The following is a 121896-nucleotide window of genomic DNA, read 5'->3' on the forward strand; positions in this document are numbered from 1 at the left end:
ATCAGCTGCATCTTTCAAGTCCTCAGGCAGACCTCTGAGAAAGGCTTTAATGGTGACAGAGATGACTTCCCTAATGTTAAGACAGCCATGGCACACCATCAAAGAGGCCAGCAATTCAGCAGATTGCCACAAATATTTTTCTGCAACTTTTCTGGTCCTTATGACACCAGCCTGGGTCCCACCTTGCCACTCACTTCACAAGGGCCCAGTGGCGCACACCTTGTTTAGCTGAGGTGCCCCACTAGAGTCAGGACACCTCAGGACACCTCCTTGCCTGATGAGCCAGGACTCCCGCATGGAAGAATTCATTCACAGGATCTACCATCCATCAGTCCAAATTAAGCCTTCTGCATTTGAAGAGAGTATTGTGAGCTTTTCATGGATGCTGTGAGAGTGGCTGCTCAGATGCTGAAAGGAATAATGTCACAGTTTACCAATTTCAAGCACTTTCAGGCATGAAGGTGGAAACCAACTCCTTCCTGAGGAACGGACACACCGTCTGCACCCTCCATGTGGCTTGAAAAACTGGGACTTGAACGTGCAAGAGAGTTGGGCAGGGCAGCAGCAGAGGACAGCACTGCAGCAGTGGGCAGAGCCCAGAAATCTCACTTTCCTGACCCTTGAGTACTTCTGATACAGACAGATATATGTATATATATATATACACACAGTAACTTAGTGCCAGAGATGGGGACAGCCTGGAGAGTTGGCAATGTTCCCCAAACACCTGGATGGGCACACTGAGGAACCTACCTTTCAGTTGAGTCCCCACCCTGTGCCCCTCCAGGAGCGCAGGAGCCAGCTGGGAAGCAGCTGAGGTTCCCACTGGGAGGGACATTGTGCCAAGGACCCCGGGGGAACGGCTGGCCCAGGAGAGATCCAGCTGTGCCTCATCCCCCTGTAATGTATGGCATCAAATCCATCTCCATGGGAACTATACTAAGGGCAGAACTTGTCTCTACCGTCTCGAACCGAAAGGGGAAAAAAAAGTAAAATAATGAGCCTCACAGCAGCGCGACTCAGGGCACACTGAGCCCAAGCAGAGTGGCGGCTCTGGTGCTCACGGCTGTGAGCGGTGCTGCTGCAGCATGAAGGGCAGCAGCAGCCACTGGCCATGACTTCAGCCTCCCGGTGCTTGGCTGAGCGTGGCTCTCGCCCAGCCAGGGACCAACAGCCGGGCCCTGAGCTCGGGGGGAGGCAGCGGGAGCATGGGGATGCAGCTGGTGAGTGGGAGTGGGACCATACGGGTCTGATTTTCAAAGCCTATGCAGAGGTCTTGGACTTTTTTGACTCTCTTGGGTCTTTTAAGCCATTGCTGTGGCTGCAAGTACCTTCACCAATGGGGCCAGAAGGAGGGGATGAGGGCACAGTGGAGGAGGCCCCAAGCTCCCACCTCGGCTCTGCAAAACACCAGATCAGGGGGCTTGGGAACGACTCCTGCCCTGGGGAGCAGCAGCCCCACCACCGCCCCCTCCAGCAGCGCACGAGCCACTGGGCGAGTGCACCTGCCGCTATTTTCTCTAATTGCTCCCCTAATCACATAAAATTTTCGAAGTCCTATTTGTCTTCTTACAGAGTAATTTGCTTTCCACTGTGCATTGCTGGCTGCGTCCCTCGCTGTAACCCACGTGTCTGCAGCCGCTCGAACGCACTGGGCTTGAGGAGGGGCCTAAATTGGATTATTTGTTCTAATAACAATAAGTCTAACGGAATTACACAACATGACCAAATTAAAGTCAGCTGCTCTGAAAGTCCAGGTTTCAGTCTCATGTTAGCTAAGAGAACAAGCAGACGGCGCATCCTTTTCCCAGCTCCTGACCCCCATGCGAAGGCTCCCATGGGAGATAAGCCACGCTCTGCACTCGCCGAGGTGAGGGTTAGACCGTGCTGATAACCACCAGCTTCTACAGAAAACAGGCAGCCCCACACCTAAATGCACCAGGGAGAACAGGGATCCCCTGGAAATGGCCATGAAGGAGATTCAACATGAAAGCCATGAAGCACTTTCCTTCTCCACCCCATAAGGTGCAGGGCAACGAGGTTCTTCCCAGCTAAAAGCAGCCTGCCCAGCTGAATGCCAGCAGCCACATGTGCCCGCACAGCAGCAGCCTCGAGCTGCAGCTGGAGCTAGGCTGGAAGTGTGTTTTACCTTTCCTGTGGCTTTACTCCCCCCCCCACCCAGAGGAGGCAGTAGCAGAAACTACGCTGATGTTCAACTCTCTGGGGTCCTGAAGGGATTGCCCTGCTCTCCCACCCCAGAAGTAATTCCTAATGGTGAGGAATGATGCCATGCTTTCTCTTCTCCTGTATCAGCACAGATATAGATGATATCTATATAAGCAGATGATAGGATAGCCGAGGCCAAGCACACACCTGAAGGTAGAAGTTGCCATCACCATCTGGGATAAAATTTTGGGGGTCAGTGCAGGTCAAGTAGAAAGGGTCCCCCCTGCTCCTCAGCATCTTTTCACACAGCTTTCAGAGGGAAACACTCCACTTCCCGGAGCAATCAGCCAGGCTTCCAAAGAACTGTTATTATCATTTAATTTGGTGTGTTGGTCTTCTTAGACCTGGAAATTTTTTGAGAAACTACCTGAGGAATCAAGCACGGGGACTGGCACGTCAGAGCAGAGAATGGTTTCTCACTTGGCATTCATCACCATCTTTTTCAGCAAATGGGCTAGGGAAGCCAGAAGTGGATAATTAATTAATAGTCTTCCCATAAGGGAAGATTTTCTTTAACCCTCAGGAGCTTAGTGATTGTTATGCCCTGACACACAAGGCTCTATCGACTTGGCACGCTGTTCGGCGAGATGTTTAGCTGCAGAACTCTGTGTTTCTACAAGGTGCACTACAGGCTTTGTGCTAGGTCCCAAGGCAGTGTGAATCAGCAGGGCTGCATGACGAATTACGGAGAGTGCTGCCATTCACACAGGCTGGGCACGTGTATCTGGGAACAGGCCCAGGCCTGGGGCCATCGCCCTACCCCAATTCTCCACTCCCATACACCAGCAAGTGCTGAAAGGATGGCACGGCAGTCCCCCACTTTTCACACCAATGCCAGCTTTGGTTTCAAACACGAACCCACAACAAAGATTTCCATATTGTGTAGCATGACAGTTTGATGTGCAAGGCAATATGTGTCCTCCTTGCACCTCCTTGGCACACACTCCAGACCTTCCCTTGCTGCCCCTACAGAGAGGCAGATGGCAGGAAGCACACTCAGCCCCTGCAGAGGACCCTGCTGTCCTCACCACAAGGCTCTCAGCTCCTTCCATCCCCCCAGAGCACCGCGGGACCAGGATCTGGGCCCCCTCCCTGTCCTTGCATCCCCCCAGGCACTGCCTCCTGCTGTCTCCAGCTGAGGATGGAGGAGCGCGGAAAGCATCAGAGCCCCGAGGGGTCCTGAGAGGAGCAGTGGGGTATTCCTGCCTCCTTTCCAGCATCCTTCTCACCACGACCTGCCTGCACTTCTCTGTGCCATGTCAAGCCACCTCTCTCCGTTCCTGGGAAGGCATCGCTCCTTGCCTTCCGCTGGCAACCCCTGCCACTCGGTGTAGGCGGGCAGCTCTCACCCAGAGGACTTAGACCCTTGCTCTTTGTCCTGCCTCAGATTACCTGGAGATAGGCACTACTTGCAAGAGGGGAGCAAAGGTGGAAAGCTGGAGACGTGCCAGCTAGTTCCAGAGCACGGGGAGGCCATGGCAGCAGCGAAGCACCAATGGCACCCGTGGGAGCGCAGCTGGCACGGAGGAGCTGCACGTACAACTTTGGAGGCTTCCTAGAGAGCTTGGACGGGCGCACTCAGCGTGCTGCTCCTGCTACTTTCAAATCTGTGTTTACAAAGTCCTGGGGAAATTAAACTATTTAAGTCTATCCCCAGCAGGGGACTGTTTAAAGAAATAGGATAAATGTACCTTGGTGTGTAAATACTTATTATTTAGGCAAACAAACAGGTTCACTCATATGTTTGTTTTTCAATTCAGTTACTAGACAGTATTGACGGTGCTGAGGTCGGGCTGGGAGAGGAAAAAGGAAACCGCGAAGACCTTTCCAGAGGCTGGAAGGCGGGTGCTGCTACTCGCACACTGCAGGGGGTCGCCCTCCTGCGGGGAGCACCATGGGGAGCCGGGTTCCCTCCTGCCCGGAGCGTGCCCACAGATCCTTTGCCACTCGCCTGCCCCCAGAGCTGTTCTGCACAGCGCTCTGCAAAACCCCGTGCTGCCTTCCCTGGAGACTGCCCACGTCCCGGGCTATCCATCACCCCTGAGATGACAGCAAACTCCAAGCAACCTTGTAGAAAAGTCCACCTTGCCTTTGCTATCCCAAGCAAAAGTGGCCAACTGCTGTAACACGGGGCAGAGGAAACCATTCTCCTCCAAGAAACACAGCACAATATTCCCATTAAAAGAAAAGCATTTGATTTTGAAAAAGAAATGATGTCATAATGACATCACACACTTCAAAGCACGGTCCAGGCCAACTGCCACTGCTGTCTGGGAGCTTAAAGCCCATCAGCCGGGACCGATCTCCTTCCTAGCTGCCCCGAAGCAGCAGAGACTTGCAGCTGTGTAATGTTTTAATTACTCACCCTTCTATGAAGTTTCCATAGGGGAAGTTTGTTTTGGAGCTAGGCGAGATGCTTTGGGGTTTCGAGGAAATGACACCAGTTTTTCATTCACAGACACGGCTCCGTCCCTCCTAGCATCAGATCCACAAATTGGCTCCTCTCCCAGTACCTGAACGCACTTAAAAATGAATAGGATTCCTGCTAAGTTCCCTCGTCTTTGGAGTAAGTCTGAGCAAGGTCGACGTTCAGCAGCAACGAAACCTGTAGCCTCAGCGCCATGGGCTTGGAACGGATACAGAGCCTGGACAGCCTGGATGTGACAGGGAAAGCTTTGCACTGTGGACCCCGGGACGTGGCTGTCAGAGCACAGAGCTGTCTGAATTCCCACAGCTCTGCTCCTGGAAAACACCTTCCTTCAGCATCACTTAAGCAATGTTTCCTATTCCTGCAAAGCCCGACAAGCCTCTCTCCCTGGTAACTTTCTCAGTGGCATCAGGCTCCTGTTCTGTCCCAGCTGGAATAATGGTTTTCGCCTTCCTGTGGGTCACTGATGCCAATTCCAGCAGTTTGCAGAATATCACTAGTTGAACAGACGCAGTGGCGTCAGAGCTAGCAGGCACGCATTCTGGTAACAAATCCCAGGAGGAACCCCGAGGAGGGGTGCTCCTACCTCGCTGGCTATCTGCACTCACACCTCAGCCTTCCCCTCCAGCTACGCCAACAAAAGTAACAGCACAAATCTGCACCGACGCTCCGGGCGCTCGCAGATGCCCCCATAACGCCACAGACAAAGGCACGGCCACGACACGCAAGTCTGGGTGCCCGCCGAGTGTGGGTGCCCACCGCCCTCGCCCCGCGCAGCGGGCAGGTGCGGCCACACAGGTGCGGTGCACGGCGCCAGCCCCGAGCAGGACGAGGGACGGCAGCTCCGCACCGCCCCCGCGAGTCCCGCCGGCGTCCCCCCGCCGTCCAGCCCCGTCCCCCCGGATACCCCCGACCCCCGATCCCCTCTCCCCCCGCTCCCAGCTCCCCGGGGCTGCCCCGGGGCCGTGCCGCCGCCTTACCAGCGCCGAGCCGGAGCCGGGCGCACGGCGCGGCTCCCCGGGCGGTGCGCCTCCTCATCGCGGCGGCGGGGCAGGACGGGGACGCCCGGGCCGGGGCCGGTGGGGGGCCGTAGGTGCGCTGATGGGGTGTAAGACCGGGGGAAGGGGGGGGGGTCCACCCGCCGGCCGCCCGCGGGGCTGCGGCGCTGCCCGCCGAGGAGCGGCAGCAGCGCAGGGCGCGCTTCCCCCGCCCCGCCGCTCCGCGCCCGCGGGGAGCGCCCGCCCCCGGCCCCCGGCCCGCCCCGGCCCGGCCCCCGGCCCCCCCGGCTCCCCCCTGGCCCTCAGCCCTCCCCGGTCCCCCCCGGACCGCCCCGGTCCCCGCCGGTTCCCCCCTGAGCGCCCCAACCCCGGCGCGCAAAGTTGCGCCCGTCCCGCTACCGCCTCGCCCCCCCGGGACCCCCAGGCTGCAGGACCCCCTCGGGTCGGGTGGGACCCCAAAGCCCCCCCCCCACACCCCGATCCCGGCAAGGGCCGTCAGGAGCTTCGCTTCCAGGCCAGCTTCAGGGGTTTGTTCCCCCCCGGGTGAGAAAAGCGCGGGGCAGAGCCCCGGGAGATGTTGGGAGCCTGTTTTGCACTTGCGGTGTCAGCCCTGCTCCGCTGGCATTAGGAGAGCATTGGCAGCTGAAAATCCGGCCCTGTGACCCTAAAACCCTCCGTCTTGGCAGAGGTGGCCACCACAGGCAGCTCATCATCACGGTTTTTAAAGTGCCTATTGCAATAGTGGACTGAGCATTAAAGCAGGACCTGAGCAGCTCCATCTTCAGGTGTGCTCGCCCCCACAACCGGATCTGAACTTGGGGGTTTGGGGGACATTAAGGGTTTCAAGCCGCAGTGCACAGTCTCTCCCTTGGCCAGTGCCTGTAAACATCCCATGTAAACACGCGGCTGGGAGCCGACAGCTGCAGGGAGGATTTCTGACCAGACCTGCTTTTGGAAGTGAAGTGGTAGTTTTCCGCCTGCCAGCGCTCAGTTTCAGCTGCATCCCCAGGGCCTGGCAGGATTCCCTCCACCTCCGGTGCCTCTGGGTCTCCGTGAGACCAGGGTCCTCCCTTCCCTCTGCGTAACCGCATGGGCTCCGTGCTGTGCCCTAAGAAACATGCACAACAGCCACTGCTGAGACGGGTAATTCACAAACTGAAACCCAAGTCGTGGGGCAGGCCCTGCAGCTTGGCCTCTCCAGCCTGGTGCTGCTTCTTTTGGCTACAAACGTTGGCGGATCTGACTCCAGGAGGCTGAGGCTGCTGAGCAAGATCCATGGCACGGGCTCAGGCAGAGCACCGTGCTCACACGATGCCTTGTGGGCTTTGTGGGATGCCCCAAGGGGCGGCATGGGGAACCCTAAAGGCTGCTGCTTCTCAGAGGAGAACTGCACTGGGACAGGGTGATCCAGAGCGCACAAAGGCTCAGAGAAGTAATTTTGTTTGTAGCTATTTGGTTCATGCCTTGTATTTGTGATTTAGGTCCTTCCACCTGGAAACGGGACATTTTCGAAGTTGTGCAGAGGCAGAGAAACCAGAGCACCCAACAACGTAAAAGATACATCGCTTGCTGACAAGACATGTCAAGTTTCCAAAAACAAATGCATATTAAACAGTTTCTTATCAACTTGTTTGATAAGAAATGTTTTTTAAGGATCTGAGGATTTTTGACAGATCTTTCAACTGCCTTCTCTGAAAATTTGGCGGTATTTTCAGCCACAGCCAGAAAACATGCTTCCCAGGCTGCCAGGCGTCGTGTTTGTTGCATGCATTTGTTCATCACTATAGTAACTGAAAGGCAGATTAAGAAAAACATTAAGGAAAGTAGAACTGGGATTAAATCCCTGAAGCAACACCTTGTCACCCTTTGGGTTCTCAGACTTGCGCCACCGAGGCCAGACTGGACAGGGCTGGGCTGGATGGAGCTGAGAGGGGTCGTTTTGAAACTGAAAGTTTGTCCTGAAACAACTTGGTTTCGTCTTCTCTGCAGTGCTATTTTTCTGGACAACCCCTTGTTATAGCTCCTCTACTTTCCTGCTCACTCAGTGCTGGTTTGGTTTACTCTCCATTCACAGTAGCACGCAGCTGTAGCTCCTCCGGACAGGACTGCAGCCCTCGGAGCTCACTTGCCTTCACAGTTGTTCTGAGCTGGGATCTCCCTGAGGATCAGGATCAAGAGCCAAGGATGGTGGGGAAGGGATGCTGGTCCATGAAGGAGGTGGACTGCAAGACCCTCCTGTTTTGAGGTGCTTCTGAACCCCGAGAACAGGGCATGCTGAGCCCCAGTGCTGTCATCGCTTTGGGACAGATTAGAGCACAACTCCTTTTCATGCAAATTGCTCTCCAGGATTATCAAAGAGTTTATTCAGCATAAATGGGATGCCTACAAAAATTTAATTAAAATTTTAAAAAGAAAAATTGGAAAGGATTATAGAGGGAGATAAGGCAGTGGCTTTTTCCTCTTTTTTTTTTTTTCTCTCCTCCTTTTTTCCTTCTGTAACAATAATAAAGCCAAAGATCTAGTTGAGAAAAGAAGTCGCCAAGTGATTCATCGGGACTGAATCACAGTCGCTGTGCAGTGGAACGCGCTGCCTTTGCTGCTGCGGCAGGAACTCCGGAGCTGCCTCAGATCACTGGCTGCACTTTCAGGCGCAGATGTAAGCCAGAAAGAGGGAGATAAAACCAAGCTGACAGGGATGCTTTTTGGTGTGCGCAGCGTGTTCCCTTTGAACGCAGCGTGGTCTCCTTTGCCCAGTTGCGTGGGATGGATTTTATTAAAAAGAGAGCCTGAATAAATGTAAGTTCTTTTAGGGTTGTACCTGCCATTAGATCACGCAGCCCTCCCACTCTGCTGAGGAAGGACTTCTTTCTCTTTTCCGTTCCAAACAGGAGCTTCCCTGCTCTCGCCGGGAGGTTACCACCACAATCAGCACTGCTCCCGGCCACGGCAGCTGCTGGTACCCAGACCTAAGGGAAAAAGTCCAGCTACGGCAGCTGAACGTCTCAGACTTCTCGGTGGTTTGGATCCCAAAAGCATTTTGAGAAGGAAACCTCTGAGAAGAGGTAAGGCACTAGGAAAATTCTGGTCGTCATCTGACTGAAAGCACCAGCTGATGCAGTGCTCATCCTTCCTTAGAAGTATGTCTCACTGTTGTCACCTCCTCCTTTCCTTACATTATTCATTATCTGGGCCAGGGAGCTCTCTGGATCCCGCACCACTTCCCTGCAGCCAAGTTCCTGGACCCATGATAAAAGCGCGCAGCCTGCAATGAGATGGGAAGTATCCAGCCCGAAGTGATCAACAAGAAGGGGGTCACACCAGTGGGACCTAAACAGCCAGGTCTTTAGATATGCAAACTGCAATAGCTGTGGTATGAAATCCTGCTATTTGTCGAGCACTGTGATTTATTCACCACACCTGATTTATAAGACTACATGGATATATAAATCTAAAATGTAGTTTAAGGCAGGTCTGACTTTTAGCGTTAGAGACATGTAAGATCAACTACCCCTTTCCTGGTTCCAGTCATGCGAGGCGGAATATTAAACAAGCCTGATATCAGGGGACGAGTTTGTCTTTTTTTTTTTATGAGAGACCATTTTTTGGAGACAAATTCCCCATTTACAATCCATGAGGTGGAAGCTACAAAACAATCCATCAGGAATTTAAGGACGAGGTAGGGTGCAATGACAGCCGACAAATGAAGCACCCTGAGCAGACGTGGGCACCTGGGGGAAGGCTGGTGCTGCAGGGAGGACAGGAGGCAGTGCCTGCGCTGGGGCTGCCTCCTCCTGGGCTGCCTCCTCTCACCCCTCCCTGTGGGATCGACCTCGCAGGCTGGCGCTGCTCCTGGCTCTGCTTCATCTCCGGTGCTCCCCAAGCCGGAGCAGTGTCTGTTGGAGAAGGATTCTTCCCTGCTCTTGCAGTGCAGGGTGAATTGGGTTGTGTCCGCTGCTCTCCAGCATCATCCTCTGGTTTTGGAAGCAAGAGACCTGGTTTGGAGGCAGTGATCAACCTCCTGCCTTGCCCCCGGAACTGAAGGGAGCCGGCTTATCTGCTCTCACAGCACCACAGGGGTTTGGCTGCTCGTCCCACTGCACTGCAGGGACACTGGATGCTGCTGCCGGGAGGCTGGGACCATGTAGACGGAACCAGTGAAATGATTCTGGTATAAAAGTGGCAAAACTGAGAGAAGCCGGAGCGCAGGGGAGCTTGGTGGCATCCGGAGCTGCCGTGCATGGTGGCTCTTCTCCAGCCACGTGCCACAGCGTGGTGACTTGGAGGCGAGCCTTTTTAGCACTTCTTCCCCAAACTCCCCCTCTGTGTCCTCTCTGACGGAGGCTGCACAGACCTCTCCCCTTCCCCATCCCTGCCAGAGCAGCGGCGCTGGGCTGGCTGCGATAGCTCAAGCGGCGAGGAGCCGGGGCTCAGCACCCATCTGCTCGGAGACCTCCCGAAGCCCCCAGATAGCCGTGGGCTCATGGAGAGGATCTACGTGAGAGCTTCACTGAGCAGCAACCCTGGCTGCGCGGGAGCCCTCGCCGGGCTTCCTAATTTATATGCATATGAGCTGTACATATTGCCATGCATACCGTGCTGCGAGTGAATAAGGATAACTATATGCAACTGTGAATAAAAGAGCCGAGTGAATCATTCATCATGGATTATTGATAGGATTAATTTCACCTCTTCTTCTGCTCTCAGGATGCCCACCAGCTCCCCCTGAATTTATTTTCCCTCCTTTATTAAATATTTTTGAAGATGAAGGAAAGTAAAACCAAGTCATTTTTCTCCTCTTTGCTCAGATGAGCAAGATGTTTGCCATCAGGTTAACCCTACACACTCTCCCGGAAAGTGAATGTCTTTTTCTGGCATTTCAGCTTCAACATCTTTCCCCCGATAGTTCACATATGTAAGGATGGGGATCTTAGAAGAGAAGAGAGAGGGACAGGCAGGAAGGAAGGGGTTTCACTAGCTGATGGGAACGAACAGACACGAGCAGTGCTCAGCAGGGCCCGGTCAGCTCTGGGCAGGAAGGGACGCAGCTGCGAGCACTTGGCTCTGCGGGTTTACACATACCCACGTGCACCAATGGGCAGAGATTCAGACAGGAGCTGAAGGAGACAATGGGATCTTTGAGGTCTAACCAGCCAAATCGGGGTGCTCAACGCCACGCTTCGTTATTCAGGCTACTAAATGAGTCACTGAATTTTCCTTTGACACGGCACATCTGAGTTAACCACAGATGCAGGTGCTCCATGGTCTGGAAAACAGGCTGGTTTATTTAAGTGCCTAAACATGGCTATAGAAACCTCACTGTGGGAACAGTTAGGAGGGGAAGAGAGGTGATATGCGTGCTATTTAAGCTAGGTCCCAAAATGAAGCCAGGAGGCTGCTTGAGCTCCTCTTTCTGTCAGCAAGGAGAAATCAGCTCCCCTGGACCTGAGCTGCTGCGCTGCCTGAGCACTGCCCCAAGCCGGGCTCCTGCTGAAGCTCCTGCTTTGGTTGTCCTTCTCTTTCCCTGCCCTGTGTATTGCATCCAGACTTCGTATGCCCAGTTTAAGATAAAACAGAGTTTTCTAGACCAAATCTCAAAACAGGAAAGACAAGATGTCTCTGGAAATCTCTGCTGATGGCTGCAGCTTCCCTGTGATCACTCTTCAGGTCACCCCTTGGGATGGCCCAGGGACAGTTCTCTGCCAAGCCAGATACCACTGCAATTTAGGCAAGCTTCCTAAGTGAGTTTTTTCAAGTTCTTAAGACAGTGAGAATTAGACAGGCAAGTGATTTAAAACCCAGTGTGCAGCCTCTTCAAGGGGCACAGCTGCCCTTCCCGGGCCTTCCAGGCAGTTCACGAGCATGATGAGGTCCAAGCCTGTCCGGGGCCGGGTGCTGATGGTACCGACGAGCCTCAGGAGGATGGAGGCAGGCTGCACCCTTGCCACCTCCCGACAGCTTCGTGAGCCTGGAGGATTCGGTCAAAGCGTTCGTGTGCAGACGTTCCCGTGGCTCCGTTTCCCACTCCTGGAGCACTCCAAATCCAGCTGCGGGGGAGCAGCAGCCCCCAAGGCGCTCACACACTGCTGCCTTTCAGAACACGTCTCCTTGCACATCAAGACCTCTGCTGGTGTCCACACCAGCTGGCAGCATCCATGTCCCGGAGCAGCCAAAGCAAAGTGCTGCACTGGGAATCCAACATTCCTTCACGCCAATTCCATCTGCACCACTTTTGCGTGGCTGCTCCTCTCCAGGCAGGATGTTGCCAACCCCATTTGCAGGTATTTTGCGTATGGCCCATTATTCGGGGGGATGAACGCCCTGCTCCCCGGGCTGGCCGCACGGCACCCCAACCCCGCAGCAGCCCCATTGCTGCGCACAGACGGGCCAGCAGCGACTGCTGCAGATGGCTGCGTTGTGCTGGGGACTGAAGGCTGCTGTTTCCATGGCAGCAATTCGACGACTCCACTTGTTAGCAACCCTACCATTAAAATGCAAACAAAAATAAACCAGGAGAGTGACTTTTCCTTTCCCACTCTTTGGCCTTTGGGGGGAGTGTACACCCTCTGGGCCCTGCTGGAAACCTCAGGCTGCCACTGCGGCTTTTCCCACCCGCTTTTCCCAGTTTCCAGCTCATGCTGGCACTGCGCAAACAGCAGGGCAATGTTAGGGTGCTGCACAGCTTTCGGGGCCCTGCAGGTCGGCTCGGGCCAGCCCCGCTGCTGTCAGCCCCATTTAGCAGGCTGGTCCCAGGGCCGGGAGCCAGTGGCCCCGCTGGTATCGGGGTGCCCAGGAAGGAAAACCAAGGCCCTTCATGGAGATAGAAAGCCCACTCCCTATGTCCTCTCCTTGCTTAGTGAAACAATGGTATTTCTGGCCATTAATTCCCCATTAAAAAAAAAAGTTAGAAGAAAAAGGAAAAAAGGCTGGTTCTTTATCCAGAGCTGTTCAAAGACAGGAGAACAGGCTGGAGCCCAGAGGTGGTTCCCAAGCCCTTTCTGGCGATCGCACGCGTGATTAGCTCACAGTTACCGCAAATATTCACCCAAGCGCTGTACGTGCTGGAGCCCGTGGCCAATGTCCTGTGCCACGATGGCTGGCTGTTCTCTGGGTGGCTTTTTCAAGAACTGTGCTCTTCTGTTTCCAGGATGGCACTCAGTGATTTGCACCAGGTGAGGACATCACAAGTTAAACTGGGAGCTCTCAGAGCTGTGATACCCACTTGTTTCCACAGGGTTTGACAAGACAGACCCGCGGCTACTCCTCCTGCTTTGCCTCAGACTGAAAGCTGCGGCTGGGATTTGCAGAAGTAGCCTGGGGTCTGATAAGTGCAGAAGACAACCAACTGCATTCACTTCCAAGAAACAAACACCAGAAATTCCCCACCCGAATTTAACTCGCCTGGTGTACCACATTGAACCTTCAGTCATTGCCGTGCCATTTGCACTTCTTCTTTCTGCAGCTTCCACGCTCTTTGTGGCAAAATACACTGTAATATTTGTGTGGCCTTGAAGGGAAATTCATTGTGCAGCTTCCCAAACATGGCAGAAATTTTAAGCTGATAATGGGCACACAGGAGGCCAGGCTGGGCACCGGGGTGAAAGTGCTAGGCAGGAGGAAATCAAGGTTTACCATCAGCGACGGCTGTGCTTCCTCTTTGAGGCCACACAGAGCAAGTTATTTGCATGAATAAAGGTTTATAGGGGAGAAAAAAGGAAATAAAAAAAAAAGGAGAGAAAACACGGGAAGAACAAAATGACTGCCTGTGGCCCAGCCACAGCTGCCTGAAGAATCACAGCAGGATGCAGCCCAGTTATTGCAGTGCTTGGGCAGTAACAGTGCCCCATCTCATCCCGTGCTTTATTTCTTGCAGTTGCCACTGGAGGATGCCTAAGGAGGACCCTAGGAAGAGGGATTTGGGCATGCAGGATCAGGCAAGCACACTTCCCTGGGACACTCCCCAAACCTCCAGGGCTCTGCACTTAAACAAGTCCCTCAGCCAGAGAGGACAGCGCTGTCTCCATTAATTGTTCTCCCATTAATTTCTTCTGCTGTGTAATGAGCGCATTTTTGGCAAGGGCTTCCTGCATTAATTACCTCTTCTGCGAAGAGCCCTTTGGCGTGCTTGGAGCATAGCACGCAGCCGTTACAGCTGGTGCTTCTACTCCGCGGACCGAAGGAAGCAGCAAACGATCCTTCCCCAACACACAAAGCCCGGCACTCCCGGGGGCTTCTCCTGGAGCTAATGCTTTAAGATGCACTAACGTGCCTGCTGCTGTCAGCGCGCTCACGCCAGATGTGGACAGCTGCACGTGAAGGCGAGAGCTGCATGCCTCTGCTCCCTGGCTCCTTGTCCTCGGGAGTTACCTGCTCGGCATCTGCTGTGACTGCTGCTGCAGGGACCTCGCAGTGCCGTGCTCTTCCCAAGCACCCCGCCATCCTTCAGGGTGCCATCCTTGCACCTTTTCTCCCCGATCCTATGCTCAGCGCCGAGCTCCGTGGGGCCGTGTGGGCCAACATCGCCATCCAGTGGCCACCGACCCCCAGGCGAGCCCAATCTACCCTCCAGCACATCGCCGCAGGTGGGACAGCCCTCAGTGACTGTCCCGTCACCGAGTTACTTGCCTTCGGCATGCTGTCGCATCTCGAAATAAGGAAATGCTCTCCAGGCTCAAACACCCCCGGACAGAAACACTCACAGTAAGTCCTGGTGGGTGCCCGGGTGCTCTCCCACCACACCCGGAGAACCAGAGCCACCCCGTCCCTGCTGGCACTGTCCCCACCGAGCCCAATGCGTTGTTCTGTGCCGCACGCTGCCCGCTTGGCACGGGCCGTCCCGTGCAGCAAACATTGCTTTTAGAGCAACTATTGGTTTGGGACAGAGAGCTGACACTTGTTGGAGGATGAAAGATTCAATTAAATGCTCTTAAAAAAAATTAACATCCAAAAAACCCACCCACAAAGCAACAAGAGATGGAAAAGCAATGAACAGTTTCCCCTGCAAAGACAGTTTGAGATGGGAACAACACTGAGATGTCAGTGTTCGGTATTGTTATTTTTCCTATTATCTATTAGCCACTTCGTGAGTCTCAGCTGCTGTCTGGCCTGGCATGTATTTTACAATACATTTAATCTTGTCTCTGCCTTACAAAGAAACCACAGTTGTACCTGCTGAAACATGCTTCTCAGTCGATAAAGAAAGAAAGAAAATACAAGAACAATTTTCTTGTCATCGGACTCCCTTTTCTCAGCCCCTAGGGATAACCATTTACATGCTTTTTCCATGACTGTGGGCTATGTACTTTTTTCTACAGATGCAACAACTGTCTGCATGGGCTTCCAGGAGCTGGGGCTGTTCAGACCCCCTCCGAGGAGCCTCAGAGCTGACAAAACTGCAGGATTTGGCTGCCGAGCCTGAGGGCAGCAGATGCCCACGTAGCTGGATCAGAGTCCAGCCAAACGCTCAGCCTCCAACTTCCCCTCCTCTAAGCCTCAGGATTTTTTAGACCAAACAAATAAAGCTCATTTCAGTGCTTCTCCCTGCCGTGCCATCTCTCTCTCTTTACCACCTTCCCTGCCCTGCTTTGAGCCGTTTCTTACTTTCCAAAATCTCCCCAAATTCCAACCCCAGACCATGGCCATCACCCTGTAACCTCGCTGGCCTCGTCACCTGGGAAGGAAACCCAGGGATTCCCCTGGATTATCCTCGCAATCGAGCATCCGATCTCCAGCGCGGTTTTCTTCCTTAATTATTTTTAATCCCGCCTGCTGTTGCTGTTGTTGTTATTAGCACTGAGTACTCAGACTCTCCAAGGACATTACACCGTGCGCTCATTAGCCAGCCAGCCAGATGGCTGCTGCCAAGAAGGCGGCGGGGGGCCACCGTGTGCCTGCCCTCCCCATGCCTCCCCACCACCCCCAGCCCTTTCTTACTGTCCTGGGGAAAAGTCGGGACAGGGAAGAGCTACAGAGCTGTTTTCCCCAGTGAGGTCGCCTAAGTGCCATCGAGATGTGAGCCTCTAAGCAACAGCGTGCCAAGGAGCGCAGCACTGACTTAGAAATAGAAAGAAGCGTCACCGAGCCAGTGAGGAGGATTTCCATTTTCTGGGCAATGAGCAAGGGCAGCGTTATTTGTCACTACAGGGCCTGCACCAGGAGCATGGGGCCCTGGACAAGTAAAAGAGAGGCCCTTTGATTTCTCTCCCCTCCCTGATGGACTTTCTGATTAACAGACAGAAAATGATCAGACACCGAGCGAAGCAAATTGACTCCGTCCGATTTCTCTCCAGGCAAGGGTGATAAAAGGGCAAAGAGCAGTTCACCAGCAGAACGGCAAGTAGAGAAAAGTTCCCAAAGCCGTGGGCTGGCTTCGGTATTTTGTGGGTGATGGCAGAGACCAGCAGCTGCCTGTGGCTATCCTGGACACTGCAAGAATTTAGCCCTGAGCGATTTTCCTCTTTGGCTTGCTTTATCCCTGTCCTTTTTCCTTCTTCTCCCCTCCCTGACACCGGCAGCTTGTCCCTTGGGGTGGCATCAGTCACTGAGCTCCTTTCCAGAGAAACACCTCCCCTTCTGTAGAAACACCTCCGTTAATCAGCAGGCCTGAGAAGACCAGACTCCGTTGCATGTCTAAAACTGGAGGACGTGGCTGTGCCCCGGACATCGCAGCCTCAGCACTGCTGCCCATCCCGACGCTGTCGGGCCACGGGATGCAGGAGCCCGCTGCCAGCACCCTGGAAGGCTTGAGGAGCATCTCGCTCCCACTCCCCTCCCTGCTTCGTTAGACATTAATGCTAATCAGTCATGCAACTGCCCTTCTCGTCCAAGGTGCTGCTGAGATAAGAGGTGCCACTCCTGCTGTTAATGCAAATCCGCACTCCTTTAGTGCAGAGGCTGCTGGTGAGTGGCAGAGAAAAGGATTGCTGAGACCCCAGCGGTGCTGACGGACGGCTGCCAGTCCTGCTTCTCCAGGGCTCCCCCGGGTGCCGGGTGGCAGATTTTGCAGAGGTACTAGCCACAGCATTAAGAAAGTCCAGAGGTCCTGTTTTCACAAGAACATCGCTCAGAATAGCCCCATCTCTTAGATGCACTGTGCAAAGAACAAATTGAGCACGTTCCTAGTTATGCAATTCAGGGGATTCTGCATCCCAAAAGCTGGTGTGTGTCTCTTCCCCTTGCTGTTCCCAGCCACTGGTCTTCCGTTTGAACATCTGGAAACAATGCCATAAACTTCACTTGCAAACTGTCTGGTGTGAGCCCCGGCAGCTCCCTTCGGGGCTGTGAGACTCATCGCCTCCATTTCACAGCAGGTGGAGGGAGGGAGCGAACTCCTGGCCATGAGGTTTGGGTGCTCAGTGACTTGCCAATGATGGAGCAGGAACCAACTCGTTGTGGTCCTGTCCCCCCTCCCTGGGGACCCACCTCCAGGCTGTGCAGCACGGTCCTGCTGAGCACCACGAAGACACAGGTGGACGAAAGCTATTCTCCACGTGACTGCAGCAGCAGACCCCAGCCTTTGCGGATGAAGTATCTCAACCCAGCCACTCCGCCAGCTCTGCAAGGGGGAATGGCCACGGGAGGGCTGTGGCTTGGGAAGGGTGAAGCCGCGTTGTGCCAGCACACGTGTAGGAGTGTGCATCTGCACCTGCACACACGGCCAGCTCGGTGAGGGCAGCATCCTCTGCCACCAACACAACGCCTTTGGTTGCTATTTCCTTAATCCCAGCCAGCCTTTGGCCTGCAGTCTTCATGGTTGGAAATATCCTTGCAAGCAGACTATTGCTTGTGGCAAGGCTATTACAGTTCCCCAAAGCAATCTTCTAAGAGGGGAATAAGTGACGAAGACGCTTTTTAAGCACAGCGGGGTACTCAGGTTAGCAGCAAACCTGGTGCACGCAGTGCGAACTTGGCACGGGTACTGCAGAAGCCACCAGCAGAAAAGAGCTGTCCTCTTCCCTCTCCCCAGCTCTCCCTCGAGCACGCAGCCCAAGCAGAGCGCCCGGGCACAGCCCCTCAGCTCAGGGCCCGGCTCTGCCCAAGCTCTGCACACTTGCCCACAGTCTCCGTCTGCTGGTTGCAGCTTCCGTGCTTCTTTCAGGTTGCCAGGGCACCATCCACCACCCGTGATGTTCCTCCACACAGGGCACCCACACAGCACCCAGGGCGCTCTGGAGTAAAGGGTACGGGCAAACGGCAGAAAAAGGAAGGGATTTCTCTCCCGTGGCTAAGGAAGGGTTAATGATGTGGCTGTTCCCTGACTTTGAATGTTTTAGACCAGGATTTAAATGGAGGGTTGCATGCACCCCACTCGGTGGAAGAATTTAGAAGCTGACATGAATGTGTCAGAGCAAAGCCTCTCTTCTGAGAAAAGCAGGTAGAAATACGGTATGGCAAAGCCATAAAAAAGCGAGAGCAGCAAGCTCCCAGCTGAGGACGCGGCCACCCACCGCCCTGCCCAGCACGCTCCTCGGGGAGAGGGGGCCCAGCAGCATCCCTGGGTTGTGCTGAGCCCCGCCAGAGCGTTTCGCCTGCAGCCAGACTGTTAGCCCAGACCCTGCCCAGTGGCTCCTTCATCACCAGGCTACCTCCAGGGAAGCACTAAAGCTGCCCCTAATCTTCTTTTTAGGAAATGTAACGCCACCACCTGCAGCTCCCTGCCTTCTCCTTCCAGCTGAGTTTTATCTGTCAGGGAGAGCTTACATGGGTAAGCGCCGTGCCTGTGCTGGGAGCACACAGACTGCTTTATTGCAGCTATCGAGCTGCAGAAGCAACTCCTTGCCGTTATACAAAGCGTGTGTTTTCAGGAGCAGGCAATGGGAGCAAGCAACCCGTGCAGCAATCAGCATCTCATAGGCTTTCTAGAAGGTGAAGCAAACACCTATCAGCCACGACAACCTTTATTCCTTAAACTTCCCCAAAGGGAGCACTTCAAAGCATTAAAAGATTTAAAGCTGTCCGGCTGCTGCTGAGGCGTAATTAACAGCTGCACAGTCAGCTCCGACTGCAGCTGCCAAAGCCTTAGCAGCCGTCCTCTATTTATCACACTCGTGGAGTATTTATAGCTCCTCGGCAAGGCAGAGGGGAGAGAGAGAAGGAGAATAGCAGGTGAGCTGCTTACTGGGAGCGATAACATTTGCTTTCATCTGCATGGCATTTCCTCGCTTGCTGGCGGAGCGGCAGGGGAAGGCACGCGCGGTGCCCCGCAGCGCGGGCTGGGCGGCTGGGGGAGGCAGCGGCCGGTGGGAGCTGGGGGTAGCAAGGGGTTGCGGATCCCTGGTAGGGGTCCAAGACCTCCCAGCATTTCCTGCACCTCCTGCACGCAGCCCGGTGGCCCCTGTGGCTGACAGCCCAGCACGGGGTCCCTGCAGCCGGGTCTGACAGCCCGGCACATCCGCGCTAGGGATGGAGATGTGTTTCCCCCCAGTCCCAGGTGAATGTGGAGGAACTGGGGCAAACGAGGGGACCGGGCTGTTGTGGTCGGGTGCTGGGGGCAGATGGGTGCCCTGTGCCCTCTCCAGGAGCCCTTTTGTCCCCAGGAATTGTCCCACAGCTGTTGCAGCCCCTTCACACTGCTGTCTGCCTGGGCCAGCAGAGGCAGGCAGTGAGGTGCCAGATGCATCTCCCATGCTGATTATTGGCTACCCTTGGACTGTGTCACTTGTGTCCTATCTCGTCTGTGTCATTTACAACCCAGGATCTCTTCATAGGAATTGACATGAAAATAGCAAATGTCCTTGAGCTACCTTGGAGAGCTGCAGGAACAGAAAGGCTTTGTCACCAGCGCTGGTGGCAGTGGCTGGAAAGCTACAGGGGGCTCCGGGCAAGCGGCGTGTGCGGGAGCTGCCAGAGAGATCCCTGTGCTCTGGGACTGGGCAGCGGGTTGTCACCTCACTCCTGTCCAGGGACGGTGTCCTGCAACAACTGCCGGGTATTGCTTTGGCGTGTTCACTGCTCCCCGGGGCTCCCTAGCCTCTTCCCGTGGCAGGGGGCTGCAGGAGCCCCTGCTCCGACGGTAACCTTGCCTCTGCTACCTCGCACCAGGCGGTGCCCAGGAGTTATCACCGCCGGTGATACCTGAGACTTGGTTTCACTTCCTGCTGCGGCTTTACTCACCCCACTGAGATCGTAAACGCATCTAAAGTCTAACTAAAACAATTTAATTTTCCTCATAAACAGTCTTGTAAAGAAAACGATGGCAGTGCTATTCCACAAAGGAAGAGAGCCGCAATCTTCACAAGGCTTCCCTTCTCTGCCAGCCTGCTGAGTCCCTCCTGCTCAGACACACCACAACCCACCGCCGGGTGCCTGATGCAGCTCCCTGGGGGCTGCCTCACACTCTCACAGCCCGCGAGGCCCCAGGAGGTGCTCCAAGAGCTGCACCCCGCTCCTGCCTGCACCCTCTGCCACCCAGCCCCGGCCATTTGGGCCTGCAAGGCTGGTACTGACCTCCTCGGTCCAGTTAGTTTCACCCAACGCTTCCAACCCTGCTCCAGCAGCCAGCCGGGCACGCTGTGCTCCTCAGTCTGCTTGAAGGAGTCTCGGACCACAAGGAGATAGCTTCCTGAGCAGAGGCAGCAGCTCTCCTTTTCCATGCGCTTTATTCACAACAGTCTCCATCACTGGGCTTCCAAAGAGCTGTCCAAGCTAGAGTTCACTTCAGCAAACATCTTTGGTGCCACGTTTTCTTAGAGGTGGCATGGAAATAGTCCCAGATTAAACCAAAACATACACAGTGTTTTTACAGATGGCACTCACCAAAAAGCTGGTTTTGCACTTGACAATGCTGCTGAGCCTCGCTGCTCGGAGCAAGGACTCCCCCGTGGGGACACAGAGCCAGCAGCATGCTGCCTGTCCCAGCACGCCAGCAAGGAAAGGGCCCGTGCCTGAGCGAGCCGATTCTTGCTGAGCACCTCCCGCGGTGCTGCACGCACAGCGCGGCCCTGCCTGCCTGCCACGGATGGCACCGCATCCCCCAGCAGCCCCAGTCTTTGCTGGGATCGGGGGTCCTGGCTCACAGCACCACGGCCCTGCCCCTCGTCATCGTCCCACTGTGCATTCAGAGGGCAGCACGGATTTTGGCAAGCACTTGCAAAACCATGGCTATTTCTAGCCACTGCACAAGCACTCCTGGTTTACAGTTTATAAAGAGTAGCTGGTGATCTCAGACACTTTAACTCTTTTTTTTTTTTTTTTTCCAGGAGGGAAGCTGCACTTTCAGCAATGGGAGTTCTTTGCAATCTATCATGGAACCGCAGCAGGGCAAGGCGCCCGTCCTGCCCTGCAGCAGAGTGTCCTGAGCCCCGCACCCCACACAGCGGCCGAGCAAGAGCTGCTGGCTGGGGCAAGTCCCAGCCGTCTTCTGAAACTCGTTTGCTTTTAAGGGAAGTGCTGTGCTGTTGCTGGTTTTGCTGCTTTTGTTTTGTGGCCACCGAGGGACTGTTAAACTCTCTGCCGTAGGGTGTTCGGAAGACAAATGAGCCTCTGTGATCTATTTCCCACACTGACTCGGGGTGGATGTAGGGAAGAGAAGGCCAGTCCAAAATAAAAGTGGCAACAAACGGATGTGTGTCAGTGAGGAAAGGAGCAAGGGGGAATGTTCGGTCTCACCCCTGGTTCAGCCGGGCCCAAACCCCCCACGTTTCAAGAGGCTGGTGAGCGGCCTCGCGGTCTGGCACCCAACGATGCCTTGGGATGTGCATTTCTCCACCATGCGATTTTTGAGAGATTGCACCACAAGAGGGGATTCTTGCAGCCCCTTCCCTAATAATTCTGGGTATGGGCACTGGAGTTGCACCTAGAAGGAAACTCCCTAAGCTGTAATTGCATTTATGAATGCTCCTAAGTGTGCTCCGTACAGCAGCTTTTCCTTGGTGCTGGGTTGGAGAACATTGCAATTGGTGTTTGTTTTTTTTTTCCGTTTGTTTGTTTGTTTGTTTTTATCACTGAGGACAAAAGGAGGATCAAGACAGTTCCCGATTTAGCAGGCTCCATCCTTGTGTTTTAAGAATACGACCTTCTGCACTTCCCTTTTCTCCTGCATCAAGCCTGCCCCCCCCCCCCCCCAGGCCTCTCTCGACAAGCCCCTGCAAAGCCTCTGCTGTGATTTCCACCGCACACACGGCACAGTTAGAGCTGCTGCTGCCTGAGGACTGCAGCTGTAAGGGACAGGGATGTCCCGTACTGCTGGCCCCAGTGATCAGTGTGGGGTCCAGGCCACCTCCAAACGTCACCCAGGCTCCAAGGGACACAGCCCCAGCCGGGAGGTGGCCAAGCGCTCCCTTCTGAGAGCACCCAGGGGCTCCCCAAGCCTTGGAAATGCATGCCCCGGTTGGCTGGGGTCCCCTTGCACTCAGCGGGGCTGGGGTCCGCTCTCACGGATGACTGAAAGCAGAAGGGTCGGAGGGAATACACGCAGCCCCTTCCTTCCAGAGGGGCAGGCAGGGCCTGCCTGCAGATTCAGCCGGCAAAGGGAGCGCGGCAGCGCCTGGGGGCCTGTGCAAAGGTTGCGGGCTGTGCAGCGCGGCTCACGTTTGCCACCCAGCGCCCACGTGAGCCCGGTGCCAGTGCGGGAGCCAGGTGGCTGCGGGTGCGCTGCGGTGGGTTGGGAAGGAGCGGACAGCAAGTGGGAGAGGCACCGCGGGGCGGCATCTCGCGTGGACGATCCCTGAGGAAGCCGGGAGGCCCAGGTCACTGCGCACCGTCTCTTGCCGTCACAGCCCTTTCCAAAGGGAGCAGGGTAAAAGCCAGCCAGGCTCCCGGCCCACACGACCAACCCTGAAATGCCTCTCAGGCTAGGGGCGATCTCTGCTGAACCCCCTCCCTCCTCAGTCCTTTTGCCCCTTGCTTGCTGCTCACAGTCTTTTTTCATGCTCTGATCGCATCAAAACTGAAATTGCTCTGAAGCATGTACCAAGCCCGCCCTCATTAGAAATCATTCCTCATGCACAGGTCTACAAAGATATCTGGACGTGCAGGCCTTCGGGGTCCAGGAGCACATCCTTTTTCTCCCTGCTCTCTTGCTACACGGTACCACTGCTCAGCAAACTGCACTGCATCGTGGACGCTGTGGAAAGCCAGCTGCCTGGCCAGCCCAGCCTCCCGCCCGGAGCCAGTGGCGGATAGAAGGGTTACAGTTGGCCAGGAGCACCTGGACACCAATCTCCTTGTAGTCGTGATGTGTGTCCTTCAGCACGGAGAGACCCACGGTATCTATGAACTGCATCGCCCCACAGTCAATGATTAAGGCGTGCGTATCTACAGAGGGAGGGCAGACATCTGGGGGTGACTTCTCGGCCCTTGTCTTGGCAGGTTTCAGGCAGTCAAACCTGGTGCCAAAAACCTCTTGCCGTTGTCTGTGTCTGCATTTGCCTGGCGCTCCACCCTTTGATGCCTAGCAGCCAGCAGGGTGGGATTTAACCCAGTTTTCTGGTAGAGAACTGTCTTGCAATAATCTTTGTTGGCATAGTAAAGGGACAACTCGAAGCGGAAGATTTTGATGTTGGCAATACTGCTGAGTTGCTTGTAAGCAGCCTGGTCCTTGTAGATCTCCGTGTTGCCAACCTTGCCCAGGAGCGTGGCCCTGGGTCTCTGCGTGCGGAAGATGATGCAGAGCAGAGCAAAGCAGACACCCACGAGGAGCCCGATCTCCGTGGTGACCAGTGTGGAGGCCAGCATGGTTGTCCACCACACCACCGTGTCCAGCTTGCTGAGCTGCCATATGCGAGGGATGTCGCGGAACCTCCTCAGGCCCCCCCGCAGGTTGGCAATGGTGACCACCCCCAGGATGGAGGTCTGCAGCAAGTAGAAGAGCGGCACGATCCACAGCAACACTAGCAGCAGCACCAGGGAGGTGACCAGGCCAGAGACCTGGGTTTGGGTCCCCGTGGACTCCTTCAGCAGAGTCTTGGTCAAGGCCATAGAGCTGGCAAAGCAGTAGAAGAAAGCCGGGATCAGGTTGCACATGCCAATGGCGATCATCTCTTGGTTGGCGCAGACGGCGTAGCGGTGCTTTTTGCCAAAGATTTCCGCCAGGGAGACAGTCATAGCAAAGCCAGTAATAGCAATGGGCTGGGCATCGACTGTCAGGCTGGAGAACAGCTTCATATCTGGTAGGGTGGGCTTCCTGAAACCAGTGGGGATAGCCCCACAAACGGCTGACTTGTATCGCTCTTGAAAGTTGAAGTAGTAAGATACCAGTAGTAAGATACTGCAATGACCAAAAGCAGCTCTATGGGGAACGGGGCCTTCACCCTGTCCTTATACTGGTCATTGATCTCTTTGACAGGCACTATGATGGCCAAAGCAACGAGGCTGGTGAGCAGGTCGCAGATGTTGGTGTTCTGGATGTACCTGAAAAGGTCAAGCCACGTCAGGATGAAGGAGCCCACCCCTTCTTGCCGAGGGATTTTCAGTCCCAGGAGGTACTTCATCTGGGAGGTGATAATGGTGAGGCTGGAGCTGGTCACAAAGCCACTGAGGAGAGGTTCTGACAGGTAGACAGCCACAAAGCCCAGCTGTAAATCCCCCAGCAGGATCTGAAAAGCAAGCCAGCCGTATCACTAGCATCCATGAGAAGGGATAGAAGAGGTGGCCGGCAACTTCTGCCAGTCTGCTTCCACTTCAGCCTCTCCAGCTATCCTGCCTGCTGAGCATTCTGCATGAGACTGAGGCCTCTTTCTTAAGGAGTTAATCTGCGGTATGAAGAACTAAAGAGCTACCTAGAAGACTTGTCTGTGGCTGGAGATGCCATACAAAGAAGCCTACATGATCCTGGTTGCTGTCTCCTTCAAGCAATAAGGGCTCACGGTTAACTCTGAAGGTGCAGGGAGCAGCCACATCCAAACAGCCATTAGCATCTCTCAGTGGCATCAAGCCAGTTCGGCGCAGTGACTTTAGTTGTCCCAGTGGGAGGGCCTGAAGCTGTCCACTGACAGCAAGACCCGGGCAGTGGGGACACTGCACAGCCTTTAATGGAGGCCCTGCTGATGGCGGGGTCCTTGAGGGCTGTTCTTGCCCACCCTAACTTGCTCTGACCTGCCCAGTCATCAGCTCAGGTAGGACTGGGGTGGTGGGAAGGTGGTTCACGGTTCCCTTTCTTCCCTCGCATCTGATCCTAAGCACGTTTCAAACACATCCAGACACCTGGCCTATCACACGGGGGTAGCAAACCCCCAAATTCAGCTGTGTTTGGGCTTTCCAAATCACTACAGTTGGGTCAAGGGTGCAAGGGTCTAGTTACGTTAGGAAACATTTCTCATGGCTTTTAAGTCTGAAGTGAGACTGGAGCTTAGAGCTGTTAAGTTCAGAAGTTCCTAGCAGGGAAAGGACAGAGAAGAAACAGCACAGCAGTGAACATCTGTACCTGGTAAAGGCCAAACAGAAAGCTCAGAGAAAGGGCCACAGTGATGGCGTAGCAGCTCTTGTCACAGGTGTCCGTCCCGTTCCCGGGGGAGGTGGAATTGCCCACCAGCACAGAGCCAGTGCTGCCGTCGCTGTACCCTGCTAGCTGGAGGTGCCGGTTCACAGACTGCCCGATCATCAGGCAAAGGACTCCGAAGGATCCAATGAAGTTGTGGGGTGAAGTGGCCATGGCCACGTAGATGATATTGCAGAAGAAGTTGGTGTAGATTCCGTAGATGGGATCCTAGCTGGCTAGCAGGGAGTACGAGATGGACTGAGGGATGGCAGCTATCCCCACCAGGAGCCCAGATACGACACCCACAAGTAACTGTGTCCTGACATCGTACCGGGGCAGCCAGTCCAGCACTGAGAACAGCCGACAGGAGAAGGTGAGGATGGTTTGATGATTGCATTTGCAGACCTCTCTGGCTTTCTTCAGGATGAAATCCTTGGTGCTGAAGTCTGTGGGCTCGTTCTACTCTAACCTGATGCATATAAAATTGTCACGAGGCTCTTCTGGGGTTAGGGAGCTCAGTACATCTTTGCTCTGTCCTGTCGTCTGGCTCGGTGTGCCTTCCATTGCACCAGGAGAGCTACGGCAGGAGAGCAGGCGTGCCGTGAGGAGTTGCATTCATGTGCATAAAGTGCTTTACTTAGCTCCAGGGCTTGTGCAGATTGCATGGATAAACAAATAAAGGAAAATAACCTCAGACAAATCAAACAGAAAAGAACCTTCCTGCGGTGCCAGTTGATTTGTTTGCTATCAGTTACGGACCTAATTAAGCACAGCCCCGAGACCACAGTTCACATGGCATTGCCACTGGCACAGACGGCCACATCAGACAAATCTACGGCAAGTGCTGTGCTCTTGGCTAACAGGACAGCAGAGTGGCTTAAGATCAGACAATGTTATTTCACTGAACTAAAACTTCTTCAGCAACCCTGCCTTTCCTGATGACGCTTCCACTTAAACAAAACCTATTTTGAAAATGTTAAGGCATTCCAAGTGATGTTTCAGGAATGCAACATGTGGGTAAGGGAAGTTATTTGCAAAATATTTTTTCCTTTAACATTTTGACATTTTAAATTACATTGCTGGCTTGCATCAAATAAGCCCATTACAGAGGCTGATATCTGCGGAATGAAAGCATTCAACTTCTTCCATATTACTAAATAAGATATTTACCAGAGCTACTCCAAGTTTTTCAGTCAAAATACAGTTGCAACAAAACACACCTTTTTGTCAAAACTGATCAACACACAAAGAGAAAAATTCTCCTGAGTGTGGACCTAGGCTCTGGAAATTGAACTGGGATAATGAATTGAGGCCATGCCCGTTCTCCTACCCTGCAGGTTCCTTTCACATCCCTGGGCCTGACTGCAGTCTCTTACCTCTGGCTGCAGGAGCCAAGGGACTGGGGGTGTTTTCCTCAGGTCCCCCTCCTGCTGGCAGACCTGTCTCCTCACCTCACCGCACGCACTGAGCAAAGAAAGCACAAGCCAAACAACAGCAAACCTGCTTCCTTTGCCTTCCTTCTGGATCATGTGTTGCTTCTCTTGAGAAAACGGAATTATTCAGCCAAGCAACTGGCCCTTTTATCTTGCTGCAGCTGATGAAGGCAGTGCAGCCGGCCAAACAGAGCTGTGTTTTGAAAACAAATATCGTTCGGGGAGAGTATTTTTGGTGAAAACTTGTCCTGCACGTTAAGAACGATTGACGGGGTTTTGGAGAAGTGCTCCTGCCAGATAACAGCATTGCTGGTATCTGGGGACGTGTTGGCTAAACAAGGGCAACACTGCACAGAAATCTTCCTGTGTGTGCTGTGACACTGCCCCTCCCTGGGGCCCACGTCCTGCTGGGCTTCTCTACACAGATCTTCATCTATTCTGGGCATCCTTTTGCTCCATAAAAACAATCACACAACAACACTGTTCTTTGCTGGTAGCTTTTCTACCAACGTGCTCCACCACCGCATTCTCACCCCAGGCTCTGCCCCACGCACGCTGCAGCCACGTGCCAGGCTGCTCCCCGAGCGCTCCCACCCCTGCTCTGCCACGCTGCACGCACAGTTTGTGCGTGCCTTCACAAAGGCTTCGTGCACTGCAAGCAGGGGTGTGATGGCATCGTTATTTCTGGGCAGAGAGAGATTTGCCACGTGGCACGTGGCAAATCTGTGTAACCTGCATTCTGCATGTGCCTTTTAAAGAGCGTGGCAAAGGGACAAGGGATTTTGTGGCAAAGGGACAAGGGATTTTGTGGTGAAGGAACAAGGGATTTTGCTTTGCAGAAGTGCAGGGCTGCACTGCCTTCAGAGGTAAAGGTGAGCAATTGCACTAGTGGCCAGGAAAAAGGCAACGTCTCATGACCCTGAACTAAACCAGCAGCCTTATAAACACAGTTCTTCCCTTGCGATCCGTGCCAACAACCTACATGAGACCTCTCAGCACATGTTTCTGCTTGCCAGTCTCATCTCAGTCTCCGCTGACTCTTTTCCATCTTGTTTCCATCTACCTAGCCTCAGACCTTGCTGGATGTGCCGCTGCCCCTGGAGCAGGACAGCAGCGCTGCCTGGCAGGGAGCAGCCTGGTCCCCTCCTCTGCTCCCAGCACTGGCTTTGTTCTGGGCTTGGGGGGGGGGGACTGGGGCCCACGGGCTTTGGAGAGATGGTGGGGGGCATGGAGAGATGGCACTTTCACAGGTCTGTGATTTAGATGTTAGGGAGACGCCCTGAGGGAAGAGGAGGGGAAGATCAGCATCCTGAGTTATGTTTATCTCATTAGTGCAAGGCTGTATCTCAGTAATTAGGAGTAAATAAATGAGAAACATCAGTGCTCTCTGGCAGCAGGAAAAAAATGAGAGCATATGCCAGGGGAGACAGCTGCTCAATGTATTTAGCTACTTATACTAATTCTTTTTCTCTGCTATTGCTCCACAGCTCATTTCCCTCTCCCTTCTTTCAGGAGTGGACTATTTCTTTCCTTGGCCTCTTCATTCCTCTTGTCCTTAGAAGATGATCCCTTCATATGCTTTATAATCCTTCCTAGTTACAGCTCATTTTGTATCTTGGCCTGTCTGATATCATCTCCATTTCTTTTTTTTTTTTTTTTTTCGATCTCCTTCCTTAGCAAAGGACCCAGATCTCCACCTTTTGTATGGTTCCTTCATCTTCAAATCCAGTCACTGAGGAACTGGCCAGTCTTTTAAGTTGGCTTCTTTGCTGGGATGAAACACATCTGAGCACAATCCATCCTTTGAATTTCGATCTTATTTCGGAAGCGTTCCTTTCTAATTCTGGATCTCTGATCTTGTCTGTGTCTTCAGCATTACTGTCCTCCAAAGAAATGGGACAAAGCACGTTTTCCAACCGTGACAATATCTAGGCTACCTTTAACATCAACCCTGCCCTCACTGCATGGCAACTCTTCTCCAAGTTCCATCTTGTTCCATGTATTGGATCTCTTTGGTGTGTTATCATTTCCTTTACCACTTGGCATAAGTTGGTAAGTCTCGATTTACCCATTCTCTTTTGCTTCTCACAGGTATAACTCTCGGTGTGCAGTTCTTTTTCCATCCCTCTGTCTCTGTGCTTCCTCTGCCATCCTTTGTGAACGTGATTTTTTAATTGTCTGAAGCCTACCCTACATTTTTTCCCTTTCTTGTGTGCAAATTCTCAGTTGATTTTTCATACTCGATTTTAAAAGATTCCATACTTTCCCTGCTATTACATTCTTGAGCTCCTCGTCCCAGCTGGCTTCCCTGTGGGCTTCGGTTCTCTGCACTGATCTCTTTGAAGTGGAAGCTCTTTGTGTGAGGGCAGCTTCTGCTTGGCCCCTCCAGCTGGGGGCACTGAGGAGAGGCCGTTCTGTGTCCTCCCTCCTGGCAGAGAGGATGCAGGAGCATCCTTGCTCACACTGAACACTGCGTACACCTCTGAAATCACTTTTTCTGCAGGAGGTGTGGTATGGGTAGGACCTGGAAATATTTCACATCTACTCTAGAAAATATGTAACAGACAAGCTTAAAAAAGAAACCCACAGCACTTCATGTGACCTTGAGCTGGCTGAGGCTGCAAAGTCTTCCAAATGCAAGGTCACTATAGCTAAACTTCTGAAATAGTTTGTTTTCAAATGCATATTCCAGGGTTGATCTTTATTGCCACCATAAACTCACCTACCTGTTTAACTCCATTATGGGAAAGGTTGGGTTGAACGGACGGTGAGTATTAACTTGAACCGTGCAAGTGTAGGCAGGACTTTGCCTGCCAGCAACACGGTACCCTGTTTTTAAGACAAGCAGGAAGGACGAAATTCAGAATTGTCATTCATAGCATGGTATGTGAGCAATGTGACATCCATCTACGCAACTCCACTGCAAGCAGCTAGAACCAGAGCAGTGGAAACCCACGCTCCAAGTACAGTAGAGACTGACTTCATTCTTACAGGGGGTGGTGATGTGTTTCTGTCCTGCAGTAAAGAAAAATTACATAAAATTGTCCGGGTCCGTGATTGTTACCCACATATCTTGCAATGGGCAAATGTAGCGAGTTCACTTATCTGCTGCTGCATCAGTGCAACCTTTATGGTTAGCAGGGCGAGCTGACATCTTGGTCAATGCGGCAGTTTTCTTTGGAGCAGAGCTAACAGCACTGCACAAGGATTTATTTGCTTTAAGGCTCGTGAATGCACTTAGGACTGTTTGGCTCCTGGAAGCCTTTCAAGCAGCATCCCCAGAGTCTTGGCCCCAGAACTGGACCAGCCTGCCCTAGCATGGGGGGGCACTCCCCTGCTCTGTAGGGCCTGGGACCACAGCCCACTTCAACAAAGCACAGCAAGGGCCAAGAAATGGGGCCAGGTAGCTAAGAGAGGTGCTTTTCTTTCCCTTCAGATTTGGGACCTAACTGTCTTTTCAAATGGCTGCTGGTTCAGTTCCGCATGGAAATGAATTTTCCAGATGTAGTCATTTGCAAAAACATCTTTTTTTTTTTAAAAGGAAAAAGGAGACAAACCCTGAACTGGTCGCACTGCTGAGACATGGCGAGTTGCAACAAAAGCAGGGGACAAAAAAGATGAACAGAACGTCTCCTATGGTTTCCTACTCACTTTTTTTTTTTTTTTTTTTGCAAGAGATAAAGCCAGAGAATGTGGAAGCAGTACACTAGGTCATCCCAGAAAATAAAACACTTTTTGCAGCCTCCTGTTATTTTGCAGGGCAGTTTATGATAATGTGCAGGGGTCACAGCAGAGCATGCAAGACAAAGAGAAAAGTTCTCTTCAGAAAATGTGAGGCCAGGAGTGTCACCCGCTGACTGCACTTGTTAATGCAGTCACTCCGCTCTAAAGCTTGAGAAGGTCCAAGGAGCCTACAAATAAACAATGATAAAGAGGACTGCTAATGATAATTTGGACTACTGCTCTCTCCCAGCAATTAGCTGTGAAGACAGACAAGGAATGCTTTTTTTAGTGTATTTTGGAAGATGCAAGATGGAGCATACGTCCTTGGAAAGGGATTCGGTGTAGGGATAGCAGAGCTAAACGGATGCAGAAGAGCATCTTTGGCCACAGAGGTCAAACACCGCCTGGCAGCCTATCGAGGACCCCACAGATTGGGTCCCCCCGACATGCCCTGCCCCAGGTCCTTTCCCCAACACGGATGCCCACTCGTAGGACACAGAAAGAGACCAGCACTTCACAGCACATCAGCTAGAGGATTTGGGGAGCGATCCCAGCCTATGTAAGGAGGATGAAAACAACGCCTTGCTAACTTCACAGCAGGTTGTTGCTGTTTTCCTGCTTTTTCCTGCGTGATAAATGCCCAGTGCTTATGACCCTTTTCCAAATTATCCAGCTAATAACTGAAAATTCTATAATGGCTCTGTAAGCTGATTAAATTGATTAGAGATGTATGCAATGAAATAAAAGCAGGGAGACACATTAGTATTTCATACCGCATTGGCACTTGGCCCAGGTTGCTCAGCATCATTTCAGGCTGGGCCCGTTTGTTTTACCTGCGAGCCCTCCGTGCTCCCGAGGCCGTGCTGGCTGCCACCGGCCCCTTTAGCTGCCGGCCGGCCCACGGGGTCACCCTATTTGAGATGAATCCAACTTTCCCAGCACCGCAGCCGTGCCCCACGGCTCCACAGCAGCCCCGGCGCGGTTCCTGAGCTCCCTGCACCACAGCCGCGGGGAGGGACCCTGCAGAGGTCACATCTCAGTGCCCCAGGAATCAAAGATGCCCCAGCAGGGGGTAAGAAGCACGGAAACTGGAGCACATCTCTAACCACCCACCATACGATGAGACTGGATCTGCTAGCAGATTTTTAACAGAAGGAGATGTGGCTGGGGAGTCTCCTCTGGCACGGGAGCACGTATGGAGACAATTACGGTTGTCTGCAGGGAAGGCAGAGCCGCACGTGGCACCAGCAAAGGGTGCTCCTGACAGAAGCCCATCGTCTGGGCTCTGCATCAGCAGGCATCAGCAGTGCTCCGCTAAAGGCAACGGCTGTCCTGTGCTTTTCAGGAGAGCACAGAGCTCCTGCCGGCATTACCTGAAACTGAACGCTCCTACCACTCTTGGCACCGACGCAGGAACTACAGCAGTGCTCTGAGGTTTCCTAAGGTAAAAGGTGCCCTCAGGTAAAAGCTGGATCAAGAAAATCCTTTGTGTAACACAAGGGCACGCATGCTTACAGTAACTGCCCAGAACTGCTCCCAAAGCTGGTCTATTTTTGCTCCAACTCTTACTGGCCATGACCTGACCAGGGCATATAACTGCTATGTCAAATAACCCCGAAACACATTGCAGCGATTTATTACAGCCACAAGGGTGGATACCATGTGCTACAAGCACACGTACCTTACAGCACAGCACCGAACCTGAGCAAAGCTGTTGTTTCCTGCAGCTTAGGAATTTGCACCTGGCCCACAGGTGGGTGCTGCTCACCCTGACACAGCACAGGGTTGGCATCGCTTTTCTTCCTGCTGGCCATGTCCCTTCAGGACACAAACAGCAGCCCAGCTGCTCAGAGCACCAAAAACAGGTGAAGCCTGCTGCTGTCCGTGTATCGTCAGCCAGTGCCCTGTTTTACGTTGGCAGGAAACTTCCACGTGTGCCACCGCGTACCAAATACACACAAGTCCAGGAGAACGCTATGCTCTAGTTTATGAAATACGTCATGCTCTAGCTTAGGGAATAAGGATGTGCACGCAGCCGTGTGTACACCAGGCTTTACCACAGGGTCTGCTGCATCTAGCGAGAGAAACAGGGATTAGGAGTTCACTGTTCAGATATGTGTGGTTTTTCCTCTTAAAATTAATAGCTGTGACATCTTCTAAGGCATCAAGCATGTGTCTGACAGCAGGAAAAAAAAAACCATAAATATCTTTTAATGATGGTAAAGAAATCACAAAGATTTTACCACGTTTGATAGAAAATTGCTGTGCTAACATCTTCTACAATGACAATAAGGCACATTAGCATTTTAAAATGACAATTGATAAAGAACTAGCAGACGGAGACAGTGTAAAGGAAAGGCAACAATAAGCAGACCCATTGTTAACCCATTGTTACGTTTTGTTGGTATGACATAACAACTGACAAAATACAGCTCTCGTGGCAAATTTTGGTCAGCAAGTACAGCCCTCAACGAGGAGTTGATGGCATCGCATCTCTTCTCAGGCTGTGCCCAAGGCGAAGTGAAGTCTGTGTTGGCAAACACACACCCAGCACGAAGCAAAGTCCCGCAGCAGGCAGCTTCCCCAGCACCACGGATCCCAGCACCAGACCGGGGGAAATGTTACACCTCATTTGTACCGCACAGATAAATCAGTAAAAAGGCGATCTCTTATACGTGCTATGCAACTTCTGCAAACTATTTTGAAATAAACTACTTCTGTAAACTGCTCAGGTCAGCCAACCAACGTGGCCTGTTCCATTCACGAAGTCACGTTTGTTTAAATGGATTCCCAAATGTGAAAAAGCTGCTCCAGGCAGTTTTTGCCATATTATTTATTGTGCACAACATTATGTCACGAATAATATCTAAAATCACTCTGAATTTAAAATAATTCAGGAATCATATCCCAGAGCATACCATGGTACCAGAAACGATTGTCAGCAACCAGAGGTGATGAAATCAAATCACCATGTGCTTACCAGAAAAAGGGGAGCTTCACCCCTCTAAGCATGTTTCAGCTGCACTTCAAATATACACAAAATTTTATTCCTAAAGACAAAGATTAGACATTAAAAACTTGGACCCAAGTCCAGCAAAATGTTTGGTTCCCTATTGTCCTGTGGAGTCTTGAGATCACTTGGGAGCTGGACTAAGAACAAAGTGCTTTCAGAGCTGCAGAGATCGGCAATCCAAATATTTTAGGCAGTACATTTCCACAATAGGGATTTGATTCTCCATCAAATCTCCATCAAATGTTGTAATATTCTGTGTATTTGCACATTAGAGAAATAGCAACGTGCCAATTTATAAAATACAATAGAAAGGTACTAATTATATTATGCACTAAATACATATGTGTATGTATTAAATATTCACCATTTTACTTAGCCAGAGGCCTCACTTTTAGCATTGCGGTCATCTCAAAAGAAAAAGCAAGACCCAAAATGATTTCCACCTCAGGTGGAATTTGATTGAAATAATAAAGACAGGTAGCTTCTCACATGTGCAGCTGCTCCGCCAAAGGCTTACAAACATGACAACTGAGTGCAAGTAATTCTTGGGATGTAACAAAGTTATTCAAAGTGCAAAGGCACAGTGCCTCATCTGCACTGAAGAGATCGACCCTTCCAGCTATGCCAGCATAGCAGACATGTAAAACCCTCTAGTGCGGACACGTACATCAATATTGGCATCCTAGACTGAGACTCCGCAAAGCACAACAAGCTCTACAGATACAAAGCACCTTGTATGGCATTAGCAGTAGATGACTGCTATCTCCATGGCAGCTTCATTAGCTCAGCTAATGCTATTAAAATAAAGTTTAAATCACCTCAATCACTTAATCACCTTTCCAAAGCATGTGAAAGAAAACCCAGAAGATAATGCCCTGAAACAAACTATCTGCCTGAAGAGTTTCACCCTCAACTAACAGGGTTTCCTCTTGTTCCAGTTTCTGTTCTGTGATCTTCTTGTAGACCAGCAGTCTCCAACAGTCCAGTCACGTGGGTGATGACTTTGACCTCCTTAAAAACTCCTACCATCAACACCAGGGCGCTGGCAGCAGGCGGCTAGGCACAGTGAGGTTGCACAGCCCTTGGGTGGAAGACTCAAAGAACCGGATCCAGGGAGATGTGCAGCGTTGCTGGTCTTCTCAAGTAAGGTTTGAGATGTAGATTTAGGATCCAGCACAGAGTGGCAGCCAGGATGCTCTTCTGCCTGCAGAACCTCCCCTCCGCACGCCAGGCCTCTCGGTGCAAGCCAGCAGAAGTGAGCAGAGATGAAGGAACTGCTGTGTTTTTTTCTCAAGAGAGAGGATCCCTCCGTTTGTCACTGCAGCCCGATGGGGAGGGAGTGCAGAAGTCATGGCAGCTCAGCTGCCCTGGCTGGGGGAGCCCAGTACAGAATTAGATTAAAATTACACAAAAATAAATAAGCACAAAACCAGAAATCCCTAATAACATCCAGTACAGGACACTGACTCATGCAGCAGCGCTGAGCAGGAACTCGGTCCCTGCGTTATTATTACACTCATTATGGAAAAAGGCACACCGGCTGCCCGCAGCTCCCTTCCTCCCAGGCTCAGAGCCCAGAGGACTGGGAGATTTTGGGACTGTTTTACAGCTTTTTGCTTTAGCCTTGGTGCAAAAACTAGGTAGCAGTTCACAGACAATAGCAAAATATACAACGATTCTTCTGCTTACAGTCAAACACATACAATGCCTTAAAGCAAATCACAGAAAGAGGCATGGAAGAGGGTGATGAGGTGGATCTGGCAGCGAATTAGGGAGCAGCAGCTGGAGCTGCAATGACTTACTAGGAAATCAGGATCACTTAATTGTGCAAGACTGAGGTTGACCATGTCATCATAAATCCAAAAATAAGCACCATGTGCATCGTGGCAGCACCTTTCCACTTTACGAAGTAGACTGAAAACTGTTTCTGCATCAAAACATTTACACAAGTTAAACATTTATTACTGCAATTGGCATGTTAGGAGGAGTTGAATCTGCCACATATGGCAGCAATAAGTGCAGAAAGTCTGACATTTTGCAGGAGACTACTAAAGACATTTCCAGGAGCATTTAGCGTGGCTGAGACTGTGAGTATTCATTTCCATAATACTGTGTTGTTATCATTAATGAATATGCTAATGATCTCTTAATTCCTCATTTAGACTGGTAATTGCCGGATTAATGTCTTTGGGAGCAGAGTCGCTGGAGATCAGTGGTTTACACAACCTTCCAGGCTGGCCCAGGGCTCTGAAGGCTGCGGCTGGGACAAACGTCACTGCTCTGGACACAGGAGCGTTCCCAAAACCAATCGTTCTGGGATTCCTTCTTCCCATAGACCACACGTTAAGCTGTGAGGCAGGGATGAGAGAAGGGCTAGATGGCAGTGGGTATGGCAGACTTTCCCTTTTAAAATCCAGTACATGCATTCCACCGTTTATTTTAGACAGCAGACGGCAGAAGAGCCCCTTCCAGGACAGAAAAAAGACACATCACAAAAACACAACTGGTGAAATACAGCTGCTGCATTCATCAAACAGCTGCAAAAGGCATGTATACATGCCTGAAATTCCTTTATAAATCACATTCTTTAGGGAAACAGTTTTCAGTTATGGTCCCTGATTCCTAAATATGAAGTTGGATTACTTTTAAAGGGTCCATAAACACACTGAAGCATACTCCTCTTATGAAGGAGGCTTGATTTTGCTTAGACTCACGCCTCTGTTAAAAAGAAAATATTGGCCTAAAAGGAAAATGTCTGAAATAGCAGTTTAAAGAAATCCCTGCCATGATAAGCTCTAATCTTCAGGTAACGTCCAATGACTCTCTATTACACTAAACTCTCTGACAACTGGTATTTATTTCTGTTCCCTTTTAACCAGGGCTGTGTGAGTTTATACAGAGGATAAACTGTGGCCTCCGGATATTATCTTAAATAAGAACATCAAAAATTGTTCTTTTGTTTGGCTGGCTGCTTTTACCATTGCATTTTAATATGCTTTTTTAATGTTTTGTTTGAAATGGAATTTGGAGGCTACACTGCCAGTTGTGGCTGCACAAACAGCACTGCGGCCAAGCATGATGTGCTCTAGCTGAACATAAATCACTTTAGTGTATCTTTTAGCTGTAATCTAAATTAATTCTTTGAAAATCAATTTATGGCTGTTTTATTGTGCTTTAATGCAAACAAATACCCAGGTGCTACAAATATGCATCCTGAGAGCTGTGGAACTACTGCTTCTTGGAAGTAACACTCTTACTCCTCCCTTCCTAGCACAAGTGGAAATGAATTTGAAAGAAATGTTGTTTAATATTCGTTGTTTTCCTCTTCTGTTACCCTGCTGCATAGTTACAGGTCAAAAAACTCTTCACCTGGGCAGCACGGAAAGGGTAGAAGTCATCATGAGAGTGTAGAGAGGAAAGACTCACCCAAAACAGCTTCTACTTTACTTTATCCCTGCTTCAGAGGACGTCTCCTGGTGGGCCAGAGCAGCTTCTCGGTCCTCCCCTCCCTCTCAGCTACATGCCCGAGGGGCAAGGGAGTGAGAAAGAGTGGCTGGGGGTAAGCATGAAAATTTGCCTCAACAGGGTACTCTGTTTATTGTTTGTTGTGATTTAATTTTTCATCACGACTTTGAGGAGCGGGCACTGCTTCTAGCACTATTCTGCTGTCTTGAAAAGTAGTAGCTAAAATCAGTGTTTAAAAATGGCATGGAGGATTTTGCTTAAAGTGAAAAGCCCTCCTGAAGCAGGAGCCTGGCTGCTGGGGCTGCTGAGGACATGGCTGCTCCCTCCTGACGCTGGCCCCCACTTTGGTAACATAAGCTTGCTAATTATAATTATCCAAACTGCAGAAAAAAAATGAAAAAAAAAAAAACAGCAGTAGCTGTTTGGGATTCATCTCCTTGTATAAACACGCCCTAAGGCTACGAAAGAAAAATATTTGTGCTTTTTGAACACTGCAGAAGCATTAGAATTTTATCTCTGGTATTTGAAGACCTGCTTTTGCCTTAATAATGCCAGTTCTAGAACACATAATTCAAGGATCTCAGTTATATGCTACAGTGTGTCCCTCTGCCCATCTCCTAAATATTTCTACATGCTTCTACAATGTCCTAAAAATGCAGGACACAACATATAAATGTTGCCAGGTCCTGGGACTCATCTTTCTGCTATCTATTCCTTCTCTTGAGGTCTCAGCTCCTAGAGCGAAGTGACGTGACATTTCAGCTTTCATTGAAAGAAGTTACTAGTTACTAGTTGCTCAGAAAAAAAGAAGAAAATAATCCTAAAAAGAAAATAGATTTCTATTTAGAAGATGTTTCATGACTTACATTGCATTTTATTACCTTTTTGATTCTTGATTCATTATTTTTGAATGATCAAGACTAAGCATATTGTCTGTATAAAAGATCTTTTCCCTTGTAAAAGCTGCCAAGAAACTGCAGCTCAGACTATAAACTCCCCTGGGAGAAACCACCCTCTTCCAAGTGTGTATGGTGTTCTAGGTATAGCTGGCACTCAGTTAAAAAAAAAGTTAATCTTTCAATCATGCTTTCATAATTGTATTCTATTGCTGTTAGAACAGAGAACAGCCTTCCTACTCAGTGCTTCTACTTTAGGATGAACAATAGACACTCTTCACGGTTCTGCATAATTTAAAAGCAAAGTACAAAGTTTTATTTACACTAACATGGTGAACAGCTTCCAGCAGACCTCTCTGGCTCTTTTTCTAATGACTGTACTTCCTGGCCTACCATCCCCATTCCAAAATGCCCATGACTGAACACGTGTAAAGGATTTATGGTCAATAAAACCTGTATTCATACACGAAGTCTGTGTGACACTGACAGATGCTGGCTAGTCTATGAGGCCCTTTTCATTTTGGCTCCTGTGACTCTGCCTGGCTTGTAAAACTGGCTACGAAGAGCTGCAGTGTGTTGAGACCCATGAATTACAGATCTTCATATCTAATGTTCACAATTCTGAAGTGCTCCTAGACATTAGGAAAATGAACGATCGACCATAAGCATGAATCAGACTTCTAAACAATCTCCTCCGAATAAAAACCCTTCCAGATTATTCAAAGAGAACCAAGCTAAAGAGACAATCTTTCCTGGCATGTAAAGAAATTAGAAAATCATGTGTAGAAATTAGAAAACCATGTCCCTGTTGATCTGGCTGCATTAGCCTGTCAGAAGATGACGACAAAGCATTTAGAGGTGATAGGTAGTTAAAAGCTATTCGTTAAGACTTTTTTCCTGCATGTCTAGATTTTACTTACCTAGCTGTTTCAAAATCACCAGCTAAGGACTACATGTTATAGACCAGAGCAAACAGTCCCCGTCAGTCATTCCTTAAAAATATAAAGGTGTGATGATATGAAAAAGCAATACCACAACTAGGGACAAACAGTAAGTTGCCTTGTAGCATTTCGTTAGACAGGATGCCCAGACTCCTTCAGGATCTTGTCCCATCCAGAAAGACTTTAATGCTGATGATCAAAACTCGGGGGGGGAACAGAAATGGAAAGTTGATGACAGAAGAGAAATGAGATGAAAATCCACATGAAAACTCTTTGGTTCACAGACTGGTCACAATCAAGTTAAGAATTGCCTTCACTCAGTACCACCTGTTGAATCATTACACCTGGCAAAGTAAAGCATTAAAACACACTGCACAGTAACCAATGTGTTACCAGCAACCCTGCCTCTTTCCATCTGAGTGCACGTATGTTTCATACGCGTTTTTTTCCAGGGTTTGTTCCAATTTGCTGCCTTCCTCCAGCTAGTTTTTAGAAGCACAGGTCCTATTGTGCTCCTGCACACCCAATGCGAAGTCCACAGCCTGGTGCACACTGTGGAACAGAAGGTGGTCCTCGCCCTCTTTGAAGAATTCTCCACGGATCAGGGAACTCCTCACCGAAGGATTGCACTGGGCCAGTAGCACCTGGACATCTATCTCCTTGTAGTCCTTGCAGACCTCTTTGAGCGTGCGTATTCCTGCTGTGTCCAGGAACTGCACTGCACAGCAGTCGATCACTATTGTGTGAAACCCCAAGGGTTCAGAGACAAGCTCCAAGGAGATGCTGGTTTGGTTGCCACCAGAACCCGCCTCTTTGTGTCTAAGCATTCTTTTTGCTGCCTTTTTCTTTGCTGCCTTCACCTGGGCTGGGTTGACTCCAGTTTGCTTGTACAGCGTGGATCTGAAGCACTCTTTGTTGATATAGTAGAGGGGTGCTTCGAAACGGAACACCACGACTCCTGGCTTAGTTTGCAAGTTCTTGTAAGCAGACAGGGATTCGTATGTTTCAGACTCTGCCACCCAGCCAAGCAAGGGTGCCTCTGGTTTCTGAGTTCGGAAAATGACACAGAGCATAGAGAAGCAAACGCCAACCAAAAGACCAATCTCAGTACTGATGAGTGCTGAGGATACCATAGTAACTATCCAGATTACTGTGTCCACCCTGCTCAAATGCCACATTTTTGGCAGGTCTTTGAACTTTCGCAGGGCTCCTCTGAGGTTTACAATAGTTATGACAGCAAGGACACATTTCTGAAGGGAATAAAACAATGGCGCAATCACAAGGAGGACTATTAGGATTAACAAACTAGTCACTATGCCAGAAATCTGGGTCCTACAGCCTGTTGACTCTTTGACAAGAGTCTTGGCAAGAGCTGCACTTGTTGTGAAGCAATGGAAGAAAGAGGGAATGATGTTGCAGAAGCCAATGGCATACATTTCCTGGTTGGCCTTCACGGTGTAACCATGCTTCTTGGCAAACATCTCAGAGAGGGAGACTGTGATGGCAAAGCCAATGATGGCTATGGGGATTGCATCCAAAGCCACATTCGGAATGAGGTTCCATTCTGGAGGTCTGGGTGGCAGAAACCCAGTTGGGATCTCCCCAGCAATGCTCGAGCCGTATGTTTCTCTCAGCTTCCCTAAGTGAGATGCCAGAGTAGCTGCCACAACCACAGCTAATTCAATTGGTATTGGAGCCTTAAGCCTGGATTTAAAGTGTTCGTTAAGCTCTTTGGTTGGGATAAGAACAAGAAAGCACAAGAAGCTGGTGATGAGATCACAGATGTTGGTCTTGTGTATGTTTCTGAAGATGTTTGTCCATGTGGTTATGACAGAGCCGACACCACTGCTCCGTGGAATGTCCAGACCCAGGAGATACTTCGCTTGTGAAGTCAGGATGGTAAAGGAGGCACCCGTGACAAATCCGCTGAGCAACGAATCGGAGAGGTACACTGAGACAAAGCCCACTTGAAAGAAACCCATGGCCACCTGCAAGGAATCAACCACACAAAACAGATTAGGATCCACACCTTGCAGATGTCATCCCTGTGGGGCTCTGGAGGAAAGCGGGATATAAAAGCACCATACGTGGCCTTAGAGAACAAGGCATGGTGTCAACATGGAGCTGACAGTCTCCATTATTCAGCTGCTCCTTGCGCACTGCACTTAAACGAAATGCATTTCTAACACAGAGCAGGCTTTTTTAGAGGTCACGGAGGTCTCCATACTCTGAACATGTGCCTACCGTTTGCCCATTGGCTCAACGCGCCTCTACCTGCCTTACTGGGCAAAAAAGGAACACAAGGGAAAAAGCATTTGAAATACTAGCTACTTTTGCCATTTCTGTCACAAGTTCTTTTGATTTCTATGAACTTTTCAGGGATCCAAAACCTATGCTTTTGTCTGTCTCCCACTCGAGCTCACAACCTGCAACAGAAATACAGCTTATGGCATAACAGCTGCCCCTTGCACTGCATAAAGCTTGGCCCATCTGGCTCAGAAAGTATATGAGCTGCACACCCTTGTGATGCAGATTATATACAAATAGAGATAAATTTTTGAAGTGCCTTGTCATTCGTTTTTTATTAATGTTAGTTGAACGGAAAAATCCTTGGTGCTCTTCCACAGGAATGAGTGGTTTTATGGACACCTACCCTATGTGCCTTCACACCTGGTAAACTTCCCTTCCTTCCCACCATCCTTCATGCAAAACAGAGCACAGACTTTCTCACGGCAGCTACAGAAACTTTTTGAAATCTCAACAGGTTTTGCTAGAAACCTTTTAACTTCCCGAGATGGCCAACAGGGCTGCCTACACTGTTACCTGAAGGCAGCAGGCCAGAACTTACACGTATTAAACATTAAGCAGTGTCATCTTGATACATTTCATTAGGTAGTTAAGGCTAATCATGGCTGGAAACTTCCTAAGAATCTCAAAACATTACTGAAGAGAAGGCAAGTTTGGGGCCTGGACTGAATAGACATGGGTTCAGCTCCAGACTCTACAGTAGGCTTCTCCACAGTCTAGGTAATTCATTTAATTCAAGGTTTTCCTAGCTATAAAACTGAAGTAGTGATAATCATCTTACCTAGCTGTGCTGTAGGCAACTGGTGTGACCAGGTTTGCTTTTTGCAATTTGATTGTAAAGTTATGGATACAAAGAGAATGTGAGTTTGTTTGGAGCTTCCCATTAAAATTAAACTAATAGAAATCGAGTGTGTGAAGATCTATTGGTTGGCAGGCTGAGAGACAGCAAGTAAAATATGCCTAACATTCAGAGTGACTGAAAATAAAATAATCTGACTTTTCAAATAAAGAAACTTAAATGTACCTTCAAAGTTCAGTGCAAATCACAGCTCCAAAACTGCTTACATCCTACAGTGATAAATCCACTGTGCACCAGGCAACACAGAACATTTTTGAAATTATTCAACACTATCTTGCAGTACAAGAAAAAGTCCTAGGTAATGCCTGAAAGCAATGGTTTAGAGTATCAAAGGTACGTCTCCTTTTCCTCTCCTCTACAATTTGATTAGCTACCACCAGGGATGTCACTGCAGGAAGAAATGAATGTGAACTCACGAACTGAAATATCACAGCTCTGCAGTACTGTTAAAACTAAATCCATCCTAGTTAATGCCTGACAGTCTAAAAACAAAAATATCTGCTTTAATTTCAGCAAGCATGCAATTCTATGAAGTAAGCAGAGACAAAATAGTAAAATATTGTTAAATAATGTATTTTGATATGGTAATAACTAAAAGTTTTGTTTCAATACAACACTATTTTATCTCAGTAGCATCCCTTTCATACAATGACATCGATTTGACTTTGAAAGGGCAGACAGCAAAGTTTTACAAGCACATTGACAAATAAAAAGAAACCGGAAATAGCTTTTCTGTTCAGAGTATTTTTCGATAAAAGAAAAACCAAATGACCCAAGTCTGGAATTAAAAGCTGACACGCCACATTTTGGCCCAACAAAATGGAGGCCTAAGATATAAGCCAGTTCCAGGGCAAGGCAAGGAAGGTGGTGAGAAGAAAGCTACGGGAACAGCAAGTGTTGTCTGGCAATGCTCCAATGCAGGTCCTTACAGTCCCCACTAAGGTAACAAAGCAAGCACAAAATGCTGTTTAGAAAAGGCGAGGACAAAGACGAGTTTCTTGCACCACAGTAACTGGAGACCTCCAGTCCTCCCTTTGTCCACTCGCCTGAGATGCAGGGAACATGCGCAACCCCAGCAGACAGCCCATAGGAACAATCACTTAGAGAATTAAAACTATTTCCACAGAATACCTGTTTGTCCTCCTCCTCTTACCTGATAAACTCCAGCTACGAAGGTCACGGTGGCTCCCACTTTTATTGCATAGCAGGTTTTATCACAGAGCAGGACCTGCGACGTCTGGTTCAGAGGCACAATGGTGGTGTTTACATGCGTGACTGTATCTGTGTGGGCATGAACAGTGGCTGCCTCCAAGTCGTAGCCAGCTCTCTGCACTTCACGATCCACCACCTGGCCCACCATCAGGCAAAGTGCACCAAAGATACCAACGGAGATGTGGCGAGATGTTCCAAATATGGAATAAATAATGCCTGCAAAAAAGGACGTATAAAGGCCGTAGATAGGCTCCTGTCCAGCCAAGAGAGAATAGGCAATTGACTGTGGGACTAGTAAGACTCCCACAATCACACCAGACATTAGGTCTCCCAGTAGGCACTCTTTTAGTTTGTATTTAGGAAGCCATTGCAAGATGGGAAAGAAATTGAAAACACAGTCTTTAACTTTGGCTGGCGTGCAGCTGCAAGTTTCCTTTGCTCGCTTAACCATCAGAGCCTTCAAGTTCCTCTTCTCCTCCTGAGGTTCCAAGAACATTCTGTGATGGAAAACATGCTTAGCATCATCTCCCTCTGGCACTTCTGCCACTGACCGGACACTGTTGAATTCTGCCGTGGCCGCCATCTCGAGGACTGCCTAGGAACACAAAGAAGGAACATTTTGACTAAACGAATGCGTTACGTCAGACTTTTTAATGGAGTCAGATCAGTAGATACGAAAAGCAAGGGCTAATAGTCTTGGTTAAGCACAGAGAAAGCAAGTTCCAATCAAACCTGGAAAGAGCCTCCTCGTTACAACCCCTTAAACAAGGAATCATCCTCTCTAGGAAGGAAGCTGATATCCTGTAGAATAAACCTGCTGCTGGTGAAGCTGTGAAATGGAAAAGAATGCAAGAGCACTGTCTCTTAGAGAGGCTTCCTTGATAAAAATGCTCTTTGCAGTCTGTTCCACAGTGCAAAGACAGACAAGGAGTTTTATTGTGGTACAACAGTCACTTCAATTCGGTTGCTGAAAATTAACTACAATTAGTGTATTTTTTGTATTGCATAGCTTGGTCTAAACCTCATTTACTTATGCATTTATTTATGTATTTAAACACAGTGATTACACTTGCCAAATATTGTAAAGATTTGCCAGCTGAAAAGATTTAATCCTTACACGATGACTTTATTTCAGCCAATCACATCTTTTAAATGCTAGTTTTCAAGTAAATTACATCTAACCAAAACAATACAAACAAGTGGAAGGCATATTAAGGGGGATAGTGTAAGGCAGGCAGCACGCTTCTGCCAGAACACGTGCTCTATACAGACTGTTTACATACCATAAAACAAGGTGATTATATCAAAGCACATTTAGGAACAGAAACAAATTGCCTGAATGTGAGAGACCGAATTCTTGATGAGACAAGCCCTAATGAAACTTGACGACCCCAACTGCGATTGCCTGCACTGCTGTGTTGTCATACAGCACTGTCAGTTTCTGGAAAACATCCAGAATGGTCCAGAAAACTCTCTTTCCATCACAATACCTGTTACTGCCAATATGCTGAAGTCGTCAAGTTTCAGCCAGAAACACACTCGCCTGGTGCTGCAAGTCAAGGTCAGACACTGCAGCAGAACTCTGAAAGTCTTTTTGAACGCTGCCTTTGTAGTCACTGAGTGCTAATAACAACGGGCCACTTACGTATTAATTACACCTTCTCTATGCAGTGCAAACATCAACCAAACTAATATTTGATGCAATGTTTACAACTGAATTAATTATCACATCTATCAGAGCTAGCCACGCTGAGCATTTTGAGAATACATCTCCAAATTTGTTCACTTAATCAACATCTCACAAGTAGTTATAAAACATTCACTGCTACAATCACTTCAGAATGAACCTCTGAAAAATGTGTGTGGGGAGAAGTGAGAGAATTTAAGTGTGGTGCTTAAACTGCCAGCTTCTCCTACAGCCTGAAACTGATCTTCAGAGCTATGCAGAGAGGAAATTACTTCTCTTAGACTTTGTACTAACCAACTGATCATTCAATATTTCTTCTTCCGTTCTAGGTTTGCACGCTGTCACACAGGTATCAGATGTGGACCACACATATAACGGTTTACAAACAGCCACATCTCTGACAGTCTGTTTGCTCAGACAGAGATGAACAGCTTTTGGTTCTTCTGGCTAGAAATAGCAACCCAAGTAGTTACTATCTTAAAACACCCAAAGCATACGATACTAAGCTTATCAAAGGACCCACAAGACAGTAGGAGCAGCTACAGTACTTAACATTTAGACCCACTTCTCTTTCCAGACAAAAGCATTCAGGGATTTCTACAGTAGCCTTCCAATTAGAAAGCAACTCAACCTGACTGATCCAATTCTTCCACATTACACCACAGCATACTTCTCCTTAGAGTCTCTGTTCTGCAGTCTATGCCCCAGTTTCCTGGAAGTTCGAGCCTGAGGTACCTGTTTGGTTGCAACGAAAGCCTGTCAAAACAATGCTTTACAATTATATTGAACCAGGTCAATCTTCCCCACTGTTCTGAACAGTTATTGGCAGCCCAAATTCCCAAGACTGTGCTACCAGGCTACAGCTTGCAGAGGGCTATCTAAAATCAATACGCACTACATAATGTGGATAGATAGCCAACAGGAAATACCAGGGGCTGGTATTTTAACCCTGAAAGGTGCTTTCATTCACTACAAACCCAGAGACAGCGAGCATCTCTCTGGCAGGTAAGCTCCTACATCCTTTCACATAACCAAACCTGCTCCCTTTTTGCTAGCAGCCACTGGACCGCTACTGAAAGGCAGCTGTGTTTTGAACAGAGACCTCCCCCGCCCCAGAACTGTAAGTAACACCGTTGTATCAGGAGGGGTGGATTTGCTGCACAAGGTGGGGACTGTATGCTCCCCTGTTATCATGACCTCTGCAACCCATACTCTGTTATATTCTGGGGCAGACAGAACGGCATTGCCTGGTCTCATGCTCTGAGACACTTCACTAACACCTGGCTCCTGCTCTCCCCACCCAGCAGGTACTTATAGCAAGGTGTCAATGCTTTTCTCCTGCTCCTGCCCCTTTCCGTAATCCCACACCTTCAACTCTGTGCCTACCCCATCTGAAAGCCACATGGGGTCTGCAGGGCAGGATCTTTAAACTAGAAAGACTTAGCACAACAACCAAGGAGAACATGCCTCTTTATGGTTGCAGTTCTGAGAGCAGGCTGAACAGCAGCTTTGGAAAATTCACATTAAAAAAAAAAAAAAGGATGAAGCCTAATGCACTCCTGTGTTAGATGAGACCTAAGTGGAAAATTCCACAATTTGAACTCAGGTCCTATTTCTGGCATCTATGTCCTTCTATTGGTCCTGACCCTTATAAGTTAAAGAACTGTGAGTTCTGCATCCGAAGATTAGTCCACCTAGACCTGTAATATATTTACATTTCTAGGGGTAAATTTCCAAATGCACTTATTAGCCTTCTCATCTGCTCTTCTTGGACAAGTCAATCACCTAGTATAATACACAGAAAGAGAAGAAAGCATTAGTTTTGCCTATCTGTGTTCTTAATTATTCCAAAATTCCATCTTAGAGCCGCCTAGCCACGCGGAATTGCTGTACCACATACCTAAATACACCTTATAATGACAAACATCCTTTGATTAACGTCTTACAGTCCACTATCTATAACATGCTTTAGAATAATTATATGGTCAGAACAGCTGTATGAAGGATTCGGATCTTTACAATGAGCACTTTATGGTGCAAGAAGTGACTTACTCAAGCTCACGCAAGGATCACTTCAAGGACAATGCAAACTCCCAGCATACATCCTCACAATCCAGATATCTAATCTGACCCACCCAATAGTTATTGCAAAGTCCACTTAGGAATTTTTTATAGCACATGCAAGAAAAGAGAAAAAAGTGAATACAGCATGCAAAAGCAAGTGTCTGCAGCACTCAGCACAAGCACATTCCGTATTTGTATTTGCTCAAGCAGTTTTACTCATTTCACAAGCACAGAGTTACAAATCAAAAAGCCTTCATCCGATGCTCAGCAAATCAATACTGCAAAGCTAGGGGGGAAACTCACCTCCAGGCTATCTTTTATGTGTAGCAAATTAGTTAGATTATTTCATCGTCTGACATTTTAGTAAAAAATTTAGCAACGAAAAGCCTTCTGATTCCTCTTCCCTTACCCAGGACTTCCAGACAGCTTACTGAAATCTGAGAATTTTTCTTAATCCATCAGGAAACTCAAACATGAAACCCAGCTCGTTCAATTTAGCTCTGTGTAGTGTCATAAAATGTCTGTACAGTAGATGGTACCTTGTTTTTTTGGTTGTCTCAACAGTACAAAAATGTTCTAAGTGAAAATTTTCTTGGCTACTAAACTGCGGGCATATACTGGATCTTTGTGTTCACCTGCATAACAGCTTTCTGTACGCGGCATGAAAAGGGCCTTTAATCACACAGTCACAGCCTCTCAGGATGCCAGGACACTAGGAAATGACACAATTTTCAACACTGTTTCACCCGATTCTGTTTGAAAGCATTACTCTGTATTACTTCTGAAACCATTTAGCCCAACCGTGCTGAATAAAAACGGATTTTGTTCTTAAAAAAAGTTCTGTATACTGAATGATATTCTGTATATTTACTCTGGAAAAGAAACTACTGTCTTTTTTGTTTTGAAAACTGCTATTTTCATACAGCTCATTTGTATGCCTAGAATTCACTTTTATCGGCTCCTTTTGGCCTCAGTAAGATCTTCAGGGGTTGTCTGACTGCCATGAAAGCTTTACATAAGCAAAGGATACGACAGAGAACTGTGGAAATTTCCAGTATCTCCATCGTGTTATCAAGTGACTGCCATAAAATCAAGATATGGGGAGGTACTGTACTCCTGAGATCCAATGACTTTTACAGACTATTTCTGGATCCCATGTGGGCCTCTCTTACTGATCCCTTTATATGTTAGAGGTGAGCTAACATCTGCCTAATGCCTGTCTTACTGGAAACACTACCTGCAGCACAGGGCTTGGCTGCCTTGGACTTCTGTCTGTGTCCCAGAACACAGTCACCCTGACAGTAAGAGACTAATGGAACGTGAAGCTCACTCGGGGGCTGGAATAACATACTACAAGTTTAAATGTAAGACCTGAGTAATTAAGAGTAGAAAATTAATGAAAATAAAAGTGTCGGTTCTCTAACACTGATATCAGTTTTCCAGATTATTTCTCTAAATTTCATGTGCATGTATTGCCACTGTATGCTCTCACTACCCAGCCTCATGTACCCACCTGCTAGACATGAGAAGTTTCAGGCATGCACTTAAAAACTAATGCATAAACACATCATTTGAAGAGGCATGATCGTTTCTGAAGAGATGTAGAAGAGAAATGAGTAAATTAGAAATTCAAGTTCAATATGAACTGAACAGGAGCAGGGATACTACCTCAAGGTCCCTGCAAAACTTCACCCTAAGAATATAAGAGGAAAGCGTATCACTACATTTTGATAATGAAATCTTCGCACTTACTCTTTTTGGACAATAGACTCAGCTGTTACCAAATAATCTCCTTATTGTTGTGGAGCAACAAGGAAATTCAATACTGCCACGATAATACCAAGATAGGCACCAGAGCAGCACTGCATAATCCTTAACACTTTCAAACACCTCGTTCAAGATACAAACATTCATTTCAATCGTACTACTGAGATTTTCTGAGGAGCATAAACAGACATACTGCCTTTACCATGCTTAACCAACATATCTGGGGACCGAGCCACCTTACTATCCACAGGATAGTCACCAAACTTGAGCTCACGCACAAGAAAACGTGCTGCCACACACGCAGACGGATAATAAAACACTGCTTGCACGAAACAGGGGATCTCTTCCTACTTCAGTGCCAGTTCAGCCGGGTGATGGTGCCCCTAGATGGCCCGCTCTGTGGAGAGGACAGCCACCCATCTCTGCCAGGCAGCTGCGCGTCCCGGGCGAAACGCACTGCCTGCCCTGCCCTCATGCCACAGATCCCCTCCGTGATAGCAAACGGCTGTCTCCCACATAACCCCAGCAGTCTTCTAGTTTGGCACAGAGCATTTCCAGCAACTCGCTTCTGCCTCGGGACCCTCCGTCTGCCCTTACCGTTAGCCGGCAAGGTTAGAGCACCCAAGGGCTGCGCTCAGGGCCAGGCGTTGCGCTGGGCATGCAGAGGAAGCGCTGCCCCGAAGGAATTTCCTCAGCAGCTAATGCCAGCTCATGAAGAACCCGCTCCCTGCGTGGCTCAGCCTGCAGCCCTGCCACCCCAGCACGGCTCGGGGGGCTCACTGGGCCCGGGCGGACGGTGCAAGTAGCTGAGCGTTAAACTGAAAACCTGTAAGAAAAACTCACTGAAAAAAAAAAAAAAAAGAAAAAGGAAAATCCACGCGCTTGTCACACTCCTGAAATTGCAATTTCTGCTGAGAACGCGTGTACCGGTGTGGAAGCCAAGGAAAGTCTGAGCTCCCAGGATAACGAAGGGGAATTCTGCTGTCTTTTGGGCAGGGTTCAGTGCCACCCCCTCGACCCGAGCGGCGTTTCGCCTTTGTCTGCCCGCCGCTCCCTGCCCACCTCCCGCCGCGCTGCGCCCTCCTCGCAGCTCCGCGGCTTTCGTTTTCGCTTTCCTGCCGCCTCGCATTATTTGAAACCCCGCACCGAGAGATGCTTCGGGAAGCGAGATTGCGAACACCGAGCCCCCTGGAAGAGCCGGGGCGAGCTCACACCGCCAGTCCATTGCCCTCAACCCCTTGCCCTCAGCCCCTCCGCCGCGCCGCACTCACCGCGGGGCCGCCGGCGGCCGCGGGCAGGACGGGCTCGGCTCGGCTCGGCTCCCGGCAGCTGCCGGAGGCTCGGCAGCGCCGGCCCGGCCCCACGCCTCGCCCCCAAGCCGCCTCCCCGCCGAGGGGCCGGGGCCGGGAGCCGCCGGCCGGGCAGGGCCGCCCCCGCCGCGCCCCTCAGCGCGCCGCCCGGCGTCCCGGAGCCGCCGGGGGAGCAGCTGGGGAGACCCGAGGGGGCGGCCGGGAGGCCCGGGGCCGGCCCGGGGCCGGGGGAGCGAAGTGCCCCGCGTGGCAGGGCGGGGCTCGGTGTGGGACCAGGGCCGCCAAGGGCGAGGAGACCGGACAAAATGGCAGCTGCGGGCCGCGGCCCAGCGCCGCCGGCTGTTACCAGGGCCCAGGCTGGAGCCCCCCCGTCCCCGGCTCCCTCCTGTCGCCCCTCGGTCCCACCATGAGGGCCCTGCCCTGGTGGTCCTGTCCGGGCTGTAGGGATAGTGTGTAGGGACACTGTGTAGGGACATTGGTTGATCCGTGTGGGGATTTGTGGGGACTCCTGTGGTAATCAACACCAGGTGCCCCTCACATGCACAAGCAGCGTGGGAAAGCAGAAATCTTGCTCTTGGAAACAACCAGGGCAATGCAGGCTGCAAGGAGATCAGACCAGGCCTGTGGGTTGTCAGCAGTTACATTTTGGGGCCATGCTGTGGGGCTGTGTGGTTCCCAGTCTCCTGGTGGGACGGCCAGAGGGCCTGAGGTGTGGGGAGAGGGCCGGAGGACACAAAGGGGAGAAATTCTGAAGCTGCAAAGGAGCACGCATAGCACTAATACAAGACTGGAAGTGGGTGAAAACCTCATCTTCCAGTGCATTCCACCTGTGGCACAGAGGTAACGGCATTTCGTGTGCCGGGTTACGCTTTGAGAGCCAAGTACCTGCCTGCTCTGCCTGTGCCTTCACCATGAGTATAAGGAGTTAAAAATGTGCGCTTTTATTTAATTGACTTTTTCCATGGCAAAGGCACTAGTAATGCTTCAGTTTTTACTTTCTAATTCTTTCCAAGTATGTTCTGAATTATGAGAGGCCTGAAAAAGTCTAGTGCAGAGAGTGAATCATGGTAATCCTTACCACAAAAAGGAAAAAAACAACCCAGAAACAAACAAACAAACAAAAACACAAAGAAATTCCAGTGAAGAATCCATGCTTTAGTTAATTAAGTCACACCAACTTTAAAATTGAAAGATTAATAATCTGTTGGTAACTTCAGGTAAACTGGCCTAAAACTTGTTATGGCTATAATTGTTAGGGATACCATAACAATTTCTTAAGGAGAAAATGACCTCACTGTGCTTTGGGGCACCACTAATATTCATAAAAAAATAGCCAGTCTTTTGAAGACCTTCATATTACTTACTTCAGCATCCAGATCTATCTGGGAAGTATGTTCAGCTGTGAAGAACACAGGATCTCTGACCATTTCTGTATTTAAAAATACTAGCTTTCCAGTCAAATGTTCCATACTCTTTTTTTCCTTCTGAACTAAAGGGTCGCAGTCAGACGAGCTGTACCCAGCCCCGCTTACCTTTCCTTCACTGTTTGCACAGAAAATCATACATTATCTGAAATCGAACATTGCCTAATATTTGCATTTCATGTGGAACCTTGAGCCGCCAAATAGCGCATCAATGTATGACTGGAGAAAGCAACACTAACGTCAGACCTGTGGATTCCATGGTTTTTGGTGTTACGCAAATGCTAAAAATCTTGTTTTTAAGGGCTGTCGTTCTGTAGAAAACAGCATACTTCACATGGTAAACATCTAGTTAAAACAAGGTTTTAACTAGAAATGATGGTAAGTGGAAGATGCAAGTTGAAAAGGAAAAAAAAGGAGTTACCTTCCTCTCCACTATCTATCCGCTGTCAAAATCATCAGCAGCTCTAACTTTGCAATCTTTTTAGGGATTAACACAGGAGCTTTAATGGAGTTTGAAGTATATGGTGACTCCAATACCATCAGAGCGAACCATTGTGAGGACTGACATCTATTATAAAAGCATTAAGAGACTGCCTTTGTGTAGGAGCTCTGCAGAAACCTAATACCACAAAACTAAGAAACAGGCTTTATAGCCTTTTCATTGTCTTTAGAGGCGTTGGCTGTGGAACAATTTGGATCATCAAATATATCATGTCATCTTGAGAAAAACAGGGCAATAGTATCTTCATGGAACACAAAGAAAATGATATTAAAGAAAAAATTCCCAAGTACTTTTTTTTTTTTTAGGATAATCACTATTGTTATTTTTGTCCTTTTAACTGTATATGGACTATTGTTGGATTGTGTTTTTTCTTTTTTTCTTTTTATTTTATACTGATTTTTTAAAAGGTGGGTAAAAATCCAACTAAATATTTAAGATGAGTAAATCATTTAACTTACAACTGCTTTTCTTTTCCTAAGGTGTACTGAGTTTTGTGGTTAATTCATTTCTGTGCTTAGGGAACTTTTGGCCTTGGAGAAATCTGTCTGGGGATTTCTCATGCTCCAGAATCTTGCCAAGAAACTTGACCAGAGGCTTGCTGATGCACAAACGCCAATATGTGCCACCTCCCCATCCGGCCTAGTCTACATGTCCAACCTGCTGCCTCTGTTTCTCCAGTTTGTCCCACCATTTTTGTGATAGCAGATCTCCAGAGAGCAGTTTGTTGGCCTGCTAAATAACCTGAAAAACCTCAGTGGACCACTCCATCTTGTTCCACCATGCACGTAATCCTGCACAGCCTCGCACACAGCACTGGAGCACTGCCCCAGCACTCCTGCTCCCCTTTTGCCCAGCAGCTCTCGTATAGTCCTGCTGCACCCTGGTCTCCTCAGCACACCGCTAAACAGGCTACATGCAAAGCCTTCATCTTCCCTCTCTGCCCTGTCAAAACCAATGCTGTGCAGCAACTCTCCCAATTCTTTTCAGTCCTTGCTCAGCTTCTAGCTCAGCTCTATCCTCCTGCCACCGCCTCGCTCCCTGCCCTGTCCCCAGCAAGCTTGCCACGCCTGCAGCTCCAGTGTGGGACAGATGGGCTATGGTGAAAGCTGCTAAAAATGTGTCTTCTTTTCTCTCTTTATCCTTGCTTCCTTGTCATTCACTGGGGTTCGGGCCTGCTTTTGCAAAATGTTGATGAAATTTGGAGATGAGGAAGATGGGCAGTGCCAAACTTGCTTCCCAGAGACTTAGGTCTGTATTTGCTATCGCAGCTTGTGCAGACCTGCCTCCCCACATGGGCAGCCTGTCTGGTCTCCCACAAGAGAAAGAGGACAAGTATTGCTTGTGGGAGACCAGCTGGGGATAAAGGACACAGTTGGCACCCACCCATGCACCCTCTGCTGTTCTCTTTCAGCGAGGTCTCACTTCACCAGCTTGCTGGTGCAGCAGTGGGTGGGGGATCACAGCGGCAGGGCTCAGCCTCTCCTGCCTCTTTGCTGCTGGGTTGCATAGGCACAAACATCAGCCCTGGAGGTGCTCCCCTGCCTGCAGAGAGGGGAGGAGTTCCTGCAGCAGATGTGCCACGTTGCTCTCTGCTCCTCCCAGCAGGATGGGATAGCAGGAGAAGGAGCCGAGGCAGCCAGCTAGGAGCTAGGAGCCAATCTAACTGGGGACGAGGAGCGTGGCCAAGCTACCTGGTTGAGCATCAGGAGCTGAATGGAGGAGGCTAGGCACAGGGGTGCCAGCAGCTGCTCATGGGTCTCCAGGCTCGCCAGCAAGGAAGCCCTGTTCAGCAGGCACCCACTTTAATTCCTCATTAACTGAACACAACCACGCTGGTGCTACTATAGTAAACGTCAATAGGCAATGGAAAGGAAAATAGGGACAAAACAACAAAAGTAATGTTAAGCTACCCTGAGCTTCTTGAACGTGAGCCTTTTGGGGGAGCAACTGAGGGACTAATAACAGTGTTCTGCAGGACAACCTGAATTCTGTGTGCAAAACCCAAGTGGCACCCATGGGGTCTGGTGTCCAGCCTGCTGGTCGGAGCAGGCCCTAGTGCCAGACATGTGAAGGTGTCGATGTGGCACGTCTGACTTGTTTAGAAAACCTGTCAGACTAAGTAACAGAAAAATGTGTGTTCTAGCTTTTGAAATGCACTTTATTTATGTATTTGATTATAAGTTCAGCCACATCACACAATGCTTGGCAAAACAAAAAAAAAAAAGAGCCATAAAATCAGGTGCTTCACTCTCCTCTAAAGATTTCCATCAAAAGTGTGACAATGCCAAGTAAACTGATGTGGGTGGGGTGAAGAGAGCATAATAAATAATAGAAGCTGTAATTAATCAGAGTCCGTAGGTAATCTAAATACTTGAGTCATAAAGATATTAGAAAGAAATTAGCTCTGTCCGTATCTCAGGACTACATATCTCACTGCTGTGTTGCTATCAAGAAAGAGTGTTCTGTACAAATAGCTGTGCAGAACTGCTGCACTCTCAATGTATGCCATAGTCCAATAAGGTCTCCTAGAATCAACAATTAATTAGGTATTAAATTTTTTGCATTGTTGTGGGATAGAAGGCCTAGTTAAATAATTACTGGACTCCAGTGTATTTTCTTACACTTACACGGCTTTCATCAAGCCTTTCACTTCTCTTTGCTTCCTCAAGGCTAATCCAAGGAATATTAAAAGTATGACTAGTCTGAAATTCAGAGGAGTCCATTTTTGCTAATCCTAAAGCAGGTCAAACATATGGGGAAATAAACTGCAGCATCAGCCTTTTATCTAACTCAGAAAAACTGCATCCCTAAATATTAATTTTCATCCCCAAGCTTTGTGAGCCTGTGGCAGTATTGAAAAATGTATTTTTTTCCAAGCTACTTGAAATGAAATCCTTTGCTTTTGCCATATAGCGGCTGTTATAAAGTCCTTATCTCCTGCATCACGTGAATTTAGCCTACAATAGAGCCACCTCCTTCTGTGCCATTTTGGCAAGCATTTACATCAGCCACAAATTCGAGTCCAGTAAGCCTAGCAATGAAGAGCTCCATGGACTTTTCCCTTCAAATTAGATGATAGGCAAGTTCCAGAAAACTATTGTCTTTGTTTTGGCCAATAAATCCCGTTGGCTTTAGTTAATCTAAGTATTTTAATCCTAGTGTGGTACTGTATTATCTGTGATCAGTGCTTCAAAGGCAGCATTCGGACTGCCTAGTGAGGGCTGCAGAGCACTTCATTGAAGCACAAACAGCTTTATCCCAGCCCGATTCAGAAGTACTCTTCTTGGCTTCTGCTCCTAGCTGTTCTGAACACCTCTTGTGAATGTGACTCCATTTGTGAGAGCTGGACAGCTGTGTATGGTAAAGGTCTCTGGGAGGACCCTTCTCTAAACAGGTCACAGAAATTTCTACCAGGGGCTTGGAGTTTCCGGAAGCCAATAGCTGGCGTTAGAGGAAAGGCAGAGTCAGTACCTCATCCTTCCTGGGGACAGTAGCATCATTTTTTCCAAGACTGTCAGAAATGATGTTAAAAAAATGAGAGCAGCTTGCAAGCGAGGAGGTAGCTATCTATCCAGAACATGCCGGGAGAGCAGGAGTTTCTCAGCATCCTGGAGCTAGTTGCCTTTCACTCTGCTAGAGAGGGGAAAAGCAGTACCCTGGCTCTCCCGCAGCATCCTGTGGTTGGAGGCATGGGAATATATGTTTATAACATGGGTTTATGCTGGGGAAATGCTGAAGTGGTATTGCAGATTGGGATACAGAGGTGCTGACATTTCCTAAGTGTAGCCTACATAAAAGATGCAGAGAGACAAGGAGGGGAGGAGTTACTTCAAATACGGCGCCGAGTAAACCTCTCACTCCACCATGATTTGCAGCAGCAGAGCTGGGCTGCGTTGGCTGGTCACGGTTCTTTCACCCAGGGTGAAAGCGATAAGTACCTGGCAGTCAGGGAGAAGCCTAGGTAATGAAAGAGCCGAGGAACAGGCTCATTTCTTCTACTTCATTTGAGTGGTTGAGAGCAGCTGTCCTTCGTGTCCCACTGGCTTGGAGCAGTAGGGAATATTTGCAAAGTCACCTTGAGCTGCTGCTGAGCTCCCAGGATGTGGCCGCGTGCTTTCTGTTATGCTGACAGCTGAAGTGTGCGGCAGAGCAAGGGCTGCAGATCCACCACAGTTCGGCAACCCCTTTAAACATTGAACAGATACATCGCTCTAAATCTGAAGTGGGTTTTGCTGCTTTTGTTGTTTTTACTACCTACAATTAGGTATATATTGGCTATTGCAAGTAGTAAGTTGTACCATCCCTCCAGTCCAGGATGCTTCAAAAATGCAGTGGTGATAAAGCATCTGTCATGCAGGAAGAGCACCAGAATCCGAGCCCATTGGGAACTGTGCCGGGAGCAGCACTGCGTGTGGGATGTTTGCTGCCAGGCGTGCACTGCCCCACACACGGCCCCACTGTGGATGCAGCCCCGTGCCTCCCCGGCCGAGTTCCCCACCTTCCAGTCCTTGGAAGAGGCAAAGGAAAGCAAGGCTATGGAAATAATGAAGGGAATGGCTCTTTACACAGACATTATTACTGTTCCTACAACAACTCCTTGAGAAGACCAGGTGCATCTGCTGAGTCCCTTTCCCAAGGCCATTTGTGATGTTAAATGAGTTTCATTCCTTACATGCCAAATTTTATTTTCTTTATCCTAAGTGTTCTTATTTTCAGTGATTTATCTTGTGTGAACTCACCAGGCAAACTGTTCTCATTTTACTGGGAGTGTTGAGGGCGCCGCATATCATTTGTAAATCCTCTAAGTGGAGACCAGCAGCAACGTGAACCATGGTCTGGAAGCCAGCAGCTGTCGGAGATTTTCTTATATTTGTGTTAATCCTTCTTTACAAAACGTGCATGTGCTATGGAATTGCTTTAGTAGGTATGCAGGGGAAGCCAAGGCACTTGGCAGGTACCCGGAATTAGAGGACATTTTAAACAATGTTTAACTTTTCCTTTCCCCCTCAGTTCTGACTTTTTTTGGCTTTTTTTTTCCTTGTGGACCATTACGTATGTGAACCATTCATTTTGTTCATGTTTGCCATTTCATCCTTTCAGTTGGTTTTATACTGTAGAAGTACATGAGATGGAAAAGATTTACTTAGTGAAACAATAAAGCAATATTTTTTTTGCTGTACTAATAATGTATTTGACAAGTTGCCTCCAATTACAGTTTTGCGTTCCCTTAGGAAAAAAAAATTCTTCTCCCTCCCATGTTTTGAGCCTAGTTCTGAATACAACGTAGACATTAATATGTCAGTAAAAGACTAAGTTCACAAGACGAACAAATGGCGATGTACCATGACTTGAAGATACATCTCTAGATTTGAGGCTGGCTCTCTTAAAGTCAAAGCAACTACCCAAAGTTAAGCTGCACTGTGTAATTCAAACTCCATTTAATAGCTTTTTTTTTTTCTTTTTTTTTCTTTTTTTTTGTGGTCTCTTACATGTGTGTGGTAAAACAAATATGTTCGCAGTTAGGGCAAGATGACATTGTCCTCAAACCCCCATTATATAGCTGTTCTCAAACATATCCCTTCCAAAGTAAAAGTAAAGATTTACCATCAATCATACCATAAGAAATATTTGTCAGAATGGACTTTTTTCCTCTCCAAAAATTAAAAAGTGGAGAAGAAAGCACCACATCTTTTCTGAATTAAAAAAAAAAAATGTGAACTGAATTTTAGTTGCAGAAAAACAGCAATTAAATCTTTCAAATAACTTCTAAATAGGTTTTCTTCAGAAAAGCTTACAGAAAAAAAATGTACCACATCCTACCCAGCAGAAATCTGTTTGAGTATTACTGATATCTGAAAAGTAATAGTGCTCACAGATTTAATATCTCCTGTAGCATGTGGATTTGTCTGGGAATCCTTCCAGGCACTAGGCTTGCTCAGTGGGAACCCTTCTTTGGTCTTTCCCAGACTCAGGCTTTTACCAAGTACTGAAGCAAAATCAGCCTCTCCCTCAAACTGAAGATAAATGATTTCTCTGGTGAGTTCCCACAGATTTCTGCAGATTTTGTGAACTGTGCCCTGTGCCCAGAGGCTGCACTCCCACTGGTCTCACCTCTATTGAGGAGAGGAGAAGCATGCAACAAAATGTTGCTGGCATTTTTAGGTGAGAGATTTTCTCTGCAAGACTCACAGTCCCAGTGTCAGAGTCCTCAGGAATAGCTAGTATTTTTGAACACTTCCAGTTTGAAGAGATACCAGCAGCTGAAACCCCACTGTACACAAACAGCAGTGGATGTTAGTGCCTTGCAAAACATGAATCACATCTTGGGAATAACAAAATAAGAGACATCAATGGATCTGACTCCCCTCTTCTGAGACAACCTTCTAGGATCTGCCTGGCCCTTCCTGAGACCAAAGCACAGGGAGCAGAGCATGTACAGTCCTTAAATGAACAACTGCTGGAGAAATATTTCATAAATAAAGAAAAGGTTTAACCTGTCCCACTGAATCTGGTTAGTGAGTTGGCCCAGATAAGATTGAGAAGAACGTTTTACAAAGCTGGCAATGCATTCATGTGTGGGACTTGGTACTGTGCACCTGGGTCTCGTGGGCAGGGATAAATTCGATGGGGAGGGTGGTGGGCAAACAAAGAGGATGTTTCTCAAAACCAGGATTGGGTATCCAGTGCCTGGCAGGCAGCTGGGAGCAGGGAGCTAGGGCAGAGGGAGGAGAAGCTGGCCTTACAAAGGTTTGGAACCCTAGAAATGGTCTTGCTACCCCTTCCCTCTCCCCTCTCCATCACCTCACACTGCACTCAAAAAACCCCCAAATCCCACTTGAACTCTCACTCCAAACCCTTGAGGGAAGGAGCCAGCAGTGGGTGCTGAGGGAAGGGTCTGTGCCAGTGCTCGGCCGCGTGCTGCCGTTGGGTCAGGGCAGGGCACTTGCTGTGCCCAGCTTGCAGCAAGTCCAGGCGGGACGCATGGTCCCACATCAGCAGCTGGTACCTGTTGATCTTGGCCTGATCCAGCTGCCTCACTGACGTGTCTGTCCTGCAGGTGCTGAAACTCAGACTCTCAATCCTAGGATGCAAACAGGTATTGCACCATGGAAAGCCATATAGCATTGGAAAGTTAGCAAACTCCTTCATTAAGGACTCTGCAAAGAGGAGGGTGCTTTGGCAACATGCAGCATGGCCTCTGTTAAGGTCAAGTGAGTCACAATTGCTGTAGGTAGCAATTTATTTGGCATTACCCATCACTTACTTACCGGACTTGCAAAGGAACTTTGAAATGCTGAAAATGAGAAAGGGGGAGCCATTTAGCCAACATTCTTGTGCGAACAGTGCTTTGACCTATTGCAGGTAGGCTGTTACTGTTCTAGCACAATGACCGTCATGATAGAAAGAAAATGCCAGACATATTAAAAGGTCTCCAGGCTTCTGGAAAATGACTTTGATCCCACAGGCTAGATTTTGACTTGTGGCACAGCTATGAGTAATGGACTGCACTGCTGCCAGCACAGCCCCTAGGTACACGGTGATTCAAAGTTATCCTTACAATCCAAGTTCAAACGCAGCTTTAATTTGTGCAAGGTACAGAGATGACATCTTAAAATCCAGCTAGCTGTTACAGCCAGCCCTTTGTAAGGCTGAGGAGTTTATTGCTGCAGCAAAATCCCTAGTCAACCTGTAACTTATTGTCAGTGTGATTTTGCACCATCAAACTACAGCTGACACACACACATCAGTTAGGAAGTGATAAGCTATAAATTAAATGTATCACTTGCAAGAGAAGACATAATAAACCTGTCAAGCTATTAAGCTTGTCCACAAACAGCACCAAAACTGAGACAGTTTTCTCTGTAGCCAAGGGCTCTTCACTGCAACTTAAGTATGGGAGTGTCACAAATACACAGCTGCTTGTAAACTGAACCCTATGGTCTTCATCTCTGAGAAAACAAATGAACAAACGTTTTCAGGGGGAAGATACCTGTTCAGTGCCAGTTTAAATTCCTACAAATAGGATTGCCAAAAAAAAAAAAAATCTTCAGTGTGATTTCCAGAAAGGGCAGCTGGCTGAGAAACAGGCATATGCATGAAGAACAGCTGCTTACTTTGAGGAAGAGGAAAGCGTCTGGTTGCTGTCTGATCTTCTGCAAGGACTGAAGATGCTGCACAGCGTCTGCAGTGGGTTTATGTGGCAAGGTTTTGGTAGCAGGGGGCCATAGGGGTGGCTTCTGTGAGAAGGATCTAGAAGCTGCCCCATGTTTGGTAAGGGCCCCACTGCTGACCAGAGCTGAGCCAATAAGTGATGTTGTTTTGTGCCTCTGTGAGAGCACATTTAAGTCAGGGAAAAAAAACGCTGTGCCACACAGCAGCTGGGAGAGTGAGAGGAGTGAGGAACAGCCTTGCAGGCGCCAAGGTCGGTGAAGAAGGAGAGGGAGAGGTGCTCCAGGCACCGGAGCAGAAGTCCCCTGCGGCCTGTGGTGAGGACCATGGTGAAGCAGCCTGTCCCCCTGCAGCCCATGGAGTACCACGGTGGAGCAGGGTTCCACGCTGCAGCTGGTGGAGGAGACCACGGTGGAGCAGGTGGACCTGCACCGACAGAGACTGCAGCCTGTGGAAGACCCCTGCCGGAGCAGATTCCAGGCCGGACCTGTAGCCTGTGGAGAGGAGACCATGCAGGAGCAGGTGACCTGGCAGGAGCTGCTGCCCGTGGGGGATCCAGGTTGGAGCAGTTTGCTCCTGAGGGATGGACCCCGTGGTACAGACCCATATCTGGAGCAGTTCTTGAAGAGCTGCTGCCTGTGGGCAGCCCACGCTGGATCAGTTCAGCAAGGACTGCATCCCGTGGGAGGGACCCCACAGCACAGGGGACAAGAGTGACCGAGAAGGAGCGGTGGAGAAGTGCTATAGACTGACCATAACCCCCATTCCCCCGTTCCCCTGCACCGCTCGGGGGGAGGAGGTGGAAGAGGGTGGATGGGGGGGAAGGTGCTTTTGGTTTCTTTCCTTTGTTTCTCACTTCTCTAGCTTGTTAGTAATAGGCAATAAATCTTACTGTCTCCCTACACTGTCTGTTTTGCCCGTCATGGTAATTACTGTGCGATCTCCCCGTCCTTATCTCAACCCTTGAGCCCTTTTCATCGCATTTTCTCCCCGTTCCTCTTTGAGGAGGGGGAGTGAGAGAGCGGTTGTGGTGGAGCTCGGCCACCCACCTGAGTAAACCCACCACAGCCTCACCTCTCTTCTGTTCCATTTACTTCTTCAGTTTGACAATATCTGCCAGTTGTGATTCCTCAATGGATTGAATGTCACTGAGGATCTTCTCTTTCTCATTTATCTGTGTCTTCATCTCTTTGAACAGCTTTTGCAGCTGAGAAGTCCCTCTTTTTGTATTGGTCTAAATGAACAGATAACAAAATGGTGCAGTGGCTCAGGAGCTCAGCACTTCAGTGTTGAGTCTCTATTAATTAGGTTTGCATCTGACCTTTACACTGGCTTTAGAAAGAAGCATATAATAAGTGTTTGTTTAGACTATTGGATTAAACAGAGAGGTATGAAAATTATCCTGCTACAGTAACAATATCAGACAAAATTCAGCTAGCAATGTGAGAACCGTATTGGTAAGCACTGAAAAACCCACTTTATTTATTTTTGTATACTTTTATTTAAAAGATAGAAAACTGTAAAATATATATAATGTTATGTACAAACTGTAAAGTGCAAATGACTGAAGTCAACCACAAAAAATGGTGGTGTTTCCCAGCTGGTTCTTTCTATGGAACTATTGGGAGGTCATGAGAAACTTGACTTCTGGTAGTTTATTACATCAGTGTTTTCCCAACTTTGGATGGTACCTCTTCCTATTTATCTGTTTCTCTAATTGTAGTTATAGTCCAAGAAGCTAGGCATCAAGATGACACTTGAATTTTCCTCCTGATTTGATTGCTGTTCTAGCTAGAAATTTCTATGTTCCTTGCTTAACATATTTATTCTACAGGTCTAATAATAATAATAGCCAGTATTTTTCATAAGGAGCATTCCTCCTAATGAATTAATTATTGTGAGTGAGCCATGCTAGATCCTGAGACCTTAATAAATGTAAGCGAAAATGCAGTAGAGCTGTGGGCTATTGATTTGACTGTTCTCCAGGGGGTTGAGATGGGATGAGGAAGGCAGCCCACAGCAGTGCAGTCAGTGGAGGTCACCTGCTGCCAGTCAGCCTTGCACAGGCAGTCTTTGTCCCCTCATAACACAGCCACAGCATCCCTGTACAGCCCTGGCTTGAAACTGCTGTCACAGAGCAGTCCCAAGACCACCATCAGCTGCACAGACCTATACTGGGCTGTGTCTGATAATTTTATCAATTATTGGAGTATCTTTGCAGGTGCTTCTCCCAGAACAACTTGCTGAAGGTGACGTCCACTGATTTCTTAGACCATCACTTATTTCTTAGAAAACTCAGAGGGAAGATGCTCTGATTAGCTGTGACCTGGGCTCAAACCTTGAGCTGATTCTCATTTCGCTGAAGCTTCCCAAGGGCGATAGCTAGAGCATTTTTATGTTCCCACAGATGGTTCATAGTGCAGGACAGGACATCCTCGTAGGAGGAAAAAGGAGCACTGAACTTTGTAACATGGAAGCAGCATGAATAGTTTTAAAACAAACTGGCCATTCATGGAGGTGGTAAAATGGCAAGCGTACCTTTTACCTGCCTGCTCTCCTCAGCACCAGTGTCTTTACAGTGAGCCCTACAATAAACTGTTTACTTGCCTCCTCATAAAGATAGGGCATAAATGCAAAACCAATATAATTCTTGAAGTCTTTCAAGTCAATGTTTAATTTTTGTATGTGTGACTTTGTATGTGGTAGGTTAATAGATAAATAACTTTCCCTTTGAATAAGTAAATTTCATTTTAAACGAATAAATCACACTTTATCCATTTAAATTCTGTTCCTGCCAATCTTCGTGTGTGCCTAATGTGATCCAAATCCTTGGTTTTCATATCTGTCAGCATTTGTGGCATCTGAGGGTAAGGTAATAAGCAACCATCTTTTCAGGAGATCAGCAGAATACTGGTACTTACTCACCCAGCTGTTTATTTTAAAAGATACTACAGTAAGTGAGTGCTATTATAATGTATGATAGCATAATATCATACTTTGGCCACTTTGGGTCAGCTGTCCTGGGTCTGTCCCCTCCCAGCTCCTGCTGCACCCCTAAGCCTGCCCGCTGGCAGGACAGAGCGGGAAGCTGAAAAGTCCTTGGCTTGGTGTAAGCACTGCTCTACAACAATTAAAACATCAGCATGTTATCAGCACTCTTCTCATCCTAATGCAAAACACAGCACCCTGCCAGCTACTAGGAGGAAAATTAACTCTATCCCAACTGAAACCAGGACATATATCCACCCCTTATTCCATACCATTTACATCATGCTCAGGTTGCACTCTTTCCAATACATTCTAATTAATCACCATTTTCATCTATGGTATATAACAATCATGGTAGTGATGACATACAGTATTATATAATAATTAACATACTACAATTCAACTCATGGGCTATTCTCACCCAGTATTAAATCCCCTTGAGGTACACACCGGACCTCCCCATTCTTTTGTATTACCCACCAAGTGCATCCAGGTCCCTGAGCAAAAGCAATTCCGCGAATGGGTTTGCCTTTTCCTGAGGCAGGAGTAGCCCAGACTGTTTTACCCAGCATGTTTCTTACGTGCACTATAGGAACTTTATCCCCTTCTACAGTACGTAATAGGTTTGATTGGGCAGGTCCAGCTCAGTTGGCAGATCCCCTAGTATTGACTAACCAGGTGGCCTTTGCCAAATGTGTGTCCCAATTTTTGAATGTCCCAGCACCCTTTGCCGTCAGGGGTGACGTTAGAGCTCGTTCTTCAGGGATGAGACAGTCTGGATATTGCTGCCTAGCTCTGGTGCCTTGGATGCTGGTTACTCCTCACCTGCCTCTAGCAGTGTTTTCACACCTCCAGCACCCATTAATGGCCTCAACAGGCACGCATGCCAGATTCTTATGCCTCTTGAATAAAAATGGTACCAGAAAGTTCAGGTTTTCCACAAAATATTTGTCATAACTGGAAAGTTTTAGCTTTTGAAAAATTCAAAGCCAAATAATCAAATCTAACTAAATCTAACTCCTTACACCAAAAACCTTTTGCAAACCTCGTCCCGTTTCCCTTTGGTGGCCAGAAATGTCTCCACGCTGCTGCACAGCTGGAAGTCCTCGTGCAGCTCCAGGATGGGCCCAGCTGGACCTCACGCAGAGGGCAGGGGTACGGGGCCTGGGACTGCTGCTGGGCACCGAGCGCCTCCTGGATGCACTGCTCGCAGAAGCTGTGACCACAGCTGAGTGACACAGGGCTCCTGTGCAGGCAGATGGGACAGCAGAGTTCCTCCTCCAGGCTGCAACACTTTCTACGTTCTTCCTTAGCTTTTGCCATGGCCACACCAACGTGTTTGTCAGCCCGCCAGAAACGAAACTGAAAGGCCGCCCGTGGCTCGGCGCCAGGTGGAGGCCTAGCCCGGAGGCTGCTGGCCCTGCCTCCTGCTCCATGAGGGAAGGCTGGCAGCCGCCCTGCTCCCATGCTCCTCCTGGGCCGGGGAGGCTTCCGCAGACGTGGCCTGGGACCGACATTTCACCTGTCACCCTCTCCCCGTGTGAACCTGGGATGGGCCGAGTCTGGGCCTGGCTGGCGTAGGCCTGGAGTTTCCCATTTTGTCATGTTCATAGCAGCTGAAAGCGCTCCCCTGGAGGTAAAAAAGGGAGAACCCAGGGTAAAGTTTTATCCTGGGAGTCGTTGAGGCTGCTCTCCTACCTCCATCTGTCTGGCAGAGGTTCTGAAAGGCACCCCAGGGTAGGAACATCCCTGTGCTGTGCTGCCAGCCTTGTTCTCCTCACATCGCACTTTTATCTCCCGAAAGTCGGCAGAGCATCATAGAGCTCAACACAGCCAGCACAGCTGCATTCAGGAGAAGGGGGCCTCTGAGACGCACCTCCACCCACACGGTTTTCCATATCATTTTGGTGTATACCATGCTTAAGGCAAAAAGGAGTCACTTTCTTCTGAGACTGAACAGGGCTTGTTTTTAGCATGTGTAAAACCCCAGTGTTGCTCAAGGTCCTTCACTTCCCATGCCAGAGTGGAGGGCTCCTTCCTGGACCTCCTCATGCAAATACCCTGGCTGTCTGAAGTCTGAAGCAGCAGGACTACTGGCAGCGGGCAGGAATATCACCTCATCCAAGGTGTCTGGACAATCTTAAGAACAAGCCAGTCCATACCCCACATGGCACAGACTGAAGGCACTGGAGTTTTCCTCTCTATTGCTCCCTTCACTGTGAGACTTTGCACAGGTGAGGAGAATATTAAAACTGAGGCAAGAAGCAGACAAGTGACACACCAGAGAGCTCACAGGCACCAGGGGCTGAGAGCATCAGAGAGCACAGGAAGCCGAGGGTCCTTGCTTGGGGTCTCTGCTCATCTCCCAGGCCAGCCGTGCTCCTGATGTGCAGGACAGGGTGAGGGGGTGGAGGTGCATTAGGGCAGAGAAAGCACTGCTTGTGAGTGCTGCAGCAGTTAATGTTGTGCCATATACTTCTTAATAAACCAGATTACCATTGAGTTTTGCAAACTGTATTACTTTAATAACATCCATCCACCACAGCAATCTATGCAGTTGAACTAAAGTAGAACTTCACAGTATTTTCATCATGATTATCAGAAGTAAGAAGTAAGATAGGAGTTGCTGCAGCAAGCCACAGTGTGCTGAAAATCTGAGCAGAAACATGTAGAGGTAGGGTCTCATTTTCTCATTCTCTCTCTCGATTCAGCCCATTGCTGCTGAAGACCAGAACCTGATTATAACTTGGGGACAGGCTGCCCACTCACAGGCCCAGCCCAAAGCCCAATTTCTGTTTTGCCAAGGTAGCAGAGTCCATACAGCAGCAGCCCTGATACGCAGAGAAACGAAGCTTAAAAGGCAAGACAGACCTGCTCCCACATCTCTAGAGGAGTCTCAGGCAGCCGCTAGAAATGTTGAAGCCAGCACGGACAGGGTAGCTCGCAGGGATGTTTACTGTCTGTATGAGCTGACATCTCTTAGCAAGGACCGTATCACTGATGTTATAAAATGACACTCTATTTCTTCTGCAGTCCAGCTGTACCCTGACTGTGCTGATAGCTGTAGTAGCAGCCTTTTCTGTGATCTTTGTTTTATCTAGGAACACTCTGAAATTACTGCCATCCATTTGCAGGTAGCAATGAAAACACTGATGAGTGATCCCCAGCTTCCAGTGCCTTGTGCGGCTGGTGTCCACCTCCCAGAAGTGCCAGCCCTCCGAGAAGCTCTGGGTGCTGTACACAGGCAGGAGATCTCTCACTCTGTGCATTGACTGTTGTTGCCACATGAAGGGGTTTGCAGTGAGTTCATAGTCACCTATACTGAATATACCCGTGTGAGATGGTGCAAAAGTCAGATGTTCATGAACTATAAAAAGAAAAAAAAACACACTAAAACAGTGAAAACAGTATTTCTGAAATACAGTATTTCTGATGATGAAAAAAATCTTGAGCCTATCCAAGTTATTAAAAGTATATATAAATTGAAAACACCTTCTGCACCTCTCTTAACTACTCCTACATAATTCCAAATGAAGTGAAAAAACACGATTCAAGATATGCTGATATTTCACAATTTTAACACACCTTTTGCTTTTTGTTTCCAACTAGAGTAACTCCTAGATTTTAGTTTTCATCATTATCCTGCACAGTTTCATTACGTATTTTAAAAAACTCCCCGGATTAAATTTCACACACAGGAGTTGTGTGAACAGTAGCACAGCCATTTTATAAATGCTTTTTTGCTTAGTACCATTTGAAGCCACTTTATAGAACTTTCAAAACTTCCTAGCATAAACCTTCACAAGCAGTTAATTCTGCCCTCAGGAATTTACTAAATGTTCTTGTTCAAACCATCTCTTACAAGTAATACATTTCAATATTGTGACATTTTCTGCCCTGGAAGTTACCCTTTCAGGAAACAGGAACAATGGCAGTGACTTGGGCAACTAACTAAAACTGCTCGAATGGGATAGGCAATTACAAAACCATGGATCCATAGCTTTCTAGCCAGAACAGTTCCGGACAATGCTTACAGGGACCACAGTGACAGCCTGGGAGTGGCGATGCTGTCCTTCTTCATCTGCCAGGGCTGTACGCATGGTGGGTTGGTTAGGTCTGCACATCGCCCACTACCACACACACCCTGCAGAAAACTTTCCACCCCAGCTGTTGCTGGGTCCCGACTGCCGGCTCACTGTCAGCAAGGGATAACATGAGGTCACAATGGCATGGGAAACAGATTTTTTTTAATTCAGTTGGACAAGCATCTCACTGTGTACATTGGACAAGACTGTACATCGGTCTTTCAACACGGCATAAAAGAGTAGACTTATTTACTTAGAAAGAATAGATTGTTTACATTTTAAGACAAACTCCACCTGCTGCTGCGGAGTACTCACCTTTCCTTGTGCTTTGAATTAAAGTTACACAACCCACTTTGATGCTACTGACAGAAGAGGTGTTGCTATTCTCTTCCCTTCATCCTCCCAGAAAATTCCTGGGACCTCTGCACCTCTTTACCCACAGACCATTTTAACAGGGTGCATTCAAAGCATGTCTCAAAGCACTGAGGCCCAGCACAAGCTCCCCTTTTATGCAGACATATGCAAAAGCCAAATGCAGTGTTACTAATCAGTTCTAGATATTCAGTGTATTGCTGTCTTTTTACAGTCCTTTCTTAAATATGGTTTGTTGACTTCTCCGTCTTCCCTCTCACTTAGTGAACTGGTCACTTACCAGGTAGTGATTCACTTGAGAAGTCTACGTTCAAGATGAATTGCTGGAAAAGTGTTAGAATAGCCTCTTTTGTTGTTTCACCTAAAATAATGGGTGGCTTTGGCAGTTTTACAGCAGCTTTTTCAGGAACCAGCTTCCTTATCCTAGAACATGCAGAAAGGCATCAGAAGAGCAGCAAGTCATGGGAAGACCATCCCCAGTCCCACCCCTGAGCCAACAACTGAGCCAAGCAGAGGGCAACGCAATGTGGAGGATAACTCAGAATAGAAGCTCATCTGTCCTTTGCGTGCCCACGCAAGGACCTAAATATTCAAGAATTGCCCTCAGAGCTGGTCTCAAGAGCAGGTGCTGATGGTAAAGAAAGATAACTCTTGTTGTATGTGGAGGTTCACACACGACTTCAGTTAAAATTCTGGGGCTTCCCCAGATCTCTGATGAAGTCAGGCGTAGTGTGTGCAGTCAGCGTGCTGAAGGGGTGACCAGTACGAGCCCAGGGCCTGCTGTCTGTGCAAAATGGGCCAGCAGCCCAGGACTGATGGAGGATCAGCCATCAGCAGCAGAGTGAAGTGCAAAAATAGACCACCCAGTGAAGAGCTTACCTGGCTTGTATCTCTGTCAAACCCTGTAAAAGACATTTTGAAAGCAGAATTAGCATAATGCAAGCAAAGGCCAACTCAAGAGCTGCAGTATCACTGGGAAGGGAGAGGCTGTTAGGTACCTTAGTGAAAAGTAGTGGGTCTTTCTGATCTCTCAGAGCCTCCAGCTCCTGTAGATCATGGCTGGTTTCATCCTTCCTCTCTTTGTATGTTTGTATCTGTGCCTGAATTTGAGAAAGCTGTTGCTCCTCACTGTGACTGAGGATTTCCAGGAGCTCTCCTTTTCTGCTACCCAGCTGCTTATACATCTCATCAAAGAGATTCTCCAGCCGATTCCTTTGCAAACTCTCCGCAGCCTTTTAAGAAAACATTTTCAGAGCTGTTAGGGACAGAATCTTACATTTTCCATGCGAACTCTGACTCAGAAAAGAGCCTGCTCTTTTTTGTGCTTAAGGAAGTATTCCTACTTTTTCCACATGGCAACACGCCAACCCCAGCTCCTCTCTGCTTGGATTTCCAGTGCTGGGAAGTTCACTGCTCTCAGCAGGACCAGAATTGTATTGCAGATGAAAAAGCAGCAGTTCTTGCAGGAAGCTTGCTCAAGGCTTTCCCCTATACATATCTTTCCTTTTTCTGCACTGGTATTTTTCTATGGATCCATTGCCTTTTGTCCTTTCAAGGAAGGGTGAGGAAAAACGCTTTATCTGCTTACTGCCTCCACCAAGCTGCCGTCAGTGTTGACAAACAGCTACACTGCTGCAAACAGAACGCTACCAATGGGTACAGTTCTGCCTTCAGACTAGAAGGGAACATTTGCCTTTCCTGAGGACAGGACTTCCAATCCCATCACTTCCACTGTTGGAGGAAGTCAAGTACCAATTCTGCCTAAGCAGAATGAAGTAGGATTTGGAGACCTGTATTAAACTCCCTGCTCCCTCAGTTTTTAGCTAGGCATTTGTGTGCTGAGAGCAAAAACCAAACACTTTGGGGCAATCTTTTAACCTCATGACTACCAACTTCTTAGATCCACAGGCTGACCTAATAGAATTTAGATCACTATAAAGTTGTCTTCATCTTTCCCCTAAAGATTTCAAGGTACTAAGGCTGGGAAAAAACAAACTACCACCACCAAACAGAAGGCATGGACTCAACAACAGCTTTCAAGCCCAAAGGTCCTTTGTAAACTGAAAATGTATTTCTCAGACTGATAAGAAAGTTGTTCTCCAGCCCCCCACAAGGAAGAAACCTTGGAAATTTCTGAGAAACCACCAGGAACTAAAAAGCTTTGGGATCCATGATCAGGGGAAGGGAGAAAGAAAACCTTATCTAATCAGCTACAAGCATAAACCATCCCCTAGGTAATATGGAATCGGGGAACAAACCTCTATGTCATTCTTTTGTTTCAGCAGATTTTCCAAGCTTCTATTCACTTCAGCTTCATATATTTTCACTGATTGCAGAGTTTTAGGAAAATCATTCTGTGAAAAGAACCAGATGGAGATAACAGGACAGACATACATGCACCAGATCAGCAATTTTATGGAAATGGGTTAAGCTAAACCCGGAGAAACTTTGTTCACTGCATGCTCTCAACACAAACCAATGCAGAAATCTTTTACTGGAAGATTGTCCCTGACCAAAAAACATGATTCTGAGTGCGGGAAAGGTATTTGCAAAACAAAAACTGTTCATGTGCGAGAGACACACCAAAAGCTACTTTTATTGGTGGCTGCTTCCTTTCTCTTACTCCGCCATTAATTTCTGTTGCACAAATGCAGCGCAGGATGATTTTCCTGTTTGAAAGTGAAACAAGAACCAAAAGCAAAGCCACAAGCTCTCATTCCCACCAGTCTGGCTCCTCAGGATAGGAAGAAAGGGTTTATATCCTCTTGATTTACATCCCAAGAGGCAAGCCCGGAGTCAATCTGTGGCAAAACCAGACCTGGGGCTAAAAGCCAGATATCCCAAGAAGTGGGCTTCACCCCAACCTGAGCCTGCGCAGGATGTTTCATCCCTGTGCTGCAGGCAGCTCTCCATGCCACAGACCTCATGGTTTGAGCACCCCCTGTCCAGGCAGCCTTCCGGCAGCCTCTTACCTGCGCTTGGCCAAAAGCCTCTTCCACACTGATGATCTTGTGGCTATTGTGGGAGCCGGTGACACAGCACAGTACGCAGATGCAGACCGAGTCTGTCACGCAGTAGCACTCCAGCAGTTTGCCATGCCGGGGGCATCTCCTCTCTGCCAAAACATGGACATCACAGGGCTCCACCAGGACATGGTCTTTCAGGGAAGCCTTTGTGCTGTGCTTGTCCAGGTGGGCTTGGCACAGGGACGTCTCGCAGCTCAGGCAGGTCTTCACCGCTGGCAGGGGCTTCTCAAGGCAGAAATCACACACGACCTCCTCGTTTTGCTGGCCTGAACTTTCTTCCATCTCTTCACATTGCACTTGATGCTTTTCTTCCTCTCCGTGAGTGCTGTCTTGCCCACAGGTATCCAAAAACTTCTGTACTACGTTGCAGAGCTGGATGTTGGGCTGCAGCTCCGCAGGGGGAACTGCCTGGGTGTTGCACAGCGGGCAGCTGAAGAGGCTGTGTGGGCAACACCGAAGTGCCTCCTGGATGCACTCCTTGCAGAAGCTGTGGCCGCAGGCGAGGGACACAGGGCTCCTATAAATGCCCAGGCAGATGGGGCAGGTCAGCTCTTCCTGCAGATTGCTCACTGCGTGCGGCTCTGCCATGGCATCTGAAAAAAGTAGGCGTGGAAACCGAGCAAGGGCTGAGTGCCAGAGGGAGGGGACTGGTGGGAAAAGCAACCCTGGGAGGCCAGTTTCCTATAACCGCCCGGAAGCAGGAAGCTGTCACCATCTCCTCCTTGCGAGGACGTCCTCCTGCATCCTAGCAGCTTGCATGTCCCCTTTGAACATGCTGCCCAGCCTGCGCTTGCATCTTGCTTCCCCAAAAAGCCACCAGGGGTTTCCCATCCCTCCCAGGAAGAATCCTGCGCAGCAGCTTCAGTACCGGGAGCTTGGCTGCTGCAAGCAAAGCACAGCAAATAGTCAACCCCTGCTTAAATCAGGGGAGCAGCAGCTAAGAAATGGAGCTTTCTATCTGTACCTGATGTAACTTTACTTTCTGCTAGTCCTCTTGTAGAAATTCCTTGAGATAACATCTTGAGATCCTCCATCCTTAAAGCCTGGCCTTGCATCCACTTTTTCCAGCTCCAGCAGGTCCTTACCTTCCCTCTATTTGAGTACAGAGGGACAGGAAGAAAAAAATGTAGGAAATCGTCTCCACCTGCACTTCATCCAGGTGGGTGATCCCAGCCCAGATCCTCTGCAGGTGGCCGTGAGAGGGGCTGCTCTTGTCCTTCCCCGCTCAAGTGGCTACGTCTTAGGTGTTAGTTCCTCCTGGAAACAGAAGGGAAGGACACGCTTCAACTCCCTCACTTCGGGAGCAGGGGAGAGAGGAGGATGGAGACACCTTATTTTTACTGTTCTGAGAGCTGCTTCTCTCCCTGTGCTCTCTCTGTGGTCTGGTTTCTGCCAGGCGGCAATGCCTGGGGCCGAGCTTCTGCTCTGCTCCTACAGGCGTGCTCAAAGCCCTGAGCGGATGCAAGGAGAGGGAGAACAGAATGTGCATGGAGGGTGGAGAAGCAGGGGATTTCTCTACTCAGGGAGTTCTCTACTTCAGGATTTCTCTTAAAGTGGAGATGGGTAAGAAATAGATCGCAGAGGACGAAGTGTCACAGGGGTTGAAGCAGCAAATGTGAAGGAACAGCTAGATTCAGTCCCTGCTTGAGAAATCTGTAATGGCCTATGATGCCTTGTCTTGCTGTAACTTCAAGTAAAATTAGAGTTAGGAGAAAATGTGACTTTCCAACCAGCTCTACTATGAAGCTGAAAATGATGTTAGCACTTTGTTCCATCTGCTTTTATTTGTTTTAATTTATACATCTGCAGAAATGTCCCGTCTGTCACATGTTTTGCCTTCCTCTTTCCCTAGTACTGTTTCTCCATGTAGCTCATGAGCTGGGCTGAGAAGTTCAAGGCTTTCCTCTTCCTGTCTTCTGAGAAGCTTTAGCACAAATCCTACTGTCAGTAACAGTGTCCTAGCAAAAGCTGTCCCTGTGAGACCCTTCTGGCAGAGCCCTTAGTGTCCGAGGTGCCTGCAAAGGCTGGTGGTAGTGGGCTGCTCTCGGCTGCTCCTGGATTCCTGAGGTCTTGCTAAAGATGTATTGCTCTAACCAAGACTTCTGAGCCAGTGCCCAGGCAATGTTTTTGTGCTTGATTAAATGCCCTGAGAAGAAAGTTATTTTAGTTATTTTTCAAGAATTTATCTTATAAACCTCTTCCTGATGATATTCACTTCTTGGTCCTGTCTGACTCGCTGCACCTGCTGGGGAGGGGCACAGCCATTCCCTCCAGATCATAGAGGGCAAGCTCCTTATTAGCTTGCTGCCCATTGCCTGCTCCCTAATGCTTTCTTATGACCTTGGCCCACTGAATGCTTCAGAGATCTTCTCTTCTCTCCAAGCGACGTTTCTTCTCATTGCCAAGCACTGTGTCCTTTATTATTTTTCTCTCCTCCATGGAGTCTGTGGTTTCATTTTGCGGTACTGCTGATTGCTTTTCCCCAGCTGTGTCAGACACGACAAACACTGCATTCAGCGCTCACCTGGCCTTGCTGTCCGCTTCCCCCAAAATGCAGAAAACTGCTGCCTTCTGTTGCCTTTCCTCACCTCCAGCGTGGCAGAACTTGTGTTTGCAAATGCTGCGCTTTGTACCTATGGCACCAGCTGACTGCCACATTGCTGCATGCATCCCAAACCAAAAGACCTGGTCCTTCTCTGCATGGAGCCCAGGAGGGCTGCATTAGGGCTTGCCCCCTGCAGGAGCCCGTGGGTGTTTTGTGGCCGCTGTGGGTTTCTCACTGCACCCTGAAGGCTGAGACAAGCTGGGGCTGCCCCATGGCACGCTGCTGTGTGCGCTGCTGGGCGTGCTGCCTTCAGTCAGACTGGCCTGAAGTCTTGCTTCTTTAGCCTTGATTAATTAATGTTATTAATCCTTTCATTTAAGAAAGAATTAATCTCCTTAATTTCCTTCAGGAGTTTGGATAGCCAGAAGGTGCTGGAAGCTGCAGATAATGACCACTGTAAATAATCTGCTGCTATCTCCTGAGCCATTTGCAGGCAGCCTGCGTGGCGTAATGGTGTGCTGCCTCAGCCAAACAGGCTTTTTAGTTCTTCCCTTTGGACTCTGTTCCCTTTGGCCATGGCAATGACAGTCCAGGCCCTTGTTTCTTGCCTGTGTTCCAGATCAGCCATGTGTGGAAACCTGAGTCAGGCTGCCTGCAGGAGAAATGCTTTTGTACAGGGCGCTTTGGTGCTGCGATGCCTTATCCCAGCATTTTGTAGGAAGCCTCCTCCTGCACCTGCAGCCCACACCTTTGTGGGGAGTTTGCTGCTGATAGGGGAAGGCCTGATGTTAGTTTCCCAGATTAGTTTTTTAATGTCCCAGCTTGAAACACTGCAACCCAGCAGCTCTTCACAAAGTCCCTTGTTTTCTCAAGGCTGGGTCCCTGGGTTTGTACCAGCTCACAGTGTGCAGTGAGGTGACCAGCTCTGCCTAACTGTGACAAGAGGCAGCTTCAGTGTCTCCCTTTTTCCTGGAGGGAGGGCTAAACTCAGCAGCGGGGCACAGCTAACATCACAGGAGAGCAACAGCTTAGTTGCCAGCTGGGATCATTTTTCCACATAATTTTGAAATAAAAATTCAGAGATGGTTGGATTTGACTGATTGCAGAAACCCAGCAGAAGAAAACTGGACTTGTGTTTCCCAGACGTGAGTGTGAAGGACTGAGGATGGTTCCTGAGCCACGTCCCTTCCTCTGCTGCCATAGTGTCCAGTGGAGAGCCCCCAGCACATGGGGACCACATGAGTTCGCTGTTCTCTTTGGACAGCTGAGTTACTGCCTGGACCTGAAACAAATGGCTCGCGGTGATGAATGGAGATGGTGCTGATGACAAAAGGGTTTTCACCCAAGAGTTTTTCCATTTAGCAGTAGTGAACTAAATCCTTTCCCTGCCTCTCTCCAGGCAGATGCTGATATTTTGCAAACCCACTGACGTGAAGACTCCTTGTGATAGAAAACCAGCGTAAGCTGATACGGAGTGTGCCAAGCTGCAGGTAAATCTAATCCCTCTCTGTGCCCTTCTCCAGCAGGCTCTGCACGGGCAGCGAATCCTCAGTGCTTTAGGGTACTACCAAGAGCCTGGGGCATTGTATGTTCCCTTTTCGGCAGGATCAGGTCCTGAGCATGTATGCAGTGCCACAATTTCCCTCTAAAATCTTAGGATCATAAAATCACAGAATCCTTTAGGTGTTGGCAGTGGGGAGGTCTCTCCTCTCTGCCCTGCAGGCTGGTGCCCAACGAAGGGCAGCTCCCTGTACATCTGAGCTCTCTGCCTGGCTGCAATTCCTTCAGTGCTCAGCACGTGTAGGGTCCTTGTGGCTGTCAACCTGAAAGGGAAGCAGAGATGCTCAGACACGCAGAGCCCCAGAACGTCTGCAGGAGCGCTCTGCCCGCACCTCACCCACTGCAGCTGCTGCACAGCCATTGTGGCTTGCCTGGGGCAGGTCTGCTCCTGCTGCAAAGCTTGCCAAGGGCTGCTCAGCCCATGCCAAGTGCAGCCCCCTGTGCAACGCAGGCAGCCAGAGCCTGCAGATGAAGGGAGCAAGACACCCTCGCTCTGGCTCGGCAGCGGAGTGGGGATTTGAGGAGGGGGATCTGTTGGGGAATGGCGTCTTCTTACCTGCTGGAGGCTGCTGAGAGACACAAGAGATCCAAGTCTGAAGAGGTACTTGGAGGTACAGACCATGTATGGAAAAATAAAATGTATCCAGCCAAGGACTGATGAGGAGAGAAAGAGGGAACAGAGATTGTAGGACCCAAAACTGGCAACACCTAAAGTAAGCTCTGCACCAGCCCCTAAAGATGCACAGTGAGCACAGAAGGCAGGAGCTGGGTGGAGAGAGCAAAGCTGGGCAGGGAGAGCAACAGCAAGCTGGGAGGAAGTGCCTGCAGGTGAGCCAGGCAGCTGCTGCAGGCAGAGAGGTCGGTGCTGCTGGGCGAGCGGGCAGACGTCCTCGAGCTGGCAGGAGGCAGACACCAAACCTTTCCCCACTCCTCCCTGCAAAGGCACCTGCCAGACCTGGCCAGCGAGCTGGGATGGAGAAATGCTGGGAGTGCGCAAATGCACGTTACTTTACGTGAAGCCTCCAGAGCTCCTGCCCAGGACCTCAGGCGGTGCTGGCGCTGAATTCCCCGCCGGAGAGCGGGGAGCTCTGAGACGGTGGCAGCCTCGCGCTAGGCTCCGCGGCAGGGACAGCCCCGTCCCAGCACAGCCAGCCCCGCAGAGCCCAGGGCACGTCAGGCACCAGATGCTGCTGCCTGAGGCACGGATGGATGCCGACACTAAAAGGGCAGCCCAGGACAGCTGGTCAGACAGTGAAATGAATCCCAGGCAGCAGCGGTGGTGCCAAGGGCAGCAGCAGCAGTTGTCCCTACGCCCAAAAGCCAGCTCTTGACTTCTTTTCTCCTCCCACAAGGCATGCTGAGCCTGGTTCAGGAGATAAGGCCACTTCTATTTATCCAGGGTGAGCAGGCATGCAAGCTACAACCAGAGCAGCGCCCAGGCTTGTGAAAAGAAGTTGTTTCATCAGAAAGTTATGCCCAAAGGATGAACTGCCCTGGTATTGTGGCTTTTGGTTTCTTTTTTTCAAATGGATGAAACTAATTGTTGGACTAACAGAGCTGCGGCGTGGATTTAGCTATGTATTCACGACCAGCTCCCCACAACCCTTAGGTCTGCTTGCAAGATAATACAGAACAAACAGCACCAGCCCTTGGTCCCCAGGAGCGCTGGGGTCAGGACAAGTGCTGACCACGGGTGGGTCCTTCCCGCGCCCCCTCCTCCCCCACCCCCGGCCTCCTCCAGCCCCAACCCGGCCACCCAGCCGCAGCTTTCCATCAGCTCCTTGGCTTTGCATCTGTCGAGGCACTCGCCCAGCCTTAGCAAAATGCTCGCGCAGGGACCGCGACCCTGTGGCCAGTGCACCATGCGCCGCGCTGCACCCCGACATCCCGCTGCCAGCCGGCCACGAGCGCTTTGTGCAGTGCGAAATGCCTCCTCCAGAGCGGGTTTGCACCGGTATCCAAAGCACCAGCAGCACAGACTTGTTGCTCTTTTTTTTTTTTTTCTCCCAGTTTATAGTATATATGTTATTGTTTATTTATAGGCAGATCACTTCACTATTTACAGTACATGAGCGTAGAGATTCTACAGTCTTTGTGATGTAAACAAGTAACTCCACGGCAGGGGAGTCTGGAAAAAGAAGCCAGTTCTGAAGTATTTACACAATTTAAAATAGAACTTTTATACCCACCGGATAGATATAGATAATACATTGAGCGATTTGGTTAAATTATCTATGAAACTATAGAATCTGACAATGTAAAAATACAAGAAAACGTTCTCTCGTTTTAGAAGGTAGACAGTTAAATCACACTAGAAATAAATCTCTTTTTAAAAATAATAACAATAATAATAAAGGAAAGGCATAAGAATTCATGCCATCTTTTAAGATTAAAGTATATTACATAAATAAGGACACAATGGAACGGAACTGGGGAAAAAATTAAGTGAAATATAAAAAACCGCTACCAATTAAAAAAAAAATACTAAAAACTAGATTCTTAATCACAGAGGGATCAATTCTGCCACTTTTGCTTACCCTGCAAGTAGAAAATCACAGAGTTTAGTAGTACTTACTCAGCGTGAGGAAGGAGGCAGAATTGGCCCCTAGTAATTATTAGCAGTGTCCTTTTATTCCAAAAAAAAAAGAAAAAAAAAAGAGAGTTTAGCTTTTATTATAAATAACAAAGCAGATGTGCCCCTTTCTAGGTGAAATTCTTGCACCTTTCTCAAGAAATGCATCAGTTTAACCTTTCTCTCTCTCACATGCATACACATACTCCCTGCCCCGTCAGTGTGCGCTGGGTTTGGCTCTGCTCAGTAATGCCCTAACCGTGCCAGCCTGCGCTGCCCGCGCTGTCCCTGGCTGCGGCTCGAGGAGGGACGAGGAATGAGGCCCAAAGGCTGCGTTTGGTTCTCTATTGCTTCAGATTGTCGGCAACGGGCTAAGATAAAACAGAAAGGGTCTCAGGGCTCGCTATGAACAATGACGTAGCTCTGTATTCAGCGTAACTCCAAAAAGAAAGAAAAATACAAGAAAAAAAAAAGAAAAAGAAGTGCTGGTCTGTAATGCTCCTTCGCACGGACCAGTGCTGAAACCAGACACTCGGACTGTAACGTGGTGGCTGAGCTGCTGTTTCCACAGGGAAGACGTGCAGCCCAGCAAGCTGCGCTGGGTGGGAGTCGGGATAAACCTTTCCTTTGGGGCAACATCGAACGTAACACCCAGGATTGTCCTCTGCATTCAGCCCAGACATTCAGAAACATTTGCTCCTTTCCTACGGAGCCCCAGGAGTCTGCTGGATTCCAGCCAGGAAACCTGGTATCCCACCGTGAACAATGAGATTTTATGGGGCAACTCTGTGCAAAAAAAGCGAACGGGCATTTTATCACCAGACTCTTCACATTTAGCATTTCCCCGCAGTACTTACAGGCAACTGTCGGGGGACATTCTATAGTTATATACTTTTTTTAAAAAAATAAATCTCCTTCATACTTATTGCCTACCACAATATACCCTTTTGCTCCCAGTTCCTCTTGGATTGGGGCCCCTACCCGCGGGCAGGGCTGGGCCCGAGGGGTGCCGGGTTCCCTTCCCTGCATCCAGCCCCCCCTGGGCAGGGGGGTCTCTCACCCACCCCTGCCCAGACCCCCTTGCCCCTAGAGCACTGCGAGCTAACGAAAGCTTTCTACTAAAAAAATAAAAATAAAAATAAAAATCAAGTGGGAACTTACTTTTCACCACTAACCCTGCATGAGCGATTCTGGACCCAGCAGGCAGTCACACCTGTGCTTCTTTAAGCTGAAATATGCCCTCCACACTCGCCGGGTCCTTAAAAGTGGGGGGAGCCATGGCGGCAGGCAGCATGCCCCCCCGGGCTCTGCTGCTGCTGCTGCAGCGAGGGGCGTGTGGCCACGGGGAGGGTGCCTGGGCCCTGTATGGTGCATCCCGAGCACCTCTGTGCGTATTGCATCAGTGCAGGAGATATTTCTCAAGGGAGGAGGGAAAAAGAGCCGTTGAAATTTAAAGGAGGGGAAAAAAAAAAAAGGGAAAACCCCAAACAAGAACAAAAATCCATTTATAGGCTTCAGGCAACACGAAGACCACTTATTGCATCTCTTCCTATCCTAAGACTGCAGTACTGATTGGCTCTGTGCATTATGAGACCTCCCTGCTCGGGAGTGCTGTACCCGCTGCGCAGGAGCTCCGCGATGGTGGTGGGCTGCTGGCTGGCACGGGAAGCCACAGGAAAGCAACGTCCAATTTCGGATTGGGTACACAGAAACCAACGCTGGCAAAGCGCCTGAGGGCTGCCCCGGGAGAGGGCTCCTCGCGGCCTGGGCAGCCCCCACTGCGCTCGCCCCTTCCCCTCCACCATGCTTGATGCATCCTCCAGCTGGGAGCGGCCCGGGGCTCGGTCCCACCGCGGCTGAGCAAGGAGATGGAAGAATTCCACTTGGCTTTTTTTTTTTCCTTTTTTTTTGATTGATCGTTTTCTGAAAAACATCAGCACAGCACAGGACAGTACTACCCACCCTAAATGTGTCGCTATATACATTCTACATAAGCTCTATAGCAATCACATGTAAACATCATCGTTGTGAGGAAATACTAGGACAGAAAAAGGCAAAGCTACAATGAGGCAATTGCCAATAGCAGATACTCAGTCTCGGCCAGGGTTACTCGTGTATGCTAAGTCAGGGCGGAGGTGGGGAGAGCCTGTGGCAGGAGAGACAGAGACCCTTGCTGCTGCTCTGGGCTGAGACCGAAGTGGCGCAAGGACAGCGACTGGCACCGGCAGTAGATTTGGGAGCAGCCGTTCAACCCACCGGGGCTGTCCCACTGCCTCACCGGTTGCTGTCGGAACCGCGGGTTCCACAAGAGCAGCATGAAATAACCGGGTAATGGTGCTGGTACTGCTGCTGGCACCCCTTCTCCTGCCAGGGATCAGTGTGGGCTGTCAGGGGTGCAAACGTGCCCATGGAGCCAAGGGCCATGTTGGCAGGGTGTGGGTTCCTGGAATTGAACCTCACACAATTTCAGAGACTTTGGTCATACTCCCTGCACGATGAAGTGGTGTCCGCACGGAGGAAATGAGAATAAAAACCCTAAGTCATGTACAGGGGAGACCCCAGAAGACTCTAATCTATCTATTGGCAGAGTTAAGGCTATAATATTCTATCTACATAGGATGGCTGAATCCCTAGTGGTCTCTGTGTCTGGGAAGTAAATGGAGACAATGGAGATGGCTTGAAGAGCCGGCAAGATTTCCTTTCCCTCTGGGAAATGGTGCCTCTGGCCTGCTCTCGGTTGGGGCTCCTCCAACCAGGGGCAGGGGCTCTCCCCCTCCCACCTCTCCCAGAGGCAGGGGGCAAGCTTGCAAGTGAATTTGGCGAGGATGCTGCTTGAGCATGCCTTACATCCAGCGCTGCCGGGAGGCCTGAGGGCCCCGGCGAGAGGCGGGGGGGATGACACGAGCAGCGGCAGGCCAGCCGGGAGCCGCAAACACACAGCAAAGCCATGACGCTTCCTTCACACTGCTGGGCATGAGCCGGGCCGAGGGGGCAGAGGTGACAGCAGAGAGTGTGCCGTGCCGGCGGGGGGGGCACGGGTCCAGGTTGCCAACGGCGTGCTGGGTGAGCGTATGGCTTATAAGACACCGGCCAGAGGACAGGCAGAGACGAGAAGGATCCTCACGCCCCGCTCCCTCCATGGGTACCCCAGGCCTGCCGGCACAGGGCCGCAGCGATGGCGGCCGGCAGGCAGCAGGGCTGCAGGCCGCCCAGCAGAGGTTCGACGCTGGCTCCTTCCACCACCCCTTTCCCTTGCGCCTGCAGGCTGCCACGGCAGGAGCGGCCCACGGGCCTCTGACCAGGCCTGCCTGGCAGCTGGGTGCCGGGGTCTCGCCCCCTGGTGAGGAAAATGGCTTTGGCAGCAGTGGGGGAGCCCCGCGCGCAGAGGGCCCTGGGACACTGCCGGGGAGGCCGGTGCTTCTGCGGCCCAACGCTGGCTCTGTGACTCTGCTCTGACCCCCCATTTGCTCAGTGGCAAGTGCCTCATTACAGTGCATAGTTAAAAATCAAGGAAGCGGTACAATAAATCTGAATTACAGTACATCTGAGCCATAAATACATTTTTTTAAGCATATACTTTTTTTTTTCTTCCTCTTCTATTAAAAATTAGTTTATAATCCTGATTCTATTCACAATTAACAATTTCATCATCACACACTACGGACAAAAAATGTTATGGTGAACACAGCTGCAACTCCACGATGGGAGCACGGGGTCGGGGCCGGGGTGGGGAGGGGGCCGGGGGCTCCTAGGCTCACCCTAAAACAACCAGTCAGAAGCGGGGAGACTAATGTGTGGCAGTGAGACATCAACACCATGGGGACTCACAGACAGAAGCAGCTTTGTTCAATGTAAACATCGATTGAAAGGGACAGCAGTCTCTCTCTCGCGCGTGCGTGCTCTCGCTCTCTCGCTCTCTCTCGCTTGTCATAGACTGAATAATTTCTTTGAAAACGTAAACATATTGGAAGTGCCTTGACTGAGGTATTGAGGTATTCCTCCAGGGTTAAGGCTGTTACCGATGCAGGCTGAGCTGGGCCTCCTGCAGCAAGCTGTCAAAATCCATGGTCTCGTACTTGCTTTTCACCGGTGCCGGGGAGGACTCCTCCGCGCTGCAATCTGGGGACAGCAGGGACACAGGACAGCGGGGTGAGGGACGGCAGGAGGCGAGCAGGGGCACCGAGGGGCACCGTGTGCTCCCCGTGCCCGCGCACGGCGTCACGAAGCCCCGGCCGCCCCAGCAGTGCTTGCAGGTGATGGCTTTGCCGAGCACTCCCCTAGCTGGGTGCCTGTCCTGGCCTCCTCCTGGGAAGGCACCGATGTTGTCCCATGTCCAAGAACAATATAAAATGGGAAAACGTGCTGTTTCTCCCCATTGAAAAGGAGAAAACTGCTGTTTGGCAGAGGGGCTCTCACCGCTCAGGTCAGAGGGCAGAGACGCCCGCTCCCACATTCACAAAAATTGCCAGACCCAGGTGAATTCTGAGCCGCTGAAACACGGCACTTCCCACGTGAGCAGCCAGGTCGCGGCAAGTGTGGGCGTCTGCCTGTAGAGCTCCCCAGCTCTTGCATCAGAAGCTGAACAAAGAGTGCCATCACAAAGCCTGTGAAATCTAGCAAAAGCCAGAAATAAGACTGCCTAATTGAACAGCAGCTTAACCCCTTTGTGTGTATATTTTTGATAGAGCTGTTAATGGCATGGCTGCATTTTACTTCTTCCTATGGGCTCTCCGTCTCAACCTGTGCACAGGGCGAGCAGGATTTAGGAACGAACCATGCCATGTAGTCAGGGGCAACTGCTTTCTCGCAGAAACCAGGGGGTGAGGAGCTGGGAGCGGTGCTGGGGGTTCCCCTGCAGCTCTGCCCTCCCCACAGTGCTGCACAACTGACATTTTCGTCACAGGGTGCTTGCTGGTTCTTACCTCCTCAGAGCCCAGAATGGCAGATCCTAGCTTATTACGTGGATAATGAGCATTTGCACCTACAGCCAAAGTCAGAGGGAACGCTGCTCTGTGCACATGAAATATTGTCAGGTGCTAAGAGACCAAGCAGTACTTGTGTCAGACTGAGCACCTAGAGGTAAATCAAGACTTAGGGCTTTATTTTCTGGGCATGAAGTGGGCTGCCTTATCTTATGCATGAAGTGGGAAAACAGAACCACTTCGCTACCTGCAGAGGGTGCAAAACTGAAAGCATGGTGTTCATGAAACACCTGAGGATCACAGTGATGAGGGCCAAGAGACGCCCCGATCACATTTCTCTCTCAAGACCAGCATAGGGTTTCACTCCTGTCCATTAGCGAAGGCTGAGAGACAAGGTTGAGTGAGCCCTGGCTGAGTTAGTGAGGCAGACCTGTGGAGAGCAGTGTGTGCGCTAGCAGAAATCCATGTGGCACCAACAGAGTTAATGTAACTGCAGCACATCTCAATGTCTTCATTTTGGATGAAAAGTACACTGCAATGCTGGGTAATCTGTCCTGTGGAGCAGTAAACAACTCAGATCACCTCTTGGGCTAATGAGCTGTTGTTGACCGCTTTCTCTAACGATGGGGAAGGGAGTTCTCAGCTGGAAAGCATCCAGCACCGTGCAGAAATGCAGCTGGGAAACGATGGGCTGTGCCTTTGCTGAAACCCAGCAGCTCTGGGGTGGGATGCTACGCTTCGCAGCCAACACGCTCCGGGTCTTCACGCAAGCTGCTTCCTTCTCTCCCCTCAGTGCCCGAAGCCATCCAGCTGGGCTGGGAGCAGCTGTGTGAGCCATACAGAGCAGGTGGGCTTTTGCTGCAGGCTGCAAAGAGCTTTTGGATCCTCGCATGACGAGGGTTCAGAAATGCAAGGTGCTGTTACTGTGCCGTGCTGATAAACAGGATGCTTCCAAAGAAGCCTTCTTACCCAAGTCAGCGTATCTGGTCCAGAAGAAGTGCCCGAGGCCACCAGAGCTGAGCTGGAAGGAAGGCTCGTTCCTCTTCCTTAGCGAGGTGCCGTTCTTCAGAGATAAGGCGGCATGCTCTGAATACCGGTAGGTGATGAAGCCGTATTTATCCCCCCTGCGCAACCAAAGAAAGAAGCGGAGATGCACCGGACTCCACAACCCTGCCCACACAGCTCTGCCCTGTGCCCTGCCACCATCCTGCCGCCCACCCCTGCACCCATGGGGTGGGCTGGGGTGGCGCAGGCTTCACCCCCCCCCGGCACTGCCCTGTCACTGTCACTCCTAGAGCTGAGGCAGAGGTGACCGCGCGCCCCAAGAGCCCAGCACCTCGCCACCCACCTGTTAGTCCTGGACAGGACCTGGCATTCCACGATCTCACCAAACACCTCAAAGCGTTTCTTCAGCTCGCTGGAGCTCATGTTGCTGGAGAGGTTCCTGATGTACACCACCCGGCCTTCCCCCTGCCAGCACCAAGCGAGAGGTCTCAGGCTCCCGACCCGCGCCTCCAGCACTGCCCATGGGTGCTGGACACGCGGGGTGCCCAGGAGCCCTCCGCCCTGGCTGCGCAGCGCTGCCTGGCCCCCAGCCCGCTGCTGTCATAGCCAAGCTAAAGCAGCCACACGCCCCTTCCTCCCTTGTCAATGCCTCCTGTGTCCCTGCAGCCTTTGTACCTTATCCCGGTGAAGTCACCAGGAAACATTCCTGAGAACTTATGGAGGAAAAATTCGACTGTGCTGCAGGAGAAAAATGCCAGATGGGCAGACGTGAGCATGCACGTGTGCGCACAGCAGCGGAGAGGAGCTATTTCCCTGCACACGCAGCCCCACACCACCGCACATGCCGCACCCGTGCTGCCCCTGCAGCAGTGCTGGTGGCTGCGCAGCTCCAGGGATTCCCCAGCTCGCCGCCCCGGCTGCCAGCTCCGCGGTGGAGACCAACGTGGGATGCGCCGGGAGTTTCTGTGCCAAGGACTCTGTGTATTGCCAATTGCCGATCACTTCCGCTTTGCTTTAGCTTTGCTCTCTCCCTGAGTCATGTCCCTGTTTAACACTGGCCTCACACTAAGGGATGCTGAAGCCAGGGCTAATGCTCCACCACTGCTTTTCTGGAGCAGGGCACTACTGAGGGCTGCAGGTTGCTTTGTCCCAGCGCGCACACGGGTGCCGGCGGGAGGGAGCGGCTGCTGCCCCCGGGGCCGGCGCTGCTCCCTGCTCACTTACGATGGCCTTTTCCCGTTTCTTCTCCAGCTGGCCCCGGCTCCCGCTGCCACCTTGACACTGCTCGCCGTTCTCACACCTGCGGAGCATGAGAGATGAGGTCAGCCCCGAAAGGGGAGCCTGCAGGGAATGCTTCAGCCATCAAAAGGGAGGTGAGGCAGCAGGTTTCTGAAGAGGCAGGCAGGTGCCTGACAAATATTGGCAGCAAAGGGGAGATGTGGTCATGCAAAGAGCTTTGAGCTTCTCTGGGCCACACCACCTCTCTTGCACCTGCCATGACACTGGAAAGCCCATTCCTTGATGCCAGAAGCAGTCCCTAACCAGCGTGTGCCCTTCCCACAAATGGCTCCAGCCCCTGCCAGTTGCTCCCAGCATGATGGAAACCCACAGGTACTTCCCCAGATGCTGCTTTCTCTGGCCGTGGCTGATGTTTTTGGCAGCTGCTGCTGTAGTACCAATTATTTCAATGGATTTTCTTTAATTAATGAGCATCTTTATACTCAGACCAGAGAGAGCCAGTGCTGTCATGCAGTGCCTTTGGACAGAGCTGGGAGCGGGGTCCACCCAGGCTCACACACCACCTCCCCGCAGCAGCGAGGGAGGGGACAACCACCATGCCAGGCCTGGCCAAGGGCCCATCTAGCCCAGGACCGACCCCAGCAGTGGCCAAAAGCAGGTTTCTACAAAAGTGTGTGCCCCTAGAGCTGCTGCGAGCTGCCAGCCCCTCTGCTGCCCACCCATACCTGAAGGTGCGTCTGCTGGTGGGGGATCGGGACCGGCAGCACGAAGACCCCGAGCTGGACCTGCTCCGGGAACAGTAATGCAAACTGGTCCTGGAAAGGGGGTTTCTCCGCAGGCACAGCTTGGCGTCCAATGGGCTGTCGCAGTGCTCTTCCTCCTCCTCGTCTTCCTCCTCCTCCTCCTCTGCCGGCGAGCCACTCTCGCTGCAGCTGTCGTCAAAGACGGTGTCGTACTCGGGGGTCTTGCAGAAGGCCATGTCCTCGTTATCGAGAGCACTGTCCAGGAAGCCAAAGTGCTTCGTTAAGCTGGCTCTGATCTCCTGGTCTCGCAGCTGCTTGACGCCGTCCTTCCACACCATCTTGCCGCCTGCCTCCTTGCCGCCGAGGTCCAGCCCCTGGTAGTGCACGTCCGGGACCCTCCTCTTGTGCTCCATCTCCATCTGGCCTGGGGGCTCCCAGGACTTGAGCACCTTCCTCTGCAGGGTGGCCTCCGGCTTCAGCACCTGGCAGTAGTCATGGTCCCCGAATGAGCATGAGAAGGGCCGCTTGAGCACGCCCGGCTGCTCGGCAGCACGGCTCAGATGGGCCAAGAGCTCTGTCCTCTCGGGGTGCTTCTTCGGGGCTTTCTGGCAGGCTCCTGTGTCCCCTGTGCTCCCAGCCCCAGGGCTGGGGGCCGTGCTGTCCTCCTTGCCTGCCTCCTGGGGGATGTCTGGCTTGTACAGGTCCTCCTCGGCGGGCTTGTACGGCGGAGTGGTGGGCGGCGTGAGACCTGAAACCCGAGTGAACAAACGACAGGAGTCAGCTCTGCCCTCCATCACACTTCATCTGATCCCAATGCCTGAGCTGCACTGACACTGCAAGGCAGGGAGGCTGCTCAGCCTCCGCCACCCTATCCACCCACTGGCACTTTGGGGAAAAAGAAGGATGCCTCATCCTTAAGGGGACCCGTCGATTCTCCCTTCCCTCCTGGCCTCCCTCCAAGCAGCAGCCCCTCCAAACAGCCTCCCTACTTCCAAACGCTTTCCCCAGTGCCCACGACGCAGCCCACGAGCTGCTGATGGTGCTCCAGCACGGAACCAGTGCACAGAGAATGTGCTCCTGCACCACGGGATGAAGCAGTGGCTTCAGGATTTCCCAACCCAGGGAGAAGTGAGAACATTAAAAGCCCATCCTACCTGCTGTCCCACACAGCTCCACGGTCAGCATTGGCTCAAAGTTTCTCTTCCCAAAGGTTGGGTCACTGAACAGCACAAAATAAGGAGAGGGAAGGTGTGTAGGTGAACACAGAAAATAAAAAAAAGGAGGCTGATAAAAATGCTGCCTACAAATGAACCCTCCCAGCACGCCTAATGCCTGACGGAGATGGGGGCGAGCAGCATGCCCTCGCCACCACCGCAGCGGGGATGAGCCACAGTCAGGTCCCCAGGGCACGTCCACCCCGGCACCAACCCTTGCCGAGGGCCTGGAACTCTTCCAGAGCCTTGCACCTGTGAGCAAGGTGCAGGAGGCGGCTTTCCAGCCCCAGCGCGATTAATTTAGCCCACACAAATCCCGTGTGCACTTACGTTTGCGCCAAGGACAGCGTGAGACACCGCAGTGTTTCTGAAAGGCAGGGAGAAGCAGGGTTACAGCGGAGCTGGGCTCCCTCCAGCACCCACGGGGCAGGCAGGGGACAGCAGGAGCTGGGGCTGGGGACACTGCCGGTGAGGTGGCAGCAGCCACACGAGTGGAGGGATGGCAGGTTGGAGCTGCTCGCACGCACAAAGTGCTGGCCAGTGACAGGCTGATGGCAGCTGCGCTTCTGGGGCACCGGTACGGCTGAACCCCAGTGTGCAGGCACAGGGCGAGCCCTGAGGGAGGGGGCAGCCCAGTCCCTGCCAGGTTACACTGTCTGCCTCCTCATGCTATAAGGATGGGGAAACTGAGGCAGGAGGCATGGGGGTCACGGATTGGAACAGCACCCCAAAACCAGAACAGCCGCCAGTTCCCCATGCGTGGGACCCCTCAGCCAGGTGGCACCCAGGGGACACCTCCCGCCCCCTCACCTGCTTGCTGCCGGGGGGCACAGCGCTGGCTCTCAGCACCCTTGCCCAACTCGCTGCCCCCTGGGGATGCCAGGACGAGGGGCTGAGGCTCTGTCGGCGGTGCCACGCACCCGCCGTCTCCCTCCTCCGTGCCGCCCACCTCCACTTCGGCCGCGGGCTCCTCAGCGGAGAAGGCCTCCAGCAACGGGCACAGCGTGGACTCCCTGGAGGCCAGGGCCTCCTGGGGCACAGAGGGCTCTAGGGGCGGCTCGTCGAGGAAGGAGAGCCAGTGGCCCAGCTCGGGATTGAGTCTCTTGGACCGGCGGACAGCGTAAACGGTACTCTCCGGCCGCCGGGCTGCCTTCCCTGTGGACACAGCTGGGGCGCCCACGCACTTCCCAGCCTCCTCCTCCAAACTGCCAGGTTCCCGTGGAGCCTCTGCCTCAGCCCCGAGGCTCTGCCTTGGCTCCGCTTTCTCTGGCACCACTTTGGCTCTGGATTTGGAGGTCCCACCAGTGTCCGCCCCATCCTGGACCAGCATGGCGGGGCAGCTGGCAGTGGGCAGCCGGGCAAGGGAGGCATACACAGGCTTGCCCAGGCGGTAGGGCTTGCTCACATCACACAGCAGGTCCCGTGCCAGCAGCTCCTTCAGGATGGAGAAGGATGCTGCGGGCTTCTTGCAGCCCCCGGCCGCCTGCCAGGCACAGCCCGGTCGGCTCTCGGCACCACCAGGGTGTCCCGGCTGCGGGGGACAGTCCGGTTTGGCTCTCTTGAAGGGGCTGCTGCAGGGCTGGGGCTTGGCGTCAGTGGCGTCACGGGTGGGCAGCTTCCGTGGCGGCAGGCAGTAGGTGTGCATGTAGCGGATGAGCTCCACCACCGTGTGCATCTCCCCATCGCAGGAGAACCGGCTGCTGGCACTGTCCTCCGCCGAGGAAGGGGAGGTCACCACATCACCAGAGCTCAGCGAGTCCTCGCTGGAGTCGCTGTCATCCTCATGGTGGGCGCAGTCGCCCGTGGCAGGGTGGTGGCGGCCGCTGTGGCACTCCTCCGGCACGCGGGGGGTTGAGGTCTGGGCGCAGGGTGCCGCTGAGGTGAGGTGCCGGTGCAGCTCAGTGCAGCTGCGGCTCTGCGCCTGCGGCACGCTCGCCCTCCGGTCCCGGGGAGCCTCCACCTTGGAAGACGAGAGGGGAGATGGTGAGCCCCGCGCCTCACCCTCACACACAGCCCCAGTGCTGAGGGGAAAGAGCCGCCTGGGGTAAGGAGCCAGCCGGGATAATGGAGCCGCCAGGGATAGCGGGTTTCCCTCAGGCATGCCAGGAGGCAGCTCCTCCTCCCCAGGAAGGATTTGCAGCTGTTCCCAGGCAATCTAATTTGCCCGGCCTAATGCACTGCACAATTACCATTATGCAAGTAGAAAAATCTTTGATGGCAACTTCTGCTGGGATGCAGGAGATTAGCTTAAGATCAGGCTCTGCGGCGCGACAGGCAGCTCTCCCCAGGCCGAGTGATCCCACATTTGGGTATAAACCATTGGGGTAAGGGGGGGCGAGGGGGCGGCTTTCATAAACCAGCGCCCGGTGAAACGGAGAGGTCTGAAAATACCTTTGTGCAGGGCCTCGAGGGTCGAGACTTAGGGGTCCCCGGGCGCCGGGCACTCCCGTCTCTCTGAGCCTCGCAGCTGGGAGGCGCGTGCGATGGAGAGAGGAGCAACTTCTTCAGCTGCAACGAGAAGTGGCGAGAAAGCGCGTCGGCACTGCGGCGACAACACCACGCCTCTGCTGGTGGCCGCCCACGCCCCAGGGGCTGCAGGCTGCGCCCAGTGCTAAGCGTCCTATTCAAAAACCGGGGGGGGGGGGGGGGGGGGGGGGGGGGGGGGGGGGGGGGGGGGGGGGGGGGGGGGCAATAAAAGGGCACCGAGGGGCTTCACGCTGTGGCTGCGAGCAGGCACCTGTCAGCGCTCGGCAGCGCTCAGCCCCCTTGCCCACGACCCTGTAGAGGGCAGGGGTGGTGGGGACGGGGGCAGAAGCAGGGGAATTTGCTCCCCAGGGCCATCCCCGCTCCGACCAGACACGTGGGAGCTGTCGGGGCATCCAAACGTCCATCAGCTCTGTCCCTAGGTGCCAGGCTTCACGTTTCTAAGCGTGACTGATTTGGGCAGCTCACTTGGGTCGCCCTGCAAGGCTTGTTCAGCTGCGACACCCAGAAAGGGGCCTCCCTTCGTTAATTAGCTCGCAAAGCGTTTTGCAGATGTAAGTCCCGGTGGGACACGCCGAGGGCTGGCTGAGGATCTTCCCCAGCCTGCTCCGTTCAAAGACTCCCCTGCAGTCCCTCGGGGTGGTCAGAGCGGGGTTTTCCTTGGGTTACACATAGCGCAATCGGTTCTGACAGCGAGGTTAGCAAAACTCTTTCCTTCTACTCAAACACTTTTTTGGTCAGGAAAATTAAAAAAAATATATATATCCCCCAGCCAGCAAGGACGACGTTTTGTGTCCCACCCGTCGCGCTATCAACCGGAGGCAACAACAGCTCAACGGCAAGGCAACTGCGCAGAGGCTGCATGGAGGAGATAGATCGGGGGCTCTGCCCCGCCCCGTGCTGGCCTGTGGGTTTGGAGACCCCTGGGTTGGGCTGTGGGGTTTTTAAGGGGTGATAGGAATGGGGGGCTCCTGGGTCAGAGGCTGCCAGGAGACATCAGCCGGGGTGCCTGAGGCTTTGGACATGCAGCTCCTGTCGGTGGAAGCAACCAGCACCTTCCCCCCCCCCCCCTGCAACGTATACATCCTATATATACACATCCGTATTGTGTGTGATATATACACCCACCTGCGGGCAGGGCTGGGGGCGGTGGAAATGCACGCTCTCACCACTGGATGTCACTCCTCCCCGCCACAGCACGGCTTTGGGGGAGACCCCGGGCAAGGCTAGGGGGGCCCTGGGGGGAACCGTGAGCCCCCGGAGGGAGCGGGCTGGGTGCCCCCACCCCAGGGGACCTCCCGGGAACAGCAGAGGGTTGCAGCAAATGCTGCCGGTTAGTACGGGCCAGGACCAGGAGTGGGGCTGGAACCCCGATACCTCAGGGGACCAAGAGGGATGCTCTGGTCACCAAGGCTATAGGGACTGGAGGCAACACGTGGGGGCATGAGGGGGTCAAACCTCCTGCAAGGGCAGCGGGGAGCTCGGTCCTGGGGACCTGAGACAGAGCCAGGCAGGAGCAGCCACCTGCCCTGGGGTTTGGGGTTGGGGCTGGGATGGGCTACAGAGAGCCCCGGGCAGCCCCACAGCCTCGCCTCGCAAGAAAAGGAGGTGTGTGGGTCCTGCCAAAGCCGCTCCCAGCACCATGACACCCCCTGCGGTCAGCGCCCGCCCCCTGGGTATATATATTTATATACACACAGCAGCAAGCAACTTGTTCCCGTGAGGATGGCAATGGAGGTGACAGCAATGATGCAGAACATGTATACGTATACAATACAAGTATATGCTTTGGTATTGACGGTTAGAGAGAGTTTTAAGCCTAGAATGAAAAAATTCAGACCTTTGCTTCCTATCATACCCATGCAGCCGGCTTATCAGGGGCTCATCCAAATCCACCTTAAACAGTAGGAAGTGGGTTCTTACTAGAGACAGCTCATCAACCTCGGGGGCCGGGGGCGGCCCCCCCGAGACCGGGACGGCAGGTTTGGGGGAAGGGGCAGGCGAGGTGTAGGCATGGTTGAGCGTGTCCCCCTCTTCCAGAGCTCGGAAGGCAGCCAGGCCCACGTCAGCTCCCTGAATATCATCCAAAGTCTCAGTGAGGGCCGCCAGCAGCGCTTCATTCTCACTGTCTATTATCTGAAAGGAGCAGAGAGAGGGAATCAGGCCGAGTGAGGCACCCGCGGTCGCTCCCTCCGGGGGGGCATGTCAGGCTGGCAGGGGGCTGAGGGGGGATTTACCCCCCTGGGGCACGGAGATGGGAGCAGGGGAGAATGACCCGCGTAGGGATGTCATCCGTCCACCCACAACCCAGGCAACCCCCATGGGAAAAATAATAGAGAGCATCTTCTGTCCCTAGAAGCAAAGCGCAGCGGGAATGGGGGTGGCGATTAAAAGGCTCCTTGACCAAATGATCCCGGCTTTGGGCTGTGAGCCCCCTGGTGCCAGCTGGAGGGGATGCTGGGGGGAAGGAAACGTGGAGAGCCCAGCCCAGGGCTGCCCGGGGGAAAAGAGAGTGCAGCCCCCTGCGAGGGCAAGGGCGACAGCCCCCATGGCACGGGGAGCATGACCCTGGGCAGGCTCTGTGCATGAGGCCCCTTCCTGTTGGCGGTACGGTGCAAACGCCCCAGACAGGGTGCAGAAGCAGAGGAATGGCCCAAGCGAGCCAGGAGTTTGGTCCTCCTCCTCAATAGACTCAACATAAACCATACCCAACAAGAAGCAGGCTACTCTCAGGTATAAAATTAGCACGGGACAAGTTCGAGCTCTCGGTGAGGACTGCGGGCTGCACGCAGCCTCCCTTATTTCTCTCTTCTTGTTTAAAAATTAAATATCTTGAGTTCCATGCCCTAACCTTGCTTGCAGTTACTAGAGCAGGCTCCAGGGAAAGGCAGCAGGATACTCCATTTTTGGCTCCGTTTCTTTTCCTCCTGTTATTGGCACGAAACTGCTGTGCACACAAGTTCAGTGGGACACATTTCATTATACGCTGCTGCTCCTAACGGGCCTGCCTTTTGCGTTTCTTTTCTGTTTATCTTTTCCCCAGGAAGTTCAGCGGAAAATATGCATCTCGTGATGAAGGTCCGTCAGCTGGACTGGACCATTTTCAAGCACAGCATCAGCACAGCACAAAAGCCAGAGGGCTATTATTATGGCCAGGTTAGAAAATATCGGGGCTTTTTTTTTTTTCCTCCTTTCTTTAAGAACAAATCCTCCGCCTTCCCAAAAAGCGACCCACTGCTGGTGACCAGCAAGCCCCAGTGTGCCACAACCAAGCTGGCCTCCTTGTCGCAGCAGGAAGCGCCTGGCGATGCTCAGCAGGGCACGGCAGCCCCATCCCAGGAGGATGGGGCACATTGAGGCCATGGCACAAGAGGAGGGAGGATTCTGGAAAGGCAGCCCCGCTGCTCCTGGCTCTCCTCCTCCTCCTCCCGCACCCGAGGGCTGCCCTGTGCCCTGGAGAGCAGGGAGTGTTTGCTCTCCTTAGGCACAGCTGTAAATGTCAGCGTCGGAGATCAGACATCGTGCAGCTTGCTTTTTCACACCAGCACTCAGCAGTTCGGTCTCCCCTGCCCCACTGGGGCTCCAGTAGCCCCTGCCTGCTCGCAGCTGCAGCAGTGCATGCCCTGCTCCAGGATGCATCCACCCCAGGGAGGCAGAGGTGGGTGCTGGGGACACCCCCACCCACGGGTGCCCCCCGGTGTGCACAGAGGTGATGCTGAAGCTGGAGAGCACAGCACAGGCGGGCTGGCGCAGCAGCCCCGCTCCTCTCGGCACCTCCTCATTAGCCTTGCTCCGCTTGCTCTATTTAGACCCAGTGCGCAAATTAATGGGAGCACTAATCAGCTGGGGAGGCGATATTAATAGCTGTCCCCCCACACCTCCCCTCCCTCCTCTACCCTCCCCTGCACTCCCCACGCCTCTGCCCTCGGCAGTCGCCCATGGGAAGGTGCAAGTGAGCGGCCCAGGACCAGCAGGCGGAGGGACGTCTCCCCACCTCCCCGTGTCCCCAGGGTACCTGGAAGAGCTCGGAGTCGTCGGTGCTGTACTGGCTGGACTCGGTCTCAGAGTGCTCCGCGCACCACTGCAGCTCGCTGAAGCAGCCGGCCGAGTCCAAGTCGCTGGCGTCCAGCTGGGACAAATCGATCTCGGGGAAGTCGGAGTAGAGGTGCTCCTCACCGGACACCTCATACTGTGGAGAGAGGAGAAAGGAGGTGAGCTCATGGCCACACCACAGCACGTGGGGCTTTGCAGGGGACACCCAGGCTGGCAGCGACGGGCTGCAACCAGCAGCAACAACCGCGGGGATGGCCGGGACCTGGGGGAGCCGCGTCCCCATGCGCCATCGCCTCTGCTCAAGCGCATTACTCAGAGCCCAGACGCAGCTTTTTGGAATAAAACTGGCAAATGTCTCAAGGGAGAGCAACTACACAGCAGCTGAGGGAGCACGGAGCACCTCCTCACCGTGCTTTTTGCAAACCGGTTTGCGCAGCCCGGCACCGCCGTCGGTGGGCACCGAAAGCTGCCCTGCTGCCACCAGCGAGCCCTCGCGGCAGCACCAGACACATGTGGAGCCTGCACGGGAAGGGCCTCATTGCTCCAGCAAGCAAACAGCTGCCAGTGCCCTCAGACGAACCTCAGCAGCCCTTCCTGCCTTCGGTGGTGCAAGGCTGACCTCCAGGCTCGTCCAGCTGCCCTGGCAATCGGGGGGAGGCGAGAGGCTTGGGGCGCGCACAGGATGCAGTGCATGGGGCAAGGCTCTGCGGGGTGGCTTCACGCTGGTCAGCCTGGCTGTTCCCATCCCCATCCCCGTCCCGGCTACATGGCAGTGAAATGCTCGGTGACAATCCTTGGGAAGGTGCACATCCCATGGCACTGCAAAGGCACTGCAGCCCCCCACACTTCTTGCACATGCAAGAGAAAATGGCATGGAAAAACATCGACATCCAGTAGCACATGGGGCGACCTGAGCTCTAGGAACTGAGCTAAAAATACCCATTTAATCACCAAAAGCAGCTGAGACCTGCCCTGCTTCCACCTCGCCCCTTCATTTCCTCCCCACCTCTCCGCATGGCCAGCCCCTGCCCACCCCGCGCCCAGCCCTCAGCTCCCTTCTGGATGCATCCTCGGCAAAAAACAGGGCTCAGACCTAGAAGTGAAAGGTCCGGTGCAGATCCACCTGGTATTGGCTGCCCGGGCGGAGTTTTCTGGTGATGAGGGAAACAAGTTTATTTACACAGCAAAGGGATTTTGGAGCAGGCAAACATCTGAGCACGTGAGAGGCTGTGGAGGCCGAAAAACACGGCCTCCACTTCTGCCGTGCTGACAGGCTCTCCTCTGACACGCAGCAGGGGGAAAGGGATCTCAAACCGACCTCCAGGAAGGGCAAAGATAGGGTTTCTCTCTTCATTGTCTTTTTTTTTTTTCCCTTGGGATAATTGAGGATCATAGATGATCGACTCAGTGTCCCCCCAAAGGATGGTCCTGTGCACACCAAGGCTGGGGTCTTCAACCCCTCCCAGCAAAAGCTTTGCTTTCCGTGTGCTCAGAACACGTGCAGTGGGATGAAAGGTCCCCGTTCTCACCGCTGCCAAGTCTGGGGATGCAGATCTCCCTTCAGCCCATCTCAGCCAGCCCTGCTGCTGCGCGTTCGGTGCCCTCTGCCCTCCCAGGCATGTGCGTTACCTGCCGTGCCTCCTCCCTGCCTTCCTTCTCCAGCTCCTGCGCCCGCCCCAGAAAACATCCTGCAACAACTTTGGCTCCCTCTTCTCCCCAAATCTTCCCATGGGAACACAGGCAAAGGGTTCTATTTTTAGAAAAGCCATACACATATATATACGTGTGTGTGTGTGTGTTCAATTAAAAATAGCAAAGCAGTCAAATCCTCCTGCTCCTTTTGATATGCCACAAGGGAAAAGATCTCGGTGCTGAGATCACAAGGAGTAGCTGACACCAGTGCTTGGGACGTCTTTTGATCAACTCTGCAGATGTGACACGTCCCCGTTGGCAACAGGGCTGGGTAAAAATAAACTCCTGCAATCCAATGCTGCTGGGCTGCCCTGGCTGGGCACCCCGGAGGCAGGCGCTGGGGTCGGTGTCCTCGCAGTGCCCTGCCGCTCGCGGTGTCCCCAGGCAGTGCCGGGCCATGGATGTTCCTGGATTCCTGGCTCACATAGGTCAGGAGCACCCCCAAACTCCACCTTCCCGGCAGGGCATCCCCACGTCACTTGTTCGGCTGGGAGGATTCATTTCAGGCCAGCAGCACAGGGAGCGCACGCCAACACTGCCAGTGCGGTACCAGTGCGGGGCTGCTGTGGGCACAAGAGCTCTTCTGCTCCAGTTCTCCCTTTTCCCACCCTTTCCACTTCCTGCTGCCTTGGGAGAGGAGTGAACTTTTGTTCTAATTTTATTCGGGAGTTTGTAGGAAGATCAGCCCTGGGTTCTTGGTGTGCAGCCAGCAAATACCCTTGGCGACATACTCGAAAATTCAGAGGCATCCTCCAGCCCAGACACCTGGCCTGTGCACGCTGCAGCGTGGCTCTGGCCAGAGCTGCTGGGGGCTCTGCGGCTTCTCCGACCGACCCTGCTGCCGAGGAGGGCTGCGAGGGGGCCCCGTGCCCCCCACCTGCACCCTCTGGGGACATGGGAGCTGAAGCCTCAATTGTGGGTTGCTCCAGGAGGCAGGCAGGCACCCTCACTCACACCGAGGCTTTGTGCTTGTTTTGTGGATTTGTGCTCGTTTCGTGTCCCCGTGGTGCTGGCCATACCCAGGAGCACCCCTATTGCACCTCCAAGGGGACCCGGTTGAGCTCAGCCATGAATTCCTGCTGCCGTGGGGTCAGCGGGTGGGATATCGCCCCGAAAGGTGATTTTTAGCTCCTTCTGCTCTGGAGCCGTACTAACCCCAGTGTGGGCGTGTGTAGGTCTTATCTCTGCACAGAAGTGAGCCCAGCTCTAATTCAAATATTGGATTAACGACACAGGAAATGTTTTCCTCTTTTTCAATGTGAACTTGGGCTCTGTGGGCTAAACCGGCCGCTGGTGAACGTGGCTGGGGCTGGGCCGGGGTCCCCCCAGGACAGCCCTACCCAGCGGCCGCCCACTGAGGTGGCTCGGTCTGATGGTGCCTGTGGTGCTCAGCATAGGTGCTGGCAGGTGATGAGCATGAGGATGAGTTCACTTCACCCTGCTCTTCAGTTCAGCTCCCCTCAATGCACAGCGGAGAGCCCTGCAGGTCCCCCGCCTGCTGTGCATGGCACCAGTGAGCCATGCCTGCAGCTGGCCTGTGGCAGAGTTTGGCTGCCCAGCGGGGTAAAACCACCACATTTTCCTCACCCCCAGGACGGAGCGGGTAGGAACTGCCCTTGTCTACAAGGCTCCTGCCTCCAGCCCCTTGAAGTGGCAGCCAAGAGCTCTGCAGCCCAGCTCCAGGTGCAGGCCCAGCTCTGCAGGCGGGCAGCCCGTGCCTGTGCTCAGCGAGGCTGCACAAGGGGCGGCCTCTGAAGGCTGCCGGTGCAGAGACGCGGCTGGACGGGGCGCAGCAGCCTCTCAGTAACTTAATCCCGGGTAAGCCTGGAAGGCCAGATTTGTGCCACTGCTTGCATCTGTGTCCCCGGGACGCTGTGAGATTGGCCTGCCGCTCACCCACCACTTTGCCGCTCCTTGCACCCAGCGAACAAAAAGGGAAGGAAAATGGGGGCTGCCTGGGGAGGCCGAGGGATGGGGGCAGAGGCCATGTCCTCGCAGAGGAGCGAGGCCGTGACTCACCCCACACACAGCCTCTTTCCTCCGCACCACTAAGTGCCTGCTCAAGGCATTAAGGGATAAATGCACATCCACGCACAGGAGGCAGAGCCCCAAATTAGCCCGTAGCATCCCAGCTGTGACTCAAACTGGTGAGAAAATGCGGAGAGCTCAGGGAGTGCTGGCCCCGCGGCCTGCCAGGTGCAGGTGGGGAGCCTCCCGCTCCGTGCCCTCGTCCCGAGCCTGTCTCTAAAAAAGAACAAAAATCATCAGGCAGGGGTTTTGGAGGCAGCCGTCCGGGCTTATCAGGGAAATCCATAATTACAGACTGCTTGAAATGGGGATTACAGACAAGCGGGGAGGCAGACACTGCGCGATTGTTTCACTGGGGTGAACTGGGCAGGCAGCGAGGGGCTGGCTGCAGCACCAGGGGCAAGGCCACCTGTCCCTGGTGCCGTGGCCCTTGTGGGACAGATGTCTGATGCCCCGGTGTGCAGCCCTGGGCCCCAGCATGGGAGCGGGGAGGTGAGGGGGGCTCTGGCCGTGCCCCGGCATGCACCCTGCAGCCCGCGCCGAGCCCCGCTTCTCCCTGTCCCCAAGCTGCCACCAGCCCCTTGTCACCCGCGGGGATGTGCTGCCTCCCTCGCTGTCCCCCAATAAGAGGTGCCAGCATGGGGTGGACAGCTCCCCGTCGGTGCCAGGAGGGGGGCAGAGGTGGGGATGGATGGAGGAGGGAGCTATAAATAAGCACAAATACAGCAAGGAGGCACCTGGCCAGAGCTGTGAAGGTCACCGGAGCGTGTGCCTGCAGATAGCAGCCCCCCTCCCCATGGCATTTGACAAAATGTCACTCTGAAGGAGGAGGCACAGTGTCGGGTTGTGCCTGCTGCCCGGCCACCCCTCGGCACCCCGAGATATTTATAGGCAGCATGCTGGGGTCCCCATGGGACCTCTCCCTGCAGAGTCCTGGCCCTGGGATGGGGACGAAAGGAGAGCTGCAGGGTGGCAAGGTCGGGGACTTGGCACAACAGCACCTTTGCGGGGGCAAGGAGCGCAGAACCCAGCTTCCCAGTTCTGCACAGGGCTTGCAACACCTCGCTGCCCTGCTAGGGTCAGGGGATTTTGCCCTCTGCACTCTCTCTTTTTTTTCTTTTTTTAATTGGTATTGATCTGTTTCATTGATCCAGCCCAGTCGGAAGAAAAACCATGCTGCTGCATGGGGGAGCCCTGGTGCCCTGCACAGCACCCTGCCCCAACACCTTGCACAGCACGGTGCACCAGCACCCCGCACAGCACCCCCCTGCCCAGACGAGGTGCCCAGAAACTGTGCAGGCAGCACAAGGCACCCGCTGGGCTGCTCAGCCCAGGGCCTGGGGCACGGCCGTAGCCGAAAGCACAACGAAAGCGTTCTCATTCACTGACTTTTGTCTTACATTAGAGGGGTATAATTAAGATCAACCACGAGATGCGAGTAGTAGGAAATATTAAACTTTAACTACAAACAATAAACACGAACTTGCCAAGGTGTCTTTGATATGGAGCAAAGCTGGAAGAAATTGCAGTAAACTATCCTTGAGTCACAACATGGATCCAGAAGAAAGGAGTCTGAGATAGTGGTGATAATGCCCTGAGTAAACAAAGGTGTACTGGAACATTTCAAACAAAGGTGTGTCAAGTTTAGGAAGAAGGGCAGCAGCAGAGTTCTTGCATCGCAGCTTGCAGAGCTGCATGCTAATACCGTACCCATGGCTGTTTATTTGGGCTCAGGGTGCAGATCCCACTTCATTTCTGTGTGGGATACCTGCAGACCTCGAGCCCCTGCCGTGCTTGGCCGCACTGCAGGCACTGCAGAGCCCAAAGCCCCACACTGCTGCCGTCACCCCCTGTGCCACCACCCCGCCACCAGGCACGGTCAGCAAACCGGGCCGGGAGGTTATTTTGTCCCATGCGATGAAAAGGGGCAGCAGGCAGATGCAGTGGAGGACGGGACGTTCCCCAGGAGGGCCTCTCATCTCTCAGCACCAGCTAATGGAGGCGCGGCTGCTGCCTAGCGTGCAGGATGCGCTTTGCAGGGCAGGGGCTGCTGGCCATGCCAGCGCAGGCACACACAGCAGGGTGACAGCGGTGCTCAGCACCCAGCTGGGGCGCAGAAGTCATGCCCAGGGCAGTGCACTACCAGGCAGCTTTGGCCCCCATCATGACTTTATCCCGCACCCACGGAGCAAACCAGCAGAGTGCAGACCCAGTCCTGAACCCCGGCAGTGTTTTAATGAGCTCTACGCTATCTGCCCCAAAACCACAACCAGGAACAGCAGATGGCACGTGCCCAACCAGGTGGCCCAGGTGGTGTGGGTCCTGCCCCCAAGGATGGCCATGGGGGCAGGGGGCAGTAGGGCCAGCGGGGCAGGCGGGGAGCCCCAGGAGCGGCCGGCAGCACGGGGGTCAGGCTGTGCCGCGGGACGGGGCGCGCGCCTGACTCAGCGGGGAGCTGCCCCTTAGCCAGGCTGCTTGTCACCAAAATTCCCCACCACGGCAACTGCTGCCTTTTGAAAGGATAATATGAGCAGGCAATTATTTTCAGCCCTTCCTCTTGCGGTGGCCGTGGGGCCGGGAGGAGGAGCGGCCCTGCCTGTCCCCTGCCACCGCTTGGCTCCTCCAGCCTGCTCTGTCCCGGGGGAGCTGCAGACCCCTCCCCTCGTGTAGCCCCCTGTGGCTATCACCAGCTCGGCTCCATGGGCACTGCTCCTTATGGGAACCACGCGCTCGCCTGAGCCCCTCACAGCTGGTCCGGTCGGGGAAGAGCAAAACCCTGCCAGGAGGCAGCAAGCAACTGTCCTGCCGCTCCCCGCACCGCGAATGCCAGAGAGGTTGAACCAGTAATAGCACGGGGAGGAAACCAGAGATGCTTCCCACAGGGAACATGGTACAAATCCCCGTCCCATGCCACGCTGGGTTCCCGAGCTGCCTTTGGAGCTGCCCACACTACAGGCACAAGCAGAGCCACGTGCCTGTGTTGTTGCTCTTGTGAAGCTCCCCTGGCCATGCCAGCTCCTGTGGTCCTGGAAACCCATGAACCATGCTCAAAGGGCTTGCAAAGGCGGTGTGGAAAAGCCAGGAGGCTTTTGGGGTTTTCTGGGAAATGGCAAGGGACCCAGCCGTCCATCTCTCCATCCAGTGGCACAGCTCTCCATCCAGTGCCACACCGCAGTGCCTGCTGTCTAGAGGCTGGGAATTGGCAGGAGAAGTGAGGACAGCAGGGGATGAGCTATAATTATTGAAATACCCTTCCCTCCTGGCCTAGGACACAACTCACAGCTCTTGAGGGGTGGAAGTGAGCGGGGGGCCCTGCCTCTGCGCGCAGCCCTGCTCTGCTGCGGGTGGAGGGCTCGGAGTTTTGGCACATTCTGATCTCTGTGTCAGCAGATCCGCAGCCGTGAAATGGAAGCTGAGGTTAAAGCCAGCCCAAATCCTGGCCCTTCACACACAGAGCTGAGGAACGGGTGGAGATAATCTGGTGGCTGCTGCACAGCCCGGCCCCTTGCTATCACTTTATTAGGTCTGTGCCCAGCGGTGCGGGATGCTCCTCGGCTCGCCCCGTGCAGAGCAGGAATGCTGGGGCAGCCTGTCCCCAGCCCATCCTGCCACCGGGGTGGCAGGCAGGGGACAGAGGGACACATCCCTCCCACCTGCCAGAGGGTTTGGCACAGGAGCACGGCCACCGTTTGATGCCGTTGGCACCACGAGGAAGCAAAGCACCGACTTAGCACTAATCAGCACGAGGTGGGAGACAGGGAAGGTTCAAGCCCAGGTTAAGAAGGTGCAGGGAAGATCTTCCCACATTAGCCTGAGCTCTGAGCAGCTCCGGCCCCAACACATCGCTGCCATGGGCACGCTCAGTGCCATGGTCAAGACACCCAGCACCGAAACCGAGCCTCCATGGACCCTTTCTCCTGCTGGTCACCAGAGCCCCCTCTTAAGAAAGCAACGAGGAGGGGACAACATTATTTCTTGCCCTACTCCCACTGCCTGCAGGCTCCAACACCCCAGCATCCTCCCAGCATGCTTGCCAGTACACACTCCAAGCCTTTATACCTGTGGCCAGGACACCCCCTTCCTGCCGCCCCGTGCCCAGCCACCCTCAGGGATGGAAAGCGCTGGCTCCCCATGGCATGGCACGGCACGGCACAGCACATCCCAGCCTTTAAGAGCAGGTTTTGGGGGCTGAGCAGGGCCTGGCATGCCCCTGGGGAGCACACTGTGCCTCTGAGCCTCACTGTGCCCAGCTCCTGCACGGAAAATGAAGCTCTTGCAAGGCATCTAAGGATGAAAACCGCTGTGGAGAGAGCAAAACCACTCTGATCTCTGTGCACCCTCCCACCAGACCTGTTCATTCATGCCCAGGCCTGTATCCCAGCGGGGGTGGCAGCGCCCGCATTGCCCAGCCCTCCTTACCTGGCCCCCTGCACCCCTCACAGCATCCCCCCGCTGCAGGGAGCAGGCAGCGCTGCCCGTGCTGGCTCCTGCCCCTGCTCTGCGGGATGCCTGCTGCCCCGCCTGCACCGCCAGGCCCCCCACAAGACAAGGAGCAGGGTCCCCACCTGCCCCGTCTCCTGAATCGGGGGTTCCCTCCTTACCCTTGCTCATCCCCTCAGCCCTCCACTCTCCCTGTTTCAGTTGCTGTCCATTTTCTGCAAAGTGCCCAGCCGGAGCTGATGCATCACCACCCGGCAGGGTCACTGCTTGGTCCTGCTGTGGTACAACCCTGCTGGTGCTCCAGGAAAGTCGTGGGGGGAGCCTGGGCACAGTGTGGGCACCAACACCTCTGGGCTCTGCTGCACCCCAAACTGCAGAGAGCTGGCACCACCGCGGGTGGCTCAAACCAACAACAGTGGTGGGAAAGGCGCTGGAGAGCGGCTGGTGCTCTCCAGGTGGGCATAAACCCTGCTGGGCAATCAGCTCTGCTAACTGATCGACGGCATCGATACCGTGCCAGCTGGTACTGGGGGGAAAGCAAGGCCTGGGAAGGTGAAATGGAGCAGGCTGTAACAGGACCCGTGTCCCGTGACTGGAGCACGGCGCTGCAAGGCGATGGCGAAGGTGTGACCCCTGACCGGCACTGCGGGGCTGGCTGCGGGTACACCGGCACCACCCAGCCGCACTTTCACTGGTGTAACCTGTTTGGCCCGGGGATTTCCCAGAGCTACACCAACAAACACAACGTGTTGCCTCTCCTGTGTCCACACTGTGCTGGAACCCCAGGAGCAGGCAGAATCCCACCTGGGCAAGCGTCTGCCCCATGTTTGGGCTCTGCAGGGAGCGATGCTGGCAGCTGCAGCGGGCGCAGGGCACTGGGGCCAGTGCCACCAGCCCGGCTGCTCCTGCAGAGCTCCTGTGGGGAACGGGCGCTCCCCACTCTGCCCCCCAGAAAAGTGACTCACCCCGGAAAGAAAGCGCTCCGAGATCTGCAGATAGAAAATCCCCTCCGAGGGCAAAATGCTTGTTTGGGAGTGCATGCAAACGAGGCCGATCGCACACAAACACAAAGCTCCGCGCTCGTCAAAATTACCCCCTGCGAGGGACCACACCTTTCCCCTCCCCAAAACCCCAGCCCAAGAGGCACCGGCGGGCGCGCAGGGAGCTGCAAACCCTGGGTGGGGCCCGGCCGCTCCCCGCTGAGGCTGCTGGGGGCTGCTGGGGGCTGCTGGGTGCTGTTCCCGTCCCCTCCTCCCTGCCCGGTGCAGACACAGCCCAGAAGCATCACCACCGGTGCCCAAGCAGACCTGTCCCTGCCCCTTCTGCTCCATGTCCTGCGCCACCTCCCTCACCGCTGTGTCCGTTCTCAAGCCATGTCCCCTCCATTTTTGACATTCCCCACATCCAGTGAATTTGGGGATCGGCCTAAAGCTGGGTCCCTGGGGCAGGCTGGCCCTGCGACCCAGCCCTGAAATCCGGGTCCAGCAGCCTGGTGCCCAGGGACCGGTGTCAGCCCAGAGCCACCACCAGGCTGGTATAGTCCTAAGCTCCCTATGGGTAACACTGGGAGCACGAGAGCCGAGGGGCCCCTCGTGCAGGCAGCTTGCCCGGCTCGCAGCAGCGTGTCCCCACGGCAGGGCTCGCAGGGGTTAAGGTGACTGCTCTGGGTGCCACCTTCATAAAGGCGGAATGGTCCCCGCGCCCAGCAGAGCTCCCCAGCCATGTGAGCAGCTCCAGTTACCCGGCCCCTTTTATCCGATCCACCTCCTGCTCAGAGGAGCCAGCCGTCTCTCCCCGCTGCCTCCACTCTGTGTCGGGGCTGTGGGGAAGGAGCAGGGCCGGGTGTCCTTGGGCAGAGCTGTCTTCGCCTCCAATGTCACCCCGGAGAGCAGTGCTGTGGCTCCAGCCAGTGGGCTGGGCACCCTGTGTGGACCCTGCCTGTGCCATGGGTAAAACCAGCCTCAAAACCCCAACAATGCTGGGGGCAAACGTGCCACCCCTGCAGCAAGCAGCCCCCTCGGCCTCAGCACCCATTGCTCTGGCACGAACAGGGCTCCTGGCCGTGGGCGCCCGGGTGGAGCCGCTCGTCCCCAGCCCCGGCCGCGCCGTGCCTGCTTGTGCAAACAGCAGCAGGAGCCGTTTCAACTAGTTGGACGGCTGCCTCGCGGTCAGGTGCCTTCCTCCTCCTCCCCAAACGGCCGCTGGTGCCTCAGTCCCCCCCGGCTCCGCACGCTGCACCCTGCCACCGAGGTGTCCCCCTCCCTTGGGTGCCCGGGGCAGAGCCGGGGGGTCGCCAGCCCCCAGCATGGTGCACTCTTATTTCCCCGCCTGCTGCACGGAGGCACCAAAAGGCAGCTGTGAAGCAGCCCCGTCAGCGGGTTTCATGGTCCTTGAGGTGTCCTCAGACGTCCCCGTGCTGCCAATGCAGAGTGCACCGCGGGGGAGTGGAGGAAAGGTTGTCCATGCGCAGCTGGCACCGGCACAGCACCAGCAGCGAGGAGCTCAAGCTGCGCAAGCCCCAGGGCGCAGCAGAGGTGGAAAGGGGCTGCTTGCCCCATCGCTGGTGAGTGCTGCCCGTCGCTGCAGCCGTGCTCGGGTCTCCCACCCGGTCTGCATCCTCAGTGGGGTACAGGAACCTGAGCAAACTGCTCCCCGCGACCTGCTGCAGTCGCAGTTTGGAGGGGTGCAGGGAAAAAGAGATGCCACAAGCCACAAAGGAGGCGTCGCCGCATCTGTCACCAGGTTTCTCAGCCACGCTCACACCCCGAGGCAGTGCTTTGGCATTTGGCTCTGCCCGTACTCCTTCCCCAGCCTGGGAGCGGAGAGGACCCAGCGTCAGCTCCAAACAACCTCCGCCGCATTGCAAAACGGGGGCAACACCCAGGATCCGAGCACCACTGCGCAAATCTTGTCCCACCCATCCCAGCACCGATCTCACGCTCCCTTGGGAGGGCAGGAAACCTGGAGCAGCCTGGCTCCGCGCAGAGATCTTCCTGCTTTGCACAACACCGCTGCCTCTCCCTACTTTTCAGGATTGGGGGAACTTCATGTGCAGCTGTTTGAGTCGGCGGGGGCCTGGCAGCCCTGGCAGCAGCAGGGAAATTTTCCCTAATCCCCTGGCTGCTCGCACCAGCCCCGGGGCAGAGGCTGCTGGTGCTGCAAGCACCACGTGGCCCGGCACCGCACGGTGTTAGCGGCACGGTGCTGGCACGCCAAGGTGCATGGCTGCACCTGGGCCCCGGGCTCCTCCTGCCAAGGGTGTCCAATCTGGGGAGCCCCAGGGGGATGTGGGGAGGGAGAAGTGCTGCGAAGCCAGCCTCTGCAGTGCTCCTCGCAAAACAGAGCGGGCTCAGCAGCCCAGCTGATGGGAAGGAGACGTGGCTGCAGCAGCGGCGGTGCAGGGAGAGGAGCTGACACCGGGCTGGGGTGGCACCAAAGGTGAGCTCTACCCCTGCAACACATTTCTTTACCACCAACTTCTGTGAAAAAAAAATAAGGCTTGTGCCAAAACCAAACAGGCCCCGAGGCAGCTCCCGTGCCAGGCTCCCTGGAAAGCTCAGCTCCTCACATCCCCCCCCGGGTGCCGAGCTCCAGAGGCAGGGGGTGCTTTCTTTGGGGTGCTTCTCCAGCCAGTGCTGGGTGTCCTTGATGAGCTTTTCTGCAAAGGTGGCATCAAACGGGAGGAGCGGGGAAACCTGCCTGCACTGAATAGTAAAATCCGCTGGCAACACCGTGACGCTTCTCCAGACTGCATCTAAATATAGACTCCTCATTTGTTAGCGTGCCTGCTGCTGGATTTGGTGCAAGGAGCCAGGGTGCTGCGCTGACGGTCCCCCATGGCCGCTGTCAGAGCCCAGCCAGGGCTGCAGAGGGATGGAGGTGACAATGTGGCACCGCCACACTGCTGGGCACCCCAGCAGCCCCACCGAGCTCAGGCTTCTGCAGCAGAGCCACGAAGGACCGGAGGAAGCCGGGAAATTTGTGTCCCGGGCCATGCAGACAGCGGGATGGAAAAGCTCTTCCTTCTGCAGAGGGATGCCCTCTGCAGCACAGGTTGGTCATATGCCCATGATCCCTCCCAGCTGTGCAGGACACAGCCTCCAGCAGGTGCAGCAGCTGCAGAAGGAGCAGCGAGGTCAGACAAACAGGGTGCAAAGCACCACACGTACCATGAGGCTTCTCCCTGCTGTCTCCTGGGATTGGTTTGCTGGCAAAATGCCGTGGGTCCAAATCCCCCACTCTGAATCCTGGAGGTTTGGAGGTGCACGAGCACCTCTTTTAGAGGGCATGGCCTCGGTGGGAAGGGCTCCTGCTGCGAGCAGCGGCAGGATACGGGGCACCCAGCGCAGGATGCTGAGCCAGCCCCCAGGAGCAGGGTTTCTGCAGCTCTCCTGCTGATGCAACACAGCCGAGGATGCCAGCACTCGATCTGGCTGCACTCACCATCTTCCTGGGGCTCTGGGCGAGGAGACATTTATGGCAAACGCTCCAGGAAGCCCCGAGGGAAGGAGACGCCCCCCAACATTTGCTGGGGACCTGCACCCTCCTTGACTTGACTCCTTGGCGGAGAGCACAAGAGGTGAAGACCTGGAGGCCACCAAATGCTGGCTGTCACCGCACCGTTGGCCCCGCTCCCCTAGCAGCACCCCCAGCCTGCCACAGGGACGCTTCCACATCCCCAGCTGCTGCACAAGGGCAGGGGACTGCGCTCCGGCCAGCGCCACCAAATGCCACGCCGAGGGCTGCCCGCTTGCTGCCATGTCCCAACACCCGGGAAAAATGGGGAAGAGACGGGGTGAGCTGCAAGCCAGCCCCTGCCCCGCTGGGACAAGGCGCTGCTGGCTGCGCGCAGCAGCCTCCTCCTCCGTTCCTGGCGCCAAGTCCCGTTGAGACGGGGCCAAGGAGGACGGGAACTCCGGGCATCCCGCGCCGCCGCCGGGGCACGCGGGGACACCTGTGCCCCCGGGCACGCCGCTGCCAGCGTGTCACAGCCACATCTCCTGCCCCGTGACCGCGGAGTGCAGTCAAAGGAGACACCTCCGGGTCCCCAGCCCGCCTGGACCCCCACCAAAACCCCACGGGCTCAGGGTCCCAGACACAAGGACGTCACACCCCAGGCTGTCCCCACATGGGGACAGGCAAGACAAGCCACACAGCTCATGCAATGAAGCTGAAAAGCCACCCAGTCAGGGTCCCCTTGGGAACCAGAGACGGGGGATATGCTTTGGCCCTTTTTCCCCTGGTTTTACCATCTTCCAACCAACATAAAACCCAGTTCATTTTTTTGAGCCTGCAGGGAAACTTGAAGCCATTGGGTTCTCCCCGCATCCCCCCTCAGGGTGAGGGGGGAGTTTAAATGCCCCATTTCTCAGCCAGACCTTGCAGATGGCAGGAGTCCATCTTCCGGGGGAGAGTGGACGCTGGGAAGCAAGCCCGGGCCAGAAGGACAGCTCGCAGGGCCAGAAGCACATCAGGAGACGTCCCCGTGCCTTCGCAGGCTGCTCCCCCTGCTTCCCCTGCCCAGGGTCCGTCCTGAGCACGGGCCTGCAACAACCCAAGCAAGCCAGAAACGTGCTCCCCGGGGCACGTCCCTCCCTGCGGCAGTGTCTGCAGAGAGAGGGAGGGACAGGCTGGAGCTCCCATCTTTCCCCAGCCCCGGGGCCTTTCCCCCGCTTCCCCGGGGCTTGCAGGGCCACAGATCCTCGTGCTGCTGCTGGTATTTGGGTAGCAGGCCACCGAGCGCCGGGGACACAGAGCCAGGAGCAGCTGAGAAACGCAGCCCTAAAATAAGAGTTGGCAGGAGGCAGACGCAGCTTGGCAGGCAGGGGACACGCTCCAGGCAGCGATGGGGACGCATCTGGTGGCTCCCTTAGAGGAGAGCAGGACAGACAGCAAGCAGCACCCCGGCCCTGCTGCGTGGGGCTCCCACCCTTGTGTTTTCACCCCAGTTCTCCATCAGTGCATGGGTTTCCCCACCTGGCCCCACCACCATGCCCCCCCAGGGCAGGTTTGCTGTGAAAGGCTCCCAAAGCTGCCTGCTCCCCCACTCTGTCATCTCCTACTGCACTTCCAGCAGCTCCCGATCGCAGCCGTGCCTCAGTTTCCCCTCCTGGCCCTTGGGGTGGGGACTCAGCCCCCGCAGAAGGATGTCACCAACGCCTGCCAAGGGATTTGCAGCTCGCTGCCATGCCGGCTGGCATCCCCCTTGGCTCCTGGCAGGGACCAAGCGCCGTCCTGGAGAAACCTCTGCAAACCTCGCCCCGCCCCGCCTGCTGCCCCAGCCCGGCCCGGCCCCGACACCCCCTCGCCCCTCGCCCCTCGCCTTGCCCGCAGCCCCGCGGGGGGAGCAGCACAGGGCAGGCGGCGCGGGGACAGCCAAAGAAGGAAAGGAGTGGGACAGGACGGAGGAGCCGGCAGGGCTCCCGGCTGGCACATACTGTAAAAGGGAACGGGACTGCAGGGCTCCAGCTCGGTGGATTTAAGATGGCTGTGAGGCTGGGAGGAGGAGGAGGAGGAGAAGGAGGAGGAGGAGGATGTTAACCCTCCCAGCACCATGCTCGTGCCAGGGGCACTGCGATGGGGACAAGCAGCAGGCTCTGCTCAACATTTTCCCGAGGCTCTGCTCAACATCAGATGCAGAGGGGTCCCCCTGACCCCCACCCGACAAAATGCAGCTGGCCGTGCCGGCAGGCCTGGGAGATGCTGCCCTAAAGACGGACCACTGGGAGGAGGAAGAGGAGGAGGAGGCACATGGCAGGCACCTGCAAGACGAAGCCATGGAGGTGACCCCATCGGGCGCATGATGCTCAGCATCGAAGCCCCCTCGAACCCCGGCTCCCCTGGGAACGCTGCCCCCGGAGCCCACACCAGGGGCACAGCTGGGTGCACTGGGGCTTTGGGGGGCTCAGCAGCACCAGAGGGGCAGGAGAGGGGAACCCATGGGGCCACCCACCTGGCGCTGTCACCCCGCGGATGGGCAGAGGGGGTGGCTGCTCAGCTGTCCCCCTCTCCGCCTGTGCACACACCTTATTGACTGTTTTTTCCTGCTTAATTTTTTCCGTTAAAAACATCAGCTTTGGCCCTCCCCAGGTTTTATTGTTGGATTCATCAAGACTTTGAGGAGCCAGGCTCGGTGATTGGAGGAACAAAGGTATCGGCACTTAACTGCAACTTCCTTTCTCTGAAATGTTTATTGGTCATTGACGTCAAGTAATTATTGAGAATTATTAATTAAGAAAGCATTTAAGAGCGTTGCTTTTGTTGAGGTTTTGTCATTACAATCAGTTTATCGTCCAACAGAGAAAACATCAGCCTTTCCAGTTGCTTGGAGTGAAGCAAAGCTCCTCTAATTAATTTCCTTTTCCGCAGCAAGTGTTTTGCTTTGACCCACCTCGGGGACTTGCCTTTCTCCAGGTATGACAGCCCCGCCAGCTCGGAGCGAGCCAAGGGGACCTCAGGGAGGCCATCGGATGGGAACATGATGTCCCCTCCAGCTTGGCAAGGACAAGCGCGAGCGGCGGCACTTTTCGGGAAAGCACCCCACGTGCCCCATCTCCCACCGACGTGCTGCTTCCTTATTTCCCGGTGGGGCTGCCCCCTCTGGGGACCGATCCTGCTGGAGAAGCGCCAGCCATCCCCGACCCTCCCCGTCCCGCAGGGCGCAGCCCCCACTCAGCAACTGGGTCAGCTAAATATAAGCAGCGCCGGCACCAGGCGCCTTCCTCCTTGCATCATCGCCACCCTAAAAACCATGGCCCCAAGACGGGGGCTGCTCAGCACGTGCTGTGGCAGACGTGAAACGCTGGCACCGCTGAACCCTTTCCTTTGTAGCAACCCCCTCCCCCCCAGGCTCCCAGGCTGGCTGGGGCAGCCACCACGGAGCTGGGGACCAGACGGCACCAACATCCCCCGGAAGGCCGCCCCGAGGAGCCCATTGCCACAAACCACGGGCACTCTGCACAGAGCAGGCCCCCGGGAGGGAGATTTCCATTTCCATTTACCGAAAGCAGCCGCCTAAGCTCCTGAGCACAGTGGCAGCGAGCTCGCACCCCATCACTGAGGTTTGGCAGCGCACCTGCCCAGGCCTGCGGCGCTGAGCATGCCCGGCCCACGGCACATGCGTGGCTTTGGCTGGCAGGCTCATGCCAGGAGCCCGAGGGTGGGACATCAGCAGGCAAGCGTGTTTGCCTGGGAGACTGCAGACCAGCCTGTCTGGGTGGCTGGCCAGTTTGGATCCAGTATACCCAGTCTGGCCACCTGCGGGGCAGATGGCTTTCCCAGTGCAACCTGTGTGCCACCCCCTCTCCTTCCTCCCCACCTGCACCTTGGTGGCTTGGGGCTGGTAAAGCTGGGTGCTTTCGCCACCAGCTGGGAGCAGCTCCTGGGCTGGAACGCAAGGGGGGCAAAGTTTGGGGTGCTTGGGGATGCTGCCCCTCTTCACAGCCTCACCGCAACGCCAAGAAAAGGCACAGCGCCACAGGCCTGGCAGGGAGCAGGCACCAGTGGAGAGTGGTGGTGAGCTCCCTGCACCCCAGCAGCACCTGGACAGGCCCTCGGCAGCCTCCAGTTATCCACAAGCGAACATCAGCAGCCTCTCGCCCAGCCCGGAGGGGTGGTTATTAGGGAAAGGCACTCTAATGAGGCAGCTCATTAAACGCAGGAACGGATTAGGCCAGGAACCAAGGCGCTCTGTGACTGCGGAGTTCAAGAGCAGGACAAAGCTGCCCTGCCCTCGCAGGTGCTGCAAGATCCTGCCGCGCAGCAGGGGCCGAACGGCACCAAGCCTCAAAGCGCCTTCAAAGCCCTCCCAGGGCCTGCAGGAGCTCTGAGGATGGATGGCGGAGGGAAGGCAGGACCAGGGCTTGAAAGCGATGAAAACACCCCCTGAGATACAAGTGGAAAACATCTACTCCATCCCAGGCAGTCAAGCTCGGGTGCTGCCTCCTCCGCTCACCGTGCTCGACCCCAGCACCGCTGCGGCTCCCAGCGGGGATGCTCCAGGGAGAAAGCCTTTGGCACGGCCCAGCCGTGCTGCCTGGGAGCTCAGGCAGGGGCGATGTGGGAGGAGAGGCAAAGCAGAGTTCACAGCTGCAGTCATCAGGGAAAAACGAGCCCTGAGAGATGTCCCTCTCTGTCACCAACAGCAGTGAGGGCCACCTCCAAGCCACCTGGGCACCCGTGAGAAGCATCAGGCCTGTGCGATCGCTGTTGTGAATGAAGGTGGGAACGGAGCTGCTAAAGATAACTTTGACAAAAGGAACTATTAATAGCAATACTATAGGGCTTTTCACTTTTTTTTCTTTTTTTTTTTTTGCGCATCCTTCAAGGCTCTCTCCGGGCTTGACAGGCCCTGATGGATCGGGCCCTGCTGCAACTCCAGGAAAACGACAGCACAGGCAGGGGCACGGCAGGCACCCAGCAGCATGCTGCAGCCCACGGGGAACCAGCACGAGCAGCAGGGGGCTGGCAGCCCTGAGCCAGCCCGGCGCAGGCCGGAGGATCCCGCACGGTTTCTGCGGGTGATGGCGCTGCCACCACGCTGGTTTCCATGGCGACTCCAGCACTCGGTGAGATGGAGATGGCGGGATCAGCCGGGAAGGGACGGAGCGGAGCTGGCACCCTCCAGCTGCCGCGGCCACCGGCAGGGCCCCACTGACCAGCTCACCTGGGGGCATCTGGGTCCCCTCATGCTGGCTGTGGGTTGTCCCAATGCTGCACGGCCTTCCCCGACAGCCAGCCCCGTCCCAGCCAGGCACACAGCCCACACCACGGCACCAGGCCAGTTCTGTGCCCCGGAGCTGCTCAGCCGCTCCTGGTGGCCCTGGGGACAGCTCGCGGTGGCACCACCTCGGAGCACAAGTGCGCCACCACAGCCCGGCTTGTGTGACCCGGCACCAGGGCCAGCAGGGTGGCAGCGAGCTCCCCCCAACCCAAAAAGCCACCGGTGCCTGCCGAGGAGCTCTTCTCCAGGGTCACCTGCCAAGCCACCACGCGTGGTGGCTGCTTTCCGGGCCCTGGTGCAGGGACAGGGCAGGGTGGGAGCCGGGTCCCCCCCCGCCGGGTCCCTGCCACCGCCTTCTGCCCATGTGCGGGACCCTGCTGCGTGCCCTGTTCCTGCAGCAGTGCAATTAGCCCCGCTGACCCCTGAAATCCTCAGCCTCGCTAAGCAGCCGTGCATTAAATCCCGGATCCAAGGGTGGAAATAGACTTCGTAAAAGGCTTATGGCCCTATTTATTACATTTTACGCATGAAGGGGTCCGGCAGCGCAGCCACGGCGCTGCGGTCGGTGCTGCCTCTGCCTGCACGCCAAGGCAGACGGACGGGCGGACGGGCGGGGGCTGGGGCAGGCAGCAGAGCCTTGGCGGGTGTCTCCTCCTGGCTGGGGTTGGGTTGCCAACTGAGTGCTCCGGCAGACGCAGGCAGGCGGGGATATCGATCTAGATGAAAGCTAACACCGCTCTCGGGGATGGGTAACCGTATCTGCCGCACATTTGTATTCCTCAGAGCAGGGCGCGATGGTTTCAGCCATCTGCCGGAGCGGCATCGGCGTCCTAGGGCCGCTCCAAGCCCTCTGCGCCGTGCCACCACCTCCCGCTGGGGACACGCAGCTCCAACCTGCCCCGTTTCACCCTGCAGGGCCGCGTCCATGGAGTGAGCAGCACCCTGTGGAGGAGGGCATCCCCAAAACAGCGAGGGACCTTCTCCAAACCCACGCCATCTCCCCCTGCCAGGCAGCTCGCGCCCTGGTGGTGGGCACAGAGATGAAGGCTCAAAACCCGAGGAACCCGCTGCTGTCCCGCAGGAGGCAGAAGGCAGCCGCGTGTCCCTCTGAGTGCTGATAAATGTGAAGAACCCAGAGCAGCATGGTGTGTGCCTCATGCTCCAGGTTCCTGGGACACTCTGACACAAAGCTCCCTGCTCCCTGCAGAGGGACCCCCGGCACCCTCATCGCAGGTGCAGGGAAGGCCACCAGCAGGGCCCTGTGAGGACAGCCCTGACAAGGGGCAGTGGTGCTTGGGAGGTGTGCTGGGCTTGGTGTTTCAAAGGGGCTGATCCCATGTCTTTCATTAAGCGAGCTCAGAGGACTTTGATGTGCACAGTGCCCCGTACACCTGAGGACAGAAGGATCTTTGCTACTCTTGTCTTCCCTTCCTGCCTGCCCAGCCCCTGTCACGCTCCAGGGCCCTGCTCCAGCGGCCCTGAATTGCCACCCCCAGGTGCCTCAGCCCCCGTTGTGGCACAGGACCGGAGGTTTTTCCTGCAGCTGAGCTCCGCTCCATGTGTTTTGCAATCCAGCTCCTTCCTCCAAGGGAAGCTAACAAGCAGCGTGTTGGGGCATAGATGGGCTCCTGCCTCTAAAGGCATGGAGGAGCTGTTTAGAGGAAAGCCTGTGGTTCGGGTGCCAGCAGGCTGCAAGCTCCCCACCGCCCTGCGCTGCCTCGCGATGCTGTGAGGCATGGCAGCCACGGAGAGAAGTCTGCACTGCCCAGCACAGCCCCACGGAGCTCCCAGCCCCTCCGCTGCCCTCTCGGGCTAGTCCTCCCATGGGAGAGGCTGCTATGTTTAGGTATCTAAATGAGCTAGAGTGGCTGTTTCCAAAAATAATTAGTTTGGGTTACGTAAAGACAGAGAGAATCTTCAAAGGTCCTCAAAGTGCCGTAAGTGAGCAGTGCAGCCGGGGACGGTTCCCGCTTTTCATTTCTGATGGACTCGGGGATGTGCTGCCAGAGCTGGGCTGGGTGCCCAGGACAGGGACAGGCAGGCACGTGGCAGGCAGTGCGGGCTGATGCAGAGGCAGCAAAGCAGGGGCAGCAGCTGGGGGCACCCACCCTGCCCCAGCACCCTGTCTGGGACCTGCTCTGCTCACCACGTGCCCAAGTGGCAGCTCACGACATCCCCAAGTGGCACCTTGTGGCTCCAGCACGGCTGCCTGGTCCTGCAGCGAGCAGCAGGTCACCAGGACGGGAACCCATCCCTGTGGGCAGCACGACCGAAAGCACAGGGAGGAGCAAACAGGGGCGAGGAGGCACCCCGAGCGCTGCAGCTCCAGCAGCAAACAAACCGAGCGGCTCCAGCCCTCCTTGCCCACGCATGTCCTAACAGCTCCCCGCGACCTCCCACCTGCTCGGCTGCTGGCTTCCTTCCTCCTGCACTGACTTCCACATCCCGAAGCCTCTGGCCCGGCGAGGAGAGGAGCCGCATGCAGGAGCGCGTCCCGCGCACCCGCTGCCTCTCATCCCAAAGCCGCAGGGCTGCAGCTGCCTGTGCTCCACCCTGAGCTGAACCCGGGGCCGGCACCAGCTCCTGGGGTTTTGTTTGCTGTAGTCACCTGAAAAGCAGCCTCCATGCCAGTGGGTTTGGTAGCGGGCACAGCGGGAGTTTCTGGGGACACACATCAAGTGCTTTCATTTTCAATATATATAGAAATAGGCATTTGTATTCCTTCCTAAAAGGACACAACAGCAAGAAAAAAAAAACAGCCCTAGCACCATCGAACCTCTCAGACTGAGAAAACCACAGTTTTCATAAGACCCGAGTTCTCTTATCTGAGTAATTGGTTTTAGCACCCAAAAAAAGCCATGTGCCATTCTCCTGGTGGGGCCCACACATACACAGAAACTTCCTTTTTAAGAAAGGCAGTTGCATTTTTTTTTGTCTTCATTATTAGCACGGTTAGGTCGTGACTACCTGCGTGCAAGCCTGCTCACAAGGAGACACGATGCTGGCTGGCTGAAATCTTCAGCTCCTGCTGTGTGGAGCTCCAGGGCAGGAGCTGAAGCGTGCCTCCGAGCCGCACACACGTCCCACGGGCAGGGCCGGGGAAGGCGAGCAGCTAAGCGGCTGTGGTTTCAAAGGAGCCGGCGGCGCTGCAAAGTTTAACTAGCTGAAAGCAAAGGGCCGTGGCAGTTGCAAACATTTGCGCCGAGGCTATGCAAGTCCCAGGAAATCAGGAGACCGGGGCTGGAACAAAGTCCAGCCCCACGGCGCTGGGTGCTGGGTGTGCAACCTGTGTGTGGCAGGACAGGGCAGTGCTGGCCGTGCCGGTACAAACCTCTGCCACGCTCCCCGTGTCCCGCTTTGCCCTCCGGCCCCTGGTGCTGAGGTCGGGCAGAAAATCGCCCCGTGGGTGGGCTGCGCCCAGGCTGCCAGCCTGGAGAGCCCGCGAGGACCGGCAGCGCCGTGGCTGCTTTCCTTCCAGCAACGCCCTGGATGGTGCAGATGGGCAACGGCACCGGTGCTCACAGAGCAGGAAGGAAAGCCAGCTCCTTCCCTGCATGGCCTTCCACAGGAGCCGTGGCAGCGTGACACTTTACGCCTCCGGCTGCCTGCTGTCAGCCAGCTGTGCGTCCAGCCGCCGCTCCAGCCCTGGAGGAATCCCGTGCGCACAAAGGGTCGCTGCGGTGTTTCCTGCAACACCCCACAGCTACACGGGCACTTTCATCATAAAAAATAACCAACGTAACCCACTCCCACCTAGGCACTTCAGCGAAAAGCAAAGCGAGGATGAGCTCAGCAAGCAGGCTGCCGAGGCTGGGGGACATGGAGCATGCTGCCTGCTCCTGGCGCTGCTCCCCTGTACCCCACCTCTGCCTGCCCAGGGCTGCCCCAGCCTCGGGTCCCCTCGCTGCAGGACAGCCAGGTCCACACCTGTCACTTGCAGGCAATGAAACTCGCAGCTCCCCCATCATCTGGGCGGGGGGGGGAGAAGAAAGGCAACAAGAGGCAGCTGGGCTCCCTGCTGGATGCAGCACACCGCCAGCCACCCGGCACGCTGCTCCTACCACGCTGCAGCCCCAGCCCAGACCCCCCGCCTGCCTTCTCCCCTCCATCTCCCCCCCTCTCACAGGATTTCCTTGCTCTTGATGTGCACGAAAATTAGGAAACGAGGGCTCCTCAGGGACTAGGTGGGGAGAGCAGCTTTTGGCAGGGGGGAAAGGATGACACGTCCCAGCCCCCGCTCCGCCGCCCCATCTGCCCAGGTCGAACGGGGTCCCACAGCCTCCCCGAACAATGGCCGGGGAAGCAAAGTGACAGCAGTGATGAACTTTCTGCGAACTGAAACAGGAACTGAGGTGTCTGACCAGCAGCGCTGGCTCAGCAGAAGGGGCTGCTTCAGGCAGCGTGCTCCCCGTCGCTGCAGGCAGCCAATGCTCAGTGCAGAAGCGGCGCAGAGGAAGAATTCAGAAAATGCATCGCAGTGAAGATCTGCTGCCCTGCAATCACATTCGCTGCAAGAGCTAGAGGCAGTCTCTTTATCCTCAGCCACCTCAGCACAAAAACATCCATATAAAGCATGTAACACTGCATCCCAGGGGAGGAGAGAAGTGTCACATCAGCCCTCGTGGCCACCGGGGTCTCTCCCACCCCAGCCCACAGCCCAGGGACTCCCCTTCTGCTCCCTGCTGGAGGGGAAACACGTGCATGGCCCCTCACCAGAAGGAAAGGGTGCAAGAGGAAAGGGTGGTGCGCATGGGAGGATGTGAGCAGCCCCTGTGCTGCTTCAGGGTCTTCGCTGGGCTCCTGCAGCACGTGGTGCCGAGGGGCATCCTCCCCGCAGAGCACTCGTCTCTCCGGGTACAGGCCAGGGAGGTGCCCAGCACCCAGCGCTTTGTCTCAGGACAGCAGGAAGCCAGATAAGCAAAGCATTTTACCTAAGCCCCACACATCTGCCCGGGAGCCAAGAGTGATCAAAGGTTAGTCTGGCTACTGGATGGGGCTATCACACAGCCCCTGAGGCTGTGCCCGTCTCTGCACCCCCACCGGCAGACACTCAGGATGCTGACACTGCATCAGGACCCCCCGGGGAGGTTCCAGCTCTTACAGAGCCAAAGGAGATTTCAAGCTTTTATTTTCCCTTGTCTTAATTCCGACGTGAACCAGTTCAATGCAACAACTCGCAGCAGCAGCTCAGAGCTGGTCGCTGCCTTCCGCCTGGGGAGGCACAGCGAAACAGAGCCGGGCGAGGACAGCGCTGCTGAGACCATGAGCACTGCCAGATCCGTGCAAAGTCCTTGGCATTTCTTGGAAGCTCACGCTATTAAAAAAAAAAAGGCGATAAATAAATAATAATTCGCACGGTCCCGTGGCTGGAGCTCAGGAAAAGTGCTGAAAAGCAAAAGAGGTGGGTGATAAGCGGAGGGGAGCGCATTGGCTGAGCCTTCACCTGGGTGCCAACGGCACAGCAGCACGGCTGCCTCTGGAAGTAGGTCAGTGTACCTCACCTCCCCGTCCGCGCCATTAACTTTAACCTTTAGTCTTTGGCTTGTTACAGCTCTGCTCTGCGATGATGGGCACCTGCATCCCCGGCACGTGGCGCAGGCAGTGGGGCACCCGCTCACCTGCACCCATACAGCAGGCGCCCACCAGCTCTGGGGGTGCCTTGGTGCTCTCGGGGATGCCCCCACGGTCCTCCCCGTGCAGGCAGCACGCAGGGTTCCCCCTCTGCTCAACTGCTTTCGCTCTGTCAAAGCGTCACGAGAAATATAAGGCTGCGCGGGGTTGCCATGGAGCGGGGCTCAGCTGCGGAGCGGGGGCCTGAAGCGGGTTCCTCTGACAAACGCAGGCTCCTCTTGCCCCGTCTCCTTGGCAGCAGCGTGCTCGGCAGGACCGTATCTTTGGGGACAGCCCTTCCCTGCGGTGATGGAGAGCCCAGCGGTGTTCTCCTAGGGCATGCAGGCCCAGGAAGTGCCCCTTGTCTCAGTGAAGCCGTGTCCCCAGATTCACAGGCAGGCAGGAGGAACGGTGGCTGTGGTGGCTTTGGTCCCAGACGCACGGGCAGTCCCCTCGCATCACCTCTGACCTGCCCCGGTGCGTGATGTCCCCAGGCTCCCAAGGGTGCTGGCCTAGGGCGAGCACATCCTTGCCAGCGCACTGCCTGCTGGCACAGTCACCGTGGGCTCTCCCATGAGCCAGATCCCAACCCCACCAACGCAGCACGAGCCGTCAGAGCCCCACAGGTGTCCGTGTCCCCAGCCCTGCTCCAGGGGCCACGGAGCCCCGCTCCTCAAAGCGAAGAAGGTCCTGCAGCCCCAGGACATTTTTCATTTTCAACCAACAGCACTTAAGTGCCGGAGCAAGCAGAGTTTCTAACTACAAAGAGGCTTTTGACATTGGAAAGGTTAATGTGGGAGAAAAATCTGTCTCTTTCACAAAGCTCCCTTTGCTTGAGGTTAAGACCTTAATTATTCACCTGTTGGAGAGGTGCCTTTCCATTACGGCATGGGACCAGGGAGGGGATGCGCAGGCAGGGTGGAGGCAAGGGGCAGCGTGGGGTCCTGCCGGGGTGGGAAGGACCTGCTCAGATCCAGGGCTGGAAGCAGCAGGTCTGCACCCAGGCTCTGCCGAGGGGCTGAGTCTGAGGCCAGCCCTCCTTCCCCTGCTGCTCCGGCTCCCACGGCTCTCAGCAGCACGCCACGCTCTCCATGTCCTGTACCCAAAGCTGCAGCGTGCATGGCTGCGGGGGTGCTGCTTTGCAAACAAACCAGCACCAGCAGCCTCCCTCTGTGACCACCACCACGCTGCAGCCCACCTGCTGCACCCGGAGAGGGCACAGCATCACCAGCCTCTGCGGCACGGGGCCCCGCGACCCACGCTGCAGCCTTTGCCCAGGCCCTTGGGCTGCCTCCATTGTCCAGATCCCACCACACGCAAAAAAAGCAGAATATCAGTCTGCTCGGTGAGGACTATCGGAAATTAGGGACGTGTACCCACGTCATTACTAACAATAGCAGGCCGCCTGCTGCACCTCTGCACAACCGAGGGCTTCGGCGTGCTTTCTGCACTCATCGACAGATCGAGCTGTTAGCAGGAGGCTGAGAACTTAGAGAGAGAACATAGTATTTCAGTTCATGTGATCTTCAAGCATCTCTCCCAGAAGCAGCCTGCTGTTATTTTTTTGTGTGTGTGTGTGTTTTTTTTTTTTCCTGCTGCACTTCGTTTAGGGGTTTAAAACAAATCGAAGCCATGAGTCTGATGCTGCTGCCTCTTGCAGGACATGGGGCTGGCAGCCCCTCCGTGGAGCTGCTGAGGCCCCTTCCAGTGCCTGGTGCCACTGGGCAAACCAGCCCTAGGCAGCTGTGTGCCTCTGGGCCATGGTATTGCACAAAATGGATTACACGGGCCCAGAAATGACACGTTTCAAGCCACCGCAAACCAAAATCCCTTCCCATTGCTGTTAAAAAGGAAAAAAGGGTGGCAGAAAAAAGGCAGGCATTGAGTGCAGAACCCTGATTTTCTCTCTGTAGCAATGCAGGCACCACGTGAATCATCGCTGCCCTCGATATGTAAATAGAGGTTAGCAGGCATCCTCAGCACAAGCCCAGATAATTAAGGGCCTGATGCAAATGCCCACGTTAAACCTCCGTGCGTCTCCACAAGAGCCCTCCCGAGGGGAAGGGACCACCGAGCACCCGCATACATCATGCTGTGCCTTGCACTAACCCTGCTGCGAAAGCAGGCAGCAGGGAGGAGCGCAGGGAGCGAGCAGGAGAGGCACTGGGGGAAGAGGCAGAGTGCCTCAACATTTCCACAGGGGAACCGGGTAATATTCACGATCTCGTGGCCTCCTGACACTGCAGCCTCTTAGGATAATCTGATCCCGTGCTGGAACAGCGGGGACCGTGCGGGAGCAGCTTTGGGGCTTCATTGAGAAGTCAGCAAGGCAGTTGTAAGCAGAGGCTAGTACAGTAGTAATGGGGAGAGACGTCAGAGGGAGCATGAGACCCGCCTCCCTCCCGTTTATAGTTCTGAAGAAAGCATGTGACAGCACCAGGGCTGGAGCCACCACTGCAGTTTCATCAGAGGTTAAGGTACAAGCACCACGAACACTTACAACTTCAGCCCTTTCCAAAGCAAATGCATGCAAATCACACTTTTTTGTTTTGGTTTGGTTTGGTTTTTTCCCCTCTCTTTTCCTCTCTTTTCACACCAGCCTTTAACCCCTGTGTGCACAGGGGGGACAGGGAGGAAATGCAATTATCTAAAGCGGCCGCTGCGCCGTACAACAACCCCAGGCTGCATGGCACTTCTGAGGGAACCCGCAGCAGCCTGCCCAGCTCTGTTTGCTGCTCGTAACGTTACACACCAGCAGGCATCAGAGCAGCGCTGACCCTATGCGCATATGGACGGTGCCTCCTCCAACATAGCGCAGGTACGGGAGAGGGAGAGGAACGGAGGCGACAAACACAGCCAGCCTTATCCACGAGGTACCATAAAAATGGTCTTATTTCATCACAAGCCATTTCACAGTCCCAAATTCTGCAGGGTATTCGCAACATGGTGGTTTTGCACCAGAGAAGGATGACACTTCTCAAGATTTCTTTTTCAGCCTTACCAGCACCCTTTTGGACTAAGATTCCTAGACTGAAACGTCAAATGCTGACAAAAAGCAAAGCAAAGCCACCCTTCAGATGGGTGCTGCAGTCACACGAGCTTTCCACTTCACATTACAGACGCAGACAACTGGCAGGTTATTGCTGGGAAGCAGAGCCAGGAACTTTCACCTGGCTAGAGAGTAATTGGGATGGGGGGAGCTCAGCCTTTCTGAAACACTTTGCAGGGATGACACCTCGCAAAACCAGCCTCCTTTCTCCAGCCGACATTCCCCCCAGCGATAATAAATCCCTCCAAATCAGAAGGCACAAACTGCTTACAAAATCTTCTTGGCCCACTTCTCAACCTTCCTGACCCTTCTTCTGTAATCAGCCTGTCATCGGTTCTTCGTTAGCAGCCCGTGTCCCTCCCCGCTGCTCTGCCCCCAGCAAGCTGCCCGAGTCCTGTGTCAGGCTGGAGCGCTGGCGCATGCCAGGAGCGGCGCCGGGACTCCACCGGTCCAGCTGGTGCCAAGACCTGCCTGGTTCTGGCTGGCACATGCACCAGGGGCAAATCTGATTTACCGAGCCTTGAGATGTTGTTTTGCACCCAAACAGCAGGATTAGTGCCAGCTCTCCCCCCTCGCACACACGCAGCACGCATACCCCTGCTGTGTGCAGTCCTGAAGCTGAACTGGTGAGAGAGCAAGGGTTGGGATGAACGTGCTAGCTCCACAATCGGCGCTATTTTGTAATCGGGGGTTATGAAAGTGAAGGGCTGGAGGCATGATATATAACTACACAAAACTCTTCCCGCTTGCACCGACCCCAGCGATCTGCCTGCGAAACACCCGCTGGGGTGCTCGGCACCAGCCGCGGCTCCGGCTGCCGCCCGGCTCGTTGTGTGGTGCCTTCCTTCACCCCCCAAAATGGAAAAGCATGCGAGCCCTATAGCCGGCCCGGCTCGCTCTCGTGATGGTGCGGGAGCTGCCAAGGAGCCTTAAGCCGGTTTGAACGCCCGGCTCCGTCCAAAAGGGAGCCGGAGCCCGGCGTGGCCGCGGTGCGGCGCGAAGCCCCCCCGGCCCCCCCGAGCCCGCAGCCCGTGGGCGTGCAAGTGCCGCTGTCCATGACTCAGCCCCCGGCCCGGCTCCTGCCTCCCCCACAGCCCCCCCAGCACCGGGGGCTGCAGCAGGGCCGGGGGGGGGCTGCTCCTGTGCGTCCCCCCCCTCAACACCCCCATCCCCAGGCTCGGGGCCATCCCCGTGCGGCCGGGGCTTGCAAGCGGGGCCGGGGCTGTAAGCGGGGTGCAGGGGGGTCACTCCGTGCGACCCCTCCCCAGCAAACCCGACGGAGCCCCGCTGCGGGACCACCTTAGCGCCCTTCCCCCTTGTCCCCCTTCCCCTCCGCATCCCCGCAGCGCCCCGGCGGAACCCCCGCCCCGCTACGCCACCCCCCCCCTTTTTGTGCCCCCCCCACCTGGCTGTCGGCGAGGTAGTTGAAGACGAAGGAGGAGAGCGCCTCGTCGAGCAGGGCGCCGCAGTCCGGCCCCGGCTCCGCCATCTTCCACCGCCGGCAGGGGCTGAGGCGGCTCCGAGCGTGCGGCAGGAGCCGGGCGGCCGCCGGGGCGGAGCCGTTCGCAGCCCCCGCCCGCAGGAGCCGGGGAGGGAGCCGGGGGGGGCCGGGGGTTCGGGGGGGAGACGGGGGAATGGGGGAGGAGGTCGCGGAGCGGCCCCCGACCGGGAGGGTTGAGGGGGGAGCAGCCGCAGCGCTGCCGCCCGCGACGGGGGGGCCCCGACGGCAGGCATCGGGCCGGGGGGGAGAGACGTGTGGGGATGGGGACCACAGGGTGCCGGCTCAGAGAGGTGTCCCGAGGTGCTCGGGGTAGAATGGGGGTAAGCAGGGAGACAGGAGCAGCACGGGGGGGCTTCAGGCCCCCTCTGTTGTCTCAGCCCCCCCCCCCAACCTGTTCCAGCCACGTCATGTCACGTGCATCATTTTCTGTCTCAGGTTTGGAGGCGTGCAGACACTAAAAGCCCTCTCAGAAATAATTGATGGCAGGCCCCAAATCTCGTGGATGCTCTATGTGCTTACCCGAAGCAATTATGGGGAGAGAGCAGGGCTTGGCAGCGTGGCCTGGGTTAGCTGATGTACAGCCAGTCAAGTGTACACCTGCAGCCTAATGGGCCCGGTCCCTCACATCCCAGCAGACGGCTCAGACGGGCCTGCAGGATCCTAATGTGCCCAAACAGCTGAGGAAACAAAGCCAGGAGGAGCGACCTAGGTTGCATTGGGCTCTGATGGCTGAACAGAAGGGGGTTTTCCTCCAGCACAAAAGCCTTGCTGCCCATCAGCTTTCTTGCCTTGTTCTTGTTTCCAAGGCTGTTTCCAAACCCTTCAGCCTCCCTCTGCTTCAGGACCTGCCGTTAGCACTGTGCGATGCAGTAACACTGGGTTTTCCCAATGACTCTGAGCCCTGTGCCAAAAGATGTCAGCAGACCATGCGTGTTGCTGGTGAGAGATGGGGCAGGGGCAGCTCGGCTGCTGGGGGGTGAGAAAGCAAGGGAGAAACTGCCCGCAGCTCTTCCTCGGGCTGCCCTGCCTCATCCCTAATTACTGCCACCAAGCAGTGCAACAGTGCCCCAAGGGGCTCTTCAAGCTGCTCACTAGGGGTAAAACTTCACCTTCCCTGGGGAGCTCTGGGCCCCAAAATGCTGCTTCCAGTGTGGCTCCGGGCAGCTGGCTTGTTACGGAGCAGCCGAAGGGCCCGGGGCAAGAAGCTGCTGT

General features: G+C 53.2%; 3 protein-coding genes, 1 long non-coding RNA gene and 1 pseudogene across 7 annotated transcripts; 1 reads left to right on the forward strand and 4 right to left on the reverse strand.

The window, feature by feature from the left end:
* Positions 1–22598: 22598 nt before the first annotated feature.
* Positions 22599–25688, reverse strand: LOC118256735 (sulfate transporter-like; annotated as a pseudogene).
* Positions 25689–30172: 4484 nt separating this feature from the next.
* Positions 30173–49799, reverse strand: LOC118256736 (sulfate transporter). Of its 2 annotated transcripts, none has more exons than XM_035563955.2 (3): positions 49702–49799; positions 42854–43507; positions 30173–40522 (listed from the first exon to the last, which is right to left on the reverse strand). In XM_035563955.2, exons 2-3 carry the CDS (start codon positions 43493–43495, stop codon positions 39017–39019), a joined length of 2148 nt encoding a protein of 715 aa, XP_035419848.1. In that variant the 5' UTR covers positions 43496–43507; positions 49702–49799; the 3' UTR covers positions 30173–39016. The 2 variants fall into 2 exon arrangements, with proteins under 2 accessions (XP_035419848.1, XP_035419849.1); XM_035563956.2 differs by having other exon boundaries at positions 49028–49709.
* A 15522-nt stretch (positions 49800–65321) lies between these two features.
* LOC118256737 (E3 ubiquitin-protein ligase TRIM62-like) lies at positions 65322–71476 on the reverse strand. Its single transcript, XM_035563957.1, has 6 exons — positions 70253–71476; positions 69539–69634; positions 68279–68512; positions 68160–68182; positions 67561–67703; positions 65322–66190 (listed from the first exon to the last, which is right to left on the reverse strand). The coding sequence occupies exons 1-6, from the start codon at positions 70892–70894 to the stop codon at positions 65709–65711; spliced, it is 1620 nt and encodes a 539-aa protein (XP_035419850.1). The 5' UTR covers positions 70895–71476; the 3' UTR covers positions 65322–65708.
* Positions 71373–84284, forward strand: LOC118256738 (uncharacterized). 2 transcript variants are annotated; one of them, XR_007708855.1, is made up of 3 exons: positions 71373–71465; positions 74251–74341; positions 84162–84284. It is a non-coding gene; the product is annotated as an uncharacterized LOC118256738 (long non-coding RNA). The 2 variants fall into 2 exon arrangements; XR_004781312.1 differs by lacking the exon at positions 84162–84284 and adding an exon at positions 77555–77872.
* PPARGC1B (PPARG coactivator 1 beta) lies at positions 78894–120704 on the reverse strand. 2 transcript variants are annotated; one of them, XM_050713607.1, is made up of 12 exons: positions 120589–120704; positions 92606–92779; positions 90514–90726; positions 88498–88614; positions 86917–88066; positions 86437–86473; positions 86047–86111; positions 84875–85640; positions 84135–84210; positions 83254–83375; positions 82875–83029; positions 78894–81102 (listed from the first exon to the last, which is right to left on the reverse strand). In XM_050713607.1, exons 1-12 carry the CDS (start codon positions 120670–120672, stop codon positions 80999–81001), a joined length of 3063 nt encoding a protein of 1020 aa, XP_050569564.1. In that variant the 5' UTR covers positions 120673–120704; the 3' UTR covers positions 78894–80998. The 2 variants fall into 2 exon arrangements, with proteins under 2 accessions (XP_050569564.1, XP_050569565.1); XM_050713608.1 differs by lacking the exon at positions 90514–90726 and having other exon boundaries at positions 120589–120687.
* Positions 120705–121896: the final 1192 nt, after the last annotated feature.

The sequence above is a fragment of the Cygnus atratus genome, chromosome 14 (assembly GCF_013377495.2).
Source record: "Cygnus atratus isolate AKBS03 ecotype Queensland, Australia chromosome 14, CAtr_DNAZoo_HiC_assembly, whole genome shotgun sequence".
NCBI lineage: Eukaryota > Metazoa > Chordata > Aves > Anseriformes > Anatidae > Cygnus > Cygnus atratus.

What these genes read in the sequence shown, in the direction of transcription:
- LOC118256736 (XM_035563955.2), bottom strand. Translation starts at nt 43,495, where the DNA reads ATGGCGGCCACGGCAGAATTCAACAGTGTCCGGTCAGTGGCAGAAGTG. An exon ending in TCGTAGCTGGAGTTTATCAG is followed by an intron (nt 40,523 to 42,853) that starts GTAAGAGGAGGA and finishes GATTCCTTGCAG; the next exon opens with GTGGCCATGGGTTTCTTTCA.
- LOC118256737 (XM_035563957.1), bottom strand. Translation starts at nt 70,894, where the DNA reads ATGGCAGAGCCGCACGCAGTGAGCAATCTGCAGGAAGAGCTGACCTGC. An exon ending in AGGCTTTTGGCCAAGCGCAG is followed by an intron (nt 69,635 to 70,252) that starts GTAAGAGGCTGC and finishes TTCTTTTCACAG; the next exon opens with AATGATTTTCCTAAAACTCT. An exon ending in ACCCACTACTTTTCACTAAG is followed by an intron (nt 68,183 to 68,278) that starts GTACCTAACAGC and finishes TGTCTTTTACAG; the next exon opens with GGTTTGACAGAGATACAAGC.
- PPARGC1B (XM_050713607.1), bottom strand. Translation starts at nt 120,672, where the DNA reads ATGGCGGAGCCGGGGCCGGACTGCGGCGCCCTGCTCGACGAGGCGCTC. An exon ending in CCTCGAGGCCCTGCACAAAG is followed by an intron (nt 88,067 to 88,497) that starts GTATTTTCAGAC and finishes TCGTCTTCCAAG; the next exon opens with GTGGAGGCTCCCCGGGACCG. An exon ending in GGAGCTGTGTGGGACAGCAG is followed by an intron (nt 85,641 to 86,046) that starts GTAGGATGGGCT and finishes CTCGGGTTTCAG; the next exon opens with GTCTCACGCCGCCCACCACT.